General features: G+C 42.8%; 6 protein-coding genes across 10 annotated transcripts in view; 2 read left to right on the top strand and 4 right to left on the bottom strand.

Moving 5' to 3' along the window:
- Positions 1 to 211: 211 nt before the first annotated feature.
- On the bottom strand, positions 212 to 8501 carry FAM162A (family with sequence similarity 162 member A). The gene is made up of 5 exons (XM_069018986.1): positions 8351 to 8501; positions 7153 to 7290; positions 4766 to 4874; positions 1563 to 1671; positions 212 to 460 (listed from the first exon to the last, which is right to left on the bottom strand). Exons 1-5 carry the CDS (start codon positions 8364 to 8366, stop codon positions 374 to 376), a joined length of 459 nt encoding a protein of 152 aa, XP_068875087.1. The 5' UTR covers positions 8367 to 8501; the 3' UTR covers positions 212 to 373.
- A 100-nt stretch (positions 8502 to 8601) lies between these two features.
- On the top strand, positions 8602 to 16696 carry MIX23 (mitochondrial matrix import factor 23). Of its 2 annotated transcripts, none has more exons than XM_069018973.1 (5): positions 8602 to 8722; positions 9772 to 9897; positions 10385 to 10531; positions 12819 to 12878; positions 16401 to 16696. In XM_069018973.1, exons 1-5 carry the CDS (start codon positions 8672 to 8674, stop codon positions 16449 to 16451), a joined length of 435 nt encoding a protein of 144 aa, XP_068875074.1. In that variant the 5' UTR covers positions 8602 to 8671; the 3' UTR covers positions 16452 to 16696. The 2 variants fall into 2 exon arrangements, with proteins under 2 accessions (XP_068875074.1, XP_068875066.1); XM_069018965.1 differs by lacking the exon at positions 8602 to 8722 and adding an exon at positions 8893 to 9102.
- Positions 16697 to 16778: 82 nt separating this feature from the next.
- LOC138112241 (cystatin-A-like) lies at positions 16779 to 30229 on the top strand. The gene is made up of 3 exons (XM_069019002.1): positions 16779 to 23288; positions 28207 to 28308; positions 30023 to 30229. The coding sequence occupies exons 1-3, from the start codon at positions 23223 to 23225 to the stop codon at positions 30146 to 30148; spliced, it is 294 nt and encodes a 97-aa protein (XP_068875103.1). The 5' UTR covers positions 16779 to 23222; the 3' UTR covers positions 30149 to 30229.
- Positions 30230 to 30454: 225 nt separating this feature from the next.
- Positions 30455 to 35668, bottom strand: LOC138112245 (cystatin-B-like). Its single transcript, XM_069019016.1, has 3 exons — positions 35508 to 35668; positions 31645 to 31746; positions 30455 to 31276 (listed from the first exon to the last, which is right to left on the bottom strand). The coding sequence occupies exons 1-3, from the start codon at positions 35571 to 35573 to the stop codon at positions 31148 to 31150; spliced, it is 297 nt and encodes a 98-aa protein (XP_068875117.1). The 5' UTR covers positions 35574 to 35668; the 3' UTR covers positions 30455 to 31147.
- A 3504-nt stretch (positions 35669 to 39172) lies between these two features.
- CASR (calcium sensing receptor) lies at positions 39173 to 112046 on the bottom strand. 2 transcript variants are annotated; one of them, XM_069019030.1, is made up of 7 exons: positions 111894 to 112046; positions 79878 to 80315; positions 71524 to 71830; positions 67798 to 68679; positions 47483 to 47713; positions 43925 to 44048; positions 39173 to 41058 (listed from the first exon to the last, which is right to left on the bottom strand). In XM_069019030.1, the coding sequence occupies exons 2-7, from the start codon at positions 80060 to 80062 to the stop codon at positions 39608 to 39610; spliced, it is 3180 nt and encodes a 1059-aa protein (XP_068875131.1). In that variant the 5' UTR covers positions 80063 to 80315; positions 111894 to 112046; the 3' UTR covers positions 39173 to 39607. The 2 variants fall into 2 exon arrangements, with proteins under 2 accessions (XP_068875131.1, XP_068875140.1); XM_069019039.1 differs by lacking the exons at positions 79878 to 80315; positions 111894 to 112046 and adding an exon at positions 74584 to 74686.
- Positions 112047 to 137224: 25178 nt separating this feature from the next.
- CD86 (CD86 molecule) overlaps positions 137225 to 142857 on the bottom strand; it is a 15388-nt gene continuing 9755 nt past the window's right edge. For 2 of the 3 annotated variants that reach the window (XM_069031523.1, XM_069031513.1), the window contains exons 4-6: positions 141775 to 142086; positions 139587 to 139727; positions 137225 to 138791 (exon numbers count right to left, since the gene is read on the bottom strand). In XM_069031523.1, the coding sequence (XP_068887624.1) occupies positions 138772 to 138791; positions 139587 to 139727; positions 141775 to 142086 (473 nt within the window). In that variant the 3' untranslated portion in view covers positions 137225 to 138771. Of the gene's footprint in view, positions 139290 to 139586; positions 139728 to 141774; positions 142087 to 142857 lie in introns of all 3 variants that reach the window. The other variant, XM_069031532.1, reaches the window with a different exon arrangement.

Below are 142857 nucleotides of genomic sequence, written 5' to 3' on the forward strand. Positions count from 1 at the left end.
CTTTCTGTAAGGGGTAAGTAAGAACATGAGACTTCACGCAGGGGCTTGGTACCAAGAATGCAGGTGCAGGTCCTGCAGTAGTTCAAAAGATGCTTGGTCTGGTGCACAGCATGTGGGAAACAATTACATTGCTTATTCAGTGTGCTCATGTGTCCTGTCCCACTAACCAGGAAGAGTTTGGAAGAAAGGGGCAGTTATTAGGAAAAGAAAATAGGTATTTCTGGTTTTATTGATTACAGGACAACGTATTCATTCTTTCTTGAACATGGGTGTACAGAACTAACAGACAAGAAAGATGTGACTATATCCTCCTCTCAGTGCTGAAAAGGACTTCACTTTTTTATCCCAGTCCTTGGTCTCTTCCTTTTTTCCTCTAAGGTTTAGCAGATGTGCTTTCCATTCTCCACTGGGCTTTCTTCTCCAAGTTTATGTTCGTAAGAGATTCATGTCTTTTCATAGCCTACAACATGATAAGATCATCAGTTATCACCTGAAGGACCACAGAGTTGAAACATGAATCAATAACTTACAGAATACCTGGCCTGTCCTTACCAAGGCACAGTTCTGTCAGTTTTAATGCCAGGAAGCCAAGAGGGTTAAAATAAAATATTGAGAGATTATTTTGGCTGAAAGTAAATTACTTCTCTGGGAATAAATTAAACCCTTTTGTCAAGGCACTTGCAGATAAATAATGACCAGAAGCACAGAATGTAATACTGATCTGATTTTCACAAGACAGAGTTACTAGAAACAAATCAAAAGTTAAACAATCACAGATTCACAGAATATTTTGACATGGAAGGGACCCAGACAGATCATCAATTCCAACTCTTCAGTCAATGGCCCACGGGGCAATCATCCTTGGCATTATTAGCACCATTCTCTGGCCACCTGAGCTCATCTCAGGAAACACAAACAATTCCAGCTGCTTTGAAAACAAGGATTCCAAAGTAACTGTCCTCTCTTCCTGGTGTTTGCATTCATACTACTCCAGTACAGAGGAAAATGCTCTGGCAACCATCAGTGTTTGATCTCTGCTGTTAAACCAGGAAAAATCCTTCCACTGTTTCATTTCAGAGTGCTGCATCCTTTTCATTCTAGTAGACAAATCCTGACAGAAATGTCAGGTGACATTCAGTAGCTCACAGTGCTGGGGTTAAGACTGTCACTCCTTCTAAGGTTTCTCTAGAACACTTTGCAGTCCATAGAAAGAAGACCTGAACATTGTCATCAGAAGAAAGGCTTCAGAGAAAGGCAGCATAACAAATAAGGTTCTTCTGCCATGCAAATGCTTTATGCTCAGGGTTTTTTGTTTGTTTTTTTTTTAAAAGAAGTATCTTAACAGTGCCATCATCCTTTTCTGATGGGAATTAGTCAATGAGGGTCACTTCTGGGGAACCAGGAGGACTTGTTAAAATTTTGTTCAGTGATAAAGTGACAAAAAACCCAAACCAAACAAAAACCCAAACCCTCAAAGCAAGAGAGGAATAAAAATCCATGGAGGAACTGAGAAATTTATATGAAGATTTACTTGCCCTCATCAGCCCAAATTCCGTGCTTACCTGCTTCCCTCTGACCACCATGATGATGCATCCCAGTATTGTCAAGGCAATCATGACATAGCTGAACTTCACACGCAGCGTGGTCTTTGCTGCTCTCACTGTTTCAATCCTCGAGAAAGAATAAAAGAACAGACTCATTATCAGAGACCCAAATACTTCACTTGGCTAATTATTTAATTTCTCCTAGGATGCTGTCTCAGTAGTTTGTAAAATGCTAAAAGTTTTACAGGAATAGGAGACGCTGATCCCTAAGTACCTTGGGAGATACTTGGTCACAAAGACATTCCTCTCAAAGCTGGAAACAAACCCAGCTTTAAACTTTGGTTACTCAGCTGTTAAAATACTGCCTTTGCTGACCACTTGACTGCCATGCAAAGGAGGAAGGCTGCAGTATTTAAGTACTGGAAAAAGAGAGGGATGGTTTTACTAATGCAGTATTTTTCTTACTGTCAGCTCCTTCTGTGCTCACTACCACCTTCCAATACTTGCAAAGTCAGGGAGAACTCATCCTTATTATAACTGTGAGGTATTTAACATTGTAAAACATGCATTTTTCTCTCAATAGCAGAAGCATGGTAAAACCCAAAATACGGTGTTTTAACAGTTGAGAGTTCCTTGAGCAGAGGGAAGCATTATCACAGCTTTGCAATTTCTTCTGCCTGAACTTCAAAATGGTTTCATTTATGATGCAGTCTTATTTTCCAGCAAGGTGTTTCCTCTGCTACAGGACTTGACAGTGCTATAGGTGACACACAGGCTGCTGAATGCAGCACTGCTGAGAAGTTCTGAAGAGAACTTGGTAAAAAACCAGTGGTTCCCACTCCTGCTGGAGTAAATAGTCTTAAAGTGACCTGCTTTCCTGAGAAGCTAAGGAGGTGTGGAGGATCGTCAGCTTTCCAACATCAGCTTTGGACAGAGGAACTCTTTAAATTTTTTTTAACTTTTTTTTAATTCCAGGGGGCTTACCTAGCCACACCAGTAGCTGTACTACCCTTTTGGGAAACCTGTTGCCTATTGTGCTGTTGTCTTTTAAAAACCAGAAGTCTTCCACTGGAAGAGTAGCAGTTACTAACACCTTCCAGCTGTACATGTGAAGAGTAAAAAGCAAATCATTTATTTTGAGTTAAACTCTGAAGGTCATTCTACTCAAATGCCATCTTGGTTACAGCAGATTTCAAGTCTGTGTTAGAGAGAACAATGCAAGAAGGGCCAGTGAAACATTAATGCTTTTTAGAAGTGCTTTCCACAATAACCAAAGACCTACACCCTGTATATTTAACTCTCCTTGCAGAACAGAGCAGATGGCTCCCTTCTCAAGGAGGTCTGATATTCTCACTGATTACATTTGGCACATGATAAAATTCCAGAAGACTAGAAAAGCACCAACATTGTGTGATGGAAAGGATAAAAGGCAAACGAGGTTAATTATACCCCAAAACTAACATGGAAAATGAATTCAATGGAACTGGGAAATTAGTACTGAACATAAACATGAGTGAATATGGAATATTTTACTAAATTTTGACCCTTATATTTGGAAGAAAAAAAAAGATACTTAAGGATCCATGATAGTTCAGTGTGGTAAATCACACAGGACCTGAGAGCTGAGAAGTTTTGTTCTTGTTTTTGTCAGAATATTGATTTGAGTACAAGATTTCTGATCATAGGGAATAAACACATCCATCCAAATGAACTAATGGTTAATTTTAGCATCCAGGTTATTTGCTTCTGCTAATAATCTGCAGTGAAAGCCTTGAGTGCAGGCTGCAATTAAGCTGAAATGCACAGTAGTAGGATTAAAAAAAGTTTGCTAGTTAATTTTGGGAATACCTTAGATGTGTTAAGAATTTACAAGAGCAAAAGGTAGATACCATATCTGAACAAAACTTGCATTTTAAATCAATTCAGTAGCTAAGTTTAACATTTGTTTAATAAATAGGTTGCTTCACCACATTTTACAAGATTACTGAGTTATATCACAAGCCCTTAAAACCCACAATTAATCTCAGATTAATTAATCTCAGAACATGAAAACAAGTTTTTGTGCTTTTATAGTTCTCAATTGTCTTCTCAGATTTGGCTGAATTACTTGTCTAAATAAAAAGAATTCCCTTTGCACTTGCAAAAATGGTCAGCTTTTATCAGAAGTTGGTTTGTCCTTTCAATAAACTACTGAAATCAATCACTCTTGCTAACGCTGTTTTCTTAAACACACTCATAACAAGTGCTTGGTATGCAAATATATATGAATAATAATTTACTCCTGTATGTATTTCAAATGTAATTTTAAGAGAAATTATTCAATACAGAATTGAAGGATTCCACTTAAACAGGATTCATTCATTGTGATACATTTAAATACAGGGGTGGATTTTCAATTCCCACGTGGTGCATCCAGACAAACAAAATATTTAGAGGGCAGCTACGTCATTTTCTTACTCAAGTAGTGCAAGATTTACTGTTTCTTTTTAATTTAAATAAATACATGTATTTAAAAGCATTATGGGCATGTTTTAAAAGAGAACTATACTACCACTGGGAATGTTTTTTAAATGGATAGTTGTCTATTGTTCATAAGTTTGATCTTTATTTTTCATGTGCAAACCAGAATATCCAGTTTTATTTTCTACTTTTCACACTGGACAAAGCTTTGACATTTGGACTCAGCAGCAACAGGGAAATTTTGACTATATCTGGTTAGGGAGTCTTTACATTGTTTGTCAGTTTAAATTCCAGCTGTAAAGAAGTTGGCCTGTGTCCTTTAGGTATTCATTAATAAGTATTTCATATGAGTTTCAGTTATTTTATAGCTGTATATATGAAAGTTTCCCACAGCAGGAGACTGACATATAATGAAAAACACTAGAAAAAGCTCACACTAATGTTTGAATAAAGCTTTCTAGTTGTGAGAGAAGAGTAAAAATGAACTGATCTGCCACGTTTTTGTAATGAAACAACAGATAAATATGGGTCATCCCTTTGCAAAAAAAAAAAGGGGGGAAAAAAAATCAAGAGGGACACATTATCTTAGCACAAGAGAATTGCTCAGGTCATTTCATCTACAAGGATGATACACCAAACACAGCAGGGTAAGATTTTTCAGCTGTGCAAACCCATGCTTTTTTAGAAAAGTTATTCTGGAGTTGCATTCAAGTTACTTATTTCTGCACAAAGTCTTTTACAGCTTCAAAACCGACACTTACGAGACAGTCTCTGGTATATCCTCTGGCTTTTTGAAATGGCCTGCCCACAACAAAAACCTTCTCTCCCAATCTGTAGGCTTGTATCCAGGCACCCCCGAAGCAGCTCGACCTAAAAACCCCCAACAAAACGCACAAACAAAAACAAAACAACAAAACACCACCAAAAACACGAGTCAGAGAGGCTGGATGGCCAGGGCTGTAACAAAACCAGTCAGGGCGAGCAATGCAGAACTCTAAATATGATTGCTGGAGTTGGTTAGAGAATGAGAACTGTACCACAGATTAACAAATGTGTAAATGTAGATTCAAATGAAGCCGTGTAAGGAAGACCAAATCCTTCCCAAAACCTCTGTATCTGCAGGTCTATATATGCAGAAGCTGCTCCAGTGTCTAGGCATCCTAAGGTGCTGTTTTTCTATTTCATTTAAATAGGGCTAAAAAAAAATAAATGGAACAGCAATAGAAAAGCCAATATAACATCACAGAATGTTAACTTTTTCAGGCAGTGTAAGATTTTATCTGAAGGTATAAATAAACAGATGACCGTAGGCAAAGATTAGACACATAATTTCAGCTCAGTCTTTTAAACTCCATATACAAAATATTCATAATGTAACAGGGGAAGCTTTTCATATATAACATCCCATTAAAATCTAGCAAAGTGCAGAGATAGACAGCTTCTTCCTTTTTTCTTTCAAACAACGGGCACTATCCTGTATGGCTGTGTTCTCCCTCATGGATTCACGAATTATCTAGGACGTGGGGTGGATGCACAGTTTTGCTGACAATGCCAGGTTATTCAAAGACATAAAGAAGAGGGCTGAGCCCAAAATGCTGCGGGCTTCAGAAGCCAGAGTCAATGAATTGGCCTGGGAACTCCCTAGTATATAAACAGGAAGCAATTCCAGTTCACACACAAATGGGAGACTCTACCCTCACTGTCATTAATCATTACCTAAGCCTGAGCAAGGCCTCGGGGTTTCACAGTGGTTTTGGCAAAATGTTCAGTAACAGAAAGGAAAAGAGCGTAGCCACCAATGATCAGAGGCACAGACAAGCACAACAGCATTACTGTGCCTCTGTGCAAAACTGTGACTCCAGCATTTGGAAAAGCATGGGAAATACTTAGAGGGAGCTGAAAAAGAACAGGCACAGAGAACACTGGTAAGGACAGCCACAGGTATGGAATGGTCACCGTGTAAGAAGCAGTGTCACAGACTGAGACACTTTGGCGTGGAAAAGCAGTGACTGAAGCTCTCTTCAGCCCAACAAAGCACTCTAAGAGACTTTGGGAGTGTGGGTTATAATGAGGTCCTGTTTTGGAAGGGGTACTGAATAAAGGAAAACCAGATTATAAAACAGTGCACATCGGGTTAAAAAACCCACCAGACTGTACTGGCTCTCTCACAGCTGAGGAATTTGGTCTCAGCTGAGGAATACTGGCCTCCTCAGCTGAGGAATTTCTTCTCAGAGAAGAAATTCTTAAGAGATTTTTAGCATCCACATTAGAGAATGTGGATGCTAAAAATACATCCAGCTTCAAGAAACTGGGCAAACTTGTGGGGGAAAAAAAAAATACAGTGAGGACTATTAAACACCAAGATGCCACCTCTGGCACAGTGGTATAGAGGAGCCCTCTTCCTATTCTCTTCCTTAGGTTCTCGCTGTAGGTCACCATTCCCACTTGTCTTCACAAAAATTAAGGGACTTCCTTTACCGGCCCCTGCTGGAGACAGCAGACTTTTAAGGACACCTTTTGTCCCAGTACAGCTGAATTCTGTTTTTAACACAGAATTATGCCAAATGCTTCACATCTGTGTGCTCCTTTTCTCCTGCACGGGTGGGCCATAAGAAACCTGCGACACAGGGAGCAGAGTAACTGTCCCATATATAGTGAAAAAATGTTTCATGACCTCAGCTTTCCCTGGCCAGCTCCACCTTAAACATGAACCAATTCAGACTCTTTCCTTCAGGGCACGTTCAATTTTTGGAACAGTTGGAGCTGGCTGCACTCTGAAAAACTGCAAAAGTCTTTTAGCTCACACAACATTCCTAAACGTGAATAGTTCACAGGGGGCTGAACAGGCAGTTCCAGAGCACAGCTGAAGAGCCTCAGTGTAGGAGTGTACGCCAGATAAGGTCCTGGTGATCTGCTACAAAGTGAAAGCTGTGTGACCATCACAAGCAGAAATATTGACCCCTGGCTTTGTCAGAAAACAAGACTTTACTAAATTGAATGCTCCATTTTTCAGTCTAGAGATCAGAACTTGCTCTCACAAAATCATATGAACATCTATGTCAGCTAAATTCCTGTTTGATAACTGCAGCATGGATATGTGAGTATTTCGTAGCAGGAAACATTCCAGGATCTTATCAAAGACTCTTACTCTTTGACTGAAGGTCTTGCTGGGGTTTAATGCACAGCCTTCTGCTTATCTTCGGGTCCACTCCCTCAGTCATCCTCAGAATATTTCTTCTGAGCAGTTCTGAGGGAATATTTCTTCCCAGCAGTTTAACAGCCCTGTCTGGAAGAGAAAGCAGAGGAAGCAAGGAGGCCAAATTTAACTCAGAGTAGTAGAAAGTGGGAATACCAGCTTTTCAATGGAAGCATTCAGGGCTTTTTTTAACACAAGAGGAAAACAAGAAAGAAAACTGATAGGTACAAATGTAATATTAAACAAGAAGTACCAGATTTAGTTGTAACAGCTTACTAAAGAAATTAAAACTTGTCTATAAGCTATGCCTTGGGCTTGCTCATTAACCTTATGTAGAAAAATGTCAATGCAATTAAATTCATTTAGGAAAAAAAAAAAAAAAGAATATAAGATAACATCCCACCAGCAATTTCTAAAACACATTACATATCACAATTTCCAGGAACTCATCTATACCTATGCTTTGGATGGTGCTGTTTCAAGGACCCCACACCAGCATTCTACCAATCTTGTCACATCCCAAAAGCATTGACAGAGTCAAGGGAAAAGCCAAAAAAGCAGAATCTTTCAGCACTGAGAGGCAACTACTTTGTAGTGCATTAGAAAAGGCCAGGGCACCTTATATACGAAAGCATACTTTAAAGGAGGCACTTCTAATGTGTTAATTAATAAAATAGAAAAAATCTGGAAAAAAAACCAAGAAAACAAGCAAACTAACTCTGAAAGGCAAATAGGGCACTTTAAAAAACATAAAATGAGTTCTTTTTTTCCTTCATTATGCTCTCTGAAGGTGTCTCTCCTAAGGCCCTTTACTTTCGAGGTATAACACACTGCCGCTCTGAAAAACCAGTAATTTACATTTACAGGCGTCGCCTCCAACGAAACCGGACTCCGTTCAAGCTCTTCAGAGAAAAGTGGGCACAGCCCCACTCCTGTCATTGTTTTTAAGGCCAGTCTATCAGATACGGCCCCTCACGCTCGGCTTCACCCCCGCCACAGCGCCGGCCGGGGCCACCCCGCCCGGGGCCCGGCCCCTCGGGGTCCCGGGGAGAAGGCGAACGGGCGGCAGCTCCGGCCGGGCCCGGCTCCGGAGCTCGGTCACTCCCTCCCTCCCTCCCTCCCTGCCTGCCTCCCTCCCTCCCTCACTCACCGGCGCGGCCCCACATGGCGCTGCCTCGGCCCTGCTCGGCGCCCTCAATGTCACCGCTGGGCCCCGCCCCGGGCCCGCGATTGGAGGGAGCCGCGCCGCGGGACGCTCGGGGCAGCCGGGACCGCCTCCGGTGGGGGCGATCGAAGCTCTCCCAGCAGCTGGAGGAGGCGAAGGGGCCGCGAAGCCGCTGCCGGTGGAGATGCCCGTCCGCGGGCCGCTGCGCCGGGGGCCGCGCTCCGGCGGGTCCCGCCCCGCTCCGCCCCGCGCGTCATCCCGGCTCCCCGCCGGATTGGGCGCCGCCGCGCCCTCGGCCGATCCAGGATGGCGGCGCCCAGCGGAGCCGCGGGCTGCGAGGACTTCGCCGAGTTCCAGGTAACCCGCGCGGGGCGGGCGGGGACGGGCCGGGCCGGGCCGGGCGCTGCCTCCGCCGCCGCCTCCTCCCCGCTCCGGCGCCCCGCGCGCTCCCGCCGCCTCCCGGCGCACGGCCCCGCGGGAGCGCGTGCCCCGCGCGCGAGGTCACCCCGCGCCTCGCGGCCGGCGGGATGCGGCGGGAAGGGAGCAGGGTCCGGCCTTCCCCCGCCCCCCTTCCCTCATCCCTCCGGCAGGAGCGGGGCCGGGTTTCTCCCCTTCCCCACGGGTCCTTTTCCCGGGACGGAGCGCTCGCGGCGCGGGAGCCCCCGCGGGCGGCGGGAGCTCCGTGGGCACCTCCGCGGCGTTTAACGGAGCGTGAAGTGCCACCCGTGTCTTCAGCCGTGCGAGCAGGGCCCAGGCCGGCGGGGCGGGGGGAACCGGCCTGTTCCTCGAACACAGAATCCCAGAATATCCTGGGTAGGAAGGGACCCTCAGGAATCATCGAGTCCAGCTCCTGACCTGGCACAGGACGCCCCAAGGGTCACACTGTGTGCCTGACAGCGTTGTCCAAACACATCTTGAACTTTGTCAGGCTTGGTGCTGTGACCACTTCCCTGAGGAGCCTGTTCCAGTGCCCAACCACCCTCTGGGTGAAAAACTTTTTCCTGTGTTCCAACCTAAACCTCCCTCAGCTCAGCTTCACGCCCCCTGGAATGGTGGGGTGTTTTATTTAAAGTTTGCCGTTTTGGTGCAGGTTGTGCCCAGTTTCCCATCTGGAAACGGGGGTGGGGACTTGGGCAGGGGCTCTTCAGCCTGTCCATGCTGCCTGCAGGGCCTGGGGACTTCAGGGGACATCGGTTATTCGCCCCTGCTCTGGCCTTTGCTGCCAGGGAAACTCCGTGGTTTGCAGCACATACTCCTGCATGTGGGATTGTTCCTTTGGTGTGTTTCTACTCTTTGTAAGGAATCCTGTTAAGTTTCTATTAAAACACTTAACTATGCAAATTTTTTTGTAGTAGGCTTTTCTCATAGATATAACTGAGTATCTCTCTCTCTGTTTTTTAATACAGGAGCTGCTCAGGGTGATGAGGACGATCGATGATAGAATTGTCCATGAATTAAACACTACAATTCCAACAGCTTCCTTTGTGGGGAAAGTTGATCCTGGCCAGACGTGTAAAGAGCTGTATCAGTCTGTGAGTGCACACGCCTTCCACTTCCAGCTCCCTTCCTGCTGCTTTCTCATGTGCAGTGGCCAGTAAAGCATCCTCAGTGTCTGAGGAAAACTGCCTTGGTAGATCCTGCTTTGTGTATTCCTAACTGTCCTGCTCAACATCTCCACACACATGTATGTAACAGCTGCTTCAGTTTAAAACCATGCTGGGAAATTCTTTGTTCTGCAATACTGATCCTTTGAGGATCTTTTAAAAAGGATGCTTGCTTTTCCTACTGCTGTGCAAGGCTCCTTCTCATGTCTACCTTTGACTTTTGATCAACTTGGTAAGAACAAGAACCACAGAATAGTCTGAGTTGGGAGTAGCTGCTGCTCAAAGCAGTGTTGTTTCCTACATGTGGATTATGAATTCCAATACCATGACTTTAGAAAGTGTTTCTTTAAACTTGTAACTCAGAACTTTCTATTCCCTGATGAGTCACTGTGACTTTCTTTCTTTCCCCACTTAGCTGATGGATGCTCACACCAGTAGAGAAAGAATCATCAAAAACTGCATCTCTCAGACTTCTACTGTAGTGAAAACTCTCAAAGAAGAGAGGGAAAAGGCCCATGAAGATGCAGCATTATTAAAGCAACTCAGGAAAGAGCAGACAAAGGTGAGTGGTGGAGGCTTCTAGACATCACTTCTAGAGGAAGAAGACGGTATCTTTCCCAAATGGAAGGACCTGTGTGATGGAGAGAACCCAAAGTGGATCCTGAGTCAAGCAGTCTTTTTTCCAAGGTTCTTGTTGGGTCTTGTGAGAACTATTATCCCAAGGCCTCAAGGCAGAGAGCTGCTTTTATCCTGCAAGTGGAGCATTTTCTGAGATTCTTTTGCACAAATGCCATAGAAAAACACATGTTCTTCTCCATGGTGGATTCTAACCTTCACTGACTGACACCACTGAGGCACAGCTTAACTTTTCCTGTCCTCTACAAGATACTCCCGGGCAACCTTGAATTCCACTTACACCACTTCTTTGCTGTTTGGTATTTCTTGGATTAATATTTGGAGTACCTTGTGATGGTGTGAGAGAAACTTCTGGGTTTGCCTACGGAATTCTAATGTGCAAATGCCCTCTCAACCTTCTGGCCTCTGGGTGGAAAGTGTACTTTACCAGAGGTGACCAGAGGTGATTGAGTATCAGAAATGGAGAAAGGAACCCCACTGAAGCTCTCACCCCAATTCCAGGGCCCCTTTGTAAGGAAAAGGATACTGAGAGAACTGTGTGGCAGTGAGTGGTTTTATTCTTAAAGCCTCACTTACTGAACTGCTAACAAGGATGGATATTAGTTTGGAAAACTAAAATGGTAGCTTAATATTTTCTACAAATTTTGTTAGCAGAGCCAATTCTTTAAATCATTTAGTTACTGAGCCCAAAGCTTCTCACTGAAAGCACTGGGAGGGTCACTATGATAGTGTTTTATGATTGGAGGTAGCTTCAAATGTTAAAAGCAATTCATGATTTAGAAACGTCTCAGGAATTTTTTATGAGATCACCTCAGATTTGTACTTGGACCTTATGAGGTGTGATCCCCCTGCCTTTTTTTTGGCTCTCCATGAGAGGTGTGTTTTTTCTACAAGTTGGAAATGCTATCTTGACAGAACACATCCTAGTTTTAAGACTGAGAATTTCAAATATCTATTCAGTTGGTTGCAATACAGATCTCTTTTCCCTTGTTATATGTGTTTCTCTCATCCTGCTTATTGTACAAATTGGAGGACTTTATGCAAAATTATTACTTCTGGGGCATTGAATGGGAGAACTTGGAGTAACAGTTTCTTTGAAAGATCCTCTGAGTGTTTATTTTATAGAGACTTATCCTGGTCATCCAGTCACTCTGTGGATGCTGGATTGTTATTTCAAACAGTTTGAAGTCCTGTTGAGTTGGGGAAAGTCCATCCAACAACTGTAGCAACTCTGTGTGCCTGGATATCTTACTTGGAAAGTTTTTTGTGGGATTGCTGTCTTGGCTTGCACTTGTTCACCAGGCCCCTAATTGGAACCATGTATTGAAAATGGATAAACTCTGACTCTCAGTCTGTTGTGTTAAAGACTCCAACAAGAATACATCCTAAATATGGGGGGAAATCGCCGATGATTCTTGTATTTCCTACTATTGCTTCAGGACCAAATTACCTGAACACAACTGCCACACCTGCCCCTTGGGGTTTCTAATAGGTGTGAAAAGATTCTAACCCTTCTCATGGGTCAAGTGCTCAACAACTGTGTATTGTGGTAGTTCTTGCCAGAGCTTTTGCATCTGTGTAGAGCTGATTTATTCTGCAGTTATGACATAAAATATGAACTGGTTCAGACAGCACGAGCACACGTGATCGGACTGCAGACCCCTTTTGGTCAGTGCACTGAATAGATGGCAAATGAAGCAGAGAGGGTCTGGTCATAACCTTAGTTTTAAATCCAGAATCCTAGCTGGGTTCCTAGCTTTGCTGCCAGCTCCGTGTATGACTCTCATAATGCAAGAGTGGCAACTCGAGGCTGCAGAGCCTTCCCCAGCCCTGGCATTCTCTGTGCTGAGTGCTTGAATTAGGTGCAGTTATTTATGCCTGTGAAGCCATCAATGTTAATCAGTTAATTGCTAGCAAATCTTGCTGGGCAGTAGTTAGGAATAGAGCACGAGTGACCAGGATCTACTGCCAGGCTTGCTTTGCCAGTCTGCCTTCACTGTGCCCTTGCAGACTTGTGTGTGCCCCAAGCACCATCTGACTGGAAGGGCCAGGCTCCCAGGGTGATTACACATCGTGCCCTTTGGTTTGCACCATCAGAGGAGGTGTGCACCTGGTGCTGGGGTTGGGAGCTGGAAAGTTGCAATGGTGGTAAATACTGAAGGCTGCAGGGAGACCTGTTTGACAATAACCTCTTTATCTGTTACTTTCTGCAGTTGAAATTGATGCAGTCGGAGCTCAATGTTGAAGAAGTGGTAAACGACAGAAGCTGGAAGGTACTCAGTCATTTAACAGTGATGATGTTCTGTCCCAACAGACAGTCCTGCACTCCAGGTGTGGGACTGGTGCTTTATGAAGCAGGTTAACTAGAAATTGGTGAGGGCAGTGCTGGGGCAAATGCTTCAAGTCAGTCATTTTCCCAGTTCTGATGCAGAGATCAAAGCTTTTCAGTTGCACTGCCAAGGGAAGAAAAGCATCTGATTTTGAGGGGAGAAAGGACTGTGGATTATTCTCTATGTCACTTTTTCCCCCTTGCCCAGTGGCTGAGGACTTTGTAGGCTTTTCTGTGGTGACTTCTCTGAGAAGCTTTGCAGGGCATCAGAGAGGTGGGTCTTTCACATTTGCCTGTATCTGGTGCTGATCACAACTCTGAGCAGAGCCCAGGGGAGGGTACAGCTGTAGAAGATGAACTTTTCCTGATGGAGTTTCTTCAGGCCTGAACCGACACTCCCTGGTGCAAAGGGCAGCCTTGCCGTTGCTCTCCTGTGTCAGCAGAGGGTGCAGGTCACCCTCTGGATTGATGGCCCCGATGTCTACCTGGTGATTTTAACACTGAGTTTAAATTCTGAAGTGGCTGTATTGTGTCACTGCAGCATCTCACATCTGGCATCCTCTTCTGGTTTGGTGTAGCTTTTCAGAGTTTTCAGTATGGCAGAGAGAACCTCTTTCCCTCTCTAAATGCAAAAAGAATTTTGGCAAATAGCTAGTACTAGCTGCACCTTCCTTTTTAATCCCAGCTTCATGATTTTAGTCCCCTAGATTGTACCAGTGTAAAACCAATACAGCTTTAAGTCTTGGGTGTTTTTCAGTAACCTCAGTGCAGGCTGATGAAATTAGCATTTACACAGTTTTCCTCATATGCTGTGCCATCAGTACACCTCTGTACTGTTCCAAAAAGCTAAGCATGCACTTCAGTTTAATTTTAAACCTGCTCAGATCTGGTTAAGCAATGACACAGCCTTAACAACACTGTGCTGCAGGTCACTAGGGGCAAATATTTTATGGCAACACTGCTATAGGGGAACAGACAGCCCCCACCCTAATATTCATTCTGAAGCACCAGATTTAGTGATCCCAGGGGTTTCTTGTAGCTGCATTAAGCTGTTACTGGTGACAGAACTGTCTAATTTTTCATGAAGATGGAGAGTTTATAAACAGTGAGGTATGCGTAGTGCAGGGGTACTTTAGCCTGCTAGTGTGTTCCTCAGCCAGTGTTCAGGGTGGGGCTTGAAGAGATAAATATTTCTGGGTTTTATCTCCAGCTCTGTTATACTGTGCTCTGAATATACACATAAATGGCTCATTTAGCTGCCTGTGAAAATGCCACTAATGGAATTAGAACCAGTCATGGTTGCAGACCAAATGCAATATGTTACATGGAAGTGATTATTGGTGTGCAGGCTGGTGTTTTACTCTTTCAGACTTGTGGTTGGAAAGTACACCTGTGTATTTCCATTGACCCTAAACAACTGAAAACTGATTGGAAAAATCTGATTAGGAAACAGTTTTTGAAACACTGGCTGACTGTAGCAATAGTGGCATACAGAAGGATGCTACTTTATAGAAATGCATGCAGTGGAATTTGGATGATACCAAAAAAGAATTGATTTTCAAACAAGACACTTGCATTAGTCTCTGTCCAGCACCTCCACATTGGAGTTTATTGTTGGAGTGGTTTGTACAAATATGTAAAAGCCAGCAAAATTAAACTTCTGCATAATAACATGAATGTTAAGGTTTCTCAGACCTTGCTTTTCCTGAAAAATATCTGAAAAATGAGAACAGCACTTCAGAGGTAGACCAATGGAGTTAAGTAGCCTGAGTAACTTGAGATCTGTGATTCAATTATCCTAAAAGTAGGAGGCAGTGTTAGTAAGACTGCAGTGTTCATCTTCCTTCCATAGGTTGTGGAGTTACTGTTAAAGACACTTTAAAAGTTTGCATGATAGCAAGCAAGCTGGTGTGTTGTTTGATGCTAGAGACCCTTGTGGTGCTTTAGAGAGTATTTCCAGCACCCTTTTAGACATACATGCATTAAAGTGTCATTAACAGACAATGGACAAAAAATGGTGCAATTTGTTTAGTACTAAAATGTTTCTGAATTGGAACCCCCTGTTGCTCTTAATTTCTACAGTTCTCTCCTATCAGTGATCTCAAACCTTTACCTCATCTGAACCCTTCCAGAGGTGTCTAGTCCATATGGTAACATAATGGCAGCACAATTTCTATGTGTGAAAGAAACTATATCACAGCTTTTGTTTTCTGCAGTATGAAGCAGTTTGTAATACATGTCTGTTTCTTTTAAATTTGAAAGGAACTTGAAAATTACTCCAAAATTGTTGAGAACCAATGCTGTAACTAATGCATGCTCCAAGCTTTGCTTTTGCTGAAATTGCCATAGGTTCTGAACTGTGAATAAGAAAATCAGCTGTAGAAGATTCTAGGAAGATAGAGCTTGAAATAGTGTATTTATATAAAGTGTTGGATAACTTCCCCAAAATTACAAGTCCACTCACTTTGCACATAAAGCCAATTGGAGAGTTCGCCAAACTTCATATCCTGATGATCACAGGCACTTGGGTCTGCCAAATCCCTGGACAGCTTGGCAAAATATGCTCTTGTGGGAATGCTGGTGGGACAACCAACACCTGCCAGAGCCTCAGCTTGGTGTTGGGTGGTGCTTGTGTCACTTTCAGGACTTGTGCTGGAAGAGTTTGGATAAAAACTGACAGATAACAAGATGGCTTGTGAAGAGCACCTGCAGGCTTGGTGGGAGCCTGTGTGTTTTGCTTTGGATTCAGACTGCCTTACTTTAAATAGTCACGTTTACTGGCCCTCCTCAGGGCAGGCCGGCAGCAGTTCAGGCTAAATATACACAATCCTCAGTATCCAGTTCTGTAGGCTAAATATTACCCAAAGGAGGTGCCAGAGGTGAGTGAGGCAGGAGTGGTGTGCCCTTTGCAGGGCATGCTGGTAGCATTGGCAAAGGCAGGCAGATCATTGGAAGTGTGCACGTGGCTTGCAGGAGCCCTTGCCCCTCTTCTTGGCTGTCATGACAATCTAAAATGTGCCTGCTCAGGAAAAACAGGAATGCAGCACCCAAATTTGAATGCCAGAGTGAATCTGACAGAACACAACCATTCAGGAGCCTTCCACTGATTATTTCCCTCCCTTTTAAAAACAAAAATTTTTGATGATAACATCATCAAAATGATGTTTAAAAACACCATTTTTGATGATAGCAGGCTGCCAGGATTAAGAGCCTCCATTATCTGAGGGAGAACACTTAGTGCTGTGCAGTGTCCCAGAATTAGGCTGCAGACTCTGGATTTACTAAAGCCAGGAGAGAAGGTGAATGGAGATGGATGTCTTAGTAAGTGCCATTTATTGACACCTCAGAGCTGGGCAGCTTGAGATGGGTGCTGCATGAAGAAGTAGTTGCCTGAACTGTCTGTGAAGTTCTGCTCATTTCCTGGGTGGGGCTGATTCACTTTTGCTCTTCTGTTTTGGTGTCTCAGGTATTTAACGAGCGGTGCCGAATTCACTACAAGCCTCCGAAGAGTCAATGATGATGTGGGGTATTTTCCATCAAGGTGGTCCATAACTGTGAGAGCCAAACTGGAAAGAGACCTTGGGTGAGCTGAACTGGGACCCTCCAGAACCAGTAGAACCCAGTCTTGTTTTGTTTTGGACCTACTTAGCTGAATTCTCAATCTTGAAATGATTCTCCTGTAATTAAGAGAAAACAATTCATCTTTTGTACAAAATATGTGAACAAATGAGTTTTATAGTATTAAAACAATTTTCAAATGCAATGCAAAACTGGCATCTTTCTTGAACTTCCACAGCTTCAGTGATCCCAGAGGGGAAGAAACAGTAAAACCCATCCTGAGCAGGGAGAACAAGGCTCTCCCTGAGCTGGTGCCTGCTAAAATACCAGTGAACGTGGTCTTTTTGTGGAAATAATCTGCTACAGCCTGAAAGGAAATGAAAATTGCAGACTGATCAGCAAGTGTAGTAAGTTCAGCATCGCTTAAAGTAAGAAGTTACCAGCCTTGTTCTGAACTGCTCAACACAAGCAGCAGTGGCTCCGTGTTGTGTGTGGATACAGTTTGCCATTGCTCCTGCAATGCTGACAGGCAGCATCTGTTGCTTACTCTCTTCTGGTCTGTGTTACCAAGTTCTGGAGTTTTCCTTTATATAGGGAATGTGGTGTAGATTAAAACCACTTTGGGTTGGAGCTGAAGATGTGTCTCATTTGGGAATGAGACTGTCCAGGGATCCTTTTTTGTCCCTTCCTTGGAACCTTTAAGATCAGTTGTAAAGGTGAATTGTGTTTGAGCTGAGGAAGCAGCTGTGCATACCTGATCCTGTTGATCCTGGCCATGGTGTTGTGTTTAGAAAGCTTTAATGCAGCACCCCTGCAGTAACACAGCATTTAAAGGCAATAAGTAGGAGGAAAGCTGAATTGCTGCAATTACACCTGTATATTTTACATTTTTACTTTTTATTTTTTATTTATCTCAGATTGGCTGACAGTCAAGTGACAAGGTCTGTGTGGTTGCCAGCTGGTTTTATTACTTAGTGATATGACTTTAAGAACCACTGAACTTAAACAGAGCCCTAAAAATACAGGACCTGTCTTGCAAACACTTTGGAATTCAGCAACAGCAATGAGGTTACTAGATATACTCTCACATCCCTAAAGCTCTGCATATATAGGGAGTGGGAAATAAATGGAGGAATGTACCTGTGTTACTGAGAGCTGGCAAAGATGTGTGCAGCAGCATCTGTTTTATCTGTTGTTTGTGCAGTAGAGACTCAAACTACTTGGAGGCCTTATATTTTTAGGCAGCAGGGTAATTTCATCTCACCTTTTTTTGAGAATGAGGCAGAAATATATTTTAAGTCTTTGACGATGTAAATCCTAATGTTCAAACTTCATTTTTTGTCTTTATTTTTTTCTCAAGGTACTGCAACTGCTTTATGGAGAACTTTACTTGAGTTGGAGCACTCATTCTTGAATATTTCTTATTGTTGTTCTGCAACTCTGAAAGCAGAAAATGTGTTCGTTCTTCAACTGTTAAATTCTTATAACTGTTTATCATCAAAGTGTAAATCAAATACTGCTCAGAACTCTGGGCTGAATTGGCACTAATGTAATTTCCACAGGACACATCAATTAATGAGATGCTGAGAACAGTCAGTTTTGATTTCAAAGTTGGTATTTTAATATTGATCTCTAGTATAGGTGTCTAAAATATTTGTTCTCTCTAGGGTTTGGATCAACTGCAAGGGCAAATTTTCCTTTTAAGCCAGTTGTATGATAGAAACTTCTATGAGTGTGTATAGACTTGGATCAATAGTCTTGAAATATAATCTTTTATTCTGTATAAACTAGAGACTGTAGTGAGAACTAATCATTGTCTTCCTTTATCCATCCAGATGTTTGCTCAGCTGTTGTGGAAAGCTTCACTTAAGCAGATGCTGTGATAAATGACCTGTGAAATGGATGTGATACAGATTTTTTTTTTTTTTTTTGCATTTGTTATGAGGAAACGGTTAAAAAACCCCAAAACCTGCAACCCCAAAAAATCAGCCCAACACAGAATTATTTTCAGTTTGAATATAAGGCCAAGCAAGTAGTCCTATACAAACCTGAGTATGAAAAACTGATACCATGAGAAGACTCCTAAATCCCCAAGATCCCTTCTTTGGGTGTTGGCAGCTGGCATACAGAGGCTTGCACTAAGAAGTTGAATTGCTGTATTTAGTTTTCTCTGAGCACAGAGGATTGTCTCTTACAGTAGCCCATGGCAAATCAGGTGGCTCAGAAGCTGTTAGAATGTTGCTGCTGAGCTCGGTGGAACAGGAAGGTGAGTGAATGGAATTGCACGCCACCCTTTGGGGCTCGGGGCAGGAGCGCGCGGCTCTGCTGTTCCCTGAGTGCCTCAGAGCTGCGCCTGGAGTGGGATGTTCTGTGATGTGGGCAGACGGCGTCGGTGTGAGCTGTGTGCCACACTGAACACAGGCAGGTAAATGCTCTGTGTCTAGGGACCCCTGAGGATTCCAGGATCCTGCTTAGTCAGGGATTGAACCTTGCTTCAACGTTACCACTGAGCTACTTACAAAATTACTGGGCTGTTTGCTGTCATATGGGGGTCAAATAGTGGACCCTACAAACAGCAGGATTTCATCCTTTCCCTGGTTTTAACTTCTATTTCTGCAAGTAAAGGCACTTGAGTACAACTGATGGCCCTGTCCACAGTCCTGTGGGTGTCTTGCCTCCTCTGCTGGGGCTTTCCCATTGCTTGCAAGTGGTGAATAGAGGTGGGCAGATCCTGCTTGCTTGGAAAGTCCTCTCAAGCTTGTGCGTATTTCTTTCCGTGAAATAGAAAGAGGTGTTCTTTATCTGGCACTCAGTACTGTTGTCTTCTGCAGCCTGTAGGCATGAAAAACTGATGAAACAGGTAATTTCTTTATAGGACATTTCAACAGTAGAATTCAGTTGTCTTGAAGCAGATTGAGAGGAAGAGGCTCAGCATGGGCTGGGCTATGGTAACTTTGTGCTGCTGAAGGTCAGGTTTCTCTTGATCCTTGATCATGTATGATGTCAGAAATCTTTCAAAATCTGGGTGTGTAGCAGGAGGGGAAACCTTTTTGCAGACCAGCACACTGAAAATCAAGGCTGTTGTTCCTGTGATGATGAAAACAGATCCTCGGCTGGTACATGGAGGGCTGCTTTCCTCTAGAAGCTCTTGTAGACATTCAGACCATGTGTCATGTCCAGTCACAATTACATGTCACTGTGAAACCAGAAGACTGACATTACTGACTTGGCTTTCACAATCATTTCTACAGAGCTGACTTCATTCCTGGTTTAAAAATGACTTGCAAATACATAACCCTGGGGTTTGGATTTTGGTGGGTGGTTTTTTTTTTAATTTTAAAATTTTTATTATTTTTAATTTTAATATTTTATTTTGTTTGCTTTGTTTTGTTACTGTGCTGGTGTTTTTGTCAGCTATAGCTTGTACCTCTTAAAATTGCTTAAACAGCACCAGGGAGTAGTGGCCTGCAAGCTGTAAAGATCTTTCTGTGTTGGAATAGTACATGGTGCAAAGTTACTCAGCTTCAAAGCTGTACAGAAATGCCAGTGGTGGTGTCCCAGCAGAGATTCTCCAAGGTAACAGCAGTGCAGTGAGGTGAGGGGAGGCTGCTGTCTGTGCCTAGGCTGGCCTGGTACTCGATACCAGCTGCATCTCAAACGCTACGGGGGGACGCTCACCGGCTTATCAACGTTGTGCAAGAGATGGAGTAGGGGCAGCTGTTCTTTTCATGGCAGTGTTCCAGCTCCTGGTTCATTACATCCAAAACTTAGTGTAGAGAGGGGTGGAGGTGGGGGTTGCCCAGGATAAGGTTGATCGATTGCCACTGATCATCTTTGATCACAGGTTTGTGAAACATCAGCAATTCAAAGTGGTTTGATGAAATTCTTGTGCAGGATAAGCACTGCATCCCAGTCTTAGAAATATCACTGGATTTTGGGACAATAATTAGCGCTGCTGTGGAAAGGAAACAGTCTGATTCGCCTCTGTAAACTTCAGCATCAACTTGCTGACAATTAGTGTTGATTTTCCTTCCCTTCTGCACAACTCTGTGCATTTTGGGGAAAAAGAAGTTGCTATGCTTTAAAGTCAAAACCCAGCAAACCCAGAAATACGGAGTCTGGTGAACGATTTCCTCACATTAGCATCTTTAGTTTCATATCTAGAGTCTTTCCAAGATTATAAATGAACACTCCTAGACTTTGTGCTCAGTGTATTTGTTGTTAGACAGAATCAAGAGTTCTCCAGGAGTGTACTGCTGCCTTGGGGATCTTAACATCCCTTCCCAAGTAAGTTAGTAGGATCTGTATCTTGGTGAGTGGACAGGTGTCCTGGGTTGCAGTGTATTCTATTATCCTCCTCATGAGCTGTTGAAACCAGGTGGGGCAGTGTTTCCTTGCCTCCTTCCCCCAGACTGTCTTTCTGTTAATGGCCCATCAATGCCATGACTCAGAGATAACTCCCTCCGGACTATCTTCTGTTAATGAGCCCATCAACGCCTGGCCTCATGACTCATCATCCCACTGTGAGATGCTCCACCCAGAGGGAGGAACCAAGCATCCCATCGTGGATATAATCTGAGCTTCTGAACACCACAGACACCCTTTCCACTGGATTTCCAGAGGACAGGAGCTACACAGCCACCACTGGACCTTCCGAGGAAGAGCAGACCCTTCTACAGGATCACTGCTTCGACAGAACCACATCCATCACTTCAGGAGGACTGCAGCCACCATCTTATGGGACTGCTACCCACCACTCTGACTAACAGGGTGTCAGGTTGTATCCTGACTGTCAGTTTAACCCCGTGTTTTCTGCCTGTTTTTTGATTTCCCTATTAAATTGTTACACTGACTTGGTGCCTCCCACTGGTTTGTTTTCAAACTAGTACAACAGGTTTATAAAATACCCTGTTTTAGCTGTGCAGTTGTTGGACACATTCTCTGACTTCTGGCTTCAGTAAGGTGAGCTGGCTCTTCCAGTTCCTTATCTGTCCTGGGGTGTGAATAAGGCACAAATGGTGGAACATGATCAGCATATATTTGAGTGAATCAGCAGGGTCTTGTGCCAAAGAAGGTTTGAATTGTCATCACTTCCATGAAGAGGGCTTTGAACTCCTCATCTGGAGAAGAGATGTTGGTAAAAGTGGCAGAATTCCGGTTTTAACAGCTGCCACTCCCTTTATTCCTGAGAACTGGATGGATTTTTCTCTTGGTTCACAAAAATGTTGTCTGAGGACAACTGTTTTTCCTCACATGCTTTTTGTCCCATAACACTGCTGCTCAAAATTCTGCAATATCTTTTTCAGTAACATGCTGTAATATCCATCAATACTCTTGAGTGTAGGGCCCCTACAGCCCCAGTTTCTCAATTTCAGGGGCTTTGTACCAAAACCAGGCCTTGAAGTCAGATCTGAAGTACTTTTTTACAGTCTGTTGCATCACTGGTTATCTGTGAAGAGGAGGGTCAGTAGTATGGGTAGGACAGAGATAAGTTTTTTGCTGTGGCCATAAACCCACCTGATCCCAGCAAATTCCCTAATGCTGATCCCAGTAGAAATGTCCATTGCCTGTGTGCAGCACATATTCTCATTTCACCTGCTCCCATGTACTCACCCCTAGAGACTAAAAAGTGTCTGGTCTGTTGCTGCTTCTCTGGTCGTTGCTCTGGAACAACATTCCTTGTGTTTGATGGAGAGGAGAATGTCAGGAATACTGATAGGGAGTAACTTTTTCTGTGGTCTTGAAGCGTTAGTTCTCCCTTACCAGGGAAGGCTGCTAGAGCTGTTAGCCTTCCCCCAGTAGGTTTTGAGCTTTGTATATTCACATGCACGAATGTGACTGTGCCATGTGACTGTAACTACAGAATGAATACTTCTTAAACTATATTCTCATGTTACGTGTTTCAGCAGCGTACCTTGAAATTAGGATGGCTTTTGTGTACACACTACTCCTCTAGTGAGGGGGATTGTACTTTGTCTTCCAGGAAATTGGCACTAGAGTTAAAAAGTAGATTTTAGTGCATATTCTGTTGCTACTATGATTGCCTGAATGCACCTCTCAGTTTGATGGGAAAGAAGCAGAAATACCTTATCTGCAGTACTTACCTGAATCTGGGATCTAATTTATTTCCACTTCTGGTGCTGGTGTTTACCTTGGCACCTGTCTGGTGAGGTAGAAGGAAGTCAAGTCACTGAATGTAAGATGCCATCTGCTCTCATTTCCCCACTTAGAAGGATATTAAGACAATACAATTTCAAGATGAATGGGACCTATGCTAAGGAAATAACTGCATTCTTTCCTCTGATCAGGAAAGGTGTTGGGAAATACTGGGTGTGTCTTTGATCTGTTTCCCAAGAGCTCAGGCTAGTCATCTGCACATGGGTGGAGAGCAAGAGGTTCCAGTTGCAACCCAAACCAACTCTCTTTTAAGATGGGGGTGACTGGAGGCTGATGTTTGCCTTTCTTTTTGATGTGAAGACCATAAACACTTCTTTAAGTGCTTTTTACATTTATTATTAATATTGCCAGTGCTTTACATTGCTTTTCCCCCCTCTTCCCCGTTTGTCTCCTTCTCCAGTTCAGTAATGGTAGGCTCCATGCGTTGCAGGTCACATGACTCCATGACACATGTGTGTGTGTATATATGTGAGATACCCGGGGACTCCACTCAGACTGCACTGAACTTCCCTCTCCAGAGCCATCTGTCACTTCAGAGAGGTCACCTGCCACTATGATGCCCGGGGGCTTATCTGACACCAAGCCTGCTACTCCAGAAGTTCAGCAGATTGCTAACCAGGTGAGTTATTTGTTACCCTGTCTGTAGATTAAGTTACTTGTGTGCAGGGATGTCATTCCTGAAGCTTGTGTAAAGCCTGGGAGGCTGAGCCAGGGTTTAAACTGAAGAAGCCTGTGCTGAAAGTAGGAATCCCCTTGACTGGCAGTGTTTTCTCAGCGTTCTGTGTAGGCAGTGCCCTGGTAAGACTGAGACAAACCACTTCTCTGTCTCCTCTGTCCATGGCCGGGCATGGTACTGGCTACCGTCAGTTAATGTCCATGTGAAGTTCAAAGCCCAGCTCTGCTATGCCAGCACTGAGGTCATCTGTTTGAAATAAGAGGTGGCATATTGGAAGGGAAAAGCTTGTACCTGGTAGAATTCATACCTCAGTGAAGGACTGCCTAGGACAAACCACATGCAAGTATGCAGCAAAGAATTATATATGCAGGACAAAGCTATTTTTAAATTGTGTGTTGCCTGCTGGCATTCAGTGTTTATATTCTAGAGTCACAGCTGTGATGCAGGGACTGCTGGTGAAGCAAGGTGAGCTTGGCACAAGGCAAGCCAGTGAGTGAGCCCAGTTACCACGTTACAGGCAGTGCTCCTGTCCTGGAGCAGGTGTGTGAGCAGCAGCTCTGCAGATCCTCCAATGCCCTGCAGTGCAGCAGCTCTTTTTAGAGAAAGTGTAAAGTGCATCCTGAGGAATGAAAAGGGAACAACATGGCATGGGAAAATTCCCATCTTATGCTCCCACCCACCCAATCCTCTTCACCCTTATGACTCTGAAAGAAGAGCTCTTCTCCTTTGGCAATTGCACTCGGGTGCTCTTTGAGGAAACAAAGAGGAAGAAGTTGGGGCTGAATGCATTGGCCAATACCACTGCACACTGCCTATACCTGGTGTGCAGGGCTCCCAGCTCTCTCCTTTGCTGTGCTACTGAGGACAGAGTTTGCACCAGCATCCTTCCACGTCTCCTGCGATCTTGCAGGCTGAGACCAGGCAGCCCAGTACTCTGACAGGGTTCTTTTCCATAGTCCACAGATGGAGGGGATAACGTTTAACATCCAGTTTACTGATTTGAAGAGATTCCATGTTACACGAGGCTTCTGGTTTAGCAGAGTGATACAAATATACTGGTAACTTGATACAGGTCTAAGTTACTCTTAGCAAAATGTAGCGACTGCAATCCCAGGTCCCTGAGGATGCCAGTGTGTTCTTCACTCCTGGTCTGTACAACAAGCTCCGTGTCACAACACTGGGCAGCCTCAGTCACTGGGAAAGGGGATGTGGGTTTAAGTCAGCTTTAGTAATCTGTTTTCTTCAGAATTCTTTTGTCCACTGTTTAGTTTTTATTCTCAGGGTTGGGCAGAGCATGTGTTCACTCCCCCCATGCTGATCTGGCTAACTCAGGGGTGTGTTCACTTTCTTTTAATGAACTCAGGGAGTTCCACCACCACACCATCCTCTCAGACTAACAGAGATACTTATCTAAACCACATGTGCTCAACCTTTGTGTTGAGATAAAGTCAGCTGATTTGCAAAAGCTGTGGTCATTCACACCCTGCATTATTCCCTGAGTTTCATGGGTGGCACATCACCCTCCTCAGCTCCTCCTTCTACTGTAGGGCTTTATTGGTCAGTCCCAGCGGGGGTCACCAGAGTGGGGAACACGTACATGGGGGAGGGCTGGAGTTTGGGATAACAGGTTAGTCAGAGGAGAGATGATTTACTGTAGACCAGAAAGAGAAATGGGTGATCTACAATTGTTTGGGAGATACTGACTGAATTACTTGGGAGCAGTATCACTGTTCCTTCTGTGCTGGCAGGAATGCTTGAAGGAGCAGCACTTGCAGAGATCAGAAATTCCCTTTTACCTGTGGAAGGGAGACCCTAGCAAGGGACTTGTAGCACCTTTGTCTATTTGCCATTCTTGTTTCCTCATGTTTAAGATGGGACCAGCTGAGGGCTGTGAAATTTAATTAATGAGTCTGTGAAATGCCTCAAGCACCCTGCCAGATACTGAGCTTCATTTTCAATGCTGGGCTGTGTTATTTATGGGCGATCAGAAATCTTGCAGTGTGTATTGGAGGTGAAACCACAGCACTTAGGTGTCTGTGAGCAAACAGGCATTAAAAAACATGAAGGTTGGTTTCAGGCAGTGCTAATGCTCCCAGGGGGTACAGGGCAAATACGGAATCTGAAATGTGGATGGTACAGAGTTTCTGTTTGATTCCAGAAAAGGACTGATCCTAATTTTAGTGTTCTTTTGTTCTCAGTAGCTTCAGGAAAATGAAAACAGATTGTTCTTTGCTCTTTATTTTCTGCAAGGCAAAATTTCTGCCCTGTGCTGACAGTGGGAGAGAGCACTCTTCCTGGTCCTTTCCCCCCTTGCAGAGGCTTTGGTATAGTTCTCTAAGGAAAATATTCTTATGGAAACCTTATGTTGGGGAAATCCTGCTATGCTTCCAGCATAAGTGTCACCCTTTCATGAAGCAATTCTATGGGATTTTATGCTCTGCTGAGCAGAGAAGCAATTCCTATGATTCCAGTGAAGTTGTGAAGAGCATCTGCAGAGCTTGGGGTGCTCAAGGTCTGTCTGCTCTTGTGTGCATAATTACTTACTTATACCTGTGTGCATAATTATTTACTTATACCTGTGCCTTGTCTCTAGCCATCATTAGTGAGCTGGGGAATGTTATTTATTTGGTCTCCTTGTTTTACAGCTCTTGCCCAAAACTGAGGAATGTTTTGGGTTTAGAGTGCTGTTAGATAAGAGTTTAGGAATGTTCTATTTTTTCACCTGAGGATTAAGGAGCTGTTTGCCTGCTTGATTTTACTGAAGGCTCAGTCTGTAAATAACAAATGGGGGACACAGTGGCCAGAGGAGAGAGAGCAAAACTGGAGAGAAGTGGCCTTGTTTTGTTTTGTTTTGTTTTGAGAGAGGAATATGATGTACCAAAAGTTGCCACTTAGGAGCATTCTAGGAGGCCCCTGCCCCAGTCAGCTGGAAGGGTGTTTGGAATTAAAGTTTCCCAGGTTTGCCAGAGTTAGCAGCTCCTGAGTTGAAAGTATAGTTGTTGGTTCCAGGGGATAGAAACCCTGTGGAAGCTGCTCAGCAGAAGAGCAGAGTAAGAGATCATGAGGAAGCTGAATAGGATGATGATTTCTGGCTCTCTGGAAAAGATCTGGATGTTCCTTGGGTGCTTTCCATGGCCTTCCTGCTAGGAAGGAATGTCATGGGAGTGGCAGCCAGCTGTAGGTGCATGTGCTGAGAAACCAAATTAATTCTGTGCATTCCTTTGAAACAGGTGGGTGGTGAGAAGCGCTGAGGTGCTGCTGGCCCTGCCCAGGGCAGCCTGAGCAGGCTGACACTGACACTGCTTCTCTGCCCAAACTCAGTAATGCATCCAGTCATCAGGGTGGGTGTCATGTGCAGAAGGGCACCGTGTCACCCAGCCCAGGAAAGATTGTTTCTGCTTTCTGGGTGGTGGTCCCACAGTGATCATGAAATGAGAGAGTTTCTAGTTCTTGGAGAAGTAAGGAACAGCAACAGCAAAACCACTGCCTTGGACTTCTGGAAGGCAGACTTAGGCCTGTTTGGGAGACTGGTTGAGAGAGTCCCTTGGGAGGCAGTTCTGAAGGGCAAAGAGATCCAGGAAAGCCGGGCATTCTTCAAGAAGGAAATCCTAAAGGTGCAAGAGCAAGGTGTCCCCCATGTGCCAAAAGACGAGACAGTGGGGAAGAAGACTGGACTGGCTGAACAGAGAGTTTTGGCTGGAACTCAGGGTCAAAAATAGAGTTTATGAGCTTTGGAAGATGGGGCAGGCAACTCAGGAGGATTACAAAGGTGTTGTGAAATTAGGCAGAGAAGAAAGTTAGAAAGGTAAAACCCCTATTAGAACTTCAGTCTGGCCACTGCCAAAAGATATGACAAAAAGTATTCTTTTTGATGAATACATCAGCAACAAAGAGGGCTAAGGAGAATCTCCATCATTTGCTGGATGTTAGGGAAATCATTGCCACAAAAAAAAAAAAGGCTGAGGTACTTAATGCCTCAGTCATTAGTAGTCAGACCAGTTGTCCTCAGGGTACTGGCTCCCTGAGCTGTAAGACAGAGACAAGAAGCAGAATGAAGCTCCCACAATCCAGCAGGAAACAGTTAGTGACCTGCTTCTCTACTTAAACATGCATAAATTTATGGGGCTGGATGGAATCCACCTGAGGGTACTGAGGGAGCTCGTGGAAGAGCTCTCCAAGCCACTGTCCATGATTTACCAGAGGTCCTGGTGAACCAGAGAGGTCTCACACAACTGGAGTTTGGCTAATGTGATGCTCCTCTAAAAGAACATCTACAAGAACGAGAGGAAGGAGGATCCAGGGAACTACAGACCTGTCAGGCTGACCTCAGTGCTGGGGAAGGTCATGGAACAGCTCATCCTGACACAGCATGTGCAGGGCAACCAGGGATTCAAGCCCAGCCATGATGGATTCATGCAAGGCAAGTTCATGCAAGGCAGATTTTGCTTGATCAACTTGATCTCTTTCCATGACAGGGATCCTACTGAGTGGATGAGGGAAAGGCTGTGGTTGTTGTCTCCCTGGACCTTAGTAAAGCCTCTGACATCACTTTCTGCAGCATTCTCCTGAAGAAGCACTGCTCACTGGGTGAAAAACTGGCTTGATGGCCGGACCCAGGGAGAGGTGGAGAATGGAGTTACATCCGGCTGGGCAGAGGTGGCGCACCCAGGGCTCCGTGTTGGGGCCAGTCCTGTTTAGTATCTTTACTGATGATTTGGATGAGGGGTTTGAGGGTGCCCTCAGTCACTTTGCAAACTTCCATTAAGGGAGTATGTTTGAAAGGATGAAAATTGGGAGTGGTATATGTAAAAGAAATCCCTAAATATCAACCTGCCAGTCATTTTTCCCTTTCTTTTTACAGGTGAAGGTGCAGTTTGAAAGCCAGGCAAACATGAGCTGTGTTGTCTTTGCAGCCATAGAATATAAGACTCAAGTAGTTGCTGGGATAATCTACTTTATTAAGGTTTGTATATATTTTAGGAGGGAGTATTTTGGAATTAAATGATACAGGTGACTTGCAGAGTGGCTTACAGCTAGAAAGAGAAGCAAACATCATAGGAGACTGTCTGATTTGAGTAACAGAAGTGGGGACTACCTCCAAATACTTATAAAATTCCTGTTTGGCACTACTGTAAGCAGGAATAGAAATATTACAAAACATGCCCTGTACGTATTCAGATGTGACTGGTAGGCTTCTTGGGATCATCGCCCTCAAGGACTATAGATTGCTTTCCCAACTCAAATGATTTAAACAAGTCATAACTGGTCTCCTGTTTGCTTTCAAGGCAAAGTAGTGTCAGATGAAACTGAAGTCATCTTGAGAAACTGATGGAGAGATAGAGTAAATTTTGTAATGCAGTGCAAGCATCTCTGCTGACTAGTTTTGCATGCAAGCAGGTGTGTTGATCTTTTGGTTCTGCATCAGGTGCTGCAGAGGAAGAATGGGTAATTTAATCAGCCCTCTGATGGCACCATTCATCCTCTACTGGAAACCCTGACCGATGGATGTGAGCAGCTTTCTGTGAAGTAGCACAGAAGAAATGGCTGGGTGTATTTTGCATCTGAAGGCTAGCAAGCACTGCTGAGCAGCAGGCTGGCCTTCTGGAGCAGAGCAGGCATGGCTTGTGACTGCTGTGTCTGAAACCCCACATGTGTGTGGACATATGCCTGGCAGGATACACTCCCTTGACATGGGAATTGGAAGAATTCTTTTATTAGAGAAATTGGCCTGGAATGTTTGGGGGCGAGTAGTTCTGCAGAGAGACACTGTGAGCATTAGCTCCACACTTCTCATATTTAGTTGATCTCAGGAAGGACAAGTGCTGCCAAACCTTCTTCTTTCCCAGGTGCTTCCTTAAAATAACTTTGCTATTTGTGCTCTGTGGGCACCAGGGGATGGTACTGACAGACTACCTATTATGTGGCCAATCAGAGCCTCAGCTCCATGAATGATGTTTATCCTTCCCTTGCTCCTGTGAAATGTGCTTTCACTTTGTGGACAAAGCACTGAGTAATGAAGAGTAACAGTTTCCAAGTACAGCCAGAACTCAGGCCTGCTTGGATTTCTACGCTTAGTTCCGTCTTATTGCTGACCTAGGCAATGTAAAATACTTGTCTGCTGTCCCTGCTAAGCCTTGTGACCAAACTACTCTGAAATGAAAATTGGTGTGTTACTGAACTTGGAAGAAATCAATTTGTAACATTCAAAATGGATGATTTGTGTCTTCTTTCCTGATTTTACCAGTGATGGAAAACAGTTACTCATTTTAGCATTAACTGGAAGAAATGCTGCCACAAGATTCAGTCTTTTATATTTCTGAATGTTCCACATCACTGATATTTTACCAGGAGACTTACAGCTGAGATGCAACCCAGACCAAGCATAGTGCCACACTGCAGCCACCAGAAAGCGTGCAAAAACCTCCTGGGGCATAAGGCATTACAGTTTCCACGTACCTCCAAGGGAGACTTTAGTGCCTGTTGTGCTTGGCTCTTTAAGAATGAAATGTTACAGCTTCCTACCAAGTCTTTACGTGATGACTTTTGGGGGTGGGGGAAAAGGTGAATTTCTTTGAAAAGAAAGAGCAAAGATGTTCTTTCAAGAAATAGAGAACAGCCTTTTGTTTGAACCTGCTTTGAGCCCATGATCCTCACTTCCCCACTCTTTTGGTTTCTAGGTCCAAGTTTCTGATGATGAATATGTCCACTTAAAGGTGTTTCAGAGACCTTATGAGGACCAAGGTCCCAGCCTTGTTGGTTTTCAGACTGGCAAAACCAGAGATGACCCTCTGACCTACTTCTGAGAGATGATGATGTGCAGGGCCTCATCTCTGCAAGTCCTATGGCGGTTCTGCCCGTGACCATAAATAAAATAAGTTTGGAAACCTATTGTCCATATTTTTCTTTTGCTGCTGATATACCTGCAGAAGTCTTTCTTGTTATCTTTCATGTCTGTCACAAGATTAAAATAAAGTATTTCTAATTAAGATATAGAATAAACATAAGGTTATCTGGAATATAAAAAGCACTTAAGGAAAAAAATCTGAGCAAGATAATAACCAATAGTGAAAACCAGTGAAAACACTAAAGCACCAGTCAAAGAGGCCATCTCAAGTCAAAAGAAATGTTTATTGTTATAAATGCAGAAATGCTTGTCCAGCTTAAGTTCCTTTCCAGGACTTTTCCATAGGACTGAGAACATAAGCAAGCTGTTTTGGTATCTTAAACTCACACACCCTCTATGGGACATTACATGCTGCTGCTGCAAGAGGATGAGCATGATTACCACGGGAATGTTTGTTTCAAACTACTGTAAGCCTCTTTCTCTTCCTTGCAAAATTGCTTCAGCTCGAGTTTCTCATCAGGTCTTTGCCCATAAAATACAAAGTACAATTTAAACCTACACATATATTCACAGTTGCAAAACAGCACAGAAAAGACAGGCTTTCCTCTTGTTCCTTGCTGCAAATATATGAGTGCTGGTGTCACTCCCCTTCCAATTTCCAAGACCAAGGAAGTTCACAGCCAGGACTCAGGCACAGTATTCTGGTTAAGTTGCACTAAAGCCTAAGTTAAGCTGCAACAAAAGTTGGGTTTACATTAGTGTAGGTAATAGGAGAGCCCTGTGACTCTCAGATTTGGAGATTTTACAGGAAGGGAATGGCATAAAAGAAATTGATTTTTTCCAGCGTTATGTTAAAAAAAATCCACTTTTTTCTGCCTTTGTTGGCACAGGAATCAACATTTTGCAGCCTGTAGAAAATGCACATAAGAACCAGGTTAGGGAAACACAGCAGAGGTTGCTAGAAATAAGTCAGTTCATCGTGCTTTGTCTTGCTGGCCTGGTAACTGTGGAGGCTCAGCTGCTCATTCTCATGGGGGAGGCTCTTGAACACCCGCAGGTGCATGAACTCCTCATTCCCAACATGGACCTGCAAAGCACGAAACCCAGTGAGATCCTTGGAGGGGGAGCAGCCTGCAGCAGGAGGGGTGGCAGAGGCTGGGCTGGTTTGAGGATGGAGCAGCAGACAGGCAGTAAGAAAAACCATTGGATTGTTTTAAACCAGGCTAGGAGCCATGACTTTGCAGAAATACCACCTAATCTTCCCATGAAAATGGAGAAAATAGAATCTTTCTATTTAACAGATAAGGGAGAGGGGCTGGGAGGTGAATATTTGCAGTTTTTTAATGCACAATTTTTTTCTTATTAAGGCATTCTCTTCTAGTTCAGAAAGAAAAAAACCCCACCATTCCAAAGATTATACACATTAATATAAAAAAACAACCCAGTGTCCTCTACCTTGATGAAGTAGTTTGTTCCAGCAACCATCTGAGTTTTAAACTCCACTGCAGTGAAGACATCAAAGGTTTTCCCTTCTTTTTCTTCGAGCTGAGCTTTTACCTTAAGGAAACAACAGGTTCTTTAAGACTGATTCAAGTATTTAGGACTTAAGGCTTACAGGTCACTGCTGCTGAATTCCCAGACACAGAGTTCCTGCCTTTCCAAGATACTAAAAGATCAAAATGAATCATGTTAAGTTTTGTGTGAAAGCAGGACCAGGAATCTAGGGAGGTGGCAAAGCTAAAACCGTGGTGGGAGTCAGTCACTACAGGCTGACACCGAGTCTGGACAACACTTGACAGTTCTTTCAGCATGGAATCTATTTTTCAAACTGCAAATCAGTGCTCAAGAAGTCAAAATAACCTGACCAATACCCTAGAGGGAGCCATGAACTCTTGAGATGCAGCTCCTCTCTCCCACACTTGGCCCTTTAGAACATTGTGGCAATATGGAAAATTCCTGGTCAGGAAAGCAGAAGATTTCAGCCTTTGTTTTGCAGGGCAAGATGAGTTAGTCCTGGAGTCCTTGCTTGCAAGTCCTTGCCTGCTCCAGGCTGTACCTCCTGCACTGCATCATTGCCCTCCCTTCACTCCCAGGGCAGTAATATCAGCAATGAGTAGATTCTCCAGCTATATGGTGTACTTCTTCTTCCCAAATTCAAGGGATATAGAAATATCTGCTCTCCTGCCTAAATCCCACATGCTTCCTTAGGGAAAAACAAGTGCCAGCTTGCCACTGCTCAGGTGCTGTAGGTGAAGCAGGAACAGAAACAATTCCTGCAACAGGGTATGTTCTCCCACCTCTCCACCATCTGGAACTCTGGTGCCTTTCCAGTGACCATCCTGTCCCTGGGAGCTGTGTCCATGCTTTTTATCTTCTCTCAGAGGCCATACCTCTACGCTTCCTCCAGGTTATGAACAGTATGTCACAAGCAAGATAATGATGTTTTGGACACTTTTCTATTTTTTTTTTTGCCATATGGAAATCCAAGCTGCATTCTAAAGATGCACTGAAGGGCACAGCCCCAGAAAGCACCATGATTCAGTCCTATCTCCTCCCCTTCTTCTGAGTCAAAGGATGGAACAAGTGGTTTCAGTTTTTCATCACTAGAGCTACTTTTGTAAATTTTAAGCAGCAGGGCAGACATAAGTATCCTGCTGACCCTATCCTGTCCTGTGCTGCTTTAGCAATCCTAGGCACTGTGTGATGTTAGTTTCTGAGTTCTCTAAATCACCCCAGATCAGCACATTTTGTATTTCCACCAGCGAGCCAAACACTGGGCCCTGTCTGCAGACAGCTCAGAGTCCTGCAGCTGCAAGCTCATCAGGGTGTTATCACTTGTGGCAGTGAGTCACCACAGCATGTGACAAACCAGCATCCTGAGTCAGTGTGGAGAGGGAGATTCCAGACAGAAGTGCTCTCCCAAAGATGTGGTTCCTGATCTCAGTCTGGATGTGGGAGTCCTGAAGGACAGGAGCCAGCACCGTGTCTTGGTGGTACCAAAGTTAATGGCATACTGGGCTGCATCAGCAGGAGCCTAGCCAGAAGACAGGCAAGTGATTATTGCCATTTACTTGGCCCTTGTTAGAAAATGTGGAATACTGTGTCCAGTTTTGGGTCCCCAGTACAAGACAAACACCAATAAACCGTAGGGAGCTCAGTGAAGGGCTGCCAGGAGCACTCCATGAGCACACCAGGATGGCTGGAGGCTGGAGCACTTGTGCTGTGAGAAGAAAATGAGCTTGCTCAGCCCAGGGAAGAGAAGGCTTTGAGGAAAACTTCCCAGTATCTACAGGAAGCCAGGCTCTTTCCAGGGAGGTGATGGCAGAAGAATGAGACACAATGGTCATAAACTGAAATTGGAGGTTCAGACTGGATATAAGGAGAAACATTTCCCCTGAGGACTCTCCTGCAGTACAGCAGGAGTGTTCAGAGAAACTGCAGTTTCCATCCTTGGAGGTTTTCAAGACCTGACAAGACAAAGCTCTGAGCAGCCTGAGGATGCTCCCTGTGCTCAGGCAGGAGGTGCAGTCCCTTCCCACCCAAACAATCCATGATTCAGTCATGGCCTGAAGGCTCTCCACTGCCCTGCATGGCCTGTTTGTCATGTACTCCCAGAGCAGTTAACTAAAAAACAGATGCTTCAGAATCACCCTGAATAAACTTTGCCACAGTCACCAGTGAGAAGCCAAAGCTGAACAGGCCTGGGTGGAAATCCTTGTCGTGAGGAGGCTGTTCCTATAGGATTCCTAAGCCAGACACTGCCAAAGGAAGCTGTCCTGCCCTGTGTGACACTACACCTGCTCTGGGTCACAAAACTGAACAACATTCGGCCATCACAAGGATTCTTATGAAACTGTAAAATGAAGGCAAGAACAGGAAAAGCAGGAATAGGAACTACATTTATGGCAAGCAAACTCGCAGGCTCTAATAAATCTCCACAAAGATCTGACTTTAAGCAAACAAAACGATTTGAGAACTCTACCTCAACTTAACGAAACTAATGTTTTCTCCAGCAGTATCCAGATGAGGATATCAGTGCATGGACAAGTTCCAGGTTTGGGTGTTCCCACCTGTATTTCATTAAAGTAATTTTAACTACCAGTCAAAACAAGCTGGCCAAACTTTGAAGTATTTATGTGACTTGAATGAAAATACAAGATATTTGGTTAATTCTGTTCATTTCTGTATCCAATGGGTTTCATTTTCATACTCCTTATTTTGGGATTTTGTATTTCCACTGCTGTCTGCCACAAAACAGAAAGTCAGGATCACGTGCAATGTTAATTGCGTATTTGCATTACCTTTAACAGGGCATGTAGGCCTTTTCAGGTCAAAGCAATACTTGTGACTCTCTTAGCAATTCTCAGTCATTTGCTTAGTACTGCAAACTCAGGTTGGTGCTTAGGAGATGCACATCTCTCCCGTTTTTAAAAACACAGAATCATCAGACTTTACAAGCTAAATGCTAATTCCAGTGACTAGTGCAGCCTGGGGAACAAAGCCGGGCAATGACAAAGAGTGTCAGAAGCTAGACCACATCCTTCATCTTTGCTCTCTAGCTTATCACATCCTAGCCAACAGCAAAAAGCAGAAGGAATTTGAGCTTCCATAACAAAAAGAGGAACATGTGCTTTGAGAGATCTTAGTTGCACACTGGCATTTTTAGAGTAAAAGCATGTGCTCCAATAACACGAGCAGTAATCTAAGGTACAGTAAGTAGTATCAGGATTTGGAGCTGGCAGTGGTTGGAGCTGAATTCTGTGTTGGGGAAAAGCAGAAGCAGCGAAGAAGCCTTCTTGCTTATTCCCCATTCCGCCTCCTCAAAAAGAAAAACAAAGCCCAAAGAACCCAAAACCCAACCAAGCAAAAAAACCGAATCAAAAACCTCAAGCCAACCAAAACGCAAACCCCAACGTGTGCACGAGGTTCAGGCCTTGCAGGACGCGCTGGAGCTCGCCCCCCGAGCCAGCGGCCCTGTCGGGGCCGGGCCGTGCGCGGGTTCCCGGGGGTCGCAGCACATCCCCCGCCCCGCTGGGGCCGGCGCTGGCTCCATCCCAGCTCTCCCCGCGCACACAGCGCTGCCCACGGTCGCTCTGGAGTTAACAGAGACGCCAGGCGGGCACAGGGAAGGCGAGCTCCGGCAGCCGTAGACTGCTCCGTGCGTTCCCCATTCCTTCCACCTTCTACACTGCGGGGCGGTGTCTCGGCGCTCGGCCGCGCAGAGCAATGGCCGAGCACACCCTGGGCCGCCCGACAAGCCCTGCACGGGCCTTTCCCCCGCCCGCGGGACCCTCCCGGGGCGCGCCCCGGCCCCTCACCTGCTCCGCGATCCGCTGCGTCTCGTCGGTGGCGGGCCGGGCCGCCGAGACACCCCCGCACAACATGGTGGCACCGCTCCGGTCCTCCTCGCTCTGCTCCGGGCCGATCCTGCTCCCCGGGCGGTGCCGGGGCGGTGTCGGGGGCGGTGCCGGGCCCGGGGCTGGAACCCGAGGCTGGAACCCGAGGCGGCGGCGGGCGGGAGCGCTCGGGCCTGGCACCACCCAGCCCGGGGGGGCCCAGCGGCACCAGCGCTGCCCGCGCTTGGCGGGGGCATGGCGGCCCGAGGGCTGATTGAAGACAAAAATAGCCCAAAGCGACACTTGCAGTGAAAGCTGCCGGCAGAATTTATTCTGCGCCCTGGACAGAAGGGCTGCAGCCGCTCTTCAGTGAGCGGCGCCTCCGTGACAGCCCCGCGGGAGGACAGGGCTGCCCTCAGCCTCTGCGTTTTCCCTTTCCGTGTGTCACCTTTTCCAGCAGCGGCATGTTCGCTTTAGCCGCATGGAAAGTTCCATCTCCAGACTCCCTCGTTCACCTCGTTCATCATTCCCTCTCCCAGGCTGATTGCGCCGCTCCTCAGCCAGCAAGCTGAAGGTGGGTGGTGAATTACCCAGCCTCTGAATTCCCTGGGGATATTTCAGTCTGAATGTTCAGGTCTTTACCTAAATTTCCCCACAATTGAAACATCCAGACTCCTTGCAAAACCAGCAACAAACACCTACCTTCCTCCTCCCGCTTTGCAACGCCCCGTGGTAAAATTGGTCAAGATAAACCTAAATTTAACAGCAGCAGGTATTGCAAACTGAGTAGAGCTCATGGACTGACAAGGAGGACACGGTGAGAAGCATGCAATATAATGGGGAAGGTTTTCTTTCCTCTGGTATAATCTATAGGTAAATTCTCTGCTGGGGCTTTTCATAGGCAGAGCTCTGCCAGGTTTGTGAGGAGGCTTGGGATGGTTCCCAAGTTTTCCAGTGGAAATCCCATGTGATACACTCTGTTGTTGCTTCACTACTGGATGGTTCAGGAAACCCCACACTGGGGCAGGCTTTCCAGTGGGTTTTTGATTCGTGGTGGGTAGGATGAGGCAGCCATTCATGTGAGCATCTTCTGGTAGGAAATGTCAGTGGAGGTTCTCAGGCTCGTGCTTTCAATAGAAGAGTGTTCCCTGGTGTGTCTTCATCAGTGTTGTTGTGTGTGACAAACTGACAGGCTTTTGGACAGGTGCCTGACCAAGCCTTCTCTTCTCCTGGACTCGGCAAGATGAGAATATATCCCCCTCTTTGTGCATGGGAAAAAGGGTTTACTTACAAAGCACCTGCCCAAAGGGGTCCTTTTTTTACTGAACTTCCCTTGTGTCCAGGTGTGTGTCACACCTATCAGCTGCAGCAGCAGCTCTCACACAGCATTGGAGCTGGAGGCTTAGGGCTCCAACTATGAGAGCAGGGAGGGTGGGTGAGACTTCCCCAGCAAATACAACACAGTTGGCTGTGCCAAAAAATGATTGCAGGTCTTGGAGACTCATTGTGTGCCAAGGTATAAATTCCTTTCAGGTAAATGTAAAGAGTGAAGAACACCCAAGGAATGAAAAGCACCCAAATGTCAATATTATCTACTGTATACATAGCTAGTGAATATTGCTCTCCAAACAAGGCAGCTGATGGTGACTTTCTGTTTCTTACACTGCTTGTGTTTGTACACAGCCTTTGGTTTGTAAATTGCATCATTTTCATTTCACTTATTGAACTCTTACATGTTTCAATGCTGTCAGCTTCACTTCGAGGGCTACTGAGCTGGGTTTGCTCCAATAGGAATGATTCACTAGCTCTAAAACTACTCAGCTATTGGAATTTTGGGAAGTGTAGACCGTAACCAAAATGCTCTTTTTAGCCCTTTCTGCCATCTAGTGCTCATCTCTGTTCGTGCAGTTTGACTCAGGAGACCTCAGGGCTCAATTCTGTACCCTAAACTGAGCCCACACGCCACAGCCAGCAGCTTAGGGAAGGGACCGGGGTTTCAGAAGAAGTGAGCAACTCTTACTGAGTCCAGGGGTAGAAAGTGGTTTCCAAAATTGAGGTTGGAAGGATTTTTGTTTTCAAACTCACTCTTCCCCCCCCCCCCAACCATCTGTGCCATAGTCTTAATCAAATATTGTCATTTGCGAGCCTTACAGTTATAGTTTGATTGGTTCTTATGTGGTGTAATTAAAATTTGAGCGCACTCCAAGGGGGATATAACAGATCAACAAAAGGGTTAAAGTAACTTCTCTGAACAGTCTGCTTTTTGGGGTTCTGGACTTCCACTTTGCTCTCCTAAGTCAAAACATCTCTTCCTTGTCAACAAGTGGAGGTGGCAAAACAAAGTTTTTATGCAGTAATGTCACCTGTAAGTTTTATTTGCCTGCCCTGGCAAAACAGCAACCAAGCAAAAAACAGTAACAAGAGAATTGTGGTGTTTTCCCCAGTGCATTCGAACACAGTCCTTTTGTCTCTGCTTACACTGAACTCAGGCCCACCTACCTTTCCACAGAGGTCTAGAATACCTTCGTGCTTAATGAGGGAGGGTACTGACATCTTCCTGACAGATGCTTGTTCTTGCATGGGGAATCTGGGAAGAGGGAAATAAATTCTGCAATGTAACCCTAGCCCCTCCTGCCAGGCTGTCCAGGGGTGCTTTTTCTCTCACCAGGCTGTGACAAATCTCTCTTCTAATGATCTATTCAACTTTTCCAGCATGAATCAAAAAGAACCAGGCATGCCTTGCAAAACCAGGAGCACTTATGTCTGCCTTAGGAAGAGTGGGACAAGAGTAATGAAGTTCTGCTATGCTCTCTGCTGAAGTCTTTACTGTTTTTCTTTCATTCTTGTGCTAGGTGCCCTCTCTTCAAAACGGGAAACAGCCCAGTAGGTGGCCTGTAGGCACCAAGCTATATCCATTTCATCCATTTGTCTCTATGTGTGTCCAAGAACCCAGGCCTGAATGTCTTTCTCACCCAGTCATCTACCAGCACACACACTTCAGATATTCACCTGCTCTGGCGATCCTATTACCACAGCTGGGGGCTCCTCCTCCATTCCTAACTCCTCCATTTCTCCTTGTTTCATCTGCTGTGTCAGGCCCACCAGTACCGCCAGGACTGGCGCAATGCTCCGCGTAGGTGTGAGGCAGATTAATATGGCAAAGCACAACACTGACTATGGTGTGAAAGGGTTAGCCATGTATGCCTTGTGGGATAGTACAGCAGCAACACTTGGTTAAGCATACAACTACTAGCGACATAATCAGTCAGGGATACATCTCATTGTGCTCTCGCAACGTTCTCCGGGAGGGATTTACAAGCTGTTCTCCCCCTCCACCAAAGCAGGCAGGCTGGAGGTAAAGCTACTGCAGCTGGAGGGAACCGGTAGGAACCTAAGTAGCTTGGTCTAGTGCAATGGAGTCTGTGGAGAGTATTGTCCAATATTTCCTGTTGGGCAGAAAGGAGAGACTGGGACATCACTAAATATAAATAGCAGGGCGCTCTGTCACATTAAATACTTTACATGTTCACACCCTTGGCTGTACACAGCATGCAGGATGTTGGGGGCTTTTTTATTTTCCCCATGACTGTGCTTTCCTGAAGTGAAACCGTGTACCTTGCTTTTGTAGAGCTGAGAGTCCTGATGCACATGGTTACAGATCACATATACTGGATAAAGAGGGAATATTATACATAGTGGGAAAGAGGAATATTATACATAAATGTAAAAGCAGGGTATAGTGGAATTGCCTACTGCCTCCCATAGTCAGCTGAGTTGCAGTCTGGCAGGAAAAGCTTATGGAGGCAAGGCAGCATGCAGACTTCTGCTTAAGCCCCACCAGAGGGGATCTTCACTTGTCCTTCTGAGATGTCCTGGTTTCAATAAAGCAAATGCAAGTTCAATCCAAGGCTCCCCAGACACAGTCCTTCCTCTGGAGGCACATGTGTTACCCTGCCGGCGCTAACATTAAGGTGTGGTGGGGCTGTGTCACAGCGGTGTGTCTTTGTTGCCTTTCCCGTTCAGAAGCAAGAGGTGAGCAAGTTCCTCTTAGGGGCTGGTGTACTTTTCACAATTTTCTTTCGTTAGGAATGTACCGTGTTCTCTGTGACAGAGCCACCTCCAGTGCCTATAAAATTTCGGGAGTTAGCCGATGGCAGGGAAGGCTCCGCCTCAGGGCTTGGTACTTCTTCTTTGTTGTCTCCCACCACCGACTCCTGTGAGCTGGTCTCTGGGCTGGAAGCTGCCTGGAAGCCAGGCTCAGCCCCGAGGGGCTCGTTGATCTGCAGGGGAAGCAGGGCCCGGTGCCGCATCAGGCTGTCGTCGCTGTTCTGGGCCTCCAGCGAGTTCCTGTGCTTGGCGTTCCTGTTGGCCATGGCGTTCTTCTGCGGCTCCTCAAAGCTCAGCGACAGGGTCACTGTGCCACTCCCAAAGCTGACTTTTTGCTTGCACCCGCGCTGCTGCTGGCGCTGCCGCTCTGCGCAGGCTGGTAGAGGAAAAGGGTCCTCGTGGTTGCTCTTGCTGCTGATGGAGGAGGAAGGGGTGGAGCCGGTGGAGCCCCCCAGGCTGTTGGAGCGCTTGCGGGACACGTTGCTCCGTCTCAGCGTGGCCCTGGCAGCCACTTTGAAAGCGTGGGCAGCTGTGCTGCAGCGCACCTCCTCGATTGTGTTGCGGGAGGGCTTGAAGAGGATGATGTAGACTTTGTTAAAGAAGATGCAGGCCAGAAGCCCAAAGCTGGCAGCCAGTATTGCAATCACCTCCACAGCAGACACAAACTTGCCGTATGTGCTGGCGTAAGCCGGGATGAAAGAGATCCACACGATGAAGAATATCAGCATGCTGAAGGTGATGAACTTGGCCTCGTTAAAATTCTCAGGCAGCTTTCTAGACTTGAAGGCAAAGAAGAAACAGATGGCTGCCAGTAGACAGGTGTAGCCAATGAGGAAGCCAAGGGCCATCAGGGAGCCTTCATGGCAGGTGATGAAGATTATCTCATCCTCCAGTTCATGGTTTCTGTAACTGGATGGTGGGGCTGTATAGAGCCAAATCACACAGATGACAATCTGCACAAATGTGCACAAGAAGACCAAGAGGAACTGAAGGTTGAGGCCCCACCACTTTCGGTGGAGACTCGTGGGGATCTTTGCCTCGAAGACCAGCAGGACACGGTTGGTTTTCACCAGGATGCAGGAGATGCAGAGGACAAAGCTGATGCCAAAAGCTGGTTGCCGCAGACGGCAAGTCCAATTCTGGGGCTCACCAATGAAGAACAATGAGCTGGAGAAGCAGCATAGCAAGGAAAAGAGGAGGAGGTAGGATAGCTCCCGGTTTGTGGCCTTGACGATGGGTGTGTTGCGAAATTTGGTGAAGACTCCCAGAACAAAAGAAGTCAGGAAAATTCCAAGCACAGCAAAGAGAGTCAGAGCAATCCCAAAGGGCTCAGTCCAGGCCAGAAATTCTATCTGCTTGGGGATGCAGGACGTGTGGTTCTCATTGGACCAGTAATCCTCAGGGCACTTGTCACAGGCACTTGCATCTGAAAAAGAAGTGATAACGAGAGGGAAGGTTTGTCAGAATGAAAGGCTGAAATATGGGATGACATATATGGCAGCTGTGCACCAGCCTTGATCTTAAACACAAGGCATGTTCCACTCCTGTCTGCAGATCCCCCGAATCATATATTGATGTCTGAGTTTCTTACACTGAAACAACCAACTTCCCATGGGCTACAGAGCAAAACACAAAGCATGCTTGGTTCCAGCTTAAAAGAAGTCCTGCCTCTGCACTTATGTTTTTTGTAATCCATTTCTTGGCAAATCTTTGCAAACTTCGATTGTTATCAGTTCTTATGTAGGCTCTGTTTTCCCCTCTTCCTTGTTCTTTCACTTTTATCTTCTACTTCTGTCTGTCTTCATACCTCTCACACTTTTATCATCATTTGAATATCCTGCCTTTTTCTATTATAGAGAAAATTAAAAACGTTCTTGCCTCCTTTTGAGAGCCTATTTCATATTCCATGGAGGCAAGTCTTAGTGTTTAAATTGCTCTTCCCTGAAGGCAGGCAATGCCCTTGACTCCCAGCACATTTTTATTCCACATTGGAATGCCAGGGGAAGATGTGTGTTAATGATATCACTCTCCCTACACCCAGCAAATGTCCCACTAACACTTGCAAAGGGAAAATTGGTGCCTCCATCTCCTTCCTCTACATGAAAGAAGTTGTGCCTGCTGAGATGGCATGGTCATGCCAACGGCTGGCATGATCAAAAAGCAAAGACCTGCTGCTTCTGCTCTTCTTCTTTAATTCACATGGGTTTCGTGGTCCAGCAGGGAGGGTCATGACTCCTTTGATGGCAGTAGAAAGGGGCTGAGAGCAGAGAGTTGGAGGTCTCAAATTACCTCTGCTTTTGGGATCCCAGCAGGATGGCAAGGGGCTGTGGTGAGTTCACAAACCCCAGCAAGCACCCTCTGAGCTTTGCACCTGAGCACAGGCAGAGACTCTGACCATAGCTTCCAGAGCAGAGGTGGATGCTAATGGGAAAGTCAGGAATGCCCGGCTAACAAGGGCAAATGTTTTCAAGCCCTCTTGGTCTTGATGTGTGGTTGGAACATCCATGACCAGATATGGTACTGCTTTCCTACGGACTTTTTGCCTCACCTAAGCTGTTAATTTGACAACCTGGCACTACATGCAAAAGCTCAGTCAGAAGCTGTCATCAACAGGTCATTTCATTTACATCCATTCAGCCAATAATTCTTATTTTTCTTGCACCTTTTACCTGAAAGCTTACTGCAAACTGTAAGCTGCAAACAAAACAAAGCTAATTCTGTGTAGCAGGGAATCCAGCTGCCTCTACCAGAGACAGGGACAGCTATTCAGCACTGCATCCTAAAGATACGCTTTCACTGCTGTCCTGTGGTGGCTTAGAGACCGTGCTGCCACTGAAGGGAGTAAACCAGGTCTCCCTCCTCCTGCAAGGCGGCTCATTCTTGCCCCCTCCTTTGTGTTGATAACACTAGAGGGCGTGCAGCTTATCATTCTAGTTGGAAACTCAGCCTCCCAAGAGCTTGTTTTCGGGAACTCCAAAGACCTGATCCAACTCGCTCTATGGTTGCACAAGTACCAGTACTGCTCCCAGACAAAGGGTGGGAGGAAACGGGTAGGAAAGGACAGATTGTTTCCTTTGGTAGCATCCCCATCTCAGCTGGATGAAACTGGTTGTAAAACTGCTCTCTATGCCTATAAAACTGGCAAGCACAGGAAATAAAAACCATTACTGCCAGCTGAAATTGCAGCAGGAAACTGTAGAAGCAGAAGACAGCCATCACCTCAGCCCCATAAATTTCACCTCCACACCAGAGCTAGCTCCCAAAATTATGTGACAAACACCAGAAGACCCCTATTACACATGACCAGCATTGCTTCTATTCATGCTGCTCTCAAGCATCCTGTAGTACTACATGGTCATGCTAAAAAAATATCATTCCTGTCTGATAGGACACAAATTAGATTCTCCCAAAGAACACTTGTACAGTTTTGCAAGCAGTTTACTGAATTGTTCATCTCAGTGAAGGTCTGCAGTGTTTGCTGGGACCAGTGCACTGGAGAGGGTGTGAGGAGGTCCCAAGTGCCCTACAGCGTGGGGAGGACTGATATCCTGATAGAATTCACTTGCCTTTGTTACCCTGGGAGTGCCCAACACTGAGAGAGCACTAGTGGTGTTGGAAATTCAAAATTTTTCAACCATTTCTAAAACTGAGGTTACCTTTTTCATCTACTGCTGGACCTGAGTGGCTTGATCCAAGCTACCAATGAAAGAAACAAAAAGCATGTCCGTGGGTGCTTGGTAGGATCCACAGATTCTGATCTTTTGCAGTGCCAGTGATCAACAGAACCTATAGTTGTTGAGTCCATAAAGGGCGGTATTCCTCTCTGCATGTGAAATCTGGGATGTAGTGGATTTTATTTCTTTGTAAAACATGAAATAAAACCCTGGCAACATGAGGAAAAGATGGAGGCAAATGTAACTACAGAATTTAGGGTGGGGAATATCTCCCTCCTCCAGGTTTTTGGAGGAAGAAAAGCTACTGCTACTGTGCAATAGAGTTTGCTTGTGGCTGCCTGAGAGGCTTTCTATATGCAAGTTGTTTTTCAAGTTCTCTGCCTTAATTTTCCGAATGCAGAGCAGAAGGGACAAGCAGGTTTAGCAGTAGTCAGGACCTGAGGACCACAGCACTCATCTCCTGTAAGCTTTTCAGAAGCCCCTCAGACTTTCTGTGAAGCCTCTTGGCAAGGCAGGCGCCAGCCCAGCACTGCAGGGAAGCGATTTCAGCACGACTGCCGGCGATGCCCGGCGGGCACCGCCCTCGCTCAAGGCCCAGAGCAGCTCTGTGCGTGTTACCTGTCTCGTCGCTGTACTCCCCGTCGGGACAGTCCACGCACTCGAAGCAGCAGGTGGGCTCCCCCTCAATGATGCCCTTCCTTGTGCCTGGCAGGCAGTCCCGGCTGCAGTTGGAAAAAGGCACCTGCAAGAAAAGAGCCCAAGCAGATTAATGGTGCCAGTGCCTTTCTATGGCAAGACCTTGGGCTTCCTCCAGGAGTGTTATTCCTTGGTTGGCATGCTGGATGAAGAGCCTCAAATGCTCACCTCTTCTCCCTGCCAGAACAGACATTTTGCACAAGAGTCCTTCCCTAACCCACTGCAGTGGGATTTCTTTGAAGGAACACATCAAGGGATGGTAAAGAAGATCAGCAGACCTTTGTAATCTGTGCTGTGTGGGCATTGCAAACCAGAATGTGACCATGAGATACATAATCCAAACCAGTCATTAGATGGTTAAAAGAAAAGACAATCAATCTCTATTGGCAGGAATTTGAGTCAGCCTTGGAGATGATGGGCTCTGACTTCTGATCCCCAATCCTATATATTGCATATTGTCTGCTAATAATTTATGGGAATTAAAATGGTTTTCTGAAACTCACTTCTTCTTTAGGAACACTGAGCATGTAAAGATGCAAATCAGTAGCGCTATACAGATCCAAGGGTTTCCAGACCTCTGCTGCTGTAAATCATGTCAACTGCTGGCTGTGCATTTATGCTGTGCCTGAGCCCACGTGAGCGTTGTCGTGTCTTGGCAGCAAGTGGTTGCATGGGCACACTCACTGCATGCCTGAAGTGCACCGACACAAGGACTTCAGCATGATAAATGGCAGCCTGGGCCTTTGTCACACAGTCATGACCTGAGGTTGAGCTCACCTTTCCCCAACTAAATTAAGGAAAGACAGATGCCACAGAACATGGCTTTCTCAGCTCAGGAGGGTTAAACCTACAATTTCCTCTGCTAGCACAGTACCATGACCCATACATACTTAAGGGTTGTTCTGTTTGGAAGCCTCCATTCACCTTTTTGGACATTTGATGCTAGTTTACCCAAGTGCTGCCAACCAGGAACCTCCTGTGCTGATGCACTTACACAATGAGTCCTAGGCATGGTTTGGAGGTTGCCTGCATGCAGGCATTGCCCTCAGCCCTAGGGGAAGCAAGCCCTCAGTAATGGCAACTCCTATGCAAAGATGACCGCTCAGTGGCTCAGGTGAACGTTGGCTCTGTTGCCTTTCACTCTGAAATGTAGCTGCAGCAGAGTTTGGGAATGCTGTTCCTAAGTTGTTCATCAGGATTACATGATTGATTGGATGGACACATACCCAGGGCAGATCCCTGCAGCTCCCCACTTGAAGCACTCTTTGCTGTTAGTGCCTATTGCTATTAACACAGTGTTCCTGTTCCTTGGGACAGTCTTTGAGCAGAGAGTGCATCCATCAAGAGGACTTCATCAGTCTAGGTTGTCTTTCCCTAGGCTGCCAACAGTGATTTTGAAACAGGGCTGAATCAAAGGCCTGGCTCAAGTCACACACTGCTTCCCCATTATCTACTAGGCTGATTGAGCTTCTAAGGAGGAAAATTAAATTGGTTTGGCATGATTTTATCTTGACAAATACATGTTGGTCTGTTCTTATCAGTTTATTATCATCTAAGTGTTTATAAACTGTTCAATATTTTTATCAAGTCTTTTAGGTTACTGAAATTCAACTCAATTCTGTATAATTCCCTTGGCTCTCCTACAACTGCTTTAAAAACAGGTATTACGATTACTCTCTAATCCTTTGAGACATCATGCATCCTCCACATTTCTCAAAGATGAATTGCTAGTACTTTTGTGATTGCTTTGGCTGAATCCTTAAGTATTCTGTGGGGAGTTTTATCAAGTTCTGCCAAAATGAATCTATCTTACCTACTCCTTAAAGTCATTCTTTTGCAAGTCTGCCCAATGCTTGAAGTCCCTATGTTAAAATTACCTACATTTAAACTTTTGTTGGGGATGACAAGAGGCACAGTGAGTGAAGTATTGGCTACTCTTTTTGAACAGGTCCTTTTATCTGAAAGAAATTAGAAGTCTATAAACTGGAAAAAAAATGCTGCAGACATAGAGATTGCAAACCCCTCCACTGCACAAATTTTACCCTGGCATTACACTCAGCAACATCCTGTCACATTTTCAACAGTTTAGACAGAGAACAAAGTTAAATATTGCACTGCTAGAAATATTTAGACCAAGAGAACACAATTATTCAGTTTAAGTAAAAAACAGCAAATCCTAACTGTTGGAAAAAGTGTAAGTAAGTTTCATTTGCAACAACCAGAAGGAGGGATTAGAATATCATGGTTTTTAAAGTTCCACTTATAGTTTGTGCTTAGAGTCTCCAGCTGGGCTTAGAAAAGCTCTGAGCTCAGTATTTCTGTGGTAGTATGCTCTGTTCAATTCATGCCTCCTTCAGAGTGCTCTGCACTCGAACCAGAAGTGAAGCTGGAGTAAAGGCAAGGCTGAACTGATGCTGTAGCTGTTTTGGGCAAGTGTAGCTAAGGCAGAAGCATTACCTGATCTGCCAGCCAATGTGAGTAATCACCTGGAAGTGAATTGCCTTGTTCATTAATCAGGTGCTGGTTTAACACATCTAAACATCGCAGCAGGGCCTGGCAGTGACATTTCTGAGTGAATACTCTACTCCCTATGTCCATTCGCAGACCACAAACCATATACCCACTCAGTATTCCCTCTGGGAGTCAGAGCTCCTGCCTAGCTGGCTGCTGCCAGCTATGGCTGCAGTTCATCTGGCTCTTGTCTGGAGATGTCTGCACCATGTTTCCAGCATGTGGGTCAGACACAGCCTGGCTCCTAGTCACAATAATTATGCTGAAAAGATTTAACATATGCAGGACAGTGGAGAAGGACTTAGGCCTGACTGAAGTCAATTGATACACCTTGAGATCACTGCTTATGAGACTGCAGAAGCACCCTCAAGGAGAATACAAAGAAAGGTAGCAGGTGCTGGCATCTTCCACTATTTGAGCACCATGTCCAAGTTAACCCAGGCATATCGACAGGAGTTGTTCTGTTGGTTTGCAAGGCAAGAGTGTGAGGAAGGCTCTGAGACTGGATGGGTGAAGCCAGCAGAAAGAGTTGCAAATATAACAGAGCAAGAAGAGACACTTCTTGATACAGAGATAATGGGAGTGAAAGAGATGGTTCTTTTCAGCAATGAAACTACTGAGCTCAGGAAAACTTGATTTAGTCAACAAGCAGACTTGGGTAATGAATTTCTCATCCCTGTTGAAACAGTGCTATAAAATTTTACTCTATCTGTTTGGGCAAGGAGAAAAAGACTTCATTTAAAACATTAACACCCAGGGTCATCAAATGTACAGGAGGGGAGGAGATGTTGTCTGTTATTTCAGTGTATAAGAAGGGTATGAAAGACTGTGGTAGAGACTGTATATACAGTAAGGTGAATGGATCTTTTAATGAGACATGAAGGCATAATATGAGGAGTCTGCAGGGCTAGTTCAAATTTCAGCTTGTGGAAACCTGGAAAACATTGCTGTGAGGATTTAAGCACTTACCTCCTTAGACAGTCCACCCCATAGGATCTTGTTTTCATTGATAAAAAGCCTCTCCCCTTTCTTGGCATAAACGTTGTAGTGCCCAACCTCTTCAAAGACGACTGAGCCATCCTCCGGAGAGAGATGCCAATTGATTATTGAGTAATTTCCTACCAGGTCCCCAAACTCATCAAAATCCACTTGCTCCCCCATATTATTGGTGAAATTTAAGTGTCGCAGATGCTTGAGAACCTAGAGAGAGACAGAGAGACACTATGAATGCCTGTGTGTTACAACCCTACCACAGCACACATCTGCTATGGGGACAGAACTAGGAAGAATCTCTTTACTACAGACCTTAACCTCTCCAAATGTTTTAATCACAGCAGTAGGAGGCTTTCTATCACACAAACACACACAGCCTGTACAAACCTTGCAGACAACACATGGTATCATGGCCCTCAGAGTGGTTGGCTACCCATCTGTAACACTTACTGATGCTCTCCCATCATCCACTTAGCATTCCTCTTTGGTCCTCTGAGTCACCTCTGCAAGCACAGAGCTCTTTCTTAGGGCAAGAGAAATGGCAGCAGCCTCTGATGTGTTTCAGTCACCCATGCATCGCTCCCACCCTGCTCTCGAAACCACTGCATAAATGCTCTCAGTTGGTATCTCTAGTCTCTGAATGATAATCACTCAGAAACAGGAATGCTTGAGAAACAACTCAGACTTGACTCTGGATTGAAAAGACCCAAGCCCAATGCACTTCAGTAAGAAAATCCCAACAAATCAAGATCATTTGCCTTGTGGCAGACCTGGAGAATTCTTACCACTTTTTTGGCTTCTGTCTCCTGGTTGCATAGTTGAAAGTAATTACATTCTGCCTGTTTTCAGGAGTCCTTCCCTGTAATTTTCACCTCATGCCTTAAAGTGTCATATACAATCACAAAATCATTAAGGCTGAAAAATACCTCCAAGACCATCAAGTCCAACCATTAACCCAGCACTGCTGTATTCACCACTAAACCATGTCCCCAGGTGCCATCTCCACACATTTTTGGAACACTTTCAGGAACGGTGATTGCACCACTTTCCTTGACAGCCTATTCCAATGCCTGATCACCATTTCAGTGAAGAAATTTTTCTTAATATTCAATCTAAGCCTTCTCTGGCACAACTTAAGGCCATTTCCTGTCATCATGTCACTTGTTACCTGTGAGAAAAGACCAACCCCCTTCTTGCCACAACCTCCTTTTAGGGAGTTATAGAGAGTGATAAGGTCCCCCTAAGCCTCCTTTTCATCAGCTAAACAGGCCCCCCCTTCCCTCAGCCACTCCTCATCAGACTTGTTTTCCAGACCCTTCACCAACTCTGTTGCCCTTCTCTGGATGTGCTCCAGCACCTCAATGTCCATCTTGTAGTGAAGGGCCCAAAACTGGACACAGCACTCAAGGTGTGGCCTCAGCAGTGCCAGGTACAGGGGACAATCACTGCCCTGGCCCTGCTGGACACATTATTGCTGATACAGGCCCAGTGCCATTGGCCTTTTTGGTCACCTGGGCACAGTTGGCTCGTGTTCAGCTGGCTCTCAATCAGTATGCTGCATGTCCCTAATCCCAGGGACAACTGCAGTTGTAAAATTCATGATCTAGATAGCCTGACAAGTAGACCTAGGAAACTGCAGCATGAAAGCAAGACTGTACTGGCAATTCATCCACACTGTATTGCTGTTCAAAAGTTAGTTACTGGTTTATGCTCTTACCAGATTTCTCCCCGTGCTCATCTATGGAAAGATGAGGTGACTGTGAGGGCACCTGGCTGTCAGCTGCCCCTAGACCACAGCAGCAGAGTTGCTGCTCTGGTTCTACTACCTGTGACAGCTCGTAAGCCCAGTAACCTCCCTCCCCCCCCCCCACCTGTGAGTGCCCAAACATACAACTCTGGATGGCAAAATGTAAGAGAAACCAAACTAAATCAATTTGTCTGGGCAGGCAGAGCCCTCTTCACCCCACAGACAGAACAGACAATATTGTTTTGATGAATCCTTTTCACCTGGAAACACAGGGACAGGGGAACAGAATCACTTCATTAATTCCTGTCAGTTTTGCTAAATTGTCTCATTTTTCGCTGTTTCCTTTTGGGATCCTCCTATCTCAAGCTAAAATCCCCAGAGCCACAGATACTCTCCTCTCACTGCCTATATCACTGCCAGCCTGAGAGAGTCCAGGAAAATCTTTGTAGTACTACACAGGATGTGGCCAACAATACCTTTTCAGCTTGTGTGATGCTGATGGAATGATATAAAAAGATTTCCACAGTATTTAGTCTTTGAATAATGGGTGAGACAGAGAAGGCAGGATTTTTTTCTGTCTTTCTCATCCGTGCTGCCCCTCCTCTGCAGACCAGCTCACCCATAAGGTGTGCAGCTGGAATGATCTCACTGAAGAGCCAGGACCTGTCCTTGGAAGATCTCACCCTGTGGTGGACATAGCAAAAGAAGGTGCTCTGTGCTGGCACTTTGCTGTGGAGAGCTGGGGCATTGCCTGCTGTGGGTAAGGAAATAGGAGACTGCTCCCCTCTCATTCCCCTCATTACCTCAGGGTACCCAGGAGGATGCTACTTGCCCAGCTCCATCAGGGGACAGTGAGAACAGAGCAGAAGCAGCTCTGAGGTCAGAACGGGTGTCAGGGTCTGCAGATGCACAGTGATGTGTTGTACTGCCTCACCTCCCTTTGGCCTCATCTGCATGGGGGCTGCAGTCTTGGCCTGGTTGTTACCAGAAACTTTTTCCATCAGCAGTGCAGGTGCTCAGCAGGGCAGCTCACATTCCTCTGCAGGCTCTGGCACCTACCACAGGGTGACAGCTGCAGCTTTGATGTCCAGATCAGGTTTGTCCTTATGCTGAGCCTAATGCTGTGTTTCTCCTCACTCCAACTCAGCATGGCACTCTCACTCAGCAGTACTGCATCCTTCTGAATGACACCAGGATGTCCTGACTGGGTATCACTGCTGGGTTGACTGTTACCTGTTTAGACAGGAGACCTTGCCCTTGTTTTGACTGCAGTTGCTACACACACTAGGAGACAATCTTGCAAGAGCAATATTGAAGATTCTTCAGTTCAAGTCCTGCCTCTCCCAGTCAGCTGCAGCAGCAGGAGGCTCACTGGTCTTAGAGTCAACAAGATGAATGGTGAAGAACTTCTGGATTCCCTGAATGCAATTTTTTGTTTGTTTCACAACATTCACCTCAATTAGTCTGTTCCTTTGCCTTCCCTCCCGTCACTAGGTTGCTTCAAAAGCAATACATACTCCTGGATTTTAGTGGGGTTTTGTAGGATTAGTTTGACAGGATCTTTCCCTTGGTCACACACACTCTACACCTGAGGATTCAGGTTATAAATAATTTCACGTATGACCTGATATGTCTATCTGACTGTTAATTCATATAAAAGCACTGATTTGCAATTAATGTTGTCTTTCCCCAGGCACAGTATAGCAGCTTCAGCTCTGCAACTATAGCTAGGGAACAAGAGAATATGTATCAGTTCATGCAGGAAAGGCATGTGACTTGATTAAAATCCCAAATGGAGAGGCAACAGGAACAACAGCAGTAACAAAGCCTGTTTTTTTCTTTACAGGAAACACCGAAGTTTTGCTTCAAATCTAAATCCTGAGGGGCAGCTTGTAAAATGAACAACTACCAGAACATGTTCCTTTTTTAGAGAGCAAGAAAATCCCAGGATCATATCTCTGTATCTCACAAGTTCTGCTCTTTACAGGGTGAAAATGCAGACAAGGAATATATATGCACTAAATGTTGAAAGAGGAAGTTGTAGGCTCTGAATAACTACAGCACTCTTTTATAGTCACCAGACTATCAATGATTAGCTAAAGGCTTTTCAGTTAAAAATGTGTCGCTATGTTTTGTAACTAAAGATAGAAACATAAATAACCAGGACTCAATCTACAAAGACCTAAAAGACCCTGCTTCAGCCAGGCCAAGAGCGTGTGTCAGGGGTACATGTACCATACCCTGGAACCAAGAACTTATGAAAGAAGTGTTGACCTCGTGGCTCAGATATACCATCAGCTGCTGGTGGAGCAGCTGCTCCTGCAGGGACAGCATTGTGCAAGCTGCTGTCTTCAGATATTTCTTTCTGGAATTTTTCCTTCTTTTCTTTTCTCTCTGTCACAGACTTCATGTTGAATTGCAATGCCTTTTAATTAAAACACCTCTTATCTGAAAGGACTTGCAAGCTGCCCTCTAGTTCAGCCTCCCATAATTCCTGGTAAGGTCATTCCCAGCCATGCAGCACCCCATGCTTTATTCAGGCTAGATATTCTGGGACATGTTGTTTCCACTCTTATAGAAGGATCATAAAGCCATAAAATAAATACAGTTGTATTAGACCAGGTGGCAGCTCACCTGCCCAGGACCTGTTTCTGACTGTGGCCAACAGCAAATACCTACACAGGAGCATACAGTGATGTGATACTACCCCTGAACACTCTCACACATTTTGCAGCTCTGTGACCTCCGGGGCCAGAGGCTTTGTACCTGATAACCTTTGGGTGGATTTTTCTTCCATGATGTTGCACATTTGTGTTCTGTGCAAACTTTTCACAGCCACAACCCCCTACAGCACAGAGACCAACATTTTATGAGACAAGCACCTCTTCGTCTCTTTTGGAACAGAGCAGCTACTAATCTCTTTTGATGACCTTCATGCTTATATTGGCAAAGAACTGTCATTTTCCAATCATCTCTTCCAAGCCTCTCAGGATTTTACAAACCTTTGTCAGATCTCTCTTCAGACACCTTTTTTTCAGGCTGATGAGCCCTATCTGATGTTGCTACGTCTTGTACAGAAGATGTTCCACTAACCCTTCTCTAAACATTCCCAATCTTCTTCATCAGTTCTGAGCCTTGCACATGATACTGAAGTGAGATGCACCAAAGGGTTGAGAAAGTGGCCCCAGGACACTCTGTTTACCTCTCTGTCCCTTTTCCAGTGTGACTATTCTTAGAAGTGTGTTTGCTTTTTTTGACTACTATTCAGGCAGACCTGAGGATCCACCCATAGACTTGATCAACTTCATTTGAGATAAGTCAGGTCTCATAATTTATTTTTATACTCTGCTGAGTATCTTTCAACCAACATACATGTAAGCTCTGAATTTGGTGACCGACTACCAGAGGATGTCTTTAAGAAGCCTGAGCATACCCTATGAATAGAAGTTCCCTTATCCATACACATCCCAAAGCCTTCCAAGCACTTCAGGAAGTTTGTGAGGTAAGGTTTCTCTTTAGAGAAGTCATGGTCACTCTTCCTCTGTATACTCTATTTTTTCTTCCTGATTTTTTTTTTTTTTACCCCAGTTTCTAATAATGGGCTCAATCAGGCTCTGCTAGTTCCTCGGATCTCCTCCAGAACCCTTTCAGAAAACTGATGTCACATCTGTCACATTTCTAGTCCTCAGGGCCTAACACTCTTCAAGTCTGAGGAGATGGACACCACAGCCAGCTGTTCAGCTGCTTCATCTGTGAGCTCTGGCAGATCCCTTGGGTGAATATTGTTCACTTGCCCTGAAGTATCAAGGTTCATTTTGCTCATGTTCCATAGTTTCTTCTATAGTCAGTTCAATTAGACAGATCCTCTAAAGTCCCCCATAAATAAATAAACCTTCTTAAGTTTGTCCATGAGGAGCACACTTTTCTTCCGTCATGGCCTTAGCTTGTCTTTTGCAGTGATAATCTACAGCTCAACAGACAGTCCTACTCCTGAAATGTTTAAAAAGGATTTATGAGCTTTTGCCCCATTTACAAGCTGTTGCTCATTCGGTTTTTTGATCTGCCTTATTTTATTTTTACATTTAACCTGCCAGAGTTTATGAATCTTCCAATTTTACTCACTGGACATAACTCAGTTATTTGAAGGATGCTGTCCTCACTTTTAACAAACACCACCTTTGTTTTGTCTTGCCAGCTTCCTTTCTCCACCTTTTCTTGATCTGCAGTATACACTTACTTTCTGTCACTAGTATTGAGGCTGGTGGCAGGCAAAAACATCCATTTAAAATTTTGAACGCTGTCAGATAGCAGAGAATTGTGTGTGTGTATGCATGCCCAAAGCTGAACTTTGAGCTGTCCTCTGAAGAACAAGCCATGGACTAGTTGTACATTTGATAGCAGCTGGACTAAACAATAGTGGCGTGTCCTCAATATGCCAATTAGTAACAAGATAGGAGACAGATCCACCAGTTTGGAGGATGATTGCAACCAAAAGCTAGGGCTCAGAGCTAGAAACAAGAAAGCAAAGATCATGTCTGCATGAAAAACACTGGAAGTAGGGAAAGATCTTGGAGATGAAGGAGATGTGTGGAGACAAATGTTGGGGGATGCTCAGTAACCTAGGCCAGTAATTCTTGAGAAAGGCAACTGAGAGGAGCTGCGCAGCATAAATGGACAACTTCCACCTTGGCCAACCTCCATCATGTCCCTGCCAGGAAGGGAAGGTAAGACTTGATGATGTAGAGCTGTGGGGAGAGCAAGAGTGTGTGAGATACCAAAAGTTGCTAAAAGCTGTAGTCTTTTTAATTCTTAAGTACATGTAAATAAACATCAGTATCTAGGTGTGCTATGAGCTGTCCTTTACTCTGTCCCAACTGTGCCAGGTCCTTAACTAGTCTCCATATACTGTCAAGGGTTTAATATCCTTGGCTTCCTTCTGCAGTTACTTTCTGATATGTTTCCTCCCTAGGTCAAATGGCCCTGCAATGGAAGAGAACCTGGGCACCTTATAGGTGTCTGTCACCATAAAGGACAAAAAATTTCCCCTCCTAACACACAGTTGCAAGCAATCCTGTCTTAACAATTAATATACATTTTCCCACTTAAGTTTTAATTTCTGTCTACCTATCCCTCTGCAGGCCTGTAAAACTGTTCTGGAATGATAGGTACCAAAAGTTTTTCTGCTGCCAACAATATCATGTAATGGCTAAGTGCGAATGAAGATGAAAAGCTGGCAACTGTCCTCAAGATGGCAAGTCCTGACTTTCATTTTGAATTGCAGAGAGCCCAATCCCCTTTCTTGTTTCGGATCCCTCATCAAACACATGGAGAAGCTGCCTTCATAATTCTGTAACAGATGTAAGGACTTGAGAGATCAGTCATTGCATTAGGCCATGGCTCTTGGTGCACAGAGCTTAGGTTTTGCCTGTGGTCAAGTGTCATGAAGAAATAGGCCCAGCTGCTTGTAAAATGCTTTAAGAGAAATGTTATCTGAAGCAATGGTTTTTTGGTGTTTTCTTCTTTCTTCCTTTCACTTTCAACTACTTATGTGTCAATTCTTCATTTACAGGCTAGAAAAACTCTAATTTTTAGTTTCTGTATCAAATTCCTGCTGCATTCTCTACTTTGGAATATCTTGTTCTGCCTGGTTTTTTATGTAGGGCCAACTCTTAGGCTCTCTGAAAGGTAGTGCTGTCATCACAGCATCAAGCAGTCCTGACACACAGGACCCAAGCAGACAGGAAGGTGCTGGTCCTGGCCCCTTGTGTCAGTAACGCCTGTTTCCAGAAGCCTGAGGCAGAGGAAGATGAATTTCACCCTTCTCTCCAAAGCATTCTTCTTGCTAGCAGGAGCTGCACTTTCCTTCCCCTCTACCTCTCCTCCTTCCCTGCTGCCCTTTGTACACCAAGAGGGACAGTAGTGTTGTAGTGCTGATCTTGTTTTTAAAACCAAGCTGCCAGAATATGCCAGCACCATTTCCAAAGGCCGTTCAGAAGACAACAGAATTCTTCAGCCAGTGAAGGATGTGATTCATTGCCTCACACCACTTGCTATATTCACAGAATCATAGACTATTCTGAGTTGGAAGGGACCCACAAGGATCATCAAGTCCAACTCCTGGCCCTGCACAGGACACACAAAGAATCACGCCATGTGCCTGAGAGCATTGTTCAAATGCTTCTTGAACTCTGTCAGGCTTGGTGCTGTGACCACTGCCCTGGGGAGCCTGTTCCAGTGCCCAGCCACCCTCTGGGTGAAGAACATTTTCTTAATATCTAATCTAAACCTCCCCTGACACAGTTTCAGCCCATTCTCTTAGCTCCTATCTCTGGTGACCAGATTCCACCTAAGCTGCCTGGTTCCTATTGGTTTTCTGCTCTGAAGAACTGACTGTTAATACTTTTTATCACTATAAGGGTAACTCAGGTGGAGAAGCTGAAAGGTACCCAGGAACAGACCTATGATTCTCACTGTAAATACCTCACAAAAAAATTTGAATGTCTTCCTGTCGCACACATCCAGCTTCATGCACAAGGAGTGCCTGGTGTGTAGCTGGGATACCGAGCACTTAAAGCCAAAATAATGAAAACCAGTCAGCACCTACTGTGCAAGGCCTGGGCTGTACTCCAGGATTGAAACTGTCAGGTTGGCAACAGGGCAGATGAACAAAAGGAGACAGACTCTGGAAGAAGGGCTGGTGTCAAAGAGAGAGGAATTGATAGTCAGCCAGAGATACACTGACAATACTCCAAGGGAAATTTGGCAAGATGGGATGGACATCTCAGCTCTGGTGAAATGCTAGATCTGCACTGACTTGAAAAACAGAGTGAAAGCAAGAGTTCATTCAATACTCAAGAATAGCTGTGTGAAGCCTGAGAATAACTCAAGAACATTCAATGTTGTTATGCTTTGATAAGAACAGAATGACTTCCTTGTAAAATCTAGGAAGGTCATTGGATAACACAGTTAAATGTGTACGACAAAAACAATGTGCCATATGTTAGAAGTAATAATTTAAGCTATTCATAATCATTATTGAAGAAAATTAACTAACTGCTGAGGACAAAGACCTGTTCATTATTGTAGGCAGGTCAGTAAAAACACTCTGTGCATTATGCAGCAGAAGGAACAAACAAAATATTAGGATATGAAAGTAAGAAGGAAAATGATACTGAAAATCTACTGCCAATAGTACAAGTCTCCTCTGGAAAAAAGCTCTTAGTTCTATTCATTTCATCAGAAAAGAAGAATAAAATTAAAGGAAGATCAGAGAAGTCCAGAAGTGGTGATGATAGCTCTTGGACAGTCAGTCTTTCATTTCAAGAGAGATGAAAGCATGGAATTATTTAATTGTTTATGAAACATGTAGTGATTTGTGGAAGAGAGGTGATATATTCTCACAGAAGCAGAGACCCCTGTCTGTGCAAAAGCAACTGACTTTATTCAGGTCTCCAGAGAAGTACAGGATATCAAGCTGACATGACAAGATGTGCTGATTATCGTATGGTAACTGATAATTGGTTCCATTCTGCTTCTGTCAAGGATATGGTCCCTGGGCAGATGGGGGCTGGATCTCTCTCTGCCTCTTCCATTGACCAATGTCCTGTCCTTGAGGAGGGGCAGCACTGGTGCTGATGTGGGGACCCATACATATGGCATGTCCTTTCTTTGTGAGAGAGAAGCAGGATCTCCAACAGAAACTTGCAGAAATTGGGAGAGGAAGGAACTCATGTGGACTGCACTGAAAACACCATCACCTTCTGCTCAGAAGAAGGTGCTTGGTGCTTCCCTTGTCTCATTTGGTGCTGTGAGTGCTTAGTCTGCTTGGAAACTGGTGAAGCCTAGAATTTCCAAAGACAAGGACCAGTTTTTTGCCTGTAACTGGACTTGATGGGTCAGTTTATGTGGTCTTCTCACCAGCAGTCCAGCAAGCCTGCTCTGCTGATTAACACCTGCAGCAGCTTTGATGCTTTCTTGATGATGAAAGGTGACAAAACGAACAAATTAATAGCTACTACTACAGCAGTAGAAGCAAGTAACTTAAACCAAAAATGTCAAAGGCAAGCATTTCTAAATGGAACTTGATGTAAAATGGGAGTAATCTGATTTAGGATTAGATTTACTACAGTACCATATTTATAAGGATGTCCAGAGAGAAATCAAAACCCAAGCCTAGTGGATTTCACAACAGAGGCTGCACAAGTCAGGTCCAACTGAGATACTTCAGAAGAACCCATTAGGTATTTACTGGTGTTTGCAGATGCCTCAATTCCATTACAAATCTGGGTCTGAAATGCTTCTGAAAGACCTGTCTGATGAGTCACAGAGGCTCCCAAAGGAATCAAGAAATGATCTTGCAACATTTTGGCATTGCGTGGCTGCTTTTCCAGACTGATTTAACCATCAGTTAGGAGGTCGCAGGACACAGTAAGGATGGGACCAGGATATTTTGTTTCCCCAAGGTCCTCCACAAGTCCTGTTGGCCCTGTGCACACCTACAGTTCTAAATGCAGTTGTCCATAGAACACTAGTCCTGAGCCTGTACTGCGTAATGCTTAGCTGATAGCAAACAGCACCTCACACAGGTGTGCCATGGTAAAGAATAATGATTTGGCTCAGTGTGACCAAAGATTTGCATAGGAAAACATCATGTGAAATCTTGTCAAATGAAATTCAGTACAAACATATTTTTTAAGGTCAAACTCAAAAATGTGACCTTCAAGTGCCAGTTCCATTTTCAACTGTAATTACATTTTTTTTTAGTGGGAAAAAGGGGAAACAACTCGTTTTGAGTCTGTCAAAATGCTGGTTTGGACAGTGATGTTTCCATTAACTGCAATTAGTGAGTTTGATTAGCTCTAGAGTAGAAAAGAGATGACAAAATACTTTTTACCTCTAACATTTTCCCTTTTCCTGTTTTAAATCAAGATCCAGCTGTATGATGGTACCCCAACATATTTGTATGGCCCAAAGCATGATGTTCCCTAAATCTTTCCTACATGCAACTTCAGGAGCTGGGGCATCTGGAATAGCCTCCGTTCCAGTTCAGTGCCATTCCAAACAGACTTAATCTGATCTACTGACTGCAGTAAGTTTCTTCTGGGGACAGATGGCTGGAGTCACAGCACCTCTCCCCTCCTTACAAATCCTGTAAGCATTAATTCAGTTCCTAGGAATCAGGACAAAAATAATGGTAGCAAAATGAAAAATAGTGTCTGTGGAAAACCCCTAGATGCAGGATATAATGCTATATAAAATCAAGGAGGCTTCTGACTACTCTCTGCTCCGGTGATGTACAAGCATAGGACAGTGAGGATGGAGGCCTCTGAAGTCCACAGAATGGAAAAAATCCATGGACAAGCTACAGGAAGCAACTGACTGACGGTACCTTATGCATGATAAACTCATTATCAGTTCAGAATGTTGCCTATGTTCATTAAAATAAAAGCTCATTAATTAGGGAGTAATTTGATGCCATCCTCATCATACAAATAGAGCTCAAACAGCAGTGTTTATTATGGTGGGCTCTAAAAGCACTAATCCAACACAGAACATCCAAATAAGGCTGAAAAACACAGATGTTGTATTGGCAGACAGTAGAACATAAAAAATCCTAGAGAACAAAGAAGAAAAAAATCACCAGGCAATGTATTAAGGAGTTCCTTGTACATATTAAAATTGAAAGGTGCCATGTATGCCAGATCCTCATGATATTAAGGCTGTAAGAGACAGCTAAAGAGGATGGAAAGCTAAAGAGAGAGCTGAGGAGAAGCAGGAAAGCTAAATGAATGATATGTTAGTGCCCTTACTATCAGAAAAAAACTCAGACATTCTTATCTCAAGGACACTTGTTTTGGAACCATAATGTGACATTAACTGAGGTAGAAGGTCCTTAAAGAGGGATTAGAGGGCAGCCTGAGGAATATAAATTGGATCTAAAAGGCTGACAGAACCAGACAGTTCATCACAGCACTCCATGAGCAATAAAGAGAGCACTAATACAGTAGGTTTATGATATACACATAAAAATGCCACTGGCTTTGAATGATAAAGCCAATATGCTATCTAATCTTATTCCACAGCAACCCCAATCCACCTTTTTGCTACACCTGCGAGTGTAGTGCATTCCCAGCCCTGTGTCCAAAGTTCTGCTCAGTGTCAGCCTCTGGTGGGCTGCAATGGCTGCCAAGAAAAAACAATACTGTAAAAGGCAGAGGGATGTCCTCTGTAGCCAAAGGCTGGTTAGCCTGACATCAATCACAGGAAAAACAATGGAAAACAAGAGTTTAGGGCTGAGGAGCAATTAATACAAAACTATTGGTCTAAAACATAATTGCTGCCACCTAATAACATTAGAGGAATACAGATCTTCTTAAATTCAAGTTGGGTTGACAGACATAGGCCTTCAGAAGTGAAGTAACTGAGCTTTACACTTTATGTAACATGGATCAAGAATTGCCCAACAGATATGAACAGAGGCAGATCATCAGTTCCTGGGGAATTCCTCCAGCCTCAGTAACCATATGTTCATCAGTACTCTGGCAGCAGCTACAAAAGCACTGCTGGGAAAATTTGCAGAAAATTCATGGATTGAGGTAACGGTAAATAACATTCAAGAAAAAGCACTGGCCCTCAGATTGCTTTCAAACATCTGTGTTTAATATAGAGAAATTCGGGCTTGTGCATCAAGGCATAAGAAATTCACACCAGGCACAGGAAGGGTACCATCTGCTGCAAAGTATTACTGGCTACTAAATGTGACCTTTCCATTGCATGCAGTGGCATGGAAGGGTCAGGCACCTTGTGCTCCTACAAATGAGGAAGTAAGAGGAGTATGCAAATGTGGGAGTTTTTTCACTGTCTGGCTGTGCTGAGTCTGTTGAAGGAATACTGAATACATGCCAAAAGAAGGGTGAGTGAATGGACAAGACACAGAACTAAAGCACAAAACCTACCTTATGACCAAAAGTCCACTCTGTTTAAATTATCAAGGTAAGACTGAGGGATAATTTGATCAATGTGCATAAATATTATATGGAGAAAAATGATGCATACTTCATCTGGACTTTAAAATCTAATAAAGCAAGCCCAAGTAAGGACCAATGAAACTAAAGGTCAGTAAATTCCAACTGGAAATCAGACACAATCTGTGACAAGAGATGTGGCTTGCCATGGATCATACTAATTAAAAAAAAGGTCTACTAGCCAGCATGTCTTTGGGGAAAATAAATCTTGCTAAACACAAGTTTGGCTGTCAAACACAGCCCTTCAGAAGTGAAATACCTAGGTTTTACATCCGATGTGAAGCAGCCCTTAGCTGGATCAAGATTACTTGCTTTCCTGAACGTGGCATAAATTTACATAGTTAATTATACAAAGGATTTCAAGCTGCATGATCATTTGGAAAGTGACCCCATTTGAACATTTTTTAGGTTTCTGTTAAGGTTTAGTGGGGAGGGATGGTCTCTGGACAGAAAAACATAATTGTACAGGTACAATGAAAACTAATTGTCAGTGCTGTTAGATGGTACTTTGTGCTGTGTGCTCCTGTCTTTATCTATAGCCATGACATGAAAAAAAATCAGAGCCACTTAGTCTAGACTTACTGCCATAATTGCTTTGGTTTTCACTTGCAGCAAATATAATATGGAGAAATCCATTGGGTACAATAGCCCAGGTTGCTGTGTACTAATGTTGAGGGATCTATTGGCAGAAGTCCTAACTGAGTAAATGATGCTTTAATGCTCTTGGGACATCACCACACTGCACAATAACTATTGTGGTGAAGTATCTAACAACTTAAGATAGGGCTCTTCTTATTAATTTAAGTTTAATATTAAATAATACATTAAAAATTGTCATATTATTAAAGCTACTAATAGATTCAAAGGTTCAAGTGCTCAGTGTTTTCAAGTAGTATAATTCACATATGTTGTCTTGTGTAATTGAAGTCTGATTGAAATGTTTTTTCTGGAAGGTGTTTAATGCCATCCCTACGCAGCTGTGCAGAGAACAACTGTGTACATGTGTCCCTTTACACCCCTTTGCTGTCACTTTCTTCAAACAGCCCTTTATGGATCAGTGTCTTCAAAGTCCCAATGAGGTCTGAAACTGCATCCTGCACAAAGCACTGCTGATACTGCTTTGAAGAACTGTTCTGCTCTCTAGACCAGGAGAATGTCATAACTTTTGACTGTAAATCCTTTCCTATTTGGAGCTATAGGATGAATTACTTCAATGCTTGGGTAAACTCTTTGTTAGAATGAGAACCAACAGATTCTGCACTCTAGGGGTCATTTCTTTTAACAAAACCATGGTAATTCAAGAAACCTGGGTTCAATGTTTACTTATAATGTATTCAAGAAGTACTATCCGTGGGGAAAAATAAAAAGAGTCCCTAAGTTTCCTATAGTCACAGTGAGTTGACTGAACTCATGCAAGTGTTTCAGACATTCAGAGTGGGCAAGCACAGTCATAGGTCCCATCAGTGGTCAACTAACGTTCCAGGGGATTCAGTTACTGTGTCTGGGCACATGTTCCACTTGGCTACTGGCTTGCATCCATTTTTTCCATTTCCTCTACCAGTGTAAGTTTTGGCCAACAAAGAAATCTCATATCGAGACTTTGATTTTTACAGTCTTTCATGTCATTCTTCCTACAGACACGAGTGAAAGTCCTTTCAGAGCAAAGTATTGCTTCTAGTCCAGTTGGAAGACCACTCTTATAATTCTACAAGACAAAAGGGTCACCATAAAAAGTAATTTGTTCTCATTCCTTCTAACTTGTGTGCAGAGCAACACCAGTCCTTCATAGTGCATGAAAGTTCACTTTGGAGATAAAACTCTGTGGCTGGTTAGTAAAGCGTTTGTGAAGATGGCTGACTACTCATAAAAAAATGAAATAATAAACTATGCTATGATTATCATGCCTTTGAAGATAGCTTCAACCCTACCTTGGGATAAATGGAAATTTTTTATATATCCACTTGTTTCCTCATCCCACTTTGTGAGTGCTGTTAGGAAGCTCTCAAGGTGCCCTTTATCACCAGCTCCATTTGTGAGTAGTATCAGTGCCAGAAGAAACTTTACATTCTTTTCTGTAACAAAGACATGCTGTGTCTTTATAACAGATACTGGTGTCTGATGTCTTGGTAATTCAAGGGATAATTGTTATCTGAAGTTGCTACAGCGATACGTTATAGGAGCATTTAATGGAGCCTTCCCTAAAATTCCCACTATAGGCTGCAAAACTGACTTTTCCCCAACTGACAAAAGTACTTCATAAATGAGCTTCATAAATATAAAAAAGTTCTTTTCAAATACAGCTTTTGTTGTAAAGCAGCACATAAGTGACTCTATTGAAAGTGACTTTTATGAAAAATTCAACGTGTTTGGGGGCAGACAAGAATACTGTGGGTTTGGTCATCAGGCAGTGTGTCCTACCCCAACTCAGAAGAATCTCAGCCATTCTTTACTTAGTAATTATTAACCATAACTCCTTTGTTGTATTTGCTGCATGCAGGTAATTCACCCTTCTTCTAGCAGCCTTGTCAGGGCCATAGTTTCCCAGCACCTTTCCTACCGGTGAGTCCAGTTAAGTCTTTCTCCTTTTAGCTGTAGAGACATCTAAATAATACTCCATCTGTTGCCTGCTTAGTGGAAGATATCTCAAGTGATGCTCTCAGCTGATGGCAAGTTGTTATCTTCAAATTGATGAATAAGCAATTGTCTGTTGTTGCCCTGGTAGGGAAATATCTGTGTTTGCTCTATTGACCCCCAACATTTCTGTGCATGGCCCAAGTTGTGTCCCTCTCAATTCTGTCTCCCACAACAAAGGCACACCTCTTGCCTTCTGTTCACAACAAATACATCTTCAGTGCATTTGTAATGCAGAGTAGGCAAGGTTTTGCAGTTGCCTGACATTCAACAGCTTCCTCTGTTTTCAATGAGATTCTTCCCAAATGACTAATGTTCACACCAGCCATAGTTAATAGAGGTTCTGATACTGTTTAATTCTGTATATCACAAAGCCGCTGGTTTTGAATTGTTCAGACAGGCCTCTATAGTTTAATAGACACAAAAATTGATTAGATAAGCCATTAGGCTCAAAGGTCTATGTCATCTAAGGCATTATTTTCTTCTTTAAAGCCCTGCAGAATCAATTTCCAGCCAGGCAGACATGCCTAAATGTAAAGCTGGAGAAGGTGCCAATCCATTTCTGCCTCTTCACAACGCACATCACCAGCACTGAGGAAGGAACTGTTGGCTGGGAGGTGCACAAATGTAATAAAAGACTTTAGGTGTTGCTAGGTGAAGCCAACTTGTATTTGTTTTTATTTTATGGAACAGCATATGGCAGCTTTTTACTAAGTCTGAGGTCAATCAGATTTCCAGGCATAGAAAAATGCACGAGTATGTCTCTAACCTGCGAGTCATTAGCACAACACATATTTCAGCCCTTGCACTGTGCTTTGCCTTGGTGCCTGACAGAGCTCTCATCTTTCATTCATGCCAAAGTTCACAGCCTCCAATGTAACAGCAACCTGCAAATTGTCTGGGAGACGACCCAAAGATGCTCTGCTCAGTGACCCTGTGACTACACATCTTTGCCTTCTCAAATCCTTGGGAGCCTCTCTTCCCCATTTAATCACAATGCTTTTAATGCAAGACACAAAGAGAGGCCCAAAGATACTCATCAAGAATCCAGATGAATGGGCAGAAACCGAGTGAACTCAGTCCAAAGAAAAGACAGGTCTTTCATCTTCTCACACATTAATAATATGAAGTAGTAAATATTTGCCCTGAAGGACAGAATAGGATTCCCTATTAGTTTTCTCTCTATTTTTTGCAGGATCACACAATGCTTGAAGTGAGATAGAGACACCAGAGAGGCTCCTGTAAATGCTCAGAGGGGAACTGAAAAAAGAGCAGATGGACTTTTTCCTAGAAGTGACCACGGAAATAGCCTCATGAGCAGAGACCAAGAAAATGAAGGAACTTGAGGGAGCTGAGAAATCTTATGAGGGAAGATATTAAGAAAAAGGGCTTCAAAACCAGACTGTTAAAGCAGTTATGGAGAAACAGGCCGAAAATGCAGGGAATTTTGACAAAGAGGCAGCATCAGTACAGCAGTTCTGAGCTGGTATCCCACCTCCTGCCATAACTTCCTGCTTCCGTTTTGTAGCTTATGGGAGCTTGTGTTTGGGCAAGTCCATGAATGAGAGCAACACACAAAATTAGCTCTACTTGATATGGTCTCCTATAAAGTCACAACCCCTCAGCAGAAGACAGTGGTCTTGCGACAGCCAGAGGTATTGGAAACCCTTAGGAGGATTTTTTCTGTTGTACTATTTGCACTCATGCACTTCAATTCTTAGTGCTTTTTGTAAAATTTTCTCTTGCCCCAAAGCAACAGAATTTATACATTTTGTTCTGGACACCTGTTCGTTACCTGAGAAAAACAGTGCAAAAAGTAATTGATTTGATCTTGTTCAATACTGTGCAGGACACAACAATGGCACATGCAGACAATACTGTCTGCCCTTTGCAAGGCATCTTGCAAAAGTGTGCACCTCGATTATCTTCTGCCTTGAAGCAGCACAGATTCTTAAGACAGCTCAGATGGCCCAGAGTAAGGGCAGCACAGACATCCTAATAAAATCTGCAATTGTCTGCAGAATTCTGAAGTGCCAGTTGTCCCTTTTTCAGATAGAGGATTCTGAATTCCCTGGCCAGCTCTGCATGTGGAATGAGTGGCACAGGTTCCTTTGAGCACAGCCTGGAAGCTGTCCTGCCTGCTCACCAGCTCTGCCTGTGCCTGCACCTCTGCACATGCCAAGGCAGCTGGACAGTCCCATCTCCAGTGGAACTGCCCACAGCCAGCTTCAGAGGCACTGGTAAAACAAAAGGAAGCATGACTGGGTTTATGGACAGGATCTGTCAAAGATCACTGACTCAGGTGGAGAAAATGAGCAAACAGCTTCTGAAAGAAGTAGCTATAAATAAGTAAATATGAAAAATGGTAGTATATGATATTTCAGCTTAGGAGACAGAAAAATCCTGCACTCCCCATGCTGAAATATAGGTAGAGCCTTCTTAAACTGTAGATGGTAAATTCCTAATAGGAGAACTTCACTTAGTTTAACCAGCTCACACTGATTCCCTGCTAGGCTGTCCACTTCAAACAACCTGATCACTGAAGTAAAAATTCTGGGTTATATATGGACCGGCACAAGCACACTCCACAAATGATACAGAACACATCCCCCAAAAGATTTGTATTATAAGTACATAAAATTAGCAATTAGCAGACAACAATAAAATCTCCTATGTGTTAATATTGTTGCCATTGAAAGGCAACAAAATTAAATGGTACATAATTAAATTGTGGAGTGTACCACTTTTGCTCCTCAGCCACCGACCCTGCTGCCAAGTGCTGCTCCAGACAGGAGCTCAGGCTAATGGAGCCACGAGTTCAGCAGGTTCACCTTATTTGTACCACACAGCACCTGGCCAGTAACTGTGAGCAGCTGCCCTGCAGTCACAGGTATGGGGGCCTCATAACACTGTCCCTGCTCTCTTGGGTCACTTCCCATCAAGAAAACCCAGAGCGGATTGTGAAAAAGCGAACAGGCAGTGAACACTGGCAGAAGTACCACTGCAAATGAGATTGACTTTACTACAATGATTTTCTTCTGCATGGTTGTCAGAAAACCACTCTCTGGAGATGCTGGAGGCTGCGTGTTTGTGAGGTGAACTCATTACTCCCAGGGCTGAGGAAAGCTTCCTGAGGGTAATGAGCTGCAATGCCTAGTATGAAGTAGGTGTGCACACAAATTTGGCATTTACCTGCTATTCATGTGTTTGATTTTGAAACAAAGTGAAAAAAATGTGCAAGTAGGCTTGAAAGCCAACACTGTGTGATGGTGGTCATTATAAGTATAGCCTGATCCTTTGTAGCACTCCCTATTCCTGCCCAGTCAGGTTATTCTCTACATAATCCTTGATGCTGATTCCCTCCTCTCAGGCAAGTATGTATATCCAAATGCCTAGATCAGCAGGATGCCTTACATTTTGATGCATATATCCTTCAGCACCTGACAAGCAACACAGAAATGAGAGGTTGTTCTTCCCAACTGTGGAATCTTCAACAAACACATTATTTTACTTAGCAATGGCATGAATATCCAGCTCCACTTTCCAAGTTGACAAGGCATAAAGGAATGAACTACATTTATTCTGGATCGTTTTTACTGACAACAGTGAAAGCTAAATCTGTCTGCAACTTGCCCTTTTCTACCAGTATTTTCCTGAAAAGCAGAATAGCTTTGAAAGACAGAAACTTCAGAGACAGCCAGCAATTGCAGGATTCCTCTAAATCAGAGTCAAACCCTGCACTCATCAACTCTGAGTAAAGTGGTTTTGTTAAACCCAATCAGGCACCTAGAGCAGTGCAGGTTTCCTATAAATGCCAAGACAAAGCCTTTTACTTTGATCTGGTTGATGTTTTTGAGTTAATTGAGACTAGGCAGGAACCAAACTGCAGTTCCCACGTGAATGTGACCTGACATCTGCAGTTTGTGGCAAGGACAGACTTTGTTTTGGTTAGGCTATCCCAAAGAAAGGAAATTACCCATGCAAATGGATAGGTGATTTCCCATTTATTCACCTGTGTTGTTCTGATTTCAGGCATGTTTGGACTCAAGCATTCTGTGACAACTAGAATGAGGCAGACAGATTTTGCTACATATTTGACCTATCATCATTTGATAGTCCATGCTAATTGTGTTAAGAATGAAGTAGATATTAAAACCACAAAGTGAATACCACATTGGATAGCACAATCAAACACATAGTAGGGTATAGAGTACTCATAAAGGATCAGGAGACAAAATGCCAGAATATGATCCATGTGGTAGTGGGCAGAATGCATTGAATGAATGGGTAAATGGGACTAAGTCATTAGTATAATTTCATCAATTCACAAATACCACTGCCAAATCAAAGCAGCTATCTATTTTCTGCCCAGGAGCCACACATTATTTTCCTTCATTACTCAATCTTCTTTAGTTTGATCCTATATAAGCTTAAAACTGTGAGGAAAAAAATACAGCCTGTATGGAAAATTGTCATGGGATTGCAAAAGATGTAAAGCTTGCCAAAGAAAATGAACTCTAAAAACTGTTTTCCTTGTTTATGTGTTCTCTCCAGGCCCTCTTGTTTATGTAAGGCTCAATATATGATCAAGTTACCTTGCGTCAGCCAGGCTGTGGTAATTGTCTGTGTGTGCACTTTTGGCCCGCAGCAAATGCAAGAAAATTTAACTTGGTTTAAGCATCTTTCACTGCAGGCCTAACCCAACTTACTTTACATTTCCTGTGGGGTGGGAGCATGCACCTACCTCACACACAGTCACACACTGCAGCCCAGGAGCCTTATGCTGTGTCTGAGACCCAGGATTATGAAAGGCACCCTAAAGGGCATTTGGGACAGCTTGTCTTTCCTTCTGCAGATACATTACACAGGCACAAGAATGAAGGGCTTACCTGCCATGCCTCCACCTTCTTAATGTCTGCACAGGACCCGTTGGTGAACAGTCCCTTCCCAGGGGTACAGGTATAAATATCCTGCAAGGCATGGGCAATTGAATACACTGCCAAGTACACATTATAGGATATCCGCAAGTGTGTGTAGTCCATGTACGGCGTCTCCACGCTAGTGATGTTCTCATCCCCCGTGCATGGAGGTCGGAAGGCAGATGTTCCATTTCCAGCTCCCAGGCCCTCTTCATGGCCCTTGTGGAAGGAAGTTGAAGCAGGAGAATTTTTGGACCCATCAGGGAGATAGCAATTAAATGTCTCCTCCCAAAACTCCTTGGCAAAGCCGTTGTTGGTGGACTTCTTGGGATGCACCTTCTGCAGGAACTCACGAAAGCCTGGGATCTGTCCTGCCTTCAGTGCAAACCCGATGGTGCTGCCGATCACACGGAAGAACTCTGGCATGGCTATTAGGGAAGAGCTGGCCCAGGCCTCGCTTGCCAGCCAGATCTTGCCAGTGATGTTTCGCCTGACAATCTCTTTGATGAGAGGCTCTAGGTCTGGGCCACTGGAGAAAACAACAATCACTCTTGCTGTGGAGTTCTGGATGACCTCTACCACCTGCTGGATCTCCTCTTCATCTGAGTACTGGGAGATGAGCTCGCTGAAATCAATGCAGATATCTCTCTCCTCTGCCTCTTCCCGAAACTTTTCAATCCCTGGCCGGCCATAGTCATCATCAGCTGCGATTGTTCCCACCCAGTTCCAGCGAAAGTACTCGATGATGTCTGCCATGGCTGTGGCCTGATGCTCATCATTGGGGATTGTGCGCAGGAAGGACTTGAACTGGTTCTTATTGCTCAGGAGGCGACTGGATGAGGCATAGCTGACCTGTCAGAGCACAGCAAACAAGCAAAACACACCATAAAGTGAAATGCCTAGAAATAAATGACATCCATTTACCTAGCATCACTGTCAGCCTGTGTAACCCCAGATGGGGCAGGGAGGGAGCTGAGCACCACACTGGCAGCCCCATTTTCTTAGTGTGTGTTTGCAGGTGATCCACTCCGAGAGCCTGCATCTTCTTGTAGCTGTGCCTGTCCAACAGAGGCACACACACAGGAGCAGCTGCTCAGACCTGAGAGGCTGGAGCCACCTTATGCCCACCTGCAAGGTCAGGGATCTGAGGGAGAGAGAAATAAACACTAGACTGGAGGAATGGCAAAGATTTCTGTCAAATCCAGAAATAAAAAGAATGTGCCATCTAGATAAATGAGGGCAATGCACTTAATTAAGACAAACCACAGGTTTTCTCTGTTCTGAAGCAGACATGAGACAGCGCAGTGGTACTGCCATCCTGAAGCTACTCTGTCTGTCTCTCCTTGGATTTGACATCCATCCCCATCCTTAAACAGGCTCCATCAGGCACCATATGCCTTTTATATACAATCCCTGACAATTGGCATAAGAAGAATGTGATGTCTATCAGCTCCTTTGATCCTGCAGAGTGTTATGGTAATGCTACTTTAGCTGTGTTTCCTGATTGCTGGCCAGAATAAGCAAAGAAGCCAGTGGGCATTCCATGCTTCATAAGCCACCATGTTTTATGGTTTAAATTGGATTTTATTTCCTTTTCTAAAACTACCAAGAAATATTTTATTTTCCCTAATCAGAACAAGTGCCATACGCTCTTAAGTTATAACGTGAATTACCTACAAGTAGGAAGAAATCCATAAACTCCAGATAATAACTGTTTAAAGATCTCAAGAACTTCTAAAATGCATTTAGAGATTGGTATCTGAATTCTTTAAGACTGACTCTCATCTGAAAAAGTCTTCTATAAACAGTTCATTTTGTACAAAGTGGAAATTTACAGAAAACCTTATCTCCTCCTTAAACTCTGTTGTTTAATGTTTCTTCAAGAAGAAAGAAAAGGAGGTCTTCCAGTGCAATTTCAAGGGCCACAGGAGTAAACCATCCTTTCACAGAGCTGTACTCTCCCCTGGACAGGCTCTTGCCCAGTGCCACTCTCAGCCCCTTCAACCTTTTGCCAAGAGGTACAGGCAATGTGTCCCACTGCCACACGTGCTGTAAGGGGACACTGAGGTGGGGTACTGAGAAACAGAGCAGAGTCGTAACATTTTCAGTGTCTATGTCAACAGAATGAGTAATGAGCTGCACGTTAATTGGAAAATATACCTTCAACTTGTACTGAAATGCAATGCCTACAAGCCTGGGTTTGCTAATGGCCTTGCTAAAAATGGCTGTGACAATTCTACCTGACAACTGCCACTCTAAAAGCCTGCTTTCAACCACCTGGCTGAGACTTTGCTCCAGAACGGAACCTTTTGACATCTACCCTTTTCTGCAGCCTCTAGATAAGGCTACTGCCTCACAGGACAAATGTCATTCTCTGTTTAAAGAGAAAGTTTGCAAACTGCAAACATCTCTTATGTTCAGTTGAACTCACCAACCCTTCTCAGCTGCCCTTGTTCACCTGGTAATGTGGTGTGTAAATCAACAATGCCTCATAAGATGTCATCAGGGTGTTTATTACATGCCAACTTCTAATGCCACTCTGGGCAATACCCAGATATCACAGCTTAAACCATTCCTGCCCTACTTAGAGACCAAATGTTCAGTTTTTCAGACTCCTGCAAAGAAGTCAGACTGATAAGACACAACAGACAAGATATATCACTGTGCACAGGGCAATCCTTCCTTCTTCATTCATGATGCAGATGGGAATTAGAACCCTGGGTGAAGCAAAGTTATATCTCTCAGGACAGATTGAAAGCACATTGTGACACAATCTTGTTATAAGGCCTCTCGTGAGCTCTGGCACCTGTATCAATTTTGGAAGAGGAATTGGAAGTGTTAGGCTATACAAGGTAACACTTAAATGGATAAGGCCAAGTATTTTTTCCAAAGTTGACTTCAGTGTAGAAATCTAAAGTCAAGAGCAACAACGTTAGGCCAGCCTTGTACTTTGCTTAAGGTCTTGGCAGAGCAGCAGTTCTCTTAAACAAAAGGATGGGACCGTGGAGGCTGGCACTGGCCCCAGCAGAGTCGGAATGCAGCCCGAAGGATGCTGCAACACAGGAATTGGCACAACCACATCACCACACAGAGGACCTCAGGACAAGGGGGCATATCCATGTGATTTCACAAACCTTGGTTTGGGTCCCCTAGGGCAAAAGAAAGGCAAGTCAGCTAAGAAGAAACCTCCACAGCACCTGATCAGCATAAGCAACAATTTTACAGGTCACCTACTTGAATGATCAGAGATGGTGAGAGACCTAAAGAGCAGCTGGCAGTGACTGAACTCTGCCTTGAGCGGGCTGTCTGTGGGAGCTGGACCAGACCAGAGAGTCACCATTGTGAAGTAACAGCACGACTAAGCTGTCAGGGCTGGCAACTGTCATTGACTGACCTAAAATACCTGTATTCACAGATTAAACCACTCTAGAGGACTTCAGTCCTCCTAGACTAAGCTGCTGTTGGCCAAATGTTGTTACTGGCTGCTCAGTAACATTTGTATTTGGGGACTGCAAAGTGCTAGCAAGACACATTTCTATCATAATGACACCCACTCCCCTCCCAACCCCCATTTTATTGTTTCTCTCCCTAAAGTTCTATTGGAAATGGCAAAGATTAAGTGATCTTTACGTAACCTCTGCAGAGTAGAGAAGCAGGCCACTTCTTGTAACCTAAACAAGTGAGGTGGAACCATACCTGAGGTATGTAAAAGAGTCCCAGCAGATTGGCCACAGCAGTGGAGATGCCAGAGCCAGTTGCTCCCACGACTGCAATGGTGGAAGGGATATGTTCTGAGCAGTTACAGAATTCGTCCAGGTTCAAGGAGTCTATCTTGTTCTGGGCCACAAAACTTAGTGTGGCCTCCAGGGCTTTTGAGACAGTATTGCAAGTGTCAAATATCCTGTATCCCAGGGTCATGTTGGGAAGGAGAGTTGGGCTACTGTTTATTTCTTCTATGGCAAAGATCATAGCCTGGAGCCAGCGGAAGCCTCGGAAATTATACCTGGGGGAGCAAAATTAAAAACAAAATAGAGTGAGAAGGAGGAAAACCAAGAAGAGGAGATCAGGAATGAGGCAAAGACAGAGGGTAAAATTCCAGATACAAAAAAGCAAAAGCAACTTACAGGATTTCTTTCATCCTACTAAATTTGGAAAGTTTTGCTTTTGTCTCCAGTGTTTACAGAAGAGGCGCCCTTACGCTACGAGGTTTAGTTCTGGCTCTCAACTTTTCAGTTTGGGACCTCACTCCAGAGGTGAAGTTTTCTAAGTCCCCTAAAATCTGGAAAAGTTGAAAGACAGCATGTGTGGACTGGTGTCTCTGGCCTGTCCCTTGTGCTCAGGACCCTAAACCTGATCTTGTGATCCCTGAGGAAATGGATCACTTGTGATCCTCTGACTCAAAGCTACACACTTACCAGGTTTGCTTCCAGGCTCCTCTGACATGTTTCTGAATGCAGATGGCAGTGTCTGCTAAGCCTGTGCTGATGCTGCCTGGGACTTAGGCTCAGGGATACTCCTGGAGTGTGTCAGCTCCTCTCGGCTTTGGGCAGGCAGAGCAGGCTGAGCCACAGCACCGGCACACTTCTGGATGCAGAGGTGCTCTGCTCAGGGAAATTCGGCCTCACATGACACACTTCACTTTGTGAGAGAGAGCACAGTCGGACTGTTCATACCAGAGAACAGAGATAAGCTATAAATATAAATCCTGGTGTAAACTGGTAACTCATTAATTAGATACTCCAGTGCCTTCACTGAAGGAGTAACTTTCCCATTATTATGGCGCTCTCACACATTTGCTTTAGACATGAACTCAGAAGATGCCCTCAGAGCTGGCCTGTGAAACTGAAACTGTTTTTTGAAGCCTTCTCTCATCCCTAAGATGGAGAAGCTGAGTTTTCTGATTGTCTCGCACCTGTGCATGGAGCTAACCCGGAGCTGTGTATTGGTGGCAAATGTGCTGCAGGAGCTGGAAGTCCCTGTTTATGGCATCAGTAGGCAGGCAGTGGAAGAATCTGAAGCAGGATGATTGCTTATCCAAAAAGGAGAAAAATGTCTTTGAGGAAAGCAGGAGGAAGGAAGTACCTTTGACACATGTTATTCTGAAGTTTTACTGTGTTTTCTCCTATAAAGCTGCCCTGGCAACCAGTTGTGTGCCTGAGGGGCTGCTGTGTTTTAGGGCAATGCAGCTGGAATGGCAGAAACTTTCATGAACTGAAACCTGTCCTTCCTTGGAATGCACTATGGGTCAGGAAACCAGTTAGTTTGCAGTTTTGTGCTGAGTTGCAGGTGAAAACAGGAAAGTATCAATGCTGTTATGCTTGAGATCCACTGGGAAAGGTGATGGGCCCCAAAAGTGGAAAAGCCTGGGGAAATAGCCTGCCCAAGAACAGATTCTATATGAAATGGTAAATTTTAAGTTTCACATGAGTTACATTTTGAAATGCTTAGAGAAATGTTTCCATTGCTAAGGTGAAGATTTTAAAGACAAGCTTCATGAAATTGCAACCTTCCAATCTCTGAGGTATATGACCTGAACATTTTTAATTGCTGGATTAAATTAATTGCTTCCAAAGTTGATGTTAGCTATGTCTGACTTTTTCAAAGCTGAATGAACAAAGCCACATTACTTCCATTCCATGAGTTTTATCTGATTCATCTGGGATCAGAATTTCTAAAGATATCACATCTAAGGTTTATCTTTAAGTCTTAAAAACTTCATTTATTCAACTTGACTTCACCTCTCCAGACATCTTTGGCCAAATTCCAAATGAGGTTCAGCTCTGAGGTTGTACCTCAAAGCCCAGACAGCACAATTTCAGTACAGATCTCCTCAGGACAAAAAGTTTGAGTCCTTGGTTATAAGTTATTACCAAAGAGACAGTTAGCTTTATTAAGATTAGCCTTTAGAAGCATGGGAGTGTGGGTTACTGATACAAGTAATTTGGTAATTTAGAATACTTTTTGGTCTAGTTTCAAACCATTAAGAAATGAGATGCAATGAGAGAGCTCTGAAATAAAAGGGCAAGTCTCAGAGGGATTGAGTCAGTGAGTGCTGTGCACAAGAAGATGTGTTCAGCACACAGTGTTGCCTCACGTGGTCAATAATGCACACTGGGATAAATGGAAACAAGGAAGGGGTTTGTGACACTTCTTTTTAAAAAGCTACACATGTTTACAGATATTTTTAATATGAATAGGATTTGAAGCAAGGAGCCATATTCAGGCTCCTCATGTAAAAGAGAAAAATTTGATCGCATTTTCTATATTTAAAGGGAAGACTACTGAGAATCTGGGAAGTTCAAAGATACCACTATACTACTGGGAAAAGCTTCACACATTTGAGTATATGTAAAAGAAAATTTAAACCTGCTCACTTTAAATTATGCAGGCGAAGTATGACACAAAATTATTTTACCTGCTTGGAAGGAATTTGGCTTTATTTTTTTTAAATGCCACAAGGTGGTATCTTCAGAGGGTATCTTTGAAAGCAGTGAACTGGATTGTCTTACCCTTCACGTCAAAGAAATATTTGGCATTTAATTCAGTAAATGCAGACTAAGGCCCATGATACACAGTTTATTTTCCTTTTTGACATACGCTCCTGATTAGTGTATATTTACCATATAAGGCCTCTACTTCATGTACTTGCATTTGGATTCATTTTATTTTGGAGGGAAAGCAGAGTAGGAGCTGTTTTCTGGGAGCCAGACTCCAAAATATTTTTGAAATGCTTTCAATAATTTATCTTGAACTAACCTAGGCAGGAGACATGCCGTTCTCTTCACTTGCACCTCTCCTGATAGCAGCATCAGCAGCTCAGGAGGACAGGATCAGGTGGGATGAAGACAACACTCCTCACTCTGCCTGCTCCAACACCTGATAGAGCTTCAGACAAGCTCTCTTTTTGTCAGCTGAGACAGTGCTGTAATCAGTTCTGTAACACAGATATGGTCAGACAAAGGCAGTGCTGCCAGACTGCTCTAAATGAAACAAGATTCTTTCAATTTCTATGAATGGATATTTTGTGGATAATTTCTCTCCCACTGTACTGTAAGATCCCAGCAAGGGGCTGCAGATAGGTTCCTCTTGGCTTGGTGTGTACATGAGGGATTGCTAAGAGAGGCCTTTGAACATGGCAGTAGGTCCCACTGATGCAGCTGACCTCCTGTGCTATGCTGCTGCTGTGATTAATATGATCAGCGACTGGAATGCTCTGTCAACCATGCAGAAATCTGACTGGTAATTTCCACAAAGAAACTGTACAGGATTTACTATCAGAAACAAGCTTTCATTAGATTTCCAGAATATTTAAATAGCCACCAGTATTTTCTTGGTGGAAAAGAAGCAGGCTCCAAAGCTCATTTTCTGCCATATTACTTTACAGGTGTGTTCACATAGTCTCGCATTTTAACATTTCTGAGATGTGGTGCTACGAAAAGTGGCCATTAAGCTCTAAATGAGATTTTAATGTGAATAATTCAGAGCCCACAGGTGCAGGTGGGAATTTTTATTTACACTCCTTCCTTAAAGGTTCCCTTCTGATGCCTGTTCTCCCACCTCTCAGAGTATTCAACCCACCAATCTTTCTCTTCCCAGGGAGGAGCACAAACAGGGAGAGAGAAATCGGGAACAATACCTCACTGTAACTGTCACATCTGCAGAGCACAGCTGTGCAGCAGACCAGTGTGCTAGATACTAAACATGTCTGTCAAATGGTGCTCAGGATGGCTTAAAAGTCTGAGTAAACGTTTCAAAGCAAGGCTATGTAAATTAAGGGACACAAAGCTCTCTGCATGGTTTAAGTTCCTCATAGCTCCATCCCCTGTTTGTTTGTACGGTTTGGTTTTAACAGCTCTTACTGTTGGGATCTGGCAGGGAAATTGGTCCTGATCCTTGCTAGTCTCCATAAAGAAATGATTCACAGCCTCATGTGTATTCATGACCTTCATTTATCATACTTGCAAGGGACTAAGCAATGGAATATGAAGGAAAAAGAGGAAAAAGTGATGTGAAAGCTCTGAATACAGCTTTCACTTACCCTCCCATATCTGACAGGTACTTAGACTCAGAAATGGTGGCAGAGCCTGCCTATGTCTTTCGATCACACCAGCACCCCTCTTTCTCTAGTAGCTGCATGCACATACTAATTTCTCAGTTCTTTCTAGATTTCCAGTACATTAATTGCATGTTATTGCTGCTACTACCACTGTTATTTCTAAGCTATGCAAAGGGGAGACCTTCAGTCATTTGCTGGATTCCTGCAGTCACGGGTATAATGAGTTGCTTACCAGTCTTACAATCAAGGACTGTGGGCAAGGGGAATTATGCAGAACAAAGAAAATCAAAAATTAAAAAATTACAATTCAGAAGGTGAATGGAAGAGAGAGAAAAGGATGTAATTTCATCCTAGGGAAGAAATTCTAAATATCTTGTTATACATTCAGGTCTGCAAAGGGATTAGCAAATACATCTGCAAGAGCTAGAATTAAAATTCTGTTCTCTCAGATGGACAGAGGAACTCAGTGGGCTAAAGAGTCCTGGAGCCATGCCCTGTGAAGTCTTGCACTATGACGTGGGGACAGTGTCTCACCACAGTTTCACAGCTTGAAAGCTTTGTGTCACAGTGTGGGACCTTGGCTAGACTGATGATCAGAATACAGGAGTACTGCTAATCTCCCTGAAATCAAGAAAGGGCAGAGAAATCAGGCTATGAATAGGCTTCTGGGGGTGCTGACAGGGAATGGAATGGGGGTCAGGGCTTGCTGGTGCTGTGCTTAGTCTCTGCCTCTACTGCACACATCAGATATGCATCAGCAAATGTTATAAGGAAAGTTGCTGCAGCAGCACCTGAGGCATACAAAGATAGGAGGTGTATTTATATCAAATGCAGGATCCATGATTGCTGAAACAGTAAACAGGAAACAAAACTGCTCTTGCTTTGTGTATTCCTTTCTGACATTTAGTGTGGCAAAATCATTTCACTTCGGACACTGCAGCTCAGTGTTTAGGGCACAAGGATGCATTTTCAGTAGCAACAGCAAAAAAAGAATGGAGAACAGATTGTTACTGTTCCCTTTTCCTTTCAATGCTGAGTTATGTATGTGGTTTCTGAATAGTCATGTGCCAGGCATGCACGGTAGGTTCAGGCCAGCTCAGGTTTGCTGAGCTGGAGAGAAAGGTGTTAACCACAAGAGCATGAAGAACATAAAAACTGGAAAAGTGGAGAGAAAGCTGTCCTATCCATTGGGAAGCCCAGTTTGGGAGCATAGGGATGGCACTACACACAGCTGAATGTGTGGGAAAATGTCCAAACAGCACAGATCAGGTTGAACAGTCCTCAAAAGAGAGGAAAACCATGTTATCTTAAGTTGTTTGATACTGAACTCTAAAACAAACCACCCACAGGGTTTCAGTGGGATCCTTAGGTCTTGTCATGGAGCTTTTCATATGGTCTGATGACTTGCTGCTGCAAGAGAGCATGAGGAGAGAGAGGATGCTCATACTGCCAGAGTGATCTGGGTCTAATTTTCTTACGTGATATGAGACACATTTTTCTATGTAGTAAAGAGATTAAAAGCTGTATGCAGCCATCTGAAAAGGGGACAGGCATAAACTCAGCTTTGAAAAGATACAGCAATGATGGAGAAGGCTCAGAGAAGGGCAACAAGGGAATTAAAGGTATGGGACAGATTTAGCACCTTTGGTTTGACTGTGTACAGTCACATTTATGCTTCTTTATTGGATTTCCTACCCTACAGAAGTTTTTGACGCTACAAGACTTGGGAGATTTACTTTGTGAAGAAACTAGAACGTGTATTTTTTTTCTCCCCCCAAAAATATAAGTTTGATAATTCCAGACCAGACAATTGCCTGGAACTTAGGAAACTCACATGTGATAATGTGAGATTCTACCAAATACCTTGAAGAATGTATTGGACTCCTAGAGTCAGCATGCACAACCCTACTGTGGGCTAATACCTGATCACAGGGTCCAAAACCAAAAAGGACCACCATGGTTGTGTTGAGAGATTTCTGTACGACTCCAGCAGGAGGAATTTTCTGATTTCACTACTGCTTAAAATAGAAAATCCTTTCAGGAAATACATCTGCTCTCAATTTGACATGTACCAATAACAGGGAATACACACAAACACTCCCATGTATTTATCATCACCATTATTAAAACCTGATGACTCAATCCAACCTCTTTTGAATTAAACACTTCCTGCAAATGGACATTTTCTGATAAAGATGCGTGCAATGAAGTAACTTCCAGTCATTTCTGGTCCAATCATCCCCTTGTTCCTTTTGTAGTTTTTTCTACCTCTGCAGCTAGATCTCTGACCTTCATTCTTTCTCCAACAGCATTATGTTATCAACTCACAATTCATCCAACTCCCTGAAGGATATATGCCACAAATGCCTGACTCTGCAGCCACTGTTTTTCTCTTTTGCACCTGCATGTTCTTGGTGCAGGGGTAAGAAGAACAGGGATTTTATCCAGGCAGATTTCAGCTGGAGAATACCTTTTAACCGACTGAATGCCACCCAGAACGATCTCCCATTGTGTCCTTAAAACAGCTACTCTGGCTTTTCAGGATTCGCCTGTTGTTGGCAATGCTACCTCATTAACATGCCTTTTGGCAGCTACACACTTGTAGTACTTGTGGCAGAACATTTTCCAGTGATCTCTTCCAATAATGTGACCATGTCAAGACAGTCACTGAAGCTGATCCAGACTCGACAGAAATGAAAGCTGTTTAGTTTGCAAATATCTGCATTGTCCTGCCTGCCAGCTGGAGCAGGAGAAGAAGACAATGGAGCTGAAAACATGCGTTGCTTTCCAGCATTCCACTTGTAAAATGCTGCATTTGGGAAAGAAAAAAATGCTGAAAAGCTGGCAGAGATTCTTGCTCCGTGAAGTAGATGTTGCACACACATTTATTTCACAACTTTCCTGTGCACACACAGAAGAAGCAAAAATAATCCCTGCTTAATTACACTTGTGTGTCCTCCCTATGACAGGTCCTGGGGATGATCTCATAACCTAGAAGGACGTGTCTTGCTCAGTGTCTCAGTGGGAAACCTCACCTGAAATTTGAGTGTAACAGGAATGCTCTCAGCCATCCTTGTCATCTGCAACAAAACTGTATTAGATCCCCAGTCTAGGATGAGGGGTCCAAATAATTCCAGATGCACAGTTTTTTACATATGGCAACAGAAGTCCCATAACACTGAAGTGTTTTCCCATGGACTGTCATGACACAATTCCACATGAATTTCTTATATTTCGTTCATATTGTTCCAGTTGCAATCGGTTTCTGTCACACTTTCCACTTGTTCTGTGTATTATGTGCAGGGTTGTAAGGTTAAAAAGTCCTCACATTTAATCATGAAAATGTCTACACTTTAATAATAAGAGAAGTTGTTTTCATGTGCGTTTCTCCTTCCAAGGTTAACTGCCAAACACGTAAGACAAAACATATATGCATTGTTTACACAAAAGAAAAGAACTCTGGGTGAAGAAAGCCTGGGCTCAAGTTTGGGACTTTCACAAAGTCCTAAAGAGACATTTATCTCTTCAGTGGGGTTTTTCAAAAGCCATGACCTGTCTCACTCTCACCTATTCACTTGTTTAGGCAACTAATCAGCTTGTAAAGTCTTAGAAGATGACAGGCAGAACTGGACAAAAAATTGATTTCTAAGCTATTTTGCCATGCATTACTTTAATCAAATGAACTAAAGGGCATTACTGGTAATTTTCTGTCCTTCTGCTAGGAAAGATCATTTTCAGATACTATTCAAATGTTCCCTGTGAATGGCCAGATACATCAGTATATTAATGTTTTGGCAGCTTCAGGTAGCTGGCCTCTTTTAGTGTCCAAATATTGTTTATGTAACTGTTTAACAGCACACTTGTTTTTTTTTATTATTTACATCATACCTTCCAGTTGCAAGCATCAGATTACAGACCATGTTTACACAATTTAAAGTCAAGAAATGTGAAGACTTCCCCACCAGAAGTTTTTATTTCCCTTTTACTAGCTTACCTTATACACTCCACTGATTCTGGCCTTGATTTTAGATCCTGGTCTTTAGCAGCCACTCCAAAATGTATGGGGAACAATCCTCCAAGAATAATGTCTCCCTTCTTCTGTGCCCGTTGGTTTGGCCCATAGGCAGCAGTGTTCCAGGTAAACAGCAAAAGAATCAAGCAGCAGCTATATGAAGTCATTGTTCCTCTTTTCACCAGGGGGTTATAGGGTGCAAAATTGGAAAAGATGATGTAAGAGAGCAGATGTTGAAGCTTTTCCTTTCCTTAATACAGCACAGAGAGGATTTGGGGCACATGTTTGCAGGGAGATAAACAACAAGGTGGGTGCCACAGTGCTGGTGTTTCTCCCTCTGTCTTCTCCATTGCAAAACAACAATTCAGCTGCCCTTCTTCCTTCATAACTGATGTATTATGGAGAGCCCATCTCTGCGAACTGTAAGAGAAAGATTTGAAAAGTGATTCCAGCTATACACCAGCACCCCACTTTGCCATGATGGTTCTGCTTTGTCAAACCAAGCCCTCAATATGCCCCTGAAGCTGCCCCCGCTCAACAACCCGCCTGGGACATATCACAACCTTGGCAAAGTCAGCCAGGTACCCCGGTGACACCAGCCACACCTCCTCCATGTCAGATGCCTGTTTTTCTGCTGCATACCCAATGTGGGTTGCTAAATCTTCCTACGGTTCTGTGTGACTCTGGTCATAACGGATGCTGTAAAACCTGTGATCAATGTCCATGAGTAGAGCACACTAGGAGACCTGGGTGGGCAACTGGGGAATAGGAAGCATCAAAAATAGTAAGAATCAAGCTTTTCTCTTAAGCAAGTAACCATAATAATCTTTTAGTGTTGATCCATCATCTCCTGGCCATTGATCATTCTTAACCCTCTGGTTTGAACTTATCCTTGCTGAAAATAAAACCGGGTCACCAGAAAGAGTTCTTCCACATTGAAAAGGAGAAAGAATTCCAGGGAAGCATTTGAAACCAAGATACTTCTCCATAATAAATCACGAAGGCTTGAAAGGTTTGGTAATCATGCCATTGAAAGCTTAGCTACAGCAGCCTTTGAAGCCTGTTTCCTGGGGATGAAAAATAACTGCAGCTTCTCCATGCTCAATACATTTTCCCAGCAGCACATCTACAGGCCTCCCAAATGAAGAACTAACTTAATTATGGCATATGAAAATGGCTATGGCTACAGGAGAGGAGATAGCACAGAAAATTCACAATTAACAGCTCTTCAGCCTATTTGAAACAGGTCTAAAAGCTACTAGTAAAAATCTGAAGTTAGTCAAATTTAGAGGAGAAGCTAGGCATAAATTGCTAATCCTGAGGACAATTAATTTCTGAAGCAAGTCATCAAGAGTTTTTAAGTGCTGAGAACCTTTTTATGAGGATGACTTATTATCACTAAATGCACCTAGATGGATTTGATCTTCGCCTGGGTCAAAAAAAGAGCTACTGCAGGGAAAAACTGTGATCACGAGGCTTCTTCTAATAGCCTGGCTGGATGATCATGCATGCTGCATGACCACCAAGCATGTGGAACTATTTCATACATTTTCATTACAATGAAGGTCTGGAAGCAGCAGTCAATGAGAGAGGAGAGACAAAGCTCCTTTTATTCTCATGCCTCTGTGGTCACTGCACTTAGACAGCTGGGCAGACACTGAAATTCTCTGTGGCGGGTCCACTCTAAACTGTTCTTTGGCCCTGGCTTGAACAAGTGCATTTTTATTGGCAAGGGCAATCAAATCTTTGGCTAGATATCCAAATATGTCTAGGTATTGGCATGGGGCCCTTTGACAGCTGGATGATAGAATTTTAACCAGAAACAGGATTAGGAAGGGACAGAGCAGTGCAACGAGTGAGTGTCCCGAAGGTTTGAGTTTTGATCTTTCCTGGCAGATGGACAGTGGTTTTGGCTCCTTCAGTGCACAACAGAATAAAGAACAAAACACTTTTCTATATTTCAGTTAGAGAAATGTTATCTTCCTCCCATCACCTGTGGTTTCAGGAAAGATACAAACACTAGTAAAGTGCTGATACAGTGTCCTGAGGTGAGGATCAGCACAGGCAAGGCCAGCACTTAGAGGTGAGATGTTTAAAAGAGGGAGAGTAATTTCTGAAGAGACACTGCAAAGGCATGGGTCTGACTAATGCTATTTAGCCCAGCTCATCCCCTCCCCCAGCTCCCTCCGGGATGGCAGGGACCTGGGGAAGTGCATGCCCCGACAGGTGCAGGGATGGGGTCCCTGGAGAGTGGGCAAGGAACCATGTGTGGGACTTATCCAAGGTGGGATGGGATCAGTGACTCCCCCACGTATTGTGGGAAGACCACAGCCTGCTGATTTACTACTCTATTTTTCTGCTTTTACTTTAATAAGGCTTTCTTTTGCCTTTGGGGTTATTCGCTTATGAAAAAGGAAACTATTTCCATCAGCAGCAGTCAGACAATATAATTTAGTTTGCTGGGATGCTGTGGAGGGGTTTGGGCTGATGCTACTGAATATTTAGGAACTCTCACCACCAGACAGTACATGGCTGAAGTATGAAATGTAGAAAAAGTAAATTCACATTCTTATTTCTCTTTTCTCACAGCAGAAAAAATCAAAAGATACAAACTGGTAAAATACACTAAATTTTAAAGCAGCATTTACAGCACTTATTAGTCCAAAATGTCATTCAAGAGCATGACAATGGAAGAGACAATGAAAACAAAATTATTCATTCATGGTACAGGGCAATAGTTGGCATCCCCCTGTATAATTTAGAACTCGTAGTTCTCAGGGAGGACATAGAATTGAAATAACATCAGAGGTGATGTCTGGGAATAAGATGGGCTGTGTATATATAAAGCACATCCCTGAGGCAGCAAACTGAAGGATAAATGTCCAAAGATGCACTGGCACAAAAAAGCAAAACTAAGTGTATGCTCAGCTCCTCATAAATCTCAGTGTCCAAATGTACAACTCTCCATACCTAAATGCCAGCTATATCTGGAAAACAAAACTCATTTAATGGGAGACATGGGACTCCCAGCTGCTTTCAAGTACCCTCCACACCTAAAGATGAAAATATTTGAAGATACTGATTTCCTGATGAACAGTTGTGGGCTTGCTGCCAGTGCCCCAGATAATATCCTCCAGTATCAACTTCTGTTGTGGCAAATTTTTCATCAGTTCTCTTTTCTTTAATTAGATTAAGATTATGAGCCTCTTCCTTATTAAAGGAGAGCATTACACAGTCAATGATTGAATTACCTGCTGATGTATACTTCCAGACATAAAACTTAGTATACTACAGGTGGAAATTGTACTACTAATAGAACAAATTACTGTGGTCCTGCAGTTTTCAGCTAATAAATTAAAAAAAAAGATTAAATTAACAAGCAACTGAATTAAGATGGAATTTTGGAATCCATTGTTATTTTTTTCCTTTGCAAATGTTTTTACATGTAAAACATTATTTAGCATTAGCACATAAATTCTTTGATTATGAACTCTTCAATGCAGAACACATTTTTACTGCACATATATTCAGCAAATACAATTCCATAAGATTACTTTTGCAAGAAAAATATTAAAAATGAATAGCAATTTTCTCTGTTTTTTTTTTTTTTAACATGGCCTGATTTTTAATCCCCCTTCCCTTTTAAAAATAATCCTCAACAGTTTTTCCACTCTGTTTTGTCAACTATCTGACATTTTTGTTCTGAACTGTCTTGGAAGAGAGTTTCTAAGCTTCAGTGGAGGAACTTGAACTGGTTCTAGGAACAGGATGAGCTATCAGGCAACTACTGTCATGGCAGGAGCAGTAGCTGAGGTGGGGAGGGATGGTACCCAGGGTAGAGTTGTGGGTATTTGAAAAGCTTGCAGCAATCTGTGCAATTTTGCCAGTTGAATGAAAGTTTTAGTTGTCAGACTAAATCTTGCAGAAAAGCCAGAAATGTTCAATACATCTTTGGGATTTTGGGTGGAAAAAGCTGAATGGCACACTCACTGCATGCATTACTTATGAAGTACTTACTAATCAAACAGTAACTAACCACAACTCTCAACAGCAGTGCTCAGGTACATCTAATAGCGGGCATGGGAAGGATCTCAAGGGACCATGAAGCAGCCCCTTAGCCCAAGAAGGGCTCAGCAATAGTAGTGCAGTTCCAGGCATATTTTCTCTGAAATCTTGTCAGGAAGAAGACCCATCAGACACTCAGGGCAGCCTGCTTTAATGACTCTCTGCTTTTACAAAGAAAACGTTCTCTCACATCTGCCTTTAGTGCTTTTTGTTACAACTTAAGCATGTCTTCTTCTCCCATCTACCACGTGCAGGCCAGTGCCTCCCTGCTCACAACCACCTTATTTGGGATTTGATTCACCTCCCCTTTTACTCTTTTTTTTAGACAAAGCAAATTTAATTTAATTTTTTTTTCATAAAGACGCTTTCCTGAGCTCAGATTATAACTGTTTCATTTCTCTGGCCTCTCTCCAGGATGTCTCCCCATTTAGTGCAGACCAGTGCCCAGAAATGGACACAGTGTCCTTGTTTGGCCCTTACAAGCACTGAGTAAAGTAGTAGAATTACTGTGTGTGTCTTGCAGGCTACAGCCCTGTTTGTACATCTCAGCATGGCATTTGTCTTTTTTGGAACAGCAAGATATTGTTAACTTATGGTAGATCATCAGCTGAACACAAAGCAAAGTTCAGCATGTTTATATTCACAAAGCCATGAAACCTCACAAGAAATTATCATTTTCCAAAAGCTTTTCTCTCACATTCAGTTCAAAGGTAGAATCTGCTAAATTTTACATGATCATCCTGGACACCAGCAAGGAACCAGCATGGAGAAGCTCAGCTAAGTCTCCTGGGCTTTCAGGACCTATTTACATCAGAGAGCCAGACAAGATTCCTGATTATGGTCATGAAAAAAGGGCTGTCCCAGACCCAAGGAGACCTTGGCCTCCCACACAGCAGGTTTGTTCTTCTTCTGGGAGGCCTGGATGCCCCAAGGAAGCTGAAGAATGACACTTCTGTAAGTGGACAATGGACACAGGATATAAGTCTTCACACTTCTAAGACCAGATCAGACTTCTAGTACTGAGGTACCACGACAAGATGAGAAAAGAAATTGTTCACGTTTGTCACCAGAGCAGGCATTAGTTCAACATTCCTGCCCCTCTTTGGTCAAAATGAGGGACAAGGGCATCAAAGATGCAATCAAAACCAAAGTGCTGGTATGCTCCAAAGGAGGAGCTGTGCTTGTAAACTGCTCCGTCTTTGAACAAGGCAAGTGCTAACTGAAAATTTACTACAAAGAAATTTTTGCCAATGCAGAAAAAGACAATTCTTACACAACACACTTCCTAAAATAAGGAGATTTTTATCTGGGCAAATAGCATGGTTGAGAGATGAAATCTCAGCCTTGGAAAAATTTGGAGAGTTCATTTGAGTGTAGAGAAAAATTCAGATCTAGAATAACGATTCTGTTCTAAAAACACTACCCACACACATGGTTTTGAACTAATACTAAACATGAATTGAAGAGCTTTAACAAAAAAAAAGATTTTACAAAATCATCAACACCATCAGGGTCACTAGGACAGTCATTCCATGTGCTCCTATTAGCTTAAGGGCATGTTATCTGCTACAGATGAAATTTTTCTGGCAGAAATCAAGACAGTAATACACTTTCACACTACAGAAAATGTATGTTAAAAAAATGATACATTACAGTCTCACCTGGCATTGCAAAATCTAAGATGAGGCCAAAACCACAGCACATAAATGAACCACAGTACTGAAGAAGCTTCTGAAGCTCATAAATAGTAAGAGTTGGCCAGTTCAAATGAAGAAAGCCGTGTACTTAGCACAGGGAGGAAGAGACTGCAGGAGGAGAGGTAGGCCTAAGAACCTAGTTTGATCATGAAAAATCTGACCACTTGTTCTAGAGTAACATTCTCAATTCTCCAGGATGAACTAAATATTAAAAACAATATAATAAACCTGGCAATTGTAACAGATTTAATTCTGCTACATCTGATAAACTCAACATTGTCAAGTTTGTTTGAGAGTTACCATTTAGGTTTCCAGAAGTTTCATATCTATAAGATTATTTTTATGTAGCAGCCATATCTTTAGCTTTCCTTTACTCCTTAAGTCATATACTGGTGTCCAAATAACACAGAACCTACTATAAAAGTGTGGAGCCATACCCTGATCTGTTTAGCACTATAAAATACCAGAGTGACAGAAATATGCCTAGGATATCACTGCTGACACTCTGCTCAACCCAGAAACTTGAGATCAAGGAAGCCTAAACTGTTAGAGGCTGATGTCCAAGACCCTTGAGAATTGCAGATATGGAAAATGGAACCAGGAATAAGCAGAACACTTTGTTTCAAGGAGTCTCAAACAAATCTGGTTGTAGCAACAGCAGTCAAAAGAGCATCGGCTCCTGACTGTTGCATAATCAAGTAAAAATCCAAACCTGCTCAGAGGCACCATTTACTGTGTGCAGATTTAACATGGGACTACAAGGCCTCTGATCTCCCTCTCACTTCAGCACTGGCTCACAAAGTGCACACAAATCCATGCCAAGCCATGTAGCTGCGATTGCACAGCTTCGTAGCAACCACCTTTCTATCAGGACTGTACCTGGCTTTGGGGTTCACATAATATTTCTCAAGTAACTTGCATCAGTATCATGTTCAATATCCCTGATCAGTGTGATTTGGGATGTGATATCCCTTTGTGGAAATAATTCTGTGTTTGCTGATGGCGGGAAGCAAAAACCAGAAATGGCAATAGAAAATACCTTAGAGAGTCATTGGATGCACTGAGCGAACACCATAAGCAAACACAGAGCTGTAAGTGGTTTTTGAGTGGTGAGTGCTTGGTGGAAATCCATGTGAAGGGTGACTTATGTCTTTGGAGTCATTTCTTCACAGGTGTGGCTGTAAGTCAGCCTGAGAAGCAGCTCCAGGGACCCTACAGGTGTGACTGGTTTTGCTCCTCTGAAGGATAAGTGTTTTCTGCAGTAAGAGCTAAGGCTTGTTTCTACAAGACGTATCACAAGCCTCTGAAACAAATACTGGAAAGGAGTAAGACAATTCTACAACTTCTCATCTTTCCACTCCTGTGCCTTCTTCAGTATAAGTATGAAAAGCCCATGTGTGTACACATCCAAGGGAGCACTGAAATGCATGAGTTTATCAGGGTATCTTGGACAAGAAACAACCTGTGAAAAATTCATTAGAACTGCTAAGACATGACAAGGAGCTACAGCACAAAACAGGATCCATGAAGAACAGGTGGGCTTGGAGGGATTTCTAAGTCCTAGGGAGTTCCAGAGCCACCGCAGCCCATCTTCAGCCTTTTGGGAAGTTGCCATAAACCCACCAGTTACTGATTACTCTAATTTATCCTGGGAGCTGCATTGGACCCTTGAGCAATCTCAGATTCAGATACTACAGGGAATCCATCTTGCCTACATATCAAAGGTGTCCTGTTTTCCCTCTCTGTGTTCCAGATTCTGACCTTCTGTTGCTGTGCCATGGTTTGCTAACTTGATTGTTTCCTACCCCTCCCGTTAAAAAGCTCATCATTTTATCAGTTGTTCAAAGCAGATGAAAAGATGCCTTTGACATAATGCCAATCTAAAGGCTTCTTGGTAGTTTCAATGATTTTTGTCTTTATGTATGGAGGAGATTAAGGGAGACCCTTAAGAGTTGCAATTAAATAGGAAGTGAAATACTTTGCTAAGGTAAGATTTTTTATTAAATTGATTTCTATTAACTTTCCTTGCTCCTAAAGAAAGTCACAACTACCCTGCTAAGGAGTGTGCATTTCAGTGAGAGATACTTTGCCCCATCCCCTATTTTTGGGATGTGACTAGACCCTCCTGAACAGATGGACAAAGAATGCCTGGGGGATACTCTAGAGAATGAAGACCATCTACATCCTTGTGGCATGGTGCATATGGCACTGGGATGTGGTTTGTGAAATTTGAGTTGTTCAGACTTTTGCCTGCAGGTGAAACAGCCATGCACTTACCCTATGTGCCTTTCAGGGCACCTTACATTCCTGCATATCATATGTACATTCCTGCACCGCAAGCAAGCCTTTCCTCGACATCCAATGCAGGAGCTGCGCCAGCAAGTGTCACCCAGCTGAATTGCTCTTAGTTCTTAATTTGCAGAATTCATCTTTTCTGTGTGTCTGGCCTTAGGACACACAGAAGTGTTAACAGGTGCTGTGTTCACAGCCCACAGAAGTGAAGTCCACCACTGCGGAATGACCTGAAAAGGTAACTGGGAAGTTTCTTCATCTTTCCCAGCTCTTCCTCCTCTCTTACAAGAAACATCTCTGGGGCTGACAAAAGGACTGAATCCCCCCAGCAAAGTCCTTTTTCCTTGCTCAGCATGCCCATAAAACAACATGATTGTGTTAAGCTCTTTGCATAAGGCCACTTTTTTTAAGATGAGCTTCATGATTGTGTTACACTCTTTGCATAAGGCCACTTTTTTTAAGATGAGCTTTTTTACAAGAAAATGAAAAGAGTCTTCAGCTTAATTCTTTAATATAATAAAATAAAAGAATAGAGTTTATGAAATTGTGTTTCTGTAGTCTGTCTGGAAAAAAATAAGGAGGAACTATCCTTGCTATCAACTCCTGGATGCTCTATACTTACATTTCTCTCTAATTTTTGTCTCTCTATCTCTGCTTTAGAAAATAATAGCTTAGAAGGACTGGTCACCAGGGTAGGACATTTTGAATTGCCTTTTGTTCTGTGCTACACTGTGAGGCAGAAAAGAACAGAGGAGGGGTGAGGGAGGTGCCAAAGTAGTCAGTCATTTGTAAATAGTTAAAATTACGAAGTTTAGTGGAGTGTTATTCAAAAGAGATATCACACTTTTTGATTGGCCAGCATTAGATCTGCTGGTTAGCCAGCTGAAAGGTCAGGGAACATGAAAGAACAGAAAAAGAATACTCAAATAAGGCAATGTATAGTTATCTTTCTGCATTTCTCTCAGTTAATCAACCAATTTTTGATCATTCCTCTACAAAACAGCAAGAGCAAATAAGATCAGATCATTTAAATAAACATGAGAAGAATCAGATTTGTATCAGCAAAATTCTTATCTCCACAACCTGTGATAAATCAAGATTAAGTGCAATTAGAGAAGTCAATCTGTCTGTCAAGTGCAGCTTTAAAATAAACTGGAATAACATATTTCTGATTACAATTTGGTATGGTTTTGTTGGAAGTGGTGTTCTCCCACAGCTGGTGTGCGGAAGGACCCTTGACACAATACCTGCTTCTTTCTCCTGCCTGGCTGGGCAGCCATATGCCAATTACTTTCTTTATCTGAGACTTTGCTTCTCAACTTGTAATAGTGTCCAGAAATAATTTTAGAAAGATATTGCAGCTATGCTTTGTCCATGTCAACAGATGTCAAACTGAGTATCAGCTGAATCAAGGCTGATTCAGGATTTTCTCTAGCAAAAAAATAAAATACAGATCTGAGAGCTGAACACTTTTTCAAATCCAGCTTTGTCAAATTGCTTACAAGGGGGAAACATATTTTGCTTAGTAATTTCTTTTAATTTTACTTGATTTTATTTTTAAAAAACATCTGCGCTTGAAGTAAAATGTTTTATTTGATCACATTTTTTTCCCTGCAGAAACCTCAGTGAACCAAACAATAAGGACAACTGTAATTCTGAGCCAGTTTCAACATAAATCCAATTCAGAAAAAACACTCAGAGTATGTGCTCAACTTTAGTGAGACTTGTCTTTCATGAAATTTAGTAGATATTAAAAGCTTAGCATGTACTTTAGTGGTTTGCTGAATCACAGACCAAAGTAGCCTCTGGCTGGTTGCTCCTTTCTCATTTATACTATTATTAAAAACAAATAAACACTTTGTTTGTGTTGGATAATTTCTTTTTATACTGAGTCCAGCATGATTTATTAATAAATTCTTATGGATTTTTGGTGGCCTTTTTTCCTAATCCTTTCTCTTGTATTTCTAGTTCTCCGCTGTCACCGGCTGCCTTTTCTTTTTTTTTAAGATTTTCCCATTGTTTATTTTCTCTTTGTTATGATTTTCTGAACGAAATAATTATTGTTCCTTCACCAGTTTTCTTCTCTCTCCTCCTTTCATTCTAATACCAAAACATTCTTTTCTATTTATATATTTCTTTTGCCTGTACACTATGTGTAACTCTTCCTGTTAAAGAGGGCAGGAGTGAATAGGGTCCCCAGGAGAAGAAAACAGATTCAATGTAAAGGGAGCCTTGGAAAGGTCATCAGAAATATCAAACTCTAGCAAGGACAGAAGTTCTGCTAAACCCATAAAATCATTAAAATAGATCAGTGAAAGGCACAGAAGGAATTCAAGAGTAGAACTGCAGGAGTGAGGGGAGGTGAGTTATAGGCACAGACAGGCACATGTCCCACTCTAGTCCTACAGTGAGAGAAGGCAAGTTTTGCTGAGTTTTCTTTGCAGAGCTGGCTTGTGCTAGCATGTCCCATGGAATGGGGCACAGGGAGGAATACAATACTGTGTGCCATACCCTGACCCCTGGAATAGGAACAGTGACCCTCATCTGCCTATGTAATGTGCTGGAAGATCAATGTGATATGCAAGAACTTGTTTATCAGTTATGATTATTTACTTTATTCACCTAAGAAATGCTGGCTGGGCCTGTGTGGCTGCACTTTGCAGCTGCAGATGACAGTAAGATGACACCACAGACCTGTGACTTGCAGCCAGTACTGGCAAGTAGCAATACCAATGCAAGCAGCCAGCATCTCTCTCCCCTATTGCTCCACCTGCCCTCTTCTGGGATACATCATATTATTTACAAGTTCACAGGAAGCAAACTTTCCATGATGATTTGTAAAAGATGGAGTGAACAAATGTAAGCACTTTTCTCATTTTTCACAGAATTCATCTTGAACCCTACAGATGCAGGTTTTCTGCCCTATAATATAAGAGGATGCTGGAAATGGCCATCCAGATTCAAATCACAGTCCATTTGGTATAAGAACCAGCCTCCAGCAGTATTCAGTGATACCTGCTTCAAAAATGTTGTGTTAGACAATTACAGGGCAAGTTTCTTACGAAGGGCATGTCTAGCTCCACTAGCTGGCAGTTGATTTATGTCCTATGCAAATAGGACAAAGTTTTGTGAAAACCAGCCTTAATTTTATAAAAGAAAAAAAAAATCAAACACTCCCATGAACAAAATATATATCCCTGAGTGATGTTCCCCTGTTGGAAATTCCCTGTCACTCTCCTCAGCTGATACAATCACCACAGATATCACAATATCACATGGGATTTTTTATTGCATCACCATTGGAGGTCATAAGGAGCTCCAAAAAGTCATCAAAATAGATCTTGAACCTTAGCTTCCTCCTGCAAATTCTGGCAGTTTAGGTTAAACTGCTGTGATGATGCAATTAACCAGATCAGCTGGATTTGGTACTGAGGAAGACCAGGAGCGTGGCACTTGCTGGGAAGACTGCCCAGGTTAAGAGCGTGGTCTTTTTAGACTAGCACCTCAAATAACTAAATCCAAAGGAACATGTCTAATAATGCTCAAGTGTGGGCTTCTTATGACTGCATTTATCTCAACAGGTCTATTATCATGCTTTTAAACCAGAAAAAGGCTAGGAATTGTACCTTTCTCACTTCTAGATTTATTTAGTTGGGAATTTGTTATTACTACTATCACATTCTTCAGGAATTTTCATATAATTTAGCTGGTAACTAAGGTATTGCTCAGTGAGAGTAAAGACAGAACTCAAGTGAAGGTAGGGACAAGCAAAGCTATTTAGCTTCTAAAATAATCTGTATTCACTGCAAAGGACTTAATCCATTCTCTTCATTGTCTGAAAATAAAATCCATAAAAGTGCACATGTTATTTTTCTTTCAGCACACAACACCTTATGTTCTTGAAAGAGCGTATGATGGAAAATTATCATCCTTTCTGGCAAAGCTCCTCTCTGAAATAAAGCAGATCCCAGAAAGGAGATCCCAGGCTTTAATGAATCGAATTGCTAGGCTGTGTGTCCTACGCCTTTCTAAATAAAGCGTGTTCCCATTGTGTTAGGCATTACAATATAATTTTTTCCAGTTCATAATTTAAACAAAATTGGTGAGGGATAGCAGAGCTTCAGGGAAAGAGAGATGACTTCCTCTGCATCATTTCCATATCCCACACAGAATTCCAAGCAGCTTGGGAATAGAAGCAAATACAGGGTTTGTGCCACAGAAAGAATTGAAGAGCACCCTGCTTTATTGCACAAACTGGCATGATACGAATGATTGAAGGCTCTCAGCTGGATAGGGAGCCTGGATGCTGGAATACCAGCTGTCTGCCAGGAGAGCAGAATTGCCCACTACAGACCTAAGGGCAGGGACAGAGTTCTTGACCAGCGAGCAAAAAACTGATATCAGAACCACTGGAAGATACATGAAAGCTTTCATGGTCTTCATGGCCCTTTCTGCCACACTGTCCAGAAATCAGAAGACACTGTGGCCACCCACTTCCTCTGTGCATCCCTGAGAAACACAACGGTGTTAATTGACCACAATGTAAACACCTCTTGTTAACAGAGCACTTCTAAAAATAGTATTTGTTTCTTGATTTCCCCCTCATTCCTTTTTGAAGGTGATCTTTCTGGAGCAGAAAAACACCTGGGGTCACACTCCGGTAAGCCCCAGCCACCTTGCCTGCCTGCCAGCTCTGCAGCTCTATGCGCTTCATCTCCGGGACGATGGTGTGACTTTTGGAGGCTCTATGCCTCATTTAGCCCTGGTAATGGCTTAATTGGGTTGCAAAAATGCAGGAGCATGATAAAGAAACAGCTCTGCTGTGCTTATTTCAGCAGGTGGAGGGAGAGGAGAGGAGAGGAGAGGAGAGGAGAGGAGAGGAGAGGAGAGGAGAGGAGAGGAGAGGAGAGGAGAGGAGAGGAGAGGAGAGGAGAGGAGAGGAGAGGAGAGGAGAGGAGAGGAGAGGAGAGGAGAGGAGAGGAGAGGAGAGGAGAGGAGAGGAGAGGAGAGGAGAGGAGAGGAGAGGAGAGGAGAGGAGAGGAGAGGAGAGGAGAGGAGAGGAGAGGAGAGGAGGCAGGGAAAGGAAAAGGCAAAGGAAAAGGAAAGGAAACCCCACATTTTCTACCTTGACTAGATATTTATGTGTGTAGTTTTGTTTATAATGGGGCATTATGCTGACTAGTTGTGTAGGTGGCAGGATTAACATGTCAAATGAAGGAGTACCAGGAGAAGGCCAGATTTGGGTAATTTCCAGTAATTTTCTACAGCAGTCAGCCCTCTACCCAAAGGGCTTCACTCCATCCCCACTAACTTCTTAGTGAGGGCTGAGATAATGGGTGCTTTCCTTATCTAGGTGGGAGGGGAAAGGTGAGTGGGAGAAAAGGTGAGAGGAAAGGTAGGTGACAAGAGTGACCATTTCAGGAACAGCAAAGGAAGCAGCTCATACAATTAGCCAAATGTCCATTCACCATTTCTCAGCCATACTTCCCCCTCTCCCGAGAGGAATCTTGCTACCTACCCAAAGAAAACCATCCTATCCTCTTTTGAATTATTCCAATATTTTTTACTGGCATCCCATAAACCACTCAAAGAATAACATGGTACTACTCCCTGTCTTAGAAAATCTCAGACAGAAAGAAAGAAATACAAGTTTCAAAAGGTGAGGAACCTCTTCCTTTAGGGATCTGTTCTTCATCAGCAACAAGAGCATAAGACCAGGGGATGAACCAGATTCCCCTTCACCTAAAGTAATAAAGATAAACCAAAAAATTTACTTCACGGTGGAAAGGGCAGCCTTCCTTCTGGATGGTCTTTCTTTATGAGCTTTCACCATCCCCAACAAGATCCCAGCTATTTACCTGACTTTGTTTCCTCCCTTTCCTCTCTGAGTGGGTGTTCTATATTATCTCAGAGTAGTCTCCTTAAGCTGGAGCCAAAATTGCTCATACAGTACTGAAGTTACAGAAGTGCTAAATACTTGCCACTGTGTAAAGGACAACCTATATCTATTTTAGCTTTCTGCCTTGGGGACTGGTACAAAATATCCTGTGCTTTATTCATGTCTAGTATTAAAACTTCCAAGAATAGATATCTGGCTGATAAAACTTCCAGAGGATTCTGCTGTAAATCAGAACACATCCTCACTGGTAACATTTCAAACGTCTGATTGGGCCTTGGTGCTCTTATTTACAGCACAGCCCTATAAACATTTCCTCTAACACAACAGCAGGGGCAGCAAACAGCATGGAGCAAGCACAAGCAGCCAGTGGGAGGAAAAAAAATTCAAGGATTTTCAGGCAACCTCTCATGCTTCCTTTGGGAAACTCACCGGAATTGTTCCTAATAATTTTTTACTCACATTTCCTGCATGCTTCTTATTACAATTTCCTTGCTAACTTGAAAAAAACTGTGTTGAGGGGGAATTGATGTATGTGTCAAGTGGCCAGCAACAAGATGATTTTTAAGTTTCCCTGGGGTCTAGCGGTAACATAAAAATTTCCCTGTGGGAGCTCAAACAGCTCAGCCACAGAATTGTTTCTGATGGACTAGAAATTTTAAGTGCTTGCCTTCATCTAGTAATTGCCTGGGTACCAATACTGGTGATGTGGTTACAATTACGGTATGCAAGCAGAATGTGGCATCAGCCTATAAGAGGGGGCTGGTTCCAGCCAGGCTTGAAGCTTTAAATAGGACAATCATCACACCCACTGACTAGTAGTGCAAAATCAAATGGGAAATGTAAATTAAAGTGTTAAGCCTATCCAATCATGGACCAAAAATGCATTTCTAGGTACCAAAGTATTTACACTAAACCAGAAGCTGTCTGGAATAAAAGTTGGCAATAAAAATATTAAAAAACACTTATTTGTAGCATGGAAGAAAGGGAAAAATAAAAACCCTTAACAAATTCTAAGATTCTAAGTATGCAGGGAATTGATGAGGGAGGTTTATAAGATCAAGGAAGTACTAAATAGTTAACAGAGGTAAAGAGACAAAAATTATATTTTTATAAATATAAAATGTGCCTGAGAGTGGCCATGAGCCCAGTGCTAGATGCGGGTGGTAGAACTGTAAATGGCAATCCAAAAAAGGCGGAAATATCGAATAAACATTTTGTCCTTCGCACATTGTTTTGTCCTTGGAATGAAGCTGTAGAATGTATCATCCCATATTACGTCAGCCCAACAAAATTCACCGTAGGTAATAAAAGGAGATGTGAGACGAGATCTGCTAAAATTAAATGTTTTCAAATCAACAGGCCTGGAGTCTTACATAAACTAAATGAGGAGTTCTCCGAAGCACTAGTGTTGATACTGAACAACTCATGGAAAAATGGGAAAATTTCAAAGGGTCAGAGAACTGCAAGTGTATGCAGTTATTAAATAACTAATAAAGAAGGAAGGCCCAGAAAATTATAGGCACCATACCCCAATATCAATCTGGGTACAATAATGAAATGAGTTAAGACAGCAGTCTTTCTAAAAATCAATGAGGATAAAATATTACTAATTTTAACAATATTTTTAAAATACCCCACTGTTCTTTTTACGAAATGATGAACTAGATACAGACAACTATATAGAGTATATCATGGACATGTCCAAGGCGTATGACTGACCAGATTAAAAGTTGCAATTAATAGATTCAAAACTAGTTTATGGATAGATCTTAAAGGTTTTGTTTAAGGGATGGTATCAATGAGAGGAGTATTTTCTAAAGACACCACTCAGAGATCAATCTCATTCTGAACCTATTCCATATTTTTTAATCAGTCCTCTAGACTGTAAAATGAAGCCATGTTTGTTAAAAGCTGATACAAACACAAAAGCTAGCAGTGAAGAAGACAGTTTTAATGTATGATTGATCACTAATGTTGGCATATACAAAACTCAGCTTTCCCCTGGGCACCAGTGATTTTCGGTGCTGTGCTCAACCTACTCATCTTCCTGGTGGCTCTGCATTGAAATAACTCTATAGCTCAATCTCATGTTTCAAGGCTTCTGTGGACAGCCTGCAGGAGGGAGAGGACAGCTCTTTTTTCTGATGCCCAATTTACCCACACGCTCTAGGATGCTTGAAGGAAGACAAAGCTTCACTGATTGGCAGCAGCTAGACTGAGACCCTGAAAAAGTTGCACCAGTGTCCTGCTAGGACACAAAGGATCTATTTTTTCTTAAGTGCATGTGTTGGTCTAACTTGCTCACACGCTGAGGGTCAAATTTAAAGTCAGATATGGAATTAGGAAGGAATTTTCCATCCCACAAAGACTGGCGAGAATCCCAAGTGCAGCTAACTCACTGTTTTCTCTCCTTATCTCCCTAGACTTGTACAGGGAGATGCAAATAACAAACTTAAACCCAGAGATTTAATAGACTTACAAGATCTTAGAATAAAAAAGGGACATATTTCTTCATGGGATGCAATCACTGCATGACTCAGAGGCTTGATTCTCCTGAGTCAATGTGGGGCAGAAGGCATGCATAGTGTTTTGGTAAGGGAAAGGTATGTGTGATGTTGTACGTCTTACAACAGTTGTATTGAGAACTCCTCAGGACACAACACAAGCCTCAGGACACAAGGAAAGACAGTGTGTACAGATGGTGCTGTAGATGTGCCACTGTCATAAAATGAGAACAATGTGAGAGTGAATTCTGCTGCAGACCATCTAAACATTGGTTGTTGAGGAATTTCTTCACGTAGATGTTTCAGCTGTTTAAGGCAATCCTCCTAGAGTCTATCTAACCAAAATGACCAGAAAACCAGCTAAAAAGTAGCCACTAGTTAGAACTACTTCTGGTGTTGACAGATCAGCTTACCGACAAGGAAACTGTTTCCTATAGTGTCAGCACAGTAAAAGTTGAAGTTTAGGTCACATGTATACTTGTCTCAAGCATAAACAAAAAGCCCTGATAAGTTCCAGATCTAGAGGCCTTTTCCTGTGGGTGCTACTGTAGTGAAGCAGAACAAGCCTGGCTTGATGTTCAGATAGCAGGATAAACCTGCAGTGTTAGCAATGGTGTGGTGCCTTGTTTTGACTTACACACTGAAGAGCAAAGACAAGGCCTCCAAAGGAGAATGAATACAGATGAGCAAGAGGTTATTTCATTGATAACTCACTTTTCAGAGAGCTGCCCACACTTACAAGGGGATAAGCAAACACTGAACCTGGAAACGTGTTCTCAAACCCCCACTAAAGTGATGTCTGACTTTCTCTTGCTTTTGACTGTACAGATTCAATACACAAAATGCACCCTTGTTAAGACCAAACCTACCAGATCTGTAGCCATCTAAAAGAGCAATATGTTACAAAGTGGAAGGGAATACTTCTAAATTTAACCTAATAATGGATCTCCCTTCCCACTATTAAAAAGACAGACCTAATGTGTACCACAGGAACGCACTTGAGCATATCTGGATTTCTGTAAAGTAGAAAACTCTATTAAAACAGCAGACTGGCTGTAAAAAGGCACCCCCACAACAGTCAAGGCAACAAACACTTACAAAGTGACTGGGAACGGCAAATTTTAATCAAATCATTCAACCCTTTTGTTGTTGCAAACCTTGATTATGTCAGACAATATTGTTAGAGTCTTGCTAGAGACTAAATGATATCATCTTTCTAAATTACAAAATGTCAAGGCAGACTGCTCCTAAAATTTCAGAAGACAGCATATTTGCCTCTTTTGCTACCTGCAAAGCTGAAGGCAACAATTTCAAACAAAACAAAGCACCCCCTGTGGGTCCTTTTGCAAGGAATCAAGGAGAGCTCAAAACTACCATTAGCATTTGTAACCTCTTTCTGAGCTAAACCCATTAGCTACAGAAACATTGCTAAAAAACAGCAATAGGAGGTACTTCAGTAAACAACTACATCAGCAGATTTCGAGTGTTCACTGTATATGCCTAATTTCTTGGCAGCTTAATTTCTTGCTCAGTCACTTACTTCTTGTGCAACGTTGAATGCAGCAAAAGAAATCTCTGCTTCCCTAGCCAATAAATAGCTAACAATTAGCTGTGACCTCTTTTGTGGAGGATGGAGGATGGAGGCTGAATAATTGTTCCTCAGCAAAATAGAAGGATACAATATTATTATATATAAAATTATGATAATGATCTGTGTACACCTCTCATAGCTTCTCTCCATGGATGTAAGACTTCCTAACAAACATTAAATTAATCCTTGCCACCATGCTCTTGGAAGACAAATGATACTTTGCTACAATTTGTTTGCAAGTGGGAGAATGTAATGAACAGCTAATGCTTGCACATCTAATTAAAAAAAATGCTTTCATGATTTTATTTCTAAATGTTTATTTAATTTCCCAGAAGTGAAACTGAGAAAAAGTGTGCTATTTCATGCCAGTCTCTCTCCACCCCTTTGGCTCTTTGAAGCCTTACAATATCAAGCCTGTAAATTCAATTTCTGTGTCTGGAGGCTCAGATCTAATAGCTCTGTCTGGAACATCAGTATCAAGGGATCTTGTCTTCAGAGTTTAGAGGAAAACAGCAAAGAGTTCTCTGGAGAGCCAGAAAGAAAAAATCCATGATTTATTTTAGAGAGAGATTATTAAGAGGTGACAACTACAAGAGCATATTACTTTTATTAGTAGCTTCCCAGTATCACAGTGTACACCAAAATTTATATACAAACAGAAAAAAAATAATGTATTCTCACCTATCTATAACTTGCCCATGTTCTCTCTCCAGCAGAAATCATCACTGCTCATTTCAGAAAAAGACACAATGAACTGGGATAGTTAACCTCCCACCTCAGGCCCCATCATCATCTCCAACAATTTTAAGTTCTCTAAGCACTGAGGCAAAAGGACTTCATGTTTCTATCAGTGTCATCATTAGCAATGAATATTCTTACTGCTATGACTAAACATCACTACTTTTAAAAAACCAATTTTGGCAAGCCTGCTGTATTCCTGGGCCAGTAAATTTTCAGTGGTTAAATTTTCTGACATACTTACTGACATACATATCAAGGGTGTTTTTAAAAATCCACACTGATTTTCTGTCTAACCTGACTGAAGGACGTAGCTGGGTATGTTTCCCAACCATATTACTGTGCACGTGTTAAGACCATCAGGAAGACTCAATGCTCAAACTGTACTCAGGAGACAGAAAATGAGGACTGCTCTGCTGAAATCCAGGAACCAAAGTTCAACTCCTCCTTTTTCTTTTTCAAAGGTGAGCAAATTTTCAGTCAATTGTGCTTACCATGGGTGTTTGTCATCATACCTTCAACTGAGAGCTATGAATCAGACACCACAGTTACTCATATTTTTGTATTAGGCTGATTAATATTTCTGAATTTATAAACATAGGTTAATATTCAGGTATTTCATGTATTTATGTATTTAGAAACACATAAACCTATCAATGTGTCTTTGAGTGTTTGTCAGCCTGCTGTTCCTTTATGGAAAAACCCCCAATGTCTCATTTGCAAGGGCAGAGATTCCAAATCAGTATGGTTACACAGGTCCATCACATTAAGAGGTTCAGGCCTTGAGACAGGTTTCTGTTCAAGCACCGTTTACTGTTAATGCATTTGACACCTCTTGAAATGGATCAATCATTGCAGTTAGATCAGCTTTCCCTAAGCCAAAGTGTCTTATATGGACCCATAAATATGTAGACCTATAAATATAGATCTATTTCCAATAGAGCTACAGCAAAACACATTGCTGAATAAAGACAGCTACAGTGACTGATAATAGGAAATGAAGAAATTACCTGAAAGTAAGAAATTCCCTATATAACTTTTATATACTTCCACGATTTGATTTACATAATTTCACTTTCTCTGTCAAATCCTACCCTCACTTCTTCTTTGGAGCAGTATAATCCACAATATCCTCAGTCTCCCTCTTTCCTATTCAAAGAGAACCACAAGAATCTGCTGTTTTGATTTGTGAACATGCTGGCAGTCTGCTCAGGTGCCTGGCTCAGGTCTCAAAAACTGGTGTTTTAACCTGGGCTGAAGAACACATATCTCACCTGCAGAGCATGAACCTCCACACATGCTTTGCCAATGGTCAGACCACACAGCAAGAGGACTGAATCAAACTTGCAGTGTGGGGAAGGTGTGACAACAGGAAATGCAGGGGCAGCGTTTGAAAAATGCAGAGTCCCAGAAGCCAGGAGCTGGATTAAAAGAGGACATAGCTTTGAACAAAGGTTCAAACTCTGCTCTAATTTGTGAGTGCAAAAAAGATGTCCAGACAAACAACACTTGACAAGCTTCCTTTCTCTTGATACTGTGTGATTTAAAAGGATCCAATAGTCATGCACATGCTTTCTGATTTCCAAACTAACAACAATTAAAGACCAAGGAAAAGCTAATATGACTTGAAGAACTGTATACTAAATTGATTCCCAATACAAATTTCTAAACAAATACTAAAATCTGTGTAAAGCTAATTAAAATTTCAGAACCTGCCTTCAATTTTACCTATATTTCTTTTGTAATTACCCAATTACTTATGCATGATTAAATCACCCTGTAGCCAGGGAGCAGGAGTTTTTCCTCAAATCACAATTGAACCTGAAGGATTACTTTGCTATTTTATATAAATGAGTTGAAATAACTTCCGTCATGGAAGCACATGACCTAGGACTAGGTTGAAGAAATAACTAGTTCATTTTCACAACATGAGCTGAAGTCTGTACTGCTCTATTCATCAGTTTTTTTCATCTCAGTATAGAATGAATGAGAATGACCTTTTGATTTTTCAACTGAGAGCCACTTTATCACACAATCTGTGTTTACACAGCCATAAGTATTCCTAGAATAATATCATGTCAAGCAGCTGTTACTGTAGTTTTATATGTATCAATGTAGAGTCTTGGAACATGCAGAATATTTCTGTGGAAATGGTCCAAGAAGATAATGTAAGAAGGACAGCTCAGTTATCAAATTGATCCTCTTTCTTTAGGCATTTAGGAAAACCAGAGATATAGTGAGTGAGAATTAGGATAAGGTTTGCAATTTGATATAGTTATGAATTTTGCTCAGAGTAAGGACATCTGTATATTTTTGAATGTAATTATTACTCTTAACTGTTTAGGTTGCACTGTAAACATGCACCATGTTAAACAGATCTCAGGACTGCAGAGTGCTTTTCAAACTAAATAAACTGTGGAAGAGGGGTTTATTTTTTGCCTCTTTATGATTTACACAATCCATACAGATAAGGATTTTATTGCTTTGTTAATAAAAATTAAAGATAGCAGAAAGCAATGACTCTAAGCATCTGTTACCACCCATAGTTTAAACAGTTGACTGAGAAGAGACTACGTGCTGCAGCAAACAATTACACAGAAGTAAATGTTGCTGTACAAGTCATGCCCAGGTTCTCCAAGCTGTTCTTGGCATAAGACCAGCAAAGGTGAAACAAAAATGGCTTTATGTCATCCTTGTAGTTGCCCAAATCTAGCAACACACAGAGAGGCCAGCCCCAGCCCTGCATGCCACAGTGTAGCAACAGGACTGCTCTAACAATCACCCACTTGCCTGGGGTTCCAGCAGGGTATTTGGTAACTGAGGACCACAGGAAGAAGGTGAACTTTAATTTCCTCAGGTGTTTTCTCCAAGTACAGGAAACATTAAGTGAACCAGCTAGTACCAAGGAAATAGGTCTCTGGATTTTAGAAACATCTCAACTGAAAAGCTCTCCTCCATGAACTTTTTGAATGAAACAATGCCATAATATTAACTTAGAGCACTTTAGTTTAAACTAGGCTTAGTATACAGGCAAGACAGGCAGAGTGCACAGGCAAGGCAACTGAAAGCAGCTCGAGGAGGCCTTGGGGGTGTTGGTGGATGAGAAGACTGACATGACCCAGCAATGTGCACTTCCAGCCCTGACAACCAACCACATCCTGGCTGGCCACCAGGTCAAGGAAGATCATTCTCCCTCTCTACTCCACTTTCAGACCCCACCTGGAGTGCAGCATCCAGCTCTGGGGCCTCTGACATAAGAAGGCTGGAACAGGGAAGTCTGAGGGCCACCATATGGCAGCCTTCCAGTAAAAAAAGGGCTACAAGACAGCTGGAGAGAGACTTCTTACAAGGAGATATAGTGACTATAGGAGAGGAGATGGTCTTAAACTGAAAAATGTTTAGATTAGATATTAGGGAAAAATTCTTCCTTTTGAGGGTGATGAGACACTGGAGCAGGTTGTCCAGAAAAGCTGTGGATGCCCCATCACTGGAAGTGTTCAAGGCCAGGTTGGATGGGATTTTGAGCACCCTGGTCTGATGGGAGGTGCCCTTTTCCATGGCAGGGAGGTTGGAATGGAATGATCTTTAAGGCTGTTTCCAACTCAAACCATTCTATGTTTCCAACAGGCCACTGTGTTCAATTTCTATCAGCCCGCAGCATCGAAAGGAAAAGATGAGAGCCATGAATTATCTAACCCTACTGCCAGCTCTTTTAGTGAAATCATGTTCTCTTAATTAAGAGATGTAGGCCTCATAATCCCTTTCCCCAATAGGATGTGAGCTCTTGCTCACCTAAAGTCGTTAATTTAGCAAGGAAATGTGCATTGTTAGGTATACAGCAGCACTGCTGCATTCCATGCTTAACTGAGACTTATGAACTCTCCTTCCTAGCTGTAAGGTTATTAGATACTTGAATGATTTTTATAGTTGCTTTGCTTCTGAAGAAGGTGGTGTAATATTAGTGTGAGCATCACAGAGATACATTAACTGGCAATTACTGTCTAAAGCCAGAGAAAAATCATCAAAAGAAAAGAAGAAAAAAGGAGGAATCCCAGTGAGAAACAAAATATTTAGGCTTTTGCATGTTTCAAATGCTTATCAAAAATTCCTCCTTTCAATCTCTGGGCCTAGAAATCAGATCATTTTTCAAAATTGAATGTAAGTTGCCATTTAAACCTATATTTTGATCAATCACATGAATGTGAACCTAAGCACCCAACAATAGAAATCTGAACCTGAAAATTATAGTTGTGCATTTTTTCTACTTTGATAATCCTTGATACAAAATGGGAACTTGCTACACTGTAATTAGACATTTTTAAAAGCTCTTTCAGATCTCTGGATGAAACACAGTATCTGGGTGCCAAGCTGTTGTCAACTTTTTTACTGTCTGGAATTGTATGTTTAAATTCTAGCTCTATCAAGTCAAGCTTTCTTATTTCTGAGACAGCTATTTCAGTGTGTTTTGATTTACTATGAGAGACCTTTCAAACAAGGCCATATAATGTAGGGTTGTTTCAAACACTGCCTATAAAAACAAAATCTTAATAGTCCACATGTGTTGCGTGCAAGTGTATTTCTTATAACTTACAAGATGTTATTGTTTTTAATGGACATCCCTCCAAACCTACCTGCCAGTTTGTAAATTGCTAACAGCAACAGGAAATTGTAAGGACAAACTGCACCCTCGGTGTCACCTACAGTCTTCTGCATCCCCCGGGTTGTTGGCACAACTGTCAACAGTTCTCAGTTACACGTCAGTAATTCTTTGGGCAAGGTACATGAAGAGAGAGGATATAAATTGTTGTGTCAGCTCTGCCAGTTTTGCAATGTTAATAGAAATTACAGTACCAAGATTTGTTTTAGACTTTAGTAACTGCAGCTATAGCCCTGATAAACATCGCAATGGAGGTATTGAATAAGAAAATGAGACTGCTACAAATCCCCTCCAGAATAAGATTTTCACTTTAAAAACTGCAAATATTAACAATGTCATGGCATTGCTTATAGGAAAGGCATTTTGGCAAAGCTGTAACACTTCAAGGAAAAATAAATAATTTTAGGATAAGTCATTTACACTATTTTGATATCGTGGCATTAAAATAATCTGTTCCTCAATAACAATTTTTGTCAATGGTCTCTTCTCGCAGAATGTCACGGGGATCTTCAGTGTCATCTGCTGGGCACCATCACCAACCTAAAGGTTCTTAGAAATATGATCATCTGCAGCTATAACTAGCAATAGTCCCTACCTAGAACCAAGGAAAATTAAGTGCTATGCCTCAGTGCCACTAGCAGGCAATAAGTCTATTTCTACAAATACATTTTGATGTACAATGCAAGAAATAAGTTATTAGGGGAGAAAGGAAACGGGCATAGGGAGAGCATCTCATCCTCATACAAACAACAAGTGGGGAGCACTCAGCCTCACAGTCCCTTGTTTCGCCTTGTTGACCCTATTCACTCCGATAGGGATGGTGTTCTTCCCACATTTCCCTTAGGCAGGTTTGTGAGACAGCAGACAGTGCCAGCTCTCTGTCTGCCTCAATTCCCACCCCACTGCTGCCTCTTGTCAGGTCTCCACATGTGCTCCAGATCCTCTCACTGCTGCTGGGTTCAGTGCTAACTTTGCAGCATCTCTCATTGCACTGTGCTGCCAGTTGTGTGCTGATGATATAACATCAGACATGTCCTACTTCAGCTAGAGCAATTCCAGTTTGACAAGTAGGGGAAAATGGCCTGATCCAGGCATCTACCTTCATACTTTCAGCTCTGTCACTGCACGCAGGAAGTCCAAGAGAACCACTGCATTTCTCTCCATATTGCTCACCTCTGACAATGACCAGAATGTAGGGACATTTCTGATTGTACCGAGTTCCTTCCCATTAAAAGTGTCCAGTTTTTCTTGTCCTTCATAAAATTCCTGTTTACCAACTGAAAACTGAAATAGACCCTATGGAAGCAATAAAAATAAGTAAAGCAAAACAACTACCAAATACTCAATCTACTTCATTCTGGCTATTTCCAGTATATGGTGACTGATCACACCTGCGTCAGATTCCAGCCACAGAGCTCCTGATGCACCCATGGTCAGAGCCCAAACTCAGCAAGAATGTACCTGTGACTTGGGTGATCAGACACCATGTGGTTTCATTTGAACCTCAGTTTTCTATTTAAACTAAACACCTCTGCCTTTCATGGCTGTGAACCAAAACTTCAGTGCTTAAGTAGAGTAAAACAAATACAGCAAGTGTTGCAGAAGCTCCAGAAGAGGAAGGGGTTGCAGTTATTAACACTGAAGAACTGAAGCTCAGGTCCTCGAAAGTTCTTGAGATAGTTATCACCCTCTTTAGGCACAAAGAATTTTCCAGCCCCAGAAGTGTCATTCAGCTGCTACTTAAGCCTAGAGGATTGGGATCTCATCTCTGCAAGCCAGTACACTGATACTGTGCATCCTGCACCACTTCGTGGAGAGACACTGCTCAAATCTCTCAGCTGAAAGCTCCCAGGCAGAGTATTCAAAGTATGTGGTCTATCTGTGGAGAAGGGAGGATAAAGGCCTGTTTAAGTACAGCTTTCTGATCGACTGATGCTTTCAAAGGCTTCAGTATGAAAATGGACATGACACACCAGAGGCCATTAACTATGTAAACACTGCTTCCTAAGAAATGAAAGCAGCAGTAATTGTACCCTAGCTAGCTGCTGAAATTACTCAAACCAGGACTATCCTGGGAAGTAAAAGCAGCAAAATATGCCATCAGTGCATTTGTTAAAGACAGAAGTCTAAAAGATACAAAGAATTTATGTTTATACACTCATATATATTCACACTTCACTGATGATGTTTGTGTTTGTAACCTCATTACAATGCTTTAGACAAGGATATCATATGGAGTAATGTACTTAAAAGACATTGGGGCACAAAAAGTGGAACCTATTTCTGTTGTTTAGAAACCAGACTTTTATACCCAGTTTGTCATTCACTAACTGGATCCAGCCCTTTCAATCTCTAATACATAAACCAGGAGAATTACAGTCACCACCCTAAGGTGAGATAAGGACTGTAGGCAGGTTCCCTGAAATAATAAACACAGGCAGCAGAAGATTTAGTGTTACAGCTTGCTTTATACATCTATGTGTTTTTCCTATACTGAAGGCCACTAAATGGAGGAAATTCATCAGCAGGGTATGACATTTTATAATTTGTGCAAGAACATGACAGTCTTAAAAAAAATATGGCTATGCAGAAGGCATAAAATAGCGGTGGGACTTATATGTGGCATAGATTAGTTGTCCTTTGAGCAGATTGTTGTCTTTCCAGCACAAAGTTCCTGTAAGGACTACCTCCACAATTCAAAATACTTACAGAACACTCATATAGAAAGAATGATATCTAGTGTAGAGTGTACTGCTTGGTACTTGCTTAGCTGAAATTCTCCTCAAAGGCTTAATGTAGACCATGTTCTAAAATGTAACAGAGGGATCTGAAAACTGGATCTTTGTTGCAGGACTTGGACAGCTGGCTTGCCCAGGGTTAGTCAAAAGGTCCCAGTGAGTACCAATTGTGATTAGGTATAAGTTCAAAATGTTAAAAAACATGTAGAGTTAAATGGGTCGTCTTGGAAGCAACTACCCTAGTAGGCTGAGCGTGGTACATGTGGACCCATTCAGTCAAGGCTTCCCACAATAGGATTACAGGCAGTGTCAAAGAACTGAGCAGAAATGTGCTTTGTGTGTGGCAAAGGCAGCAGTGAGGTGAAACATGGAAGAAAATGGGAATAACAAAGTAATCCCTGCCGCAAACACCTGCTACTGAGGCACTAGTCCAGACATTTAAACTTGCCTACACTGTGCCTTGCTAGAATATCAGAGATAACTGCAGCATCTGGCAGATGCGACACAGGACCTGCAAAAGATCTACTCTGTGCACCTGAAATGGTACTCACTGAAAATTTTAAAGGTACCTGAATCTTTCTGTGAAGATGAAAGGGTGCAAATACCTGTGTGATACCCAGGTCCCTAATCTGTAAATTCACTGATGAACTCCATCACCACCAGACCTCAACTTCCCTTTTCCCTTGTCACTGTGGAGTTTTGTGCAATGGCTCATGTGCACACAGCCATGAGAGGATGGTTCCATGGAGCTCCTAAGTTTGGTGAACACTTTGACACTAACAGTGAGTATGAGAGACAAATATCTCTTGCATTCACTGGAACAACCAGTCTGCTCCCACCCCTTATGCTTCCATGTCTAGTTGGTAGGAGTCTGGAATAATGGGGCTAGAGGAAATCCCCCCACAGTATTCCATTCATGCAACAGCTTGTCTTTAGCAATGTTCCTTTACACAGGCAGTTCTGAAACAAACTTCACAAGTAAATGCTTAATTAATGCTGCCAGGCCATGGGTGAGCTAGAAGGTAGAGAAACAGGAATGGGGAATAAATGTCCTCCTTTTCCAGAAGATTAGGGCTACAAGGTAAAAAGAAAGCACAGAGAGCAGAAAGCAGAAAATACAGGTTAGATAGTACTTCTTGGAGGAAAGGACAACAACTGTTCAGCTCTGCCTTGAGGAGACGACATGAAATTGAAAGATGGAGAGTCTTTAATCTCCTTAACCTAATCTGCCTAAGACAACTTCAGCACTCTATGGCAGGAACCAGCTCTCTTTTCTGTTTGCAGAGCATACTGTAGACCACTATTCTAGTTTACAATATGTTCTCCTAAGTGAAGACAAGTATCAGGTGAACAGCCCCATTGCTTACAAAACCCATCAGACTCTGAGCAGTGTAGTGCTGCTGGAAGGACTTGCTGACTGAAGGCAGAAAGTCAGCAGAGCTGCTTACAGCAGGAATAATTTATAGCAACACTTCAGTATTAGATTTTACTTTGAGTTGCCACTAAGTGTTCTGCTTCTTATAGGATGTATGTAAAGACCCCTAGTTTCTCAATGTTTTAATTCAAGACATCAAGTGTCCAAGTATAGCAGCAGCCCAATAGGCAAAGAGAAGCATCAAAGGTCAAATTCTTTAAAGTGATCTTTCTGTAGATTAATAGACCCATATATATGTTGATTATTCACGTTAAACATTTGAAAAAAATCATGAAATCAACTCTCTTAATAATTTCCTGTGTATTTGGTGTGCTGACAGGTTGGTGCATCTGTTATCTATCTTTTAAAGCTCCTATATTGCTATTTTCCAGTAGCAAGTTTAATTATTAAAATTTACTACACAGATCCCATAATTTAAGAAAGTGTTGTAGAGAATTTATTTTTACTCATTAGAGGTCACTTAATGTGTTCCTAAACTTAGTAAGCTGAAATAACTGGTTTTAGATGCTGAATACTGTTTAATGTCTCAAAAATAGTGTATCTGTGCAAACTATTACAGAAAAAAAGTCCATCAAGGAATCCCTGTAGACATGATCATGGTCACCGAGTTAACTTTTTCAAGCAGACGCCAACAGTCTAGCTGCAATGAACAGAGTATTCGCATAACTTACCTCCTATTTTGGTTGTGAGATGTCTTTGTGTTGACTGACTTTTATTATTTATTTCAGAACCATGCATGTACCTTCTGGTTGACTCACGGCTATGTAATCATTTTTTGAGAGGACTGAATTTCATTTCATGACTGTCTACAGGCTGCATCATAAATTCAAGACTCCTTACTCTCCACTGATCTCCCACAGATGCCAAAAGGAAGCTTGTACAGAGATCAAAGGAAGAATTTGGGCTCTGTGTAGTAAAATAAAACTTTCAGTTGTTATTTTTTACATCACATTCAGAACTGCTTACTGGAAAATGTTCCCTTTGCTAGGATCATTGCCACCCTTGCCTTCTGTCTCTTTTCCCTTCCCCATTCTTCTTTCTTTTCTCTTCCTTTTCTCCTCTCTGCGTGTGTCATCACAGATTCCCACTCCCTGTGCACTGTGTCGGAATGGTCACTGTAGCATGCACAGTGCCACCATTAACCACAGGTACTTGCAATCTGACTGCTCCAGAGGAGCACTGGTTCAAGTCTGTCTCCAAACTGAGCACACAATGGCCCTCACATTCTGCTCAAGAGAATATTGCATATCTATATCTGCAATGTCACAGCTGGGTTTTATACACCCTTCCCTTCCTTCCCTCCCCCTGTATTGTTCAAGAATCAAAAATCACGACCCAGGCACTTACTAACTGCTTTACCCATATCAGACACTCACCCAGGTGCTCTGTATCTTGTCAACCAAAGTATTCAACACTAAGTAGTCTCTATTCCAGGCAGTGGAGGCAGAGGCAGGTTAATAGCCCAACCCCAAGTGCCCCAAACTAACTATTAATGAATAAAAATTAAAAGTTCAGTACCATAAAGTTTTCCCTCTAACTCCAAAATGGATTTAGATCAATAAAGTTGGTTTCAGACCCAGGGGTTCTAGCTATAAGGACCACCCGAAGGCTGCACATCAGAGAAGTGGTCAACCAACCCTTTTGCACCACAACAGTCAGTTGAATCGTCCTGAAAATGGAGGGAAAAAGGATCAGATACTTTTGAGCCCCTCTGCTTTGCCTGATCTCATATGTCAAACATACCATAAAATAATGCAAAGTGTTTTGCATTGAAATTCCAGTGTGCTTTAGAAACCCCTGTTTCTAACCCAGGTATTTCTAACAATGCCCTGTGAGGTACAGTTCTTATCCTCACTTTTGAAACAGGAAAACAGAAAGAAAATGGTTTGTCTGAGGTCAGTGTCCAAGTCCAGAACAGGTTCTGGAAAGGCCTTTACCACTGAGTCACTAGATCATGTTGCCTTCACCATCATTTCATGTAGGCATGAAGAGATCATAATCTCTCATGTTTTGTGAGCTGGGCAGTTCATCTCACCTAACTTTCTCAGCTGAACAAAAAAATGTGCTTACATGGAATTAGCCCTGAAACATCAGCAGAGAAGATTTTGGTTCTAAAGCTACCTCCTCTCTGTCAATGTCCTCCCTCAGTCTACTTGGTGTCAACAATCTTCTTAAAATCGTTGGCACAAATTAGCACAGGTAAAGAATTCTGCACTCTTGCAGTTAATAAGTGACTGAGAAAAGCTGTCAATTTATGCAGAAGAGGTTGTTTGAAACCAACAATAGATGCAACAGCTTCCAACCAACATGCAGATGGAATGAGAGCGAACTGAAAAGGTCCCCCTCTCTCACTTGACATTTTTGCTCATAATTCAGAAGATAATCCTACTAATATTATCAAATACCAAGAAAATACTGGGGTTTGAGAATAGTGGATAGGGTGTCAGGCTGACAGATGTGGGATCTGAATTCTTCCATTGAGCCATAAAGTTTAACACAGGAGGTAGCTGTTCAACCTTTTCTGTCAATATCGCTCTATTGATACTTTGAGAATGATGTCGGAATTTTGCCTGCATATCACTCACTCCATCACTGGCCTTTCTGAGAGGCTAAGGGTAGAACACTCTGCTGTCAAATACTGGGAAGAGATTTGACACAGACTTGGGCTCTGCATTAGGATCTAATAATTTTATAGATGTCTCCAAACATCAGCCTTGTCATGTCCTAGAATAAAAGAAATTACTTTGGGATGCTTTGTATGGTTTCTAGTTGCTAAGCTGCCATAGTCAGTCTTTAAAAAAAATTACTTTTTAACAACTTCAATAACATCAATTGAATGCAAACTAGATTTTGGCATAGTATTTCATCTGAACAGCCACCACCACTGTTCAGTTAAACATATTCCTAATAATCATCCAACTAATTTTTCCACTCTCACAGCTAGAAGAGATGTAAGAATTCAGTCTTCACAACACAGGGATCAATGGCCAGACCCCAGTGAACACACAGACCACAGAAACGGATTTGGTTCTTGGGGCTTGAACTTCTATTTCTCATTGAAAAGAGACCTTAGTCCTGCAGCATGGTGAGGGGAGAAGCACAGGACAGTAAGTGAAAAGAGTGCTCAACTGCCCAGCCTCAGACTAAATCAAGAACAGGAGTTAAGGGCTCTAGTTTCCACAATTAGCATAAACATCGTCAGGGGCACTACAGTGCCTGGGAAATAGCCTTAGCAACGCCTCACTGATACTCCCCTGACCTTGCCCCTCCCAGCACATCCTCTCTGCATTTACACCAGGTGGTGAAACTCGAGTAGGAGGCAAAAAAGTCTCGACTGTGATAGAGACGCTACTCAAAAGGGGAAATCGGGAAAAGCCTGCAAAGTCACTCTCCTCCATGACACATGACCAAACAGGAGAACTGCACTGGCCAGAGATGGGAGACGTAGGGCTACTTGCCCTACTAGCCTCCTCCTCTGCTCCTCTGAATCCAGCCCAGAGTGTCCAACAAGATTAATCTAGTTTGCACCACGACCGCACAGAAAGGCACACAGAGGTGGTTTTGGGGGACAGAGCCTGAGAGGGAGCAGGAGGGCGGTGCAAAATGGACCACCTGTTTCAAGTAGGAAAAAAAAAATCAGCAAAAAGAGAAACATTTCAAACAAACACGAAAATAATTTAAATATCATATCCTATATTTACATAGGTAAAAATGAAGATTTCAAGGGCAGATTCAGGACTTCTCAAAAACTCTCTTCAGACACGTGGTGAAATTTGTTTTGAACAGTGATAGGGGCTTCAGAAACTCGTAATTGTGTTATAAATCGGTTTTCAAGATACTGGCATTAGCTACTTTCTATCAGGATCAGTGAGGTGATTTGTTTTTCCCAGAGCGTGTGATTTCAGTAAAACAACTTGTTGCTCTTTAAAGTTTTGTTACGAATTACTGTTCTTCCCCTTCAATGTTATTTCTAGATAACTTCAGCCAGAGAAAACACCTCAGAGCTCTACGGAAATTTCTCCTTTCGCCTGATCCTACATGTATCAGAAACCACCCTGCCCAAGATTTGGGGAGGGGAGGCGGAGGGGTCCCTCCGTGGAATTTCGTCTGCCTCTGGCATGGCCGGCCGTGCTCAGCCTGAAGTGCCCCCGGCTCCCTGCCGCCTTCGGCTCGCTCCGCAGCCCGCCTGGCCAGGGGCTCTGCTGCTCCAGGTTTCTGCACCCCAAAGCCAGAGCGCAGAGCTGCGCAGCTCTCCCCGACCGTCGCTTCCCCGTGTGCCCCCAGCGCTGGCGGGCTGGTCCCGGCGGGAGAGCTGCGCGCCCCGGCCCCGCTCCCATCCCGGGCGCGCACCCACCTGCCCCGCGGGCCCGCGCCCCGCTCACCTCGTCCCGCTGCCGGGGCTGCTCCTGCCGCCACCAGCTCCTGCCCTCACTCCGGCGCTGGGCAGGGCAGCGGCATCAGCATCCCCCGCCGGCCCCCCAGCTGCCGCGGCGGCACTTGCAGCCTCACGGGAACCGGCGGCGAGGGGAGGAGGGGGTGGGGGAGAGAAACCCCTGGCCAGGGCCCCGTCCCAGCCCTCCCCGCCGCCTCCGGCACCCGGGCCCGCTCCCACGGGCCACGCAAGGCGGGGCGGGCGGTGGCGGCGACCGCGGGGATCCGCCCGGGCGCTCCTCGCTCCGCGCCGCCCCGCGCTGCCCCGCAGGTAGCGGCGTCCCCGGGCAGGGCACCGCGCGTACCGCCCAGGAGGCTCAGGGAAGTCGGATACCTCTCCATGAGCCTCCCCGCAGCCAGGCTTCGGGGTTCGGCTGACCCCGCGGCTCCCCGTGCAGCGGCACTCGACAGGTTGGCACATGGGTACTTAACCCTGCAGCAGGACGCTACTATGGGGGAAGAAAAAAAAATAAAGGAAAGCATTGCTCGCTCAGTTTTCAAGACTGGGGTCTTCTTCCAGATCACAATGAAAAAGTTTGATCTCCTGTTATATTGTTTCCTGGTACCCGAAGCTCGCACAGTAAAGGCATCAGAGACTTGTATTTCTTGAAGATGAAAATCCTCATCTTGCTCTGTACAGTTAAACTGTGGTGTGGTTATGCAGATTTTTACAGCTGCAGATCTGCTATACCCACCAGTTGATTCGGATCTTAAGAACTGAAATGCAGAGAACAAAATGTTTTCATTATTATATGGTAGCACACTATTACACTGCTTTCCAAGCCCAAAAATCTGTCAACGTTGTTTGAGAGCAACACTGTGTTTTGGGATCATTATACAGTTTGTATCTAAAAACTCTTAACCCCATAAAATGCTTTTTTTAAGGAAATGTAGCATGTAGCCCTATACTCAGACTCTGGTACCATCCTGCGACCCAGCCTTAGAGGTTTGGATCTGTCCTGAGAAATACAGTTTTCCTTTGCCAAATAATAGCAACAAAAATGTTGTTAGAGTTGCAGTATACTAGTGAGAGTGACATTTAGAATGTATTAAAAGTGTGTTGTATTTTCACCTTGAAGAGCTTTATTTCTGAAGGAGATCCATGAGACCTAACTTTAATCTGTGTATAATCTATGTATTATTGTATAATTACCCACAGACTTGAAGTCACTTAGGTACTCAAATAGCATTTCATGTATTAGGTTGGAGCTAATTTTGTTCCTTTCCTACTTCTACTACAGTACACTAACTTTTCAAGAAATAGATCTTCATCCTTATGATAGTTAATACAGTATAATTGCAGAATCATAATAAAATGACAGCAAATACTTTTCAGATTAAAAAAAAAAAATACTGATTCCAAAGGTGAAAAAATAGCTTTCTTAATTCTTAATTATGCTTAACTGGAGATGGTTCCAGATACAAGGTCTACAAATTCAGAGAATTCCCTACTAATGTTATATTAAACTTTGATTTACAGCCTCAAGAAAACCTAACACTTCCCTGCAGCAGTCAAAAGTGTTAATGTTTCAAATCCTAAATCAAAATAAAATCTTGTTTGAAGAAACAGTACAGATTTCTTTGTACACCAAGTATTTGGACTCAGGTTCTTTAGGGCTATGCTGTAGCATGGCAACGAAACTAAACTTTTTTTTTTTTTTTTATGGCTGTTCTCTTGTTGTGAAGAAACTTGAGGAGAACAGGAAGTTGGTTATTTTAAGTAATCATGTAGTTGTGGGCCAGAGAAAGAAAAGATGAAAGAAAACCTTTAAAATGGCAAACTTCAAACCTCTTCCACAAAAGCTGTAAATCAGCTATATTCACTGTTGCACTACCCCCACATAGCCAACTGTGCAATTTATGCCACAGGGGTTTTGTGGCCCAGTACTTCACGCATGGTTGTATCAAACAGAAAACAAGGGAACAGAAAATTTTGTTTTTTAATTTCTCTCAATATTAATTGTAGCTCCCCACTAGTTTTGATTTCATCACATTGCGATGGCTTCTTCCACCATGATAATAGCAACAGAACAAAAACTGTTTCTACCAATAAAACTTGGACAAGGAAGAGGCAGCAGGACAAGCTCACTGGACAGTCTTTGATCTTGCTGGACAACCCTTTGCCTTCTAGAACTCAGCAACAGAAGCCAAGGTAGTAGGATGACATCCATTCAGGGCCCTTGTATTTAAGCCTAAGCAGCATGGCAGGCATTCTTCCTCTTTCTCACCTACAGAGTTCAAGCAGACCATACCAGAATGCACTTTGTCAGGGCACCCTCAGATCCCAGTGTTCTGGGGAGCCCAGCCAGGATGTAGAAGGCTCAGTTCCTTCTGTCTAAGCACATTTGAACCCACATCTCTCACTTAGCAAGGAAATAGCCTAGACAGCTGGCCATGGAGCATTCCAGAGGAAGAATTACCTATGCTGCCCTTTTCAAACCCATGCTATCCATCATTTTGATTCACATGGCTTTTTTTTTTTTTTTATTTTGAATTAGGTGGGAGGAAAAAGAAAGAGTAAGCTACTTATACCAGGGAAATACTAACATTCTGAGTCCTGTGCTAATGACAGTAATTGTGGGTTTGACTCTATTGCCCTTTGCAGATGAAGCTGACATTTTTACTAGAGACTTTGGACCCAAGCCAGTTTCAGTAGTGACCTGATTTGGAAGTCCTTACATCTCAGCTTTGCTCTGCCTTTGCCCTATACAACAAACACTTAAAATACAGCATAAAAATAACAAGTAAAATCAAAATTTTTTTTTTTTTTAATTCCTTCTCTATTGCAATACTAAACAGCATCAGTAGCTCAGTGATACAATGCCTGTGAAAGGAGGAAACCAACAAATACTGAGAATCACTTCTACTTCAAAGGCACATGTGAGAGCAAAAGGAAAAGGAATACACAGAACTACTGAACCTTAGTTCCTTTGAAATTACAAGTCAAGGCTACCTTTGAGTATTTCCTGGAAATACCACAAGCGGTTAAAGAAGGAAATGCTGGGAAGGGCTGAGATGGACTAACAGACCTAAGGATAAAGGAGAGAAAAGCTGAGGTGGCAAGAGACTTCTCTGGCTTCCACGATAGTGTGCTCACCTCTACTGCACTGTGGCCTTCAGGGTTTGATCTCAAAGGATCAAAGGCTGTGTTGTCAGGCCAGTCTGTCAAGTTGCAGCAGGTCCCTTGTGACAGAAAGACACCTGTGGTGTCAGTGGGTGATCTTTTGGGGAGCTGCGAGGGAGTCTCACAGATGCACATAAACAGTTACTTTCCTCTTGTAAGAGTGTTGTTTGATTGAAGGGCTGTTACGGTTTTCAGCTGTGTATCATCAGATGCCCAGATGCAGTAGTAACTCAGTCCAAAGCAGGCTGGGAGAGAGGACAGCAGCTGCTGGAAAGGAGTCTTGGAAGAGATCATTGATTCGAGCGGCATCTGTAATCAGTTGGACCTACCAAGGATTTATGCACATATTGAGCAGAACTAAGGCAAATAGGATCTCATGGACAGTCTTGTAGGGTACAGTTGGGCAAGTTTTGCTGGCTGCTGATTCTTTTGGTGATGTCTCTGATGATTCCCGGTCAGGAATAATGGCTCTTTTGGATAGCATTGCACAGCCATTTTAGAGTGGCTCTGTGAATGGTTTTCTCTATTCCAAGTTAGTTTCGTAGTGAGTAGCCAGAGTAGGAAACGTGCAGATGCTATAAGGGGATGGAGTCTCACAACGGTGTGGGGAGTGGTGAGGTCCTGTGTTGATTGTGAGCAGGGCAGGGGACAGCTTGCAAGACAAAGTACTGAAGGCTTCTCGTTGCATACAGGCATTTTGTTCACTGATTGCCTCTAGCTGTGAAGGACAAATTAATCCCACAGGGGCATTTTCCTGCAGAAACTCTTTGGATGGGCAACTCTTCCCATCATTTGGACAAAGATTCAGACCACCTCCCAAATAGAGCTCTTGAAGCTCTCAGGTCAAGTCTCTCAAGTCAGGCAGCTCTCCAAAAGGGCTTGGAAAGATGCTTGATTCATCTAATCCTTGTCAGGAGTGTGAACTGGTGCCAGGACAGGCTTTCTGTTCTTGTAAGTTAGCCTCTTCCAGTTTACCTGTGTCCCTTATCCAGGGTGTGGATGTAGCTGGGGAAGAAGAAAGAGTCAGGAAGGAGACATAAAGGCCAGATGCCAAGGTGCAAAGTCAAATGGGATAACTGGAAACTCTAATGCTCATTCTGACAAAGCTTCCTGAGGATGCAGCTGGTGTTTGTCAAAGGTATACTTAATACAATGGATGTGGATATAAGTGCCTTGAGCCAGTTGCTGGGAAGCTGAAGCCCAAATCTGAGCCAAGTTACTCATGGCTGAGTCTTTTTCCCAAGGCCTGGCATGCTGAAGAGAGTTATACCAATGAGGCTCTGAATTAAACCAGGCTCTCCATTGTTTTGTTCTGGAACATAAGTTCAGGGAAGTACGCCTGTGTCTGCCTCAACTTCTTAAACTACTTTTATTGCTAATAAAAGAAGTTAGACTGATAGTTTGAAGACTGACAACCTAGAAGGCTGAGGTCTTCTTTCTGTTGTACAAGCTGAGCACCACAGGCAAGGCACCCTGTCTCCCTCTACCCTTGAATGTTCCTCAACTTCAGCTTGTACTGGAGAAAAGGTTTTATTAAAGCCTTCCTCTCTGCTGAGACTGAATGGTGAGTACTCAGAATAAACATGCAAGATGAGTTTTATAGGGATTCAGAGAAAGTTTGAGCTGCTAGGTTGTGAAGGAAATGCTAGAGAGAGACTGGGGCTGTTAGAGGCGTGTGCTCTGGCTGTGTAGATGTGGCTATATCACTGTCTAGTGGCTGTCCCATGGAACGCAAGTCCCCTTGCTCCTAGACTTTGTGGATACACCACGTGTTCAAATAATGAGTTCTATGTTTTTTAAGCCAAAAATTTTTCTCCCCCTGCTGAGGAACATGAAGTTTGTGTATCTGTTACAAATGGATCCCTTGCAGAGGAGGAGATTTGCTCTTGAAGGGTAGTTTATGTTGTTTGGTCAGTGCAGGAATGAAGAAAGGAATCAGCTTTTGGTTATGAAATGCTTAAGGATTAGACTGGTATTGCACTACCCAAAATGAAATCTACTGGTCCAACTAGGAGTGAAACATAAACAAGGCAAAATCTGAATTAAAAGCTGCTACAGAGAGACAGAACCCAGTGTGCATTGGATAAAACCAGCAGCCCTGTGGACTGAGAACAATCCAACAACAACTCCAGCCCAGCTCCACAAATGTTATTGAACAAGTCTCATGAAGGTGTGTCCTCTGTGAATTAGCCTTAAACAAAGAGGACTAAAAATCTCAAGCCTGTTCCTTCTTCTTCCCTGCTGTCTTGGTTTAAAAAGTTGAAAAGTCATGATTAAATTGGCTGCACTTGTTATTTAATATGTTTTATTTAGTTTGTATCTATGATTTTTTAAAATATTTATCATATTGCTAAAGAATGGTGACTGTTTTCATAGAAACTGGAGATGGAAGAGACCCAATAAGTTCACATCCAGTCCATCCCCCCTGCTGCCACTGCAGAATTGTTCTGCATGTACATTTTCCAGGACCACCTCCAACTCATTTTGAAATGTTCTACTTTCTTGGTGAGGGTCTGTGCTCCTCGTGTACAGATCTGGAAGTAGCTGGCAATGGTCATTCTCACATTTCCTTTACTCCTTTCCTCCTTCATCTTCTTTAATTCTCCCATTTTCTTTACTCCTTTCCCTCTTCATCTTCTTTGTTCTTGTATTCCTTTTTCGGGCATAGGCACTTCTTATTTGATTATCCTTAAATGTTTCTTCTCCCTCCTTAGATTTTTTAAAAGGATCTGCGCAGTTGGGCAGGGTTACTCTGGCAGATGCAAGCAGCCCAAGCAATATCATTTGAGCAGTTATTTGTTGAGCAACCCTACCCTGGAATATCCTGTCCTGGGGAGTATGAAAAACCAAAACAAAATCTCCAAGCTATTTGCTGAATATCAAAGCAGAAGCACACAGAGAACATTGTCCCTCTATTAAACACAGCCTCTTTTAAAAATCCTATTCTGTTATAATTCTTCAGCAAGGAATTTTCTGCTAAAGATGTTATTTATAACCATTGCAGTTCCTTTTTTTATTACCCAGTCTCTGCATTGGTTTGATCTATAGGTCACACTTGGCCTACTTGGGGCAGCTTAGTGAGCTGGCTGTTTTCCCTCATGACAGTCATCTTGTGCTTCAGGAGCTAGCCATGGATAAAATAACAGTTTCATGTCCACGTTTTATGATTGCAAAGAAAACTTTCCAGATGTGAGCTAGTCAAAATGGATGTGGTGATATCTGCACCAGAAAGCTGCCAGCTTCAAAAAGTAATCCAAGATGTAGAACTTCTTTCCTCACTTCAGCTCCAGAGCCTGTTATCAATTATTTAAGAATCAGTGTGGTTAACAATGTCTCTGATCATAAATTAAAAGAGACAACTAGTGTGAAAAAACAGGCCACTGAGGATGAAGCTTTCCAGCATTAGCACAATAACTGAACTGAAGGCAAAATTTACTAGTGTCTGGATGTCTGCTTTTCTCAATCAGGCTCCTCCTGTATTCTCTGGTATTTTCTCAGTCAATTTTGTTTTGCTTGTTTTGGTTTTTTTCCTTCTAATATTAGTTCTCTCACGGTCTTCCTTTATTTTCACATCTATATTTCTTATCTATATTTCCATTGTTTGGTTCAGGTGGGCTACAGAAAAAACTTGCACACATCACCTTGTCTTTTTTACCTGAGGCTGAAGCACAAAAGCAGCACCTCTGCCTGAAGCAATAGTGATTAAGTCTATAGGCCTGTAAATGTTACCCCCTTTGTGTTAGTCTGCAGTTAGTGAAACGTTGGGATGGAAAACCACCAAATCTGACCTCAGTGGAGGCTTCCAAACATCTCTTCAGCACAGAAAACCCAGGCAAAAGTTATACTATAGGATTAAAAACAAACACAGAAATCAGAAATACGTTGAAATCAGAAGACTTTTTGAAGTTTCAGGAGTGTTTTCCCTTGTATATTTAGAAGGGCTTTTGGAGCACCTATGTGTTCTGAAAATTTTCTGGATGAAAACTGAACCATAAGTCCTCATTCACTCTTGAGAAGCCTCTTGATCTTCTCTCATGTTTCCCACACCTCCTTAGGTCCCATCCTTCCAATTCTACTGCTCTTCTGTTATGAGAATGTGTCACAGAAGTGCTGCATTTCAGCCAGATTTCTAGCCATATGTACATCTGCTTGCTTTTTTGGGTTCCTCTCCCAGTTCCTTTCTCTTGTAATTTCTATTCCATTTTTGAGTCGCACATGTCCCAAAATTGTAGTATTCCTAGAGAATTTACACTTTGAATAATAAACAGCCTCATAAGAACAGAAGAATCTCAATTAGCTCACACACTAACTATAATCTTAAAATGTGATTTATTCAAAGAGTCAGTTCTGTTTCATGTGATTGCAGATGTGAGCAGATTTTGACAGATTGGCTGGGTGGGGGTTTTGTGTTTGATTTTGGTCGGTTCAGGTATTATCTGCCTTGACAAACATTAACCGCGATGAATCTTAAGTTCAGCTGCTGTTGTGGTTAATTATTCCTGATGATGAAGGTTAATGGCTATTTTTCCCTACAATTTTTGTAAGTGAAAGTTTTTACTCTAGTAAAGACTGAACACTAATGCACTGTTCCACACAAATCACAGGGATTTGCCTTTCTACAAATTAGTTACTGTCTCCTATTGTTTAATAACAATAGACATGAAGAACTGGTGGAGTGAGCAGTGCTGTAATGCAGATCCTTTAGGATACTTACTGTATAACACATAACAGGAGGTGACTGAAAGTATAAGGCACCATCAAAAGATCTGAACAGCCCTCTGAAGGTTCTCTATGGAGTAAAGAACCAGAATGTCACAACTTTTGCTCCTAAACAAGATACTTCAGCCAGGATCTTAAAATTTGAATGAACAAGGAATCTTAAAACCAGGATGAATGTAATTCTCTATATCTTTTTAGAGTCACACAAAATGCTATCAGTCTTCCCTCTGCACTTCTACTCATTCACAACAATCAGTTCACTTCAGCTGATGTTGAGTGAGAAATGAGATAATGAGAAACTCACACACACTGACATTTGTGCAGGTACTCACTAAGGCTTGGGCCTCAACTGCAATGAAAGCACTTGGACAGCTCAATGGACATGTAGATGAACATCAGGTTCACCCAAACAATGCTTCACAGAAAAGTGTTAATTTGCAAACTGGGGATCTTCTGCCTCTGATTCGCACTACTGTGGCAACAGATGGAATGTTGTATCAAGTGCAAGTGTTCTTTCTTTAAGACAGATGGCCTTAAAACTGGAGATGAGCAAGAAAAAGGACATAAGAATGATGAAAGATTTGGAAAAAAATTGCCTTCGTGAAAATTTGAAAGAGACAGATTTGTTTAGTTTATGAAAAGGAAGATGGAGGTGTGAGTTTGTCACAGCCATACAGTACCAACATGGTGGTGGGCAAAGTGGTAAATAGAGTTCAGTTCCAAAGTCAAAGTCAGTTTTCCGGCAGTAAAAGGAAAAAAGTAAATAACCTTACCTGTTTGGTGTTCCAAGCTAGGCAGAAAGAGATGGCTAAGCTCTCAACTCCTCTGATATGGAGAGACACCCATTTGCCTGCATTTACACCCGGACACCTAGCCCAGCAAGAGACACTTATCGGAATCTAAACTGATGCAAATTCAGACTTGAAATAAAGTAAATTTGGTAATATTGTTGACAAGTAGTTGTCAGAACAATTACCAACAATTACTCATGGAAAATATTTTCTATTAAAAACTGGGGTTTTTTTTAAGTTGTCAGGACATTAATGCTAAATCCATTAATGCCAGTCTCTATTACAGAGGAAGTCAAACTATATGTTCACAATGTTTTCTTCTGTCTTTATAATATCCCAGCCTCTGAATTTATGCTTTCATTAGAGTATTGTTTGATCATCAGTCTTAATGAAGCTCTCATTAACCACCTCTGCTTTCCTGTGAAATGGTCACACACACTATTCAGCCATTACTGACTAAATCTACTCATTAAAGAAAGGAAATAATTAATCTCCTCTTGTCTTCTGTGTCATAGTTGCTAATGGGATGATATGATATCTAAAATGTAGATCAGAAAGTACATTGTCTTTCTTTTTAAAAGCATAAAAAGTAATTTAAAATGTTGCTATTATATTGCACCTACTTTTTGTCATACCCTTTCCCACCCTTATCATGCATTAGAATGTGCTTTTTGGGTAGAGTGAGTCTTCAAGCTTTGATAGACAATGAGAAATTTCTGACTGGCTTTTAAATATTTATATGTTGGTCAATATTGATATTGTGTTTGAAGAGCAAGGGAAAAAGTGGTAATCAGGTTTAGCTATATGTCCTACTACATTCTTTTTATACATCCATCTTAATAGTTTCCATGACAAGATGCCTCAACTAAGGAAGTATTTTGCTTCTTGGAAAGCTCTTTGCTCCAAACCCACACTTGTTTACATATTGCCTCTCCTTTGCAAATAGGAATCAACTCACTTGAATTAGTACCCACATTCAGTTTTGGAGAGGTAAGTTGCAGATAGTTACAAGAATGGGTAACTCCACAAACAAACAGTCTCTGTCCTGCTGGGCATTGATTTATTCCATAGGCTTTTAGTGCTGGGTGTTTGTAAGCCTTTCCACCTTACCAGCTCTGACTTGGTCTAATTGTCTGTAATAAATCTTGGAACCATCTTGTTTACCTCATTATCTGTCAGTGACTGGCCAGTTTAACTGATTCCACAGCTACATCCACTCCTCTGCCCGGTGGCTGATTCAATAACTAAGTCCCTGTTGAAATAAAACAAAAGGACCTGACCCCAATAGTTCTGGATTTTTATCAAAAAGAAAGAGCCTAACAAGATACTTAGATGAATATAATTTATCACCTGATTGTATCTGAAGCTATGGCTCCAAGAAAATCCTCCTAGCAGCGCCACAAGTTTAAGGGATTCCTATTTGCTTCCCTCAGACCCAAACACTCATTTACCCCTCTTTGTTGTGTGTGGTTGAGTGTGGAGGTGGACTGGAAATTGGGGAATAGAACTGATTAAAGAATCAAAATTAAAAATATGTATGTGTTTAATCTGGTCCTGTCCCCTATACAGACCTGCAAACAATGGTATCACCATGACTAAAGAGGTTAGATAGGAACAGGAAAGGAATCTGCCAGAATCAGGAGAAATAGCTATAAAAAGTAGCCTGAAAGCATCCCTCTATTCCTTGAGGTTTCCTGAAACTATTCTAAGTATTCCAGAGTCAAAATATTAGTATTCTACCTTCTTCTTTATGTTGATTATTGCATAGTCCTCCATCAGTAGTTGCCACACTTACTGCTTTCACTGTTTTCCTTCTCTTTTAGTCTTTACGCTTGCTTTGAGTTGTTTGCTTTTCTAGTAGCACTTTCAGCCCTCAGAAAATATTGTAGTTATTAATTTTTTAACTTTTCCCAGAATCCAATTTATTTTGCTTGGAGTTTGAAATAAACCCATCATCCATCATCTTGTAAGACAGGAGACAACACTTGGCACTGCAGCGTGGTGTTAGTAACATTTTTCAAACTTATTTTTCTACTGCTGGTTTGTTTTGCGTGATGGCAAAAAATTTGTAATTTGCATTGGCTTTTTTCTTCTTTTTATTTTAATGGTAGTTGGTTTTATTTATTTTTCTCTTTGTTTTTAGAAGTACTTATGTACTACAAGAGTACTTAGAGTGATTACAACTGCTTGCATCTCAGCTACCAGCTGTTTACCTTACAGCTTCTTGTTGAATGTGGTAGGCTAGGAGATGCCATGTGAAGATTAAAAGCCTGTCATGTCCACATCCTGAATGCTGTCCTCAGCTCTGTCTTTCCCACCGAAAACAGGATATACTGGAACTAGAAGAGGCACAAAAGAGTAAGGATTGTCAGTGAACTGGAATAGCTTACGTACAGGCAGAGATTAAATATGCTGTTCAGCTTGGAAATGAGGCAGCTGAGGTATGTTATGGTAGAGGTCTGAAAAATCATGAATGGGTTGGAAAAAGCAAAAGACAAATTTGCCATTTCAATGCCTTCCCTGGGACTGTTTTCTCCTTCAGGGAGGACTAGAACTGGTGGATTCTAGAACCTGGAAGACAGTTGAACTACTTTCGGACTGTTCATTTACTCCCTCCCTCAGCATTTGTCACTGGTCTATAGGGGCAATATGCTGCCTTCTTAAGTGGACCCTTAGTGCAACTGAGGATGGCTGCTCCTACCTGCTTAGGCAGCCTGGAACCAGGGAACGAGAGGTGGAGAGGAGGCCTGAATGCATAACTGTGAGATCAAGTCATCAGTGAGACAGTGCTGAGTGATGTGATTGCTAGTTGTCTGCTGGACAGGAAAGGCAGATATTAGGAGAACAGGGAAAGAATCTGCCTTTTCCTCTCCTGCTCCTGCACTTTCAAGTGGCTCAGCTCACAATTTTCAGTGCGAGGCTGCTGTCTTTCTTCCTATCTTCCCCATGTTCATATTCTCTTTGTGATCCTTTGGCTTGGGCAAGCAGTTTCTTTTTTAAAAAACTCTTTCAGCATGGTCATCATATAAGTACGGTGTTCATGGCCATGTCTGTTTCTATTCCTGTCCCTTTCATAGATACACAACATTCCCTAAATCAAATATTAGAGGCAAGGTATCAGTTAAAAAAATCTGCCCTGAAATAAAGCTTACACATTCCATAACATTTCCTTTGTCACCAGAAGCCCTGCAAAAATTGAATTTCTTCTGCAGGCTGCTCTTCCTCTCTTCAAGCCATCACATTTCTCATTCCAGGCCAGCTACTTCAATGTTGCTAATGGTTTCCCCTTGTTGTGCACCCAATGTATAAACAAAGGTCTTTTTGCACAAAACAAAGTCAAGTTATCATCTTTGATCAGATTGTTTGGATCAGGTTCAGCTGACAACTATGGAGCTGTTTTTCCACCCCTATGCATTTTCAACATGCTGCAAATCCCTTATGCTTGTGGGATTTCTGTTTGTTTGCTTGGGTTTCTTCAGAGGTTAACGTCTCCAAAGAGCAGTGTGGAAAAGAGAGGAATGCAGCAAATTTCCCAGATCCTGAGGAGCAAAGAATGTGTGTAGCTGGCAGAATATGATTGCTAAGAAACATCTTGGATGCCATCAAGCTAAAAGCATAAGGGCTGTGAAGTCAAAGAGTGCATCCACAGAAAAAAAGGTGAAGCTGAAGCTGTCAGGCCTTTGAGCATATGGTGCACACATGAAATAGATCTTCAAGATCAAAGGTTAAAAGTTATTTTTTAACTCATGTAAACAGTTCTTTGTGCTTCCACAGTACCTCTCCTTTTGTCTAGGGACACGAAAGCATTTTTGTAACTCTGGGGACCATTACCTTATCTAATAATCAGGGACACTAATGTACAGAGAGTTGAGGTGCAAAGTCAAGTCGTGCAATCAGAAAGTAAGGGCTGGCAAAAGCAGAGACTGTGCCTTTCTTTATGGACCTTGCGTTTACAACATCAAGGATTTAATTTTTTAAAAAGGCCAAATAATTTTTTCGGAGTGTGTTTATTAACAGGCTAACCCGTCCCATAGCCAAAACACTATCAAAAGATTACTTTGTACTGTGACTTACCAAAGGGGAGACCGATGCCTAGGCAGGTAATGAAATATTATTAGTAGTATTATTATTCCTGTTTTAGAGATAAGATACTCAACATTCAGTCCTTTGTTCTAATGGATGAAATGATACTTCTACTCTGCTCACCTTTGTAACAGCACATGTCCCGAAACACACACTTTTAGACAAAACAGCAGCATTGTTGCTGAAATCTCAGCCTTCCTGCAGGCTCTGATGTTGTCCCTGAGCCCTAAGTATCAAGTGTCCACCTGGGACACTGTACCTTGGGGTACTGCTGCCATCAATGTCAAAGAAATTATTTTCTGGATACAGAGCTCAACAACAGCAAGGCTAGGCATGTTTTGTCCATGTTTTTATCCATGTTTCTACAAAACATCAGTGTTCCAAGTTCAAATTTGATTTTTGCTTTTAAGTGCTTACATATCTCTTCACTTGCCCTCATCAACCAGGAATGAAGCTAGAAATAGCACAGTACTGAACAGATAGACCAGATTGTTCTTGCAGTATTGTAGACCCTGGAACTGAAATATGAAGTGTTTTTTTCTTTGGTCTAGAAAGTCTGAATAACACCTAGAGTACCAACGTGATCTACAGGAGAGGGCATGATGGAATGTACTCATGTTGCCAAACGTGTGTGATTTTAAATGAACCACACTAAATACAAGCAGATGTTCGGAAAATAGGCAAAGTTACTGGCAAAGGCCCTAGAAAGAACCACTTTTTAGAAGAGTGCCTGATTTGCAGTATCTGGGTAGGCAGTTTACAGAGAAGTCTGAAGCAGTTTTTGATTCTGTGAAGGTCTGATTCTGAAGTATCTCTTCTTCCTGAAGTGTCACAAAGACCCTAAGCTTACCTAAAATAGTGAATAGAAATTCTGTGGGGGAAAAATGATAGGGGAGATTTGAAATATTGTTACACTGATTTTGAAAACCACTTTTTCCATTTGAGCTTCTGAATCTTTTAAACCCTTCAAAACATAAATGTCGGAAACTGAAAGGTATTCCAGTTGAAAAAGAATGCTTAATTTTGAAAATATTAAATTCAGATATCATAACCACATAATTTCTTCCCCAGATTTTACTGAGTCAATTCATAGAAAGCTGCAGTTTCTCAACCAGCAGGGCTGATTTCAAAGAATTGGCTTTTCCTGATGAACAGTGCTAGCTCAGAAAAGCCATAACCAGTTTTAAGAGGCACCGTGTTTAAAAGCAATGCAAAACTCCTCACATGGGGGGCCTGGGAGCACATGCTGCATGTCAGTAACAAACATACCATCACCTATGGTAACCAGCTTTTTATCAACAGCTGTCAAAAGGTACAGGTCAGCAAGACCAGGGCAGAAAAAAAGGTGCTGATGCAGGTATTCTGAGTAGGAGGCTTGACCATGTAAGATGAGGAGATGATAACATGAAGGTTTTTTTTTTTTTTAACAGAGGCTGGAATTACTGGAGGCATCAATTAGTCACATGGATATGCACACAAGAAAGTTTGTTCTCTGTGGCTTGCAAATGAGATATGAAATAATTTGCAAGGAAATGCGTCGCTACATGCTTCCCAGAAGTTCCTGATCAGGTTAGGAAGTTGGTCCCTACTATCTACTGCCAGTTTCCTGGCACTTCCCACTAGCTGTCTCTGCACTGTACTGCTGATGTGATGTCTTTCCTTTGGTGTCTGGGAAGTGAGCAACTATTAAAAGATTACTATGGAAAATCTATTAACACTGCTGTGTACTGATTGCACATGTATAATATTTTAGGATTCGGGAGCCATGGAAATGCCAATGGCTGGTTTAAGAAACAAAGTTATTACTAAAAGATTGTGTATTCACTTGGATGAATGACAAGCAGGGATATTTGCTTTAGATAGTGCAAAAGCATATTCTGACAAGAATATGGGGTAATTAAACCAATAAACCAATGCTTCCTTTAAGCCACATTTGTCAAACTGCTGCTTGCAAACCTCTGACTTGACTTGTTTCCTCCTCTGTGCTCTTCTTCCGTTGTAGATCAAAGTCTGCCCAGGTTCTAAACATGCTTGTTATCCAATTGCTATTCAGAAACAAGCACATCCTTTTTTAACCCAGTTCAAGCAAAACCTGGAATGTGGATTTCCTGTTGGAAAAGTGATCTGCAGTGACTGGGATCAGCTGTAGAGCAGTTGGCTCAACAAGGAAGAACAGCCTTGTGAATAAGAGAGTGGAGTGATTCTCAGAAGATCAGATTCTGTGCCTTGCTTTTTCACAACTTTCCTGTATGACTTCAATCAAATTGCTTAACTCTGTGGTTTAGTTCTCCTGCAGTGTGACAGTACTTGTCTACTTCTCTTGGGAAATGCTTCTATATTACAGTGATGCTGACAAATAAAGCACCTAAATGTCTAGGTAACTCCAATGCCAATTTCTGTATCTGCCCTGACATAAACCTCAGCGCTACAAAGACACCAGGACCTTCACAGATGCCTTCTCTCAGTTAGCTTTTTCTCAGTTTCAGTGTTTCAAAGTTAGTGCTTTCTCAGCTTTTCTTTGGAACCATTTAGCTCCACTGTTTCAATTCCAGGCTTTCCTTATTGCTGAAATGTTTCATTTACGCCAGATTATAAATCAGATTGTAGCTAATAGAGAGAGGTATTTTATTTTTTATCTACTTTCAAATGCAGGAAATAAGCTTCTTGGAATTTTCAGCTAGTCAGCCATCCTTCTAATTTCATTTGAACCATTTATCTGTGGGCAATGTTAAACAATTGTTATGGTCTGTCTCAGATATTTCAGTAGGGAGTTGGTCCTTTGCAGAGTAAATGTGGCACAAAGAGACTTTGAGCCTTCACACAGCTCCCTCATTGAAGGTAACAATCTCCCAGGTGCATTTTCTTGTGTCTGAGACTCCATTGCAGCTCATTCTTTGAATGTGTTACTACAGTAGCAAAGGTCCACAGCACCAGTGACTTGGTTTCCACTCTCGTCAGGGATGTTGCAAGGATCCTGCAATTCTTTTTCCTATCACTTAAAGTTGCAGATTCATCCTTTATGAATCAAGAAATTTTACTTAGTTTTCAAAAACTTCCCTCTTGTTTAATTTTACATCAGGCTGGATGACTAACAGGGCAACCACCTCTCTTTTGCTGAAACCAATTGTACGTAGCACTCTGCTGTAGGAATTGCTGAACAGAATGAAGCTTCAAACATCTTTACTCTTTCACATGTAAAGAAGTACAAACCACCCACATTTCCAAATATGCAAATAGACACAGGTAAGTTCTCCTGCTTTTGCTGGTCTGTGTGTACTTAACAGAAAGATGAGGCTGTTAAGTTTCTTCCAATTCCCAGCCAGCATGCTTCATGCAGGATTGTTTCCAGGGCCTGTTATATTTTCTGGTTTGAAGTTCCAGAATTTTGCCTCTTCTCACAGATCTTCTTCAGATTATTTAAGAGTGGCTCTATCACTCAGCTGCTTAATCACATCAGCTGCTCCCTGCTCTGAGAAGGAGGACTGGAGCAAGCTTGTTCCTCTTCATAACAGGCATTTTTAACCACTGGGAGAAGACCACTGGGCACACATGTCAGAACAATCTGCATTCTCTGTTATACATAAAATCTAGCTCACTTCTTCCTGAAACTGCATTTCTACCAGCTATATTGGATTACTTGCTTAAAATAAAAGCAGTGCATCTTCCCACTGAATGCTGAATAACAGTATTGCCATCATACACAAAAGAATTTTTTTTTCTGATTTTGTCTCACTGAACTACTTTGAAGGTCGTAATGCACCAAAATCTAGGTTTACCTAACTAACGTTCAGAAGCCTGTGGTGATGTGCTGTCTTCATCTTTTCACACAAACAGCATTTTGGTTGTATTTACATCACCTGGAAGAGAAAGACAGGCAAAGACCCATTGCAGTTACCTGCTGTTCAATGTAGTGTATTTGTTGACAGACTTATTAGAGGCTTTTTAAGGAGTTCCCTTGAATCAGGAGTAGTACTTCTCTGCATGCTTTTCCTGCATATGTTTTTGAAGCTTCTCATGCGATTTGCCTTTCAGGTAATGTTTTCTCTGTCCACGAAGGGCTCAATGACTTTTTTCTGAGCTAAAGAGACCTAAGAGCTGGCAAGATCAGCACAGAGATTGTTATTTTACTTCAAATCATTCATTTATAGTGAAAAGTAGAAAAAAGATGCTCCTACTACAATCAAGGTATGAACTGCAACAGCCCAAGTGATAATTATGGCTTTCTTCCAGGATGTTGTGTATTCTTGGAACATGCAGAGCTGCTGCCATGACTAGATGGGTGGGACATTCCTTTTTTTTCTTCCATTTTTTCCTCTTTCTTGCACATGTGAGAGGGAGAAAGAGAAGAAAAAGGAGTGGTGGTTTTAAATATTTTTCTAATCTTATCAAGGCCAAAACTTCTGTCAATATTTCTTGTATAGCCAGAGTAGAAATGTACACAAAGAGTCTCAAGGAAGATGAGTAACAGATAAGCAACATTTTTATATAAAGCTAATAAATAATTGTGGCAATGTTTCCAAGTCTTTAAGTCCCATGTGCTCCAAAGCTTACCTCCTAAAATGCCCAGGGCAAGCAAAAAATGGCTGCTAAGAATCCACAACTACAGGACTTCTTCCTTCATCTCCTTTGCTTGTGCACTGTAACACTTTGTTATCATGTGAGGGCATGATAACACTATTTTACACCTTAAGGTGTTAAACTCAGGAGGGAATGTGGCAAAAGAATGCCTTGCAAAATGTCATCATGACACCCCTGCCCAGCTTAACACTTTTGTCAGCACCACTCCACATTGAACAGGGGGAGTCATTGTGGGTGTGTAATAATTGTGATGCTGGAGCCTTCCCCTTAGGGCTCATATTCAACTCACTTAAATGCTTGGGAATTGTCAGAGGCATGTAAAAGAATGGATTTCCATGTCTCAGAAGTATAGAGTGTTAATGTAAACTGAAAGGATTAGTAGTACATCTCTTGGTTTTTCACAGTTCTGCCAGATGGAGATTTTTTGTCTGACATTGTCTTTTATTGTCTGACATTCTGTCTTTGAGCAGTGTTACTTTATTTTCATATTGTTATTTGTTTCTGAAATTGTACTTATTCACACCAATAAAGCAATAAAGCATTTAGGAAACACTGATGGAGAAGAATATACACAATGGAGTTGTACAGTACTGTGGAGCTTAAAACTCACCATACTTACATTGATACCTATTTAATGACCCATATTTGATAGCCAAAATCATCAGGTCTCTTTATTTACTGGTAGATCAGTCTCCCAGTGCTTCTCTTTAGGTCAGTTGAAACCAGCCCATAAAGAAAATTCAGTGCAGGGAAGCCTCTGGTATTAGGAAAGAATCAACAGATTTTTTAAATTTCTCTTGGAAAAGCTGAAAACAATTTGCAAAGATTGTCTTTAGAAGTTGGTGGAGGGGCAAATAATTAAAAATGAAAAAGGATTGGTTTTGATATTTTATATGTTCTCATTCTGTTCCCAAGTTTGTTTGGATTGTACTGTCACTATTGAAATTAAATGCTTTGGCTAGATTTTTTCAAGGTTTTACAAATATTTTTTTCATAATTTCCTTTTAAGAGTATACTTTAAATTCTAGTGATTTATCTGAGAGGAAAACTGCTTTCTATCAGCTGCAATTTTCATCTGCATGGTTTACAAGTTTCATTAAATAGGAACTTCTCCCCTTAGAGAGTCTCAGTCCCTGTCTCTGATGTGCTATCATCCATATTCTCATTTGTCTGGATGAATTCAATTCTTCCTGTTTCATTCAGTTGTCTGAATAGCTTTAGACTTTCAAACACACCTTATAATTAATTTCCCCTCTTTTCTAAACCTCAGTCTTCTTGTCCCATGTCATCTTCTTTGCCTCGACTGCCTCAGAGTTCTGTTCACATGAATAATTCTCCTTTTCCCTGTATTTTCTTCTAGTTTTACATGAAAATATCCCAGAATGAGAACGGAGAAAATTGCAAAGAATTTGTTGAGAGTGGGCTAGACTTGGATTGATCATGAGCCAGGCTGGAGTGGAGGGGGAGATGTCACAAGAAAACCACAATCCAACACTGAAGACCAGCAGAGTGAATGCATAGGCTCTCAATACCTCATGTCCCAAAGTGCTGTAGCTGCTCTGGGGAAAAGGTGTAAAGGGGAAGATGCTGGTGAGATGACTTCATGACAACAGAGTGGCAGCAAACAAGGCTGATGGTGGGTAGGGCTGTACTGACAGCAGCATTGCCAGTAGATTGTGTGAAGGGAGTGATGCTACTGCTTTTTGCTCAGTGCTTCTTAGACCACCTCTAGAAAGGTGTGTCTAGTCCTGGGTTCCCCGATGCAAGGAAGACGTGGATAAATTAGTGCAAGTTTGGCAGTGATGGGACTGGAGCACTTGCACCGTGAGGAGAGGCCAAAGGAGCTCTCTTTGTTTGGCCTGGTGAAGAGATACCAAATTGCATCTTTCCAACAACCACAAGGAGGTTGTTGGGAAGATGCAGCCAGGCTGTTCCCAGTGGTGCATGGTTAGAGGACCAGAGAAGGCAGCCAGAAACTGAAAGAGGAGCAGCTCAGGCTGGGTGCAAGGTAAAAATTTTTCTCTGGGAGGACACTCAAGCAGCAGGGCAAACAGGTACCCCTGGAAGGGTGTGCCATTTTCATCCTTGAGTCCAGTTAGGGGCAAAAAAACTGTGGAAGGATCAGGCAAGTAAGTCCTATGAGGAGTAGCTAAGGGAGCTGAGGGTGTTTAGTCCACAAAAAACGGGTCTCAGGGGAGACCTTACCACTCTTTACAACTCCCTGAAAGGAGGCTGTAGCCACTTGCGGTGTTGGCCTCTTCTCCCAGGCAGCTAGCGACAGGAGGAGAGGATGTAGTCTCAAAACTCTACCAGGGGTGGATTAGGTTGGACATCAGGAGGAATTTCTTCACAGAAAGGTGATTTAAACATTGGCTGGGCTGCCCAGGGAGGTAGTGGAGTCACCGTCCCTGGAGGTCTTTAAAGAAGGACTGGATGTGGCACACAGTGCTCTGGTCTGGTTGGTATGGTGGTGTTTGGTCAAAGGTTGGACTCGGTGATCCCGGAGGTCTTTTCCAACCTAATTAATTCCGTGATTCCTTGATTCTGTTTACAGGACCTGGCAGGACGCGGCCCTTGGCAGCCCAGTCTGGCCTCAGCGCTGACCCCGCTGGGAGTCTGAGGGGGGACTGGAGCCCTCCTGGCGCTGCTTCCAGCCCTTGGCGCTGTGACCCCACAGCTTTCCCTCAGCACGCCCTGACAGCAGCCCCCTCAGTCCCCGCACAGCCCCCTCACAGTCCCTCACAGCCCCCCCAGCGCCCCCACAGCCCTCGCACAGCTCCTCACAGCATCCGCACAGCCCATCACATCCCCGAACCCCTGCACAGCCTCCTCACAGCCCCGCACAGCCCTGCAGAGCCCCTCACAGCCTCCTCACAGCCCTGCACAGCCCTGCACAGACCCACACAGTCCCCTCACAGTCCCCTCACAGCCCCCTCACAGCCCCCGCACAGCCCCCGCACAGCCCCGCGCAGCCCCGGGGCCGCCGGCCCAGGGGAGCGGCCTCCGGAGCCGGCAGGGGGACCCCGCGCCTCAGCCCGCGGTGCCGCCGCTGCAGCCTCGGCTTTTAAGGAATAAAATTGATGTGGAATTCAAATGAAATTGATGTGGAACCCAAAGGGTCCCGGCGTGTCAGTTCAAGCCGTGCTCCCTGCCTCAGGGAGTCTGGGGAACGGCGGGGGGCTGCCAGGCCTGCTCGGGGTCTCTGAACGCGGCTGGTCAAGCATTCCAGGAGGGCAAAAGGAGGAGAAAGAAGAACTAAAGACCCGAGCCCAGTGGCCTGACTGGGGACCGTCATCATAAGACATACTACGTTTTCCCTCTGCAGTGTATGGCCACTGCAGGTGCTTTTGCTGGGCTTTAGAGTGGGCAGATACAATCAGCACCCCGAAATTCTTCCGTGGATGAGTGTCTGGGATGTGACGCCCTTGAATCCAGTTTTTGGAAGTGAGAGGAAGCTTAGGAGTGGTAAAACTGATATGAGAGGATAAGTATTGTGCCATGGTTCCCGACTCTGTGTTCTAGGATCAAACGGCTGCTTTGCATCACTTTAGGGGGAGCTGGGGTTTGATGTTTCAGTCCGTTACGCTGATCAAGCATTTTTGTGTTTTCATTGATAAAACCTTCTGTGTTCCTGTACTGAGTAGTTTTTACACACTTTCTGCTCTGGGTGCATACATAATATTGAGGGACTTAACCACTGACCCAATTAAAAAAAACAAAAAGCCTTCCTAAAAGTCTAATTGAATTTCTATAAAGGCTTAGGTCTGCAAAATAGTTTTCACTTGTGAGCACTTCTAGCCTGCTTTCCTGTGATTTCAAAGATCTTAAGCAATAGCTTTGCCTTTTAAGTATAAACTCTAACTCTGGTTGAACTAAAGCAGAATAAGGAATTAGATTTTACTGAGGGTTCATTACTTTAAATTATCTCTTCCAATGCAGCTGGACAAAGACGACTGGCCATGTGACGTGTTGTTATCCCTCAGCATAATTCTGCCAGTTTCAACAAATCCAATCAAACCTCCGCTGAGACTCTCTCCAAACAGTAATTGGACAGTGGATCTTGCACAGTATCCCAGGCATAAAAAGAAAAATCTCTGAAGAAAGATCTCACAGTTTTAAGATCCTCTGTTTCTGGATGTCTGATCCACTAGGAAAAGCTTCTACCTCACTCACAATATGCTCTGTTGCCATAGGCAACTTGAGAAATAGAAGCTGTGGCTACTGATAATTCTTTCAAGAAACTATCTAGTGATAAAGGAATAGGCTGCAGAGCATCTTCTTTTCTTTCCTTGGCTTTGTCTTGGCTTTTCTTTCCACTCAGAATCTCTTGCTAGGTGTCATAATTTGTTTTCCACCTCATATTTTGTTAAATAAGTCCCTTTCTATTCCACAGTACAGCCGTATTATATGCTGGATCTTTCATATACATTCAAGAAACCTGATTGTTCTGACTCTTTCAACTCAACTTCTTTGTCTCCTTTCCATGCAGCAGCACATGCTGGGAGATGACAAGCTGAAAAGCAGCTTTGCAGAAATAGACCTGGTGGTCCTGGTGGACACCAAGCTGAATATAAGTGACAAAGAAAGCTAATGGTATCCTGGACTGGATTAGGAGGAGTGTTCTTCCCCCCACTCAGCACTGGTGAGGCCATGCTCTGGCACGTAGTGGGTGTACACTCTTTCATTTGCTTGCCATGTTGATGGAATCACTAACTGACTGAAAGCTGCCAAAGAAAGAAATGAAGTAGTGTGTCCAGTTCTGGGCTCCCCAGTATGAGTCACTTAGTAGGAACACCTTCCTTATTTAATCAGTCATCTCAAGTGTTGGAATACCGGACAGATTCATCAGGTCCTTTCTCCATTTTCATCATCACCTGCATAGGTTGAACTCCATAAACTCCACATTGTAAACATGCTTTCTAGAGACTCAATCACCTTTTTCCACTTACTTTCCAATTCTAATATTTTAACTTAAAAAAAAAAAAAGACATGTTTCTGGATACAGTAGAGCATTTAACAGTGCAAGGTAAGACCTCTGCTTTTGTGCCATTGTCCCATTTTCACACCTGTACAAGTTAAATCAAAAGCATGTTTCAGACAAGGGCAGGCATTATACATGGTGCACTAGCTGTTCATGTGGGTATGGAACTGCAATCTGAGCTATTCTCGACTCATCTTTCCCTTTTTTCCCTAGGTCTATGTCCTTCTGAAATAACAAGCATTGCTTATGAGAAATGGGCCGCTGCCCATAATTTTTATGATTTTTTCGTGAGGTTTTTTTTGTTTAAAGAGATTAACAAAAGCAACGGACAAAAGATATGCAGGTCTCAGTATCAAGAACACACCAAGTGCAGGAAAATTTAATCTTGCATATCTGCCATAAATTTCACAATTATGTGAGGAGGTATGACAAGTCAATGTCTGTAGGAATATTCTGGATTTCTGGACTTCCGTGCAGAATCTCTCCTTGCTAGTGGCAAGCCTTCCCCAGCTTTCCTGGAGTCTGTGAAGCAGCTCTGCACTTGATGCATATGCACTTCCTGTTGCAAGCCAGCCTGGTGTGTCACTTATCTCCTTACACTTTCTCAGCCCTCATCCATTTCCCCATCTTTATGAACTTTCACCAGCTTTCCTGTCTAATTGTAGTTTTTCTCTTGCAAACCTTCTGGTAGTCCATCCTGAAATCAGAAAACACGTCTTGCTTAAATCCTTCCCTGTCCCAGCATTATGGTCCTTCTAGTGCAGAAGATGGAAAATCAGGGAGAGTTCAGTTATGAATTATGACAGCCTGGCATTCCAGTGTAGAGAAGTATTTAATATATATATGTTTAATTTTGCTTTTTGCCTTCTGAGTTTGGAAAGGAGGAAAAAAGAGGATTTGAAACCAAAACATAGATGGATTTCTTTAATAGAATTACTGTATTTCTGTGGTTGAATGTAGCTGCCACTAGCAAATAATTCACTTGAAAGAGGAAAAAGTCCCCTAAGGATATTTGCCATGGGATGCTTTGTTAATAACAATCCCCTCAAAAATAACTGTAAAATATTCTGGAAATGCAATACTCCACTGTTCCATCACTTGTTAACCATAGGGAAATATTCTTTGTTGCAGTAGCACTGATTGGCATTAAGGAATTTTCAGCAAAACTGACTTTCCTCCTCACTAATGATGTGTATGCTGGGAGCAAGTGTACACTCAGCAAGTTTAAAGATGATAAAAACTTGGAGGGGTGGACCCCAGACAATTGCATGGCCATCCAGAGGGGTCTCAAGAGGCTGAAGAAATGAACAGGAGGAACCTTAAAAAAAAAAAAAAAAAAAAAAAAAAATCTGAGGAAATCCAAAGTCCTGCACCTTGGGAGGAATAGCCCCATGCACAGGTACAGGTTGGGGCAATCCATCGGGAAAGCAGCTGTGCGGAAAAGGACAGGGATGGCCTAGTGGACAAGCTGAAGATGAGGCAGCAGTGCGCCCTCGTGGCAAAGGCGGCCAACAGTGTCTGGGCTGCATCAGGGAAAGCGTTGCCAGCAGGACGAGGCACGTGGTCCTGCCCCTCTAATCAGCACTGGTGAGGCACCACCTGGAGGCCTGTGTCCAGGTCTGGGCTTCCCAGTATGCGAAAGATGTGGACATACTGGAGAGAGTCCACTGAAGGACTACAAAGGTGACTAAAGGACTGGAGCACCTCTCATCTGAGCACAGGCAGAGTACACTGGGGCTGCTGAGCCTGGAGAAGAGAAGCCTCAGAGAGATCTCATGAGTGTATAAATGCCTGAAGGGAGGGTGCAAAAGAGACTGAGCCAGGCTCTTTTCCGTGGTGTCCAGTGACAGGCCCAAAGGCAACAGGCACAAACTGAAACCCAGGAGGTTCTCTCTGAACACCAGGAAATCCTTTTTACTGTGAAGGATGAGTGAGCCCTGCACCACGTTGCCCAGATATGCCATGGAGTTTCCTTCCTTGGACATATTCACAAGCTATCTGTACATGGACCTGGACAACTTGCTCCAGGTGACCCTGCTCAAGCTGGAGGGTTGAGCTGGACAATCTCCCTAGATCCATTCCAATCTCAACTCTTTAGTGATTCAGTGCTGGTTAATCAGTGAGGAATCTATCACAACTCTAAGTCTGATAACAGAATTTTATGATAGGGCATTGGATACTACTTTGACACACCTTTGCCATTTCTTTGTTAACATTTGCTGAAATTCATAATGTTACACCTAAAAATAAAGGAATGGTGTTTTTGAGTGAAGCTGTTACGTGCTGTGGCACATAGTGGGTGTACACTCTTTCATTTGCTTGCCACGTTGATGGAGTCATTAACTGACTGAAAGCTGCCAAAGACAGAAATTAAGTGTGTGAGGAGCTAGCCTGGAAATCTGAATGCATATGTATGGAGGACAAAAATGCCAGCACATCAGCCATGGCTTTTCCTATGCCTTACTACTGTGCTCATTACACCTGCTAGTAGAGAGGATTAATGTGTTTCAACACATAGAGACAAATTAAGATTTTCCCTGAAGCCCATCTGCTTTTCTCCCCTTAAATCTTTACCTGCAGGAAGGAATTAGACTTGATTTAAGGGAAAGAATATAGGAGGTAGAGAAATTGAGCAGTTAATAGAAGGAGGTTGGCAGCCTAAAGTAGAGGGATGGCAAGGGAGAAAACAAACAACTTCACCAATTAGGAACAAATTAAGGATGGAAGGGCCTTGTCAAAGGATAAACCTAATTCACCATGTTGCCTTTTCCACTAGTTACAGCTGCTGATGTACATATCATATGTATATATGTACGAATGAACATAGGAAACCTCCAGTTGTGCCATTCTCAGTCATTGCAGCAATACCTTTTTTATTAATTTGCTTCCAAGAAGTAATTCTGGAAATGTTTCCTCCCTGAGAAGACTAAATGTTGGTATCCCCTAACACAATGCTTTAATGGAAGGAGAATAAAAACAGCAACACAGAAAAAGACGTATGTTTTAATCCATCATTAAATAAGTTTGCTAGCAAGTATAAACTTTTACAAAAATTTAAAACATTTAACTTCTAATAACATTTGAATGATATTAATCTGAATGAAAATATTTTGAATGTTAGTGTACTAGCTTAATAAACTGACTCCCAAATAGTTTATCTAACTCAAAGGGACATGCATTTCTCTCACACACTTGAAAACGGAGTAAAAATTGAGGTGAAACCTAGCAACTCACAACATCATTTAACAGAAAAGAATATTTGTACCCAGAAGAAACTGTAGAGAATTTATGTCCCCAGACTGCAACTCTGAGCTGAAATTTGTCTTGAGAATATGATGATAATGTCCCTGCTCTTTCTGAAAGTGTCAGATCTACAAACAAAATCAAGACCTCAGAAGAATTTTGTCTCAGTTCTGCTGCATTCTTCCTCCTGAAAGATGTCAGTGCTGTTGAAGAATATAAAGTGCAGAGATCATTCAAGATTGGAGAACTGACACATTTTGAGAGAAACAAAGGATCTTTTCTGAAAGATAAAACTGCTTCTTATGGCTGAACATACCACAGTGTATGAACTGCTCTACCATCAAGGTTTGAAGTAAAATTTAGAAAGGGAGAACATAGTCAACCAAAAAGGAACATGACTTATGTAATATTTTTTCATTATCTGCTTGTTCTAATTTTGTATGGTTAGATATAAACACATACAAATGATACCTCATACTATCATTTTCCATCCCTGCATCCACCTGAACAACTATTACAGCTCTCAGTCAGAATACAGAGGAACAAAGTGTGGAGGTACTAACTGTCCAGGCATATTAAGCTTAGATGGTATTTAAAAAAAATTAAGATAAATACAAATTATGTTTAAAGCAAGTATTTTCTTTAGATTATTTCTAGTTTCAAATGCCTAACAGGAATTGCATGACTTTTCCCAGAAGGTGGGGAAGTGCCCTGAAGTTCCTCTTTCTGATGTGAAGCTTTACAGAAAAGTTACTGGTACAAAGCCACAGTGGCTCTGCCAAAAGCATTTATGGCTCATGGTTAGGCAGGAGGTTTGAAACTCGATGACCTTTAAGGTCCCTACCAACCCAAGTCATTCTATGATTCCATGGTTCTATGATTCTATTATTCTATGGGCAATAGCCTACCTCAGGTCGTGTTTGCAGTGATGGTTATGATTCACAGATTGTGGCTTAATTCTTTCTGTTTCTGAGACATTCTGTAACCCATGCAGCTCTGCTTTCTCCATTGACTCTCAGGATTTTACATGGTCACAGTGCATAATAAAAGATACAACAAAAAGGTAGTCATGCAGACAGGCAGAGCATCATATTTACTACCATTCTGGACCAAAAATGAAAGCAGAGAACACTGGGCAGTAGGTTTCAGGCATCACACAAAAGGGTTGCATGTTGTTCTGTAGGGCATCTGGGGAGGATTCTTGTTCTGGCAGAACCTCTGAAAACATAGGACCTCATGCCTTGCTGTGTGCAGAGGTGGTTCCCAGTCAGCAGTCTGGCTGATGGCCTCAGTTTCAAGCTGGATAGCTTCTAGACTGCTAGACTGACACCTAAAATAGATGAATATGTGATTTACAGAAATGTGATAAATAGGAGCTGAAAAAGACTTGATAGTAAATGTCCAGTTATTTTAGAATTTGAAAAAAAGAACAAGGTGGGGCTCAGGACCCTTGGCTGTATGAGGAAACAGGACTGACTGAGAAATCCATTTCCCTCTTGCTACAAGGAAGAATAGATTCTGATGTCCACATGATTCAGTGCCGAATAAACCCTGAACTGCTGAGAGCTAGTCTTGGAATAAAATAGAGAAATGAAATTCCAGGATCAAAATCTCTTCCCAGTACAAAGTGATTCTTTCACTCCAGTGTGTGGGCAGCTTGTGGTGGAGCAATGCCTTGACTGTTCAACTCTGTCGTGACAGAGATCCTTCCATGCACTTCATGTAAGTTCATCTCATCCCTCCCCCAGCTCCACCTTCCTTTTAAGTAGTGATGGGCAAGAAGGATTAGTGTAGTTCAATGATTTTAGGAGCCAAATCTATCCCAAACCTGGAAAAAAAGGATGAAACCACAGGAAAAGATGGTAAGCTGGTGCCATGGCAGTCTCACAGAGCACAAAAAAGAGGGAGAAGTGGATTCCAGGATGAGAAAGAAGAAAGATGCTTTGACTTCCTGCAGGATGGACTAAGTTGTTACAGGAACTAAATTGCCCTGGGAAGTTTAGCTTAAGTCCAACCTGAAACCTAACTTTCTGTCAGCAGCTGGAGAGTAGGTAAAGAGATGATTACAAAGGGTAAAGCCTGTGAGTTGAGGGATGGTAGAGCTGAATGACAAGTAGTAACTTACTCTGGTTGGTAGACAAGATATTTCTGTTCTTCTTTAATATCACAAAACCCAGAAGAAGTGCAGAAATGATCAGTACAACCCCAGCTATAAGTGGGCCAAAGAAATTTATCTTTGCTTGCTCCATTTCTTTCTCATGTATCTCTGAATAAGAAAACAGAGAAGATACACACAGGAAAGATTTAATTTTGTGACAATTACTTTAAACACTCTATCCCAAAGTTACATGAATTAGAAGTTTAGGTTAAGGCCCTCAGCATCCTTTGCTTTTACAGTGCTTTAATAGTCAGTAAATCACTATCCACATTGTTTTATTTTCATTTCCAATAACTAGTGAAACTACCTGGTCTCAATGGTCACTTCAACAGCAGTTAAAGCCAAGCACTCTTTCTGAGGTTTGGGTAACATGTGAAGGATCTGCAATTTAATTCATACAAGAGCCCACAAGGCAGCTACTGTGCTAATGCTGTTCTGTACTACCATGCAAGTTTGAAAAACCTGGAACATGTAACTACTTGGTATGTGTTGGAAATGATGGTCAAAGCCTAATGAAATGCTGTAAGGGATGTGAAAGTAGCAGGGAATTCAAAGGACTTCCCCTCTATTTCTGGTTTTTGTGTTTTTGAGGTTTTGGTTGGCAGGATTAGCAGCTGATACAGCTTCAGTTATTGCCAAACAAAGCTTATGTTTATGTGGAGTTTCTGTTTTCTTACTCATTATCACTGCTTGTCAGGTATCTATTTTCATAAAGCCAGGGAGGAGAGAAGAATTGAAGAGGGAAGAGGAGGATACAGCATTATGGCTAATACAGCCATTTCAACACTCATGAGCAATGTGCAGAGCTGAACAAATATAAGGAGATTTCTGGATTGTATTTTAATAGTATTTAAAAGTCCTAGAGTGCAAAGACATTAGAGGCAGTTTGCCATATCTGGCATTGATAACTTAACCCTTTAGCTAAATTCGTATTAAGGAAACTGCACGGTGGAACTTTTTCAGAACAAGTGGCAAATTTCTTCTATATCTGCAGTAGTAAGGTGCATGCTTATACTACCCTGGTAGGCTTTCCTGCAATGCTACCATTCCCTCTTGGCTTCTTGTTCCTGTTAATTGAAGCACAGCTCTCCATCTTCAGCATTGTCTAAAAGAGACATGTGCAAGCCAAATGAACTTATGACCAAAGTGGGAATTGTCTTTAATTTGATGTTCTTATGCCATAGCTTACAAATAAAAACATGTCAAAAGAAGTTTTCCTGGTCCAGAAGATAAATAAAATACTGCTTTAGTTTAAATAAAGGATCAGCCATGTGGAACCTTGAGATAATCCGGCAGTAAAGTCATAATGGAACTCATGTCCCCAGCTTCTTCTTGCAAGAGGTGTCTGAAAAAAGACACAATCTCAGAGAATAAAAATCCCCAATAGTCATTTTGGAATGTTCACTTCATTCTGCCAAACATTATGAAAACCACCAGGAAGGCTTCTAATACTAGTCCAAGTTTCGTGGTGCTTACGCTTAAACTCAGCACAATCTATTTGGAAGTTTGTGAATTAAATATGGTCCAAGGGACTCTTCTGTTTAGCCTTTGGCCTCTTTCTATGGAATGATTAAGAATAGCAGCTCAAGCACTTTAAACCAGCAAAAGACCTCTTTTTTACTATCAGGGTAGTCAAACTCTGGAACAGTTTGCTGAGAGAGGTTGTGGAGTCTTTATCCTGGGAGGTGTTTAAAATTCAACTGTGCTACCTATTGACCCTACTTTGAGCAGAGTGATTGAACTAGATCATCTCCAGATACATCTTCCAACCTCAACAGTTCTCTGATTCTGTGAAGGGACAACCTCTCCCAACAGCTGTCTCCTCCAGAGACTGGTTGCTGCCTGATCCAGACTCCTAGGTTGCTTTGTTGCTACTGCAGCATCTTCTGGGGAGGGCATCAGTAGGGCCGTGTTCTGGATTGTGTAGCAATTCCTTCTCTGTGCCCTTTCCTTGCTGTAATGAGATTCCCCATGTGGAAAAGAGAGGAAGTTCAGTGGTGAACACGATGGAGAACATACAACCCTTGTAACCAACTTCTACTACTACTTTGAGTTTATTCTCTGCCTTGACCATGCTGCTGTCTGTGATCAGCTGTGTGGCAGTACATCCTGCTTCTACCCATGCAGAAATGGGAATGGGAGAATGGAGACTCACCTATGCCTAGTGGGACAGAGACAAGGCTTCCCAGCTGCTCCCTAAGGTGAAGCAAGCAGCTGATATTAGTGCGGCTCTTTGTAGGAACTGGGATATTCAGCTTGCTGGTAACATTGTACAGCTTTGTCACAGCATCCTGTGAGACATCCATGTGAGCCATAGTGCTGTGTGTTATGTTCTCTTGTGAAATCAGCCAAGTCATCTCCTTGGGCTCTGGATAACCTCCACTGGAAGAACAGGAAAGATTCAAGTATCCATTGGGCTTTAGTTCCCTGGAGTGCAGTTCTGCTATCTCAGGTTGACTATAGTTGGCTGAAATAGACCAAAGACAAAGCATCATTAGCCAGCCACACCACATTTGTGACAATCCCTGCCAGTTATTTAAGATTTACAGGCAGAAACAAATCTAAATAGTTTTCTTCAGGAAGACAATGGGCATTCCAAGAAGGGATTTTTATGGCATTTTTTTGGTGTATATGTAGACTTGCTGATTCTTGTCATCAGGGTGTTTCAAGGATGCAAGTCTGACCAGCCAGACAATGGGCCTCTGTCTCTCCCACCTCTTTAAGATTCATTAATCATGAAACCTGGCCTGGTTACAGATAAGGGCTTAAGCAGAAGATGGGAAGGGACTACAGTGCTCCCTACCTTTGGCCTCCTGAATGGGTAAGGGGAAAACCACAAATTTCTAACTGTGAAATGTAAAGAAAGAAATCATCTAAGAGAATTCAGATGGGATAAATTCAAAGTGAAGTGCTGTCTTAAGCAGAAATATCCCTGGTGTCTGTCAGTATTGTAAGTAAACATTTTGCAGCATATAATTCATCATCACTTTGTAGTAGGGTTCCCTTAGCTTAGCTTTTTTAATGGAAATGACTATAGAATAAGGGTTTTTTATTTTGTGTCACTTGGGTACTTACCACAATCAATGAAAAACACACCTGTTGCTTTAAAAAGCCAAGTTTTCCAGGCAAGAAATAGCAAAACAGGATTGAGAAGAACTATTTAAACATAAAATATGAATGATAAATGGATGCTTTTAACCAATACTCTCTCTTAAATAATCTAGATATTCTCAACCAG

The sequence above is a fragment of the Aphelocoma coerulescens genome, chromosome 1, assembly GCF_041296385.1.
Source record: "Aphelocoma coerulescens isolate FSJ_1873_10779 chromosome 1, UR_Acoe_1.0, whole genome shotgun sequence".
Classification (NCBI taxonomy): domain Eukaryota; kingdom Metazoa; phylum Chordata; class Aves; order Passeriformes; family Corvidae; genus Aphelocoma; species Aphelocoma coerulescens.

Coding starts and splice junctions, on each gene's coding strand:
- FAM162A (XM_069018986.1), bottom strand. Junction 4,875..7,152: donor GCAAGACCTTCAGTCAAAGA/GTAAGAGTCTTT, acceptor GGGGGTTTTTAG/GTCGAGCTGCTTCGGGGGTG. Junction 1,672..4,765: donor GATATACCAGAGACTGTCTC/GTAAGTGTCGGT, acceptor TTCTTTCTCGAG/GATTGAAACAGTGAGAGCAG.
- MIX23 (XM_069018965.1), top strand. CDS start 8,893: ATGCGGCGGGAAGGGAGCAGGGTCCGGCCTTCCCCCGCCCCCCTTCCC. Junction 9,103..9,771: donor TGCCACCCGTGTCTTCAGCC/GTGCGAGCAGGG, acceptor TTTTTAATACAG/GAGCTGCTCAGGGTGATGAG. Junction 9,898..10,384: donor GTAAAGAGCTGTATCAGTCT/GTGAGTGCACAC, acceptor TTCCCCACTTAG/CTGATGGATGCTCACACCAG.
- LOC138112241 (XM_069019002.1), top strand. CDS start 23,223: ATGATGCCCGGGGGCTTATCTGACACCAAGCCTGCTACTCCAGAAGTT. Junction 23,289..28,206: donor TTCAGCAGATTGCTAACCAG/GTGAGTTATTTG, acceptor TTCTTTTTACAG/GTGAAGGTGCAGTTTGAAAG. Junction 28,309..30,022: donor GGATAATCTACTTTATTAAG/GTTTGTATATAT, acceptor TTTGGTTTCTAG/GTCCAAGTTTCTGATGATGA.
- LOC138112245 (XM_069019016.1), bottom strand. CDS start 35,573: ATGTTGTGCGGGGGTGTCTCGGCGGCCCGGCCCGCCACCGACGAGACG. Junction 31,747..35,507: donor CGCAGCGGATCGCGGAGCAG/GTGAGGGGCCGG, acceptor TGTTTCCTTAAG/GTAAAAGCTCAGCTCGAAGA. Junction 31,277..31,644: donor GAACAAACTACTTCATCAAG/GTAGAGGACACT, acceptor CGTGCTTTGCAG/GTCCATGTTGGGAATGAGGA.
- CASR (XM_069019030.1), bottom strand. CDS start 80,062: ATGACTTCATATAGCTGCTGCTTGATTCTTTTGCTGTTTACCTGGAAC. Junction 71,831..79,877: donor GAATCAGTGGAGTGTATAAG/GTAAGCTAGTAA, acceptor TTGCTCCCCCAG/GTATAATTTCCGAGGCTTCC. Junction 41,059..43,924: donor GGAGTACAGCGACGAGACAG/GTAACACGCACA, acceptor CTTCTTTTTCAG/ATGCAAGTGCCTGTGACAAG.